The sequence below is a fragment of the Gobio gobio genome (assembly GCF_949357685.1).
Source record: "Gobio gobio genome assembly, chromosome: 17".
NCBI lineage: Eukaryota > Metazoa > Chordata > Actinopteri > Cypriniformes > Gobionidae > Gobio > Gobio gobio.
The window spans coordinates 28,731,342-28,875,520 of NC_137110.1; the positions used below are offsets into that span (position 1 = coordinate 28,731,342).

Genomic DNA, 144,179 nt, shown 5'->3' on the forward strand with positions numbered 1-144,179 from the left:
TCTCCGTTTTCTACAATCTCTTAACCAGTGGCCCATTTTTCCACAATAGTGACACTTCCCCGGCCTGCACCTGCCCCTTTCTCTCTGTACTGCCGTTGTCTGCATGAATGCAGGTTCAGTTTTAACTGTCACCCCGCTGCTATCTGAAAATCCTCCAGCAGCATCTAATTCTCTCACTCGTGCACAAAATTCTTCCACCGACAATTCAGTAATTTTTGAGGTTGTTACTCTTATCAGCTGGGCCTGTGTTGGATTCATGTTTTTCAAACGTGTTAATAAACAGTATTGTATGATCTTGTGTGGTTGGCAGTTTAGAATCGTCCTGCCACGCCTTTTTGAATCTATTTACGAAAGCTGCAGCTGATTCTTTCGGCTCCTGTTTAGTGTTCAAAGTCTCTTTTAGAAATGACCCGTTTTTCTAACATTTTTTGCAGCTCCTCATAAAAAGTCTCGAAATGCTCTTCCTCTTCCCAAAGCAGCTTATTAGGATTATCTGCGCGGTACCTTTACCTTCATTTTCTGTTCTCAGAGAAGGACACCCATCAATTATATCTGTCTCTGTCAGGTCCTCCCCCAGAGTTCTGAGTAAAATTACTTTAAAATCTGGACTGTGACATGGGGTAGTACTGCTGGCTGGTTTTTCTTATCCCAGTATTTTTTCATTTATTTCCATTTATTGAATGCCTCTTTCATCTACTTATAATTCCATTCTGGATTTCCCCATCCCCCATTAATCATCGAATCTGCACTATCCATATCCCCTGGCTTAAAAGAACCATCTTCAGGGAAATGATCCAATTGTATTTTTCCCTGAGTCCACCCTTTCAAATTTGATAAATACAGTTCGGTCCAATATCCACAACTATTTCTAAACATCCAATCTCGGGGTGTTTCCCCTTGTTCTGGTCTTGATATTTTTTGACCCATCCTTCACTTAATCAATTTTGATTTGATTATTTTGTTAGTTTACCGCACCACACCACATCACAGGGGTCTCTTTATCAATTTGTTAAATATTTATAAATTTTATTAATTGTCAAAATGGAATATTCCCATCAACACTCGGTTTGACCGTCAGAGCGGATCTACTCGGTCCTTCCTTCTACTGGAGGGCTATCTCAGAATGTTTTACCCATCAGAGCAGATCTAAACGGGTCTTCCTCGCACTGGGGGGAGTACTCAAAAAATATTTGTCAGGTAACTGTGCATTTAAACATTACCCTTACAGACAAATCTTCCTGGACAGGAACACCAGGGCTATCTCTACCTTCTATGGGATCAATCAATCCTATACCTCTCGATAAAAACGTTCTTACCATAACAGACATTCAGTCTCTATATCACTGTCATTATAATAAACCAGACTCCATACTAACGAGGCCAAAAGCTGGCAAACACATATGTATGTACATACATGTCTTTTATTTCATGTAATAAGTATTTCAGGGTCACTGGCAGCCCTGGAGTACATTGTGTAGGTGTTCTGCCAATGTGAGGTTGATCCTGTGGAGAGCACTGTGGTGCTGAGGGTACTCTTCAGCCAAATTCTGGATAATGGAGCTGACCTGAGATAAGAGTGCAGAAATTAATTAGCATCATTAGTCTTGTTTACTAGTTTTTTAAATCATACGTTTCTGCTTTTCTCCACTTTGCCTCACAGGTTTTACTCCAGCTACTAATAAAATCACAAAACTTTTGCCGTGAGCTTCTAATTTATTGTAAGTTACCTTTAACTGCAAATGAAATTTGGGTCTACAACTAGACAATTTGAATTTGCTATGCATGCTGCTACTGTTATCATTTGCTAACATTGCAATCTGAATGTCATGAATTCTGTGTCTGTATCCATGACTTTTATTTTGATATTATTTTGTCTTACTTTGCCTGTGTTCAGTTCCAGTGTGTTTAGTTCCTGGTTCCTAGTTATTGAGTGATTCATTGTTTAATTGATTAGAGTCTTCACACTATCACTGAAGCGAACCTTATTAACACAGAACGGCAGCTTTTAAAATGTTTACTGCTGAAATTATTCTTGTTGCGTCACTAATCATTATTAACCCATCATTCATGATTATACAACCACAAAGCCACTCCGTATTGTAGACTGCATTGTGCCAAGCACCATACAAACAAAGGCAATCCAACCTGAAAATGGTGAAGTGTGATTCTGACATTGGCGTCCATCTGAAATCAGCCCGCACGCACTCAAAAAACATTGCCCTTAGTAAATACTGAAAGTGTCATTGAAGCTTTGAAGCAAATGTTGGTCCCCGGTAGAAAGTGAATATGTGCAAGATTGCCTAATTTACTTTAACTGTTCCTAAATCTGTGATGCTTCGACACTGTATTTTCATCCAACTACAAAAGCCATTTGCTGCTGTTGTATAAACATGATATCGTAAACACTGCTGCTTATATACTTAGTAATTTACTCCTACCCTGAATGCAAGACAGTAAAAGACATGAGGATAGGTTTTAGAACTTGTATATGTTTGCTAGTTTAGTAATTAAAAGGCTGACAAACGCAATAATGCACCGAGATAAGGAGTAAAATAACATTTTCAGGAACTCTGAAAGCACGCTGCAAACTGCTAAAGCAAACACTAACCAGCTATTTAAATGTTCAGCAGCAAGCTCATTGGCTGCAGAAGCGACAAGAACCAATCAGCTTGTGCCATATAGTTAACCATAGCTATATAGTGCCATTTATATTTAAATGCCATCAGGTTGCATTAGGGACCCATCAGCCTTAGGCCCTGTCCACACAGACACGGGTATTTTCAAAATCGCAGGTTTTCTACGTGGTTTGGTTTTTCGTCAACATGCAAACGCAGTATCCGGTTACTGAAACCGGACTTTATTAAAAACTTCGGCCAGGGTGAAGATTTTTAGAAACTCCGTTTACAGCGTTGTCGTGTAAATGGTGAAACCGGAGATTTTGGCTTGTTAAGTCGAAGTGTGCGCCGTTCTCTCCTTTGTTTGAAGTCAGATTGTGGGCCGTTATCTCTTTTGTTTACATGAGTGGAGTCTATGCAATAGCTTTTAATAACTCTGCTAACAGCGCTTATCACATGTATACAGATATATGCACAGTTATCTCATTGTATTGCAGAACAGAGGTGCCAGAATACAATAATACAAAATAGTAAGGCAAGTGTGTGAAGCTATAGTCCACTTGGGCCCTGCCCCTGTGTATATACAGTTACCTGTCACTGAGTCCAAAGTAAAGGAACTTGTAGAAGGGTTTCACTGAGCCCATGGCATCCCTCAGTGCATAGGTGCCATGGATGGGACCCAAGTGGAAATCAGGCAGCCAATCATAGCGTGGTTTTGCATTTTCATGTGGACAGAGATTTTTTTTTAAACCGTGCTTGTGTGGACGCGATTGTTTTTTAAAACGGAGGAGGAAAAACTCTGGTTATAAAAATACCCGTGTACATGTGGACTAGGCCTTAGCCATCTAGAGTTTCAAGACAGAACCTGATATATATACTAGCTTTGCATGAGATATACAATATTTCTTTTTTTCTTGTGGTCTACTTAATTATCAGAGAATCTTCAGTGGATTTTTTCGCTGACCATTTTCAATCGCTCTTCATGTTTCTGTGTAGCCAGCTCCAATGCCATGCCTCCGCTTCCCACTTGAGTGTACCGTCCTTCTTTAACAGCCTGCAGGTGTTTCGCCCGACCCTGCAGCACAGGTAGACGAGACAAATTCTGCAGGAGAGAGAAGAAAACCGTTGGTGACATAAGTGGCATGCAAAACATAAATAGAACTTAAACGGGGGGTTCATGTCATACTTGTACCAGACCTACTTAAAGTAGTCAGACCCCTGTCTCATGGTTTGCAAGCAACCCCCCCATTCTGCCCCTGTCCACAAGTGTTGATGTATTGCGCAAATGTTTGCATTGTATAAACATTCAAGCGTTTGATACAATGTTTCCTGTGATTGTGATTCTTGTGTAAATATAAAGTCTATGTAAACACACTCGCTCTGATGCCACATATATGTGGAATAAAATTGCTCTACATAGGTTGATTTAACCATAATGTAACTGGCTCATAAAGCTGTGAGCCCCCAAAAGGCTGGGGCACCACAGGGTATCCAGTATGCAAGTGTGTGACGTATGCTGTTGGTGGATACACTGACTCTCTCTTTGGCTTCTTGCAGTGCGCTGAGGTCTTGGGTGAGAACCACTCTGGTATTCTGCAGGTAACTGAGATGCATTTGTTTGTCTCGGAGGCTGGAGGTCATAGAGCCCTGACTCTCCTCCATCTGAGCTATAACATCATCACACTCTTCTGCTTGCTGAACACACACACACACACACACACACACATACAGTAAACAACAGTGACAGATATTTTGTAAATAAAAACTAGAAGATAAAGGTCATATACATGGCTATTACTATTGGTAACTAAAATGAAATTGAACACTAAAAATTTACATTGAATTAAAACTAAATATATAAACCAAAGTATTATTTTTTTAAATTATGCATAAAGTAAAAACTAACAAATATTAAACTAAATTAATTAAATTATTCAAATAAAATAAAAGCTAAAAGATCTAAACTATAATATCCTTTATTCACACACACCTTCTTAGTTTGGAGAATCTTTCGGCGGAGGCTCTGGAGAGTGTTGTGGTAGTCGCTGTGTGTGGGCTGCTTATGGTCGGATCGTGCCTGAGCCTCACTCCGAATAGCTATAGTCTCACGTCTGGCCACCACTGACTCCATGTCTCTCAACAATTTCTCCTGCTGCTTCATCAATTGAGCATAACGAACCTAGACACATACATAAGATCCATTCAGACTGAAACCACACTTATAAGTATTACTGTATATTAATATACTTCTACACGTACAAACTTTCTAAGTTGTACACACACCTCCATACGGTGAATCTCTGCTTTCATGGTCCGTATGTCTCCCTGTCCGATGTCTGAATCTATGGCAGAGCGAGTCTCTCGTATCAGCTGGGTTCTCTTCTCCCACAGCATGATCTGATGCCTTCACACATACACAACACAGTAGAAACAGATATATAGCATGCATTAATACATTAGCTCTACACAATGTTGATTCTTTAGTGCGTGAATGTGCATTTGTGTGTGTGGCTGTATCTCAAACCTATTAAGCTGCCTACCAAAGACATGTTCAGAGTGAGCTGCTCATTTAGCTCCAATGATGCCCACAAATACAATAAGGCTTTACAATAAGATCAAATTAGTTAATGTTAGTTGATTACATACCTAACATTAACTAACAACAAAGCAATGCATTTGGTACAATATTGATTAATCTTCTTTAATGTTAGTTAATAAAATAAACAACTGTTCATGTTAGCTTAAGCCCATTAAATAATATTAACAGATAAAAGTTTTATTTTTAATAATGTACTGGCAAGTGTTGAAACTGACATTAACTAAGATTAATATATTCTTTAGAAGTATTGTCATTGTTAGTTCAGTGTTACCAGAATTTGAAACTCATTCAGGGTGGGCATGTTTTTGTGAAATATCAGGACACAAATGTGTATAATGACATGGGTATGACATAGGTATTACAAAAAGAGGGTGAAATATGAGGACGTTCCCCATGTCCTCACTTTTCAAAATGCTTATAAATCACACAGAACAAGTTTTTTTTCACAGAAAGTGAACTGCACAGTCTCCTGTGAGGGCTAGGTTTAGGGGCAGGGGCAGTGTAAGGGGATAGAAAATACGGTTTGTACGGTATAAAAACCATTACGCCTATGGAATGTCCTCACATTTCACAAAAACAAACATGTGTGTGTGTGTGTGTGTGTGTGTGTGTGTGTGTGTGTGTGTGTGTGTGTGTGTGTGTGTGTGTGTGTGTGTGTGTGTGTGTGTGTGTGTGTGTGTGTGTGTGTGTGTGTGTGTGTGTGTGTGTGTGTGTGTGTGTGTGTGTGTGTGTGTGTGTGTGTGTGTTCAGGTAAACCCTACATTATGAGGACAAAATGTCCCCACAAAGATAACAAAATCTAAAGTCCTTGTGGGGACATGTTTTGGTTATAAAACAGGGGTAGGTTTAGTGTAGGGGGATAGAATATACAGTTTGTACAGTATAAAAATCATTATGTTTATGAAAAAGTCCCCTTAAAACATGGAAACCCAACATGTTTTACATACTGTTAGTCCCAATGAAAACAAATGTGTGTGTGTCCGCGTGTGTGAAGATAGTTGGACTCACTCTGCCTCCACTAGGCTGTTGATAAGTCTCTCTTTCTCTTCGTTTAACCTCTCCAGCTTCAACTGAGTCTCAACTGAGTCCCTCTCAGCCTCCTACACATACAAGATACAAATAAACTGTTCGCAATGTCTTTTTAACAAAAAATCATGTGAGTGATAATTACATGTCTATTTACATCAGGGATTCTCAACTCTGACTTCTGAAGTCCACTGTGCTGCAGAATTTGAAATCTATTCAAACATAACTTGATCAATGTCTTCAGGATTACTTAAAATAAGGTGAGAACCAAATGTAACTGCAGTGTACATTGATGAAATGTCTGCTATAACAGAATGGGAAGCTAAATAATTTGTTTAACCATCAAAATTTTCATTGATAAAGTTTTATTTGTGTTATAGAATAGAACATGTAGTATTGTGTTTACATTACTAGTGATTTACATTACTGCTGATCTTTTGCATATTTATTATCTTGAATAAACTGCCCTTTATTGTTATACAGTAAATGATATTCCCAAAGGAATATCAGTTCTTTTTTACTGTAGGGTGTGCGCTTGGGAAAATTACATAGTAGTTTAAGGAAAAGGCCTGATTTTCCACATTAAGCTATACAGTGTACCTTGAGTCTCTGTCTGAACTCCGTTTCCATCAGACTGTTGCTCTGTTGCAGGGCTTGATTCAGATCACTGTTTTTACTGAGCAGAGAGTTCAGTTTCACCATGTCTGCCATGAGAGCTTTGATCTGTTTATCCAGATCTGCCTGCTCACGCTGTTCCTGCTCCATCTCACCTTATACACATAAACATAACACACACACATGCAGAGGATGATATCAATAATGTACATTTATTAGACTAATTGTATTACTTTGTTTTCTCTCTTTGTACAAATGGCAAAAAGATTTGTACTTAATATATTAATGGTGCCCTGTGACGCTTTGCACAAATTATGGGAGTAACTTCTGTTAAACTGTAAACAATCACTGAAAGGCTCGCTCTATGAACACAATAATACACCTATTTTTTTTTTTTTTTACTGGATACAATGAAGTTACATTATTTTACTCACCCTTCAACCATCAAACATTAAAAGGAAACTTAAAAGTGTTAATGCATTAACAGAGTACTTTCAACAGACCATGAATTCCCCCAAAAGCATTACTGCAAACAATGCTAACAGGGATTAGAAGTGACAAGGCCAGTAGCAGTATTAACAGTATTAACTGTATCACGCAAACTGCCCATTCTAGGAAACACACAGAAAAAAGTCAGTTTAAGTAAGTGGGACATTGGCCAGCACAAGATAAACCAAAACTTAAAAACAATTGAGGAAGATCCACGGGTGGTGTATTTGTTATTTGTTTGTGAGTTAGACGGTATCAAAAACAAAAGTCTGATATTGATCTAAATAAATACAGATATCATTTATATATAATTGAAATAATATAATATGTGGTTAGTGGTTCTCATCTATGTCTTAAATAATTAAAAAATGTATGTGTCCGTTACCTCCTTCAGTGAACGAGGGTTACCATACATAACCGAGACGTTCCCTTTCAGTCGGTCACGTTCGCCGTACATCGGATGTCACCAACGAATTGGGATCCCTTTGGAAAACGCCACAGTTACTACCACTTCCAGCGCCCAGCGAAGAGCCCCTCAGACCCCGTCTGTTCCAGGCGGGAAAACTCACGCAGGGAGAGTCACACTGCTGTTCCGCAAGACCCACTCAGTAGACTATTGGATAACACTGGGAAAGCGTGCCCGGGAGGGCCGCTGCGGAAGCTACATCATGCCCAGAGGGAGTTACCATGTGGAGAATACAGGTATGGACTGGCCTTGGGCAGTACAACATACGGGAGTCCCAGGGGGGGCCCCGGCCCTAATAGGCGGGGGAACAACACCGTACTGAGACGGCAGAGGAAGCTCTGCCGAGGGAAAGACACAGGCTCGCCGTAGGGATACACATATGGGACCGCCGTGGGGGTCACCACATTTTGAACCCAGCCTAACACAAGTTCCACCAATACATACGAGTGTTAGACCACGGGTTGCGGAGGACTCGACAGGGTTCGCCGTTCTGGGGAATTCGACTGGAGCAAATACATGGAGGTGACCGGCTCTACACGGAGGCAATAAAATATAGCGAACGTGTTAGTTGTCGCCCAGCCTGCAGCTCTACAAATATCTGTCAGCGAGGTGCCACGAGCCAACGCCCAGGAAGAAGCTACACCCCTAGTGGAGTGGGCTCTTAACCTGAGCGGGCAGGGCACGTCTTGGGTTTCATACGCCAAGACGATTGCATCCACTATCCAGTGGGCCATCCTGTGCTTGGAGACAGCCTTTCCCTTCTGCTGACCTCCGTAACAGACGAAGAGCTGCTCTGAGGTTCTGAAGCTTTGCGTTCTGTCCACGTATGTCCGCAGGGCGCCGACGGGGCAGAGAAAAGCTAGGGCTGGGTCTGCCTCCTCCGAAGGCAGCGCTTGCAGGCTCACCACCTGGTCCCGAAATAGAGTGGTGGGAACCTTGGGCACATATCCAGGCCGGGGTCTCAGGATTACATGAGAGTTACCAGGCCCGAACTCCAGGCACGATTCGTCGACCGAAAATGCCTGCAGGTCCCCTACCCTCTTGATAGAGGCCAATGCAGTCAGGAGTACTGTCTTCAGAGACATAATTTAAAAAAAAAAAAAGAGCGCGGCTGAAAGGGCGCTCTCTGTAGTGCAGTTAGCACCAGAGTTAAGTCCCAAGAGGGTATAGAGGGAGGGCGAGGCGGATTTAGTCTCCTCACCGCCCTCAGGAACCGTGCAGATCGTGCTTCCCTAAAGACTTACCATCTACCATGTCATGGTTTGTGGCGATCGCGGCAACATAAACTTTGAGGGTGGAGGAAGACAGCACAGAACCGATCGAACATCTCCGGGGGTCTTCTCGGTGAGAAGAACACCAATCGACGAACAGGTTCCACTTCAACGCATAGAGGCGCCTAGTAGAGGGAAGCAACCTCAGATGCTTCTGACTCCATAAGAGGAGACGGCGGGCGAGTTGTGACATGCGACGAGAGCGTAGACCACCTTGTTTGTTGATGTACACAACGGCCGCAGTGTTGTCCGTATGGACCAGAACGTGCTTGCCTAGTAGCAGCGGTTTGAAGTGGCTCAGCGCAAGACGACATGCTAACAACTCCAGGTTGTATTGCATGCCCGTTGTACGTGGCATCCCAGCCGGTGGATGAGGCATCCGTGGAGACAACAGCATGCCTGGACACTTGTTCTAGAGACACTCCTGCCCGTAGAAATGAAGGGTCCGACCACGGGCTGAAGGTTTGGCGGCACCAGAGTGGACATTGCCTGACCGAGGGAACGGGCGGTGACTTTCGTCGCCCGTAGGGAGGAGCTCTGGGTCAGGCCTACCCTTGTGCATGTCCATGAGTGCTTGGGCTTGGTGCACCTGAAGCAGTGACATGGCATGCAAGGCAGACGCGGCCTGTCCACAGGACCTGTAAGCCTTCGCGGTCAGACCGGAAGAGAACTTACAGGCCTTGGACGGGAGACGCGGGTCACCATGCCAGCTGGAAGTGGTCGCTGGACACAGCTGCATCACGACAGCGCGCTCAACTGGTGGAATTCCCACGTAACCCTTGGCCTGCCGGCTGTCGAGGGTAGTGAGGAGGGAGGAGCCACCAGGTCGGTTCCGAGTACTGAAAGGCGTCGACCACAACCTGGTAAGCTCTTCATGCACCTCCGGGAAAAAAGGCACCGGGCGGGATGCTGAAAACCAGCGCGACCCACCCCGAGAAACCAATCATCCAACCTAAAAGGTTCGGGACGTGGTGGAGGGTTCCACTCAAGCCCGACCTTTTCGGCGGCCAGGAAAGCATAGCCGTCAACTCCGGGTCCGAGTCGACCGTTGCCACTCTTCCAGAGGGAGGCAGTACAGCCGAACCTTCATCCCCAGAGGACTTGAACTCCCCCTCCAATGCAGCGATCGACATCTGGTCGTCCGCCAGAGCCCCGAAAGTCACCGCTGGACGCCCATGGGAGGTTTCCTCCGGAAGCTCTACCGGTTGCGGCGCTTGTGAGGGATCAGGGGCCCGCGGAGGCTGGCTTGGCGGGTTTGGCCTGAACGTAATCCTCAGATCAACCCGGCCATCCGTCGAAGTAGGTCAATTCTGCGGGGCAGGAATAGCACTAGATCGAGGTATGAGGAGGGGGACTCCGTAGGTGAGGTAGGTGGGTGAGTCTAGATCTAAGCGCAGAGATAGTCAAGTTCCCGCAGTGGGAACATGAACTATCCACAAACGCTGCCTCAGCTTCCAGGATGCCCAGACACGTGATGCAGCGATTGCGACCGTCAGCAGGCGACAGGGAACGACCGCATCCAGAAATGCACGGGTGGAATGACATCTTGAAAAAACTTGAGTTATCAAAACAACTGTGTATGTGTATTTAAAAATACATTGTAAAAAAATTATATAAAAAAGAAAATTATAACTCTGGGATGTTATATGCTTTGTTTGAAAGCAGATTATTATTAATTAAATGTTGTTCTGCCGCTAAGTGTATATGTTACACTATTTACATAATGCTCAAGCAAAAAGTGGCATGTGTCACTAGGTTGTTGGAGGTGCCACAACATACACTCACCTAAAGGATTATTAGGAACACCTGTTCAATTTCTCATTAATGCAATTATCTAATCAACCAATCACATGGCAGTTGCTTCAATGCATTTAGGGGTGTGGTCCTGGTCAAGACAATCTCCTGAACTCCAAACTGAATGTCAGAATGGGAAAGAAAGGTGATTTAAGCAATTTTGAGCGTGGCATGGTTGTTGGTGTCAACTGATTCAAGCTAATAGAAGAGCAACTTTGACTGAAATAACCACTCGTTACAGCCGAGGTATGCAGCAAAGCATTTGTGAAGCCACAACACGCACAACCTTGAGGCAGATGGGCTACAACAGCAGAGGACCCCACCGGATACCACTCATCTCCACTACAAATAGGAAAAAGATGCTACAATTTGCACAAGCTCACCAAAATTGGACAGTTAAAGACTGGAAAAATGTTGCCTGGTCTGATGAGTCTCAATTTCTGTTGAGACATTCAGATGGTAGAGTCAGAATTTGGCATAAACAGAATGAGAACATGGATCCATCATGCCTTGTTACCACTGTGCAGGCTGGTGGTGGTGGTGTAATGGTGTGGGGGATGTTTTCTTGGCACACTTTAGGCCCCTTAGTGCCAATTGGGCATCGTCCAACTCCTTAAATGCCACAGCCTACCTGAGCATTGTTTCTGACCATGTCCATCCCTTTATGACCACCATGTACCCATCCTCTGACGGCTACTTCCAGCAGGATAATGCACCATGTTACAAAGCTCGAATCATTTCAAATTGGTTTCTTGAACATGACAATGAGTTCACTGTACTACAATGGCATCCACAGTCACCAGATCTCAACCCAATAGAGCATCTTTGGGATGTGGTGGAACGGGAGCTTCGTGCCCTGGATTTGCATCCCACAAATCTCCATCAACTGCAAGATGCTATCCTATCAATATGGGCCAACATTTCTAAAGAATGCTTTCAGCACCTTGTTGAATCAATGCCACGTAGAATTAAGGCAGTTCTGAAGGCGAAAGGGGGTCAAACACAGTATTAGTATGGTGTTCCTAATAATCCTTTAGGTGAGTGTAAGTTGACACGCTCCACAACAATGTCATGTCAGTATGTAGAAATATAGTGACATACAGAATTTAACTGCAGTGTGTACATGGATGAAATGTCTGCTATAACAGAATGGGAAGCTAAAAAATGTCACAAGTTTTAGTGGCATATGCCACTATCCATTGGCACATGCCAATGACAACTGGATGTGCCACTAAGGACAGCGACATGTGACAATGTCTTCTGTGTGTAAGACACAATGCCACTTAATATTAATAATGCTTCTCAAAAAGAAGAGACAATTACACTTTAAAGCATCCGTGTGATAACAAACCTGGAAAGAGACGTGAGAATTTTCGGAGAAAAACAAGAGATTCTCAGTGCATTCCAGTCGATTATTCTAGAGATATATCGATTGAATCGGGAGAGGAGACCACAAGTGTGCTGTATATGTAGTCTTTTTTATATTGTTACAGTTGAATAGAAAGAAAAAAAGAAAAGAATCAGGAGGAAAAGAATGCAGTGACCTCTTGCCACAGGTATTCTTGTGACCATGTCACATTAAAATACCAAGCGTTACATTATTCTGCTGACAGTGGAGGGCATGAGGTCTCAGTGTTTTTTGTCCATACAATAAAAAGTCAGTGTTTTTTATATATATATTTAACTGTTTAACTGTATAGAAAAAAAACATTCTTTGAAATATATTATTTTATGTTATACAGAAGAAAGTAATAAAGGTTTGGAATATGAAGGCGAATCATTTATTTTTTGAACACCAACCCTTTTAATTATAATTAATTATGAAGGAGTTTTTTTTTAATACCACATAAAATGTATCTACTGTTCTGTAATGGGAACTTGTAATGTGATGCTACTGTAGTACGGGGTTATATGTGGGGACACATGTTATGATGTGAGTTCCGGAGTAAAGAGCAATGTGAAATGGTCTCGTGTTCCTGGCTCGTTATTATAGCTAACATAACATGGTGTCAGAAGAGAACTGAACTTAAATAGAACTCACAGAACGGTGCATGCCGGTGAAATAAGGGGAAGATGGAGAGAGAAGCGCCAGTCCCATCGATGTTAGCGTCACAGCTAACTCTGCCCGGCAAGTTTGATTTTACCAATACAAGTGAATGGCCAAGATGGATGAAGCGTTTCGAGCGCTACAGAATCGCATCTGGTTTGGATAGACAGCCAGAGGAATATCAGGTGAACACTTTCATGTATGCGGCGGGAGATGATGCCGAAGATATACTGTATGTGTTACCATTGACTGATGCTCAGAAAAAATCATACGCGGCCGTCACGGAGGCTTTTAACAAGCACTGTGTTAGCAAGAGGAATATTATCTTCGAACGAGCGCGATTCAACAAGCGGAACCAAGAGCCGGGAGAGAGCGTCGAGTCGTTTATTACAGCTGTTCATTCACTCGCCGAGCAATGTGATTTCGTAGGCTTAAAGGAAGATTTGATAAGGGACCGGATTGTAGTCGGCATTCGCGATGCCAAGTTGTCAGAAAGCTTGCAGTTGGACGCAGATCTGACGCTGGAGAAAGCGATAACGAGAGTGAGGCAAAGTGCAGCAGTGAAAAAACAACAGCCAATACTGCGCGGAGCAGAGCAGCCGACAGGACACGTTGAGGCTATACACAAAAAGGAAAGGAAAACACACAAGCCATTTAAGATTAAAACAGAGAACCAGTCAGTTGGATGTGGTAGATGTGGAAACATTAAAAATCACCCATGGAAAGACTGCCCAGCTAGAGATGCTGACTGCAGGAGATGCCATCGCAAGGGACATTTTGCAAAAAAATGTAAGTCAGCTAGAGGGGTCCATAACATAACAGAGGGGCATTCAGAGAGTTATGATGAGGGGGATTTTGCTTTTCTTGGAGAAGTGTATAAACAAGGAACTGATGGCTGGAATGAACTGATAGTGCTGAATGGGGAAAACACAATTTTCAAATTGGACACGGGCGCTGCGGTTACAGCAATTCCAAGCAGCAGTTTCTCCACTAAGAAATATGGGGTGTTGCAGCCGCCTGGGAAAGTGCTGTTCGGACCAGGAAATCAAAGGCTGGATGTGAAGGGACGATTTAAAGGGCGTCTAAGCATCAAAAATAAAGCTACAGAACAGGACATTTATGTAGTAGCGGGTCTGTCAAAGCCCTTATTAGGGCTCCCTGCTATTGAAGCCCTCACACTAATTCAGCGCCTCCACACGGTACAAGAACGACAGGAGGACATTATAGCTGAATACCCCTCAGTGTTCTCTGGCTTAGGCAAATTAAAGGAGCCATACAAAATTGAGCTGGAGCCAGCTGCTGTCCCATATGCTCTATCTTCTCCACGCCGTGTGCCCCTGCCAATGAGAGATAAGGTGCAAGCAGAGTTAAAACGCATGGAGGATATGGGAGTGATTTCTAAAGTGACTCAACCCACTCCATGGTGTGCGGGTATGGTGGTAGTGCCCAAGACCCAAGGAAAGATACGGCTGTGTGTGGATTTGACGCACCTAAATAAGTGGGTGCGGAGAGAACGTCACATCCTCCCTGCTGTAGAGCAGACACTCTCGATGCTTGCTGGTGCCAAAGTTTTCACAAAGCTGGACGCTACCTCCGGCTTCTGGCAAATTCTATTGTCCAAGGAAAGCGCACTTTTGACAACATTCATCACCCCATTTGGGAGATATGCCTTTAACCGTCTACCATTCGGGATCTCGTCAGCCCCAGAGCATTTTCAGCGTCGCATGTCGCAGATGCTGGAAGATTGTGAAGGAGTTGTGTGTCATGCAGATGACATATTAGTCTATGGCGAGAATATGCAGCAACACAACGAGAGACTGCATTGTGTCCTTAAGAGACTGAGAGATGAAGGCTTGACTTTAAACGAGAAGTGTGTGTTTGCAGCGGACGACATGATGTTTCTGGGGCACCGGATTGGGGCAGACGGTGTTGCACCAGATCCAGACAAAGTCAGGGCGATCTTGGAGATGCCTGAACCAACTGGGGTAGATGGAGTGAGGAGAGTGATGGGTATGGCTAATTATCTGGGTAAGTTTTTACCCCACCTTGCATCTTACACCCGTCCAATCAAAGACCTGCTCAGTGAGAAAAATGAATGGTGCTGGGAATCACCACAAAAAGAGGCTTTTCAGAAATTAAAATCAGAACTGAGTTCACAGCGGGTATTGGCACCATACTCACCAAAAGCAGAGACATGTGTTTCTGCTGACGCCTCTTCCTTTGGCTTGGGGGGCGTACTGAACCAAAAGCAGGCAGATGGAACATGGAAACCAGTTGTGTTCATCTCACGGGGTCTGTCGGATGCAGAAAGACATTATGCCCAAATCGAAAAGGAGGCCTTAGCCGCCACGTGGGCATGTGAACGGCTGTCATCTTACCTCCTGGGTCTAAAGTTTAGACTGGAGACGGATCACAAACCACTGCTATCGCTGCTTAGCACCAAAGCACTAGAAGAACTCCCTCCACGAATACTGCGGTTCCGTCTGAGGCTGATGAAGTTTACTTTCGACATAGTGCATGTGCCTGGTAAGCAAATGATAACCGCCGACACGTTGTCAAGAGCTCCAATGAAACACACATTCACAGAAGCGGAGAAGGAGAATGAGAGTGATGTTAAGGTGTTTGTGGATTCGGTAATTCAAGCCCTCCCAGCTACAGAAACAAGGTTGAATACAATAACCAAGAACCAGAAGGCTGATCCTATCTGCGCTAAACTCATCCTATACTGTAAAACGGAGTGGCCTGAAAAACATGTCCTTCCACCAGAACTGGGACCATACTGGCCGGAGAGAGAAAATCTTTCTGTGGTAGGAGAGCTGCTCCTAAGGGGCCAGAGAATTGTGATTCCCCACAGCATGAGGAAAGAAGTCCTCCACAGTATACATGAAGGTCACCAGGGTATAGTAAAGTGTCGTGCAAGGGCTCGTCAGGCCGTCTGGTGGCCAGGACTGTCAGTGCATATCAATCAGCTGGTGGAGAACTGCAGCACATGCTCACAACACAGGGCTGAACACAGAGAGCCGTTGTTAACCACTTCAGTGCCGGAGAGACCATGGCAGCGGGTGGGAACAGACTTATTTTTCTGGGAGAAAAATACATACCTTCTGGTTGTAGACTATTTTTCGCGGTACATCGAAGTAGCTTGCCTGAATGTAGCCACAGCCAATACTGTAATTTCGGCTTTAAAAGAGGTGTTTAGCCGCCATGGAATCCCAGAGACTATAATGTCCGACAATGGGCCACAGTATAGCTGTGCACTCTTTAAGAACTTTGCCAGGGAATATGGGTTTACACACATCACTAGCAGCCCAGGATACCCTCAAGCAAACGGGGAAGCAGAGCGCGCAGTGGCTACTGTGAAAGGACTCTGGAAAGGGGGGGGTGACAAATCAAAAGCTTTGATGACCTACCGGTCAACTCCTCTGGAGAATGGGTATTCTCCAGCACAGCTCTTGATGGGGAGACAACTGCGCTCTACCATTCCACAGCTCCCAACTTTTCTTACCCCTCGTTGGCCAAACATTAAGAGAGTCAGGGAATCGGACAACTGGGCAAAAGAGAGGCAGCAACGCAGGTACAACGTGCGTTACAAGACACGTCCCTTACCAATATTGCAGACTGGACAAAGAGTGTGGCTGGAGAGAGAAAAATCACAAGGGACTGTCATTAGTCAAGCAGAAACACCAAGGTCTTACTTCATACAGACTGATGGTGGTTTGATCAGGAGAAACCGCTTTCACATGCGAGCAGTTCAGGGGCCGTTACCTCAAAATTCCATGGAAACCACTGTCAAATCCCTTAGACAGAGTGATGCTGAGACTCATGTGCATGCTACTAAGGATGGAGACAGGTCCAGAGACATTGACTTGAGTAGAGCACCTTACGTGACCAGCTCTGGTCGAGTGTCACGGCCTCCTGAACGGTTGAATTTGTGAGAGAGAGAAAGAAAAAAAAAAAGGGAAAAAGTTCACTGTTTGTTTATGTGAATGTAATGAAAGTTAAGTGACCTGTAACTAAATTCAAGTTTGAAGGTTCAGCAAAGTTTTCAACATGTTACTATAAAAAGAGTCCTTACTTAAAAGGGGAAGGTGTTCTGTAATGGGAACTTGTAATGTGATGCTACTGTAGTACGGGGTTATATGTGGGGACACATGTTATGATGTGAGTTCCGGAGTAAAGAGCAATGTGAAATGGTCTCGTGTTCCTGGCTCGTTATTATAGCTAACATAACATCTACTACCTGTTAGGAAACGTATAGTCATTATTATTATTATTATTATTATTATTATTATTATTATTATTATTATCACTAGTGGTGCAGAAGAGCATACCTGTCAAGTATCCCGTTTTGGCCGGGAAAGTCCCGTATTTTACCCTTCTTTCCCGCCGTCCTCCCGTATTAGTATTTTAATGTAAATCTCCCGTATTTTAACCTGCGTTATTAAAAAACAATAATACCGGAGTAAAAAAACAAAAACATTTCCAATCTGAGCTCTGTAACTAGCCTCGCGATAACTGCCTTCTGCAGTAGCCTACAGTATAGGTGTCAGTTGTCGCAAGGTTTGTGTGAGGTCAGATGAGCGGCGCTCATTTGTTTTCTATTTTCTCCTCGTCAGTTCGTTTTATATTATCCACTACCGATCACCACTTACACTAACTGAATGCAGAATCATTATTGCACTTTGGTGATTCCCTAGTTATTTTTTGTTTTGACATTTTACTCAGGATACTTGTCCGTTGGGCAAGTAAAATTATTTTTCACTTGCCCCTTCAAAAAATCCACTACCCCTACCCTGACCCTTAAAACTATGTAAATATTTTAAATAAATAAATATTAAATATGGATGTAAAATGCTACCTATCAGATTGTGCTACCAGAATCATATTAATGTGATTTGCTTTATTAATATCCATACCTACCCCTATCCCTACCCTAAACCTACCCTTAAAATATAAATATAAAAAATAAAAATAAAAAATATTGATGTGGGCATGCGCAGTAAGCCTTGGTAGGACAATCTGATGGGTAGGATGAAATGTCAGGACACCGGACAAGCGGACAAGCGTTCATGTCGAGCCCTGCCCATAGCAATGCAAGTTCAGAAAGGGTATTTAGCATGGTACGAAAGATTGTTACAGAGAATAGGATGACATTAGACAACAGAACTGTTTGTGCTCTACTCTCATGTAAAATGAACCACTCTGGCCCAGCCCACAAATACACTCCTTCCAAAACAGTCTTAAAAAATGCAAAGTCTGCAACAAATTTGTACAATAACTCACTAAAAGAGTAAAGAAAAGTTATGTCAAATGAAAAGTAAAAAAACTGTAAAAGAAAAGCAATATGAAATGAAAAGAATGTGGAATGAAAATAAAATGTAACAAGCAATGTTAAATGAACAGAAAATATGCAAATAAGCCTTTAAATAAATGCTCATTATATATACCCTTTTGTGTTTTCATTTGGGATATAACACCTGTCTTAAAATGTAAGGGATACTGGAGCTTGGTTGGGGTGGTGGGACTGCTTGCGGTGGGCGCCGAAAAATTTCCCTTATTTTCAAATCCAAAACTTGACAGGTATGCAGAAGAGTCTTTGAGAACAGTCTGTATATATGTGTGAAAAGTGGTACCTACTCTCTTTCCTGGTCTTGCTCTGTTGCAGTATTGTAAGTTGTGTTAGTAGGATCTGTACAGAAGAGCCGTGGGCCTGTTTTTCCTGAGTGAATCTCACTAACTCCCCCTGCTGCCAAAGCCACAACTGCTGCTGCTCTTTAATCTCAGCACCAACTTCCTCCAGCTCCTTAGACAGGGTGGCTGCACGGATCTCCAGAGGACCTAGATCTTCATGCTACTCACACACACACATTTGACAGGTTAAATATGCAGTATCTACACAGTAAGTAGAATATGAAATGCAATAGTCTAGATGGAAGCCACGACTTATTGTCATCATCAGAGAAAAGGGAAGGAGTGAGGATCATGTCTTTTTCAAAACATCCATACATTAAAACATGAACAGAGTGTGAAATTTGAGCTCTAACCCCAGTACTGGACACAATATCCTTGATCTTCTTGTTGTAGATGCTGATCGTGGCCTGCTTTCGCTCAATATCTGTGACTTGTTTAGCAATCTCTGTCTCGCGAGAAGACAGCAGCAAGTGTCGCTGGCTCATTTCTTGCTCAAGTGCAGCTTGAAATGCAACCAGAGAATCCAGATGTGTCACCACTTCTTGCCCCTCCAGCGTTACTGTGTTGATGTCATTCTCCAATTTAGTTAACTGAGCCTCCTAAGAAATTACATACAATGCACAAGTTTGAATTTTAAGAAACCTGTCAAGAACACATTCAGGTCATATTACACCTCAAAATCACGGCCATTTATATCCCCTGTTTAGTTTAGTAAGTAATATTTTATTGTCAGTGTCAAGGTTGGTTTTCTTTTCTGAGGAGTATTTCATATTTTTTTCTTTTTTAATTTTGGTGTGAAATGTGACGTTTTGTAAGATTCAACTACAAAAATGTCACTTAAGTTTTATTTTCATTTCATGAAAGTTAACTTTTTTGCACTGTGAGGTTTGGTTATATGAGAGGCACATATATAAAATAGTTACATATGATTAAACATACAATTATGATAATAATTTAATAATTGGTGGGTATTTCTGGGTTAGCTAATAGCATCCTACCTTCTCTCTCTTGTGTGCTACAGTTTTATCAGTCAGTCGGCGTGAGTACTTTGCTGCATTATTGTGAGTAAGCTGCTCTTGCAGTTTGTTCATGATCTGGTCCTCCAGGTCCAAACGCACTGCAGAGTCTTTCTCCATCTGCTTCCTGAGAGCCTTGAGCTCGGACTGACGCACCTCATGGTCCTGAAAGAGAAAGACATAGGTCCCATATATAACCTTCAGACTGGTGCTCATTAACCTGAACACATCAAGCTGATGAAATATTTGTGCTGTAGGCTGATGTGGATGAAGTACCCCACGCAATGTGCTGAGGGTCTTCTCTGTCTCCTGCAGCATTCGAGTATATGTGGTGTACTGGGCCTGTAGGACTTCCTGGTGGTTCTGGGAGTATGTGATGAGTTTGCGTGAGGTGGTGCAGTCACTCTGGGCTCGGTTCAGACACAGCGTGAGACGCTCATTCTGCTCTTCTTCCTTTGTGATGGACCTTTTATAGCCCTCTATCTCTGTGTCCAGAGAGCGCACCTGATCATTGGCCTGACTAGAGGAAGGATGTCAATACACATCAATACTGTTGTCTGGGTCATACACACACAAAAATCATGAGCATTATGTTCACCTCAGTTCCTCGTGCATGGCAGTGTAAGCCTCATCCCTCCTCCTCATCATTAACAAGCTGCTGTTCCATTGCTGGAGTAACTGCCTACGCTCGACAGTCACTGAGTCAAGTTCCAGCTGTGCCTATAGCACACACACACACACACACACGGGTCCATTGGTGACATATGCAAATTAAATTTCTTTGTAATATGTGCCTGGCAGGGTTGTGCAATTCAGAACTGAATTGAGAAGGATATTAAAATTACAAATCAGTTCTTAAATATAAAAAACATTTGGAATAGAGATAACAAAAAGGATGCAGAATTTAATTTAATTTAATTTAAGGGAGTCAAATTAAAAGGAACTGAAACTGAAAGTGTAATTTATACACATAGATAATACACTAAAATTAGTTTTTGTCAAGACACATTTCAAACAATGATTTGAAAGATGAAAGTTGATGAAAGTTAAATGATGAAAGTGTCAAATTTTGAAGGTTTTATAGACCTTATAGACAGACAAACAGATATATTTATTTGAAATGGGACCTATAGAAAATTGTACACTACCAAAAGTTTAGATCAGTAAGATTTTTTTTTATTTTAAAGAAATGAAGGGCCAGATTTACTAACAGCTTGCGCCAGCTCAAACCCTACTTTCAGGATTTACTAAAGACACGCAGTGAGAAATTAGCACTGAAAAGGCATGGACAGATTTATTTTTGCATATGCATTTGTAGGAGTTTCCCTTTGAGATGCAAAATTTATGGAAGGAGAGTATTTAAATTAATCATGCAAGGTGATTTACTAAGATTTGCGCACGTCAATTTACTGGTGTTTGCACCATTACTGTAGTTACTGCCCCAAAAAAGGTATTTTGTGTCGTCAGTAGATCACACTCAGAACTTTCCACTCCTATCTGCGCTTTTTTGGAATTACGTTCTCATGCTAATTTGCCCTGTTTAGTAAATCTGGCCCTAATACTTTTAATAAGCATGTATTTATTAAACTGATTCAAATTGACAGTAAAGAAATATATAGTGATACAAAAGATTTCTATTTCAGATAAATGCCATTCGCTTTCGCACTGCGCCCTGAGACGTTATGGGGAACGCCTCAGTGTGACAGATGTCTGAAACGCGTTTAATCACGACAATCTAATTGGCCAGTGACAGCCTATGACGTCACTACTAGCGCAACCAGGAAGTACAGTCAAGCTAAAATGGTATGTAATGGATTACAATCAACCAATCAGCTGTTAAATTTAAGTACACAATTAGATAATACCAATTTAGGTCAACCAATTACCAAGCAATGCTTAATTTTGTTCAGTCTATGGTGTAAAAGGTAGCATTAGCAATTAAAGAAAAATCACGTAAGCAAAACACGATCAGGTCAAAGTGTCGCAAATTTATTCGTACAATATGTGTCACAATTTACTTTATTTTGCTATACTCACATAAATTAACTATAGTGCCCTGCACCCACTAGTAAAAAATTATATCTGGTGTCTGATTTTTTGTTTGACTGTATAAAAGGTGCGTCTAGAGAACATGTCATCCTCTTTTTCGTCTTCAGGGACTGTTTGTTTGAAGCACGATTGTTACTGTGCTCTGCTGGCGTCAAGCCAGTAAGAACAGGAGATGCCTGCAGAGGGTGAGGAAGATGAGTCATCTAAGCCCTCTAAGGCTCCCCGCTCCACGGGCCCTCTGTGAGGCTGCCTTGACAATCACCCTGTGGTGACTGATTTGGCCTCCCCTCATTTGAGAGTTGTTATGCTGAGGCAACCACTCTTATTAGCCAGGTAGGTAATGTCAAGTCAAGTCAAGTCAACTTTATTTATATAGAGCTTTTAACAATGTAGATTGTTTCAAAGCAGCTTTACAGTGTTAAACAGGAAAATAATGCAGCATAATTTTATTCAGCTGTATAGCCATTCTGGAAAAAACGCTGATGTCATCAGTTCATTTCAATTATCATACAGTGACAGTGTGGGCTTTAGATCAATAATTAGATCAGTAATTTAGTTTAAATGGTTAATTTAGTTTATTAATTAGATTTATTTTGATGTTTAGTTGAAAAATGTAATGTATTTGTGTGTTCAGCCCTCTTTGGGGTCGCCCCGATATCTGGCCTAGGCCTAGTAGTGTTAGGATTACATCATAGGACAGAGGTGGTTTTGCTGTAGCTTCCCACCTTCTAGCCCGCCAGTAGCTTAGAGTAGGCTGTTTCTAGAGTTTCTTAAGCTTATGTTTGGCTGCTAGTGATCCTTAGTACGTTGGCCTCCTCTCACTGTGAGAGCCGTCTGACTGAGGCCTGCCTTTGCATTAGGCTAACAATGCGAGTTGCAGGCCTCAACTTATTCCTAGGTTGAGTTCCTCTTGTTATTAGAGTCGTCATGCTGAGTTCTTGGTTCCCTGGAGGTGGTAAACACAGACAGACAGGCTTCCTCTCGCTATAGAGAGTCATTGTGCTGAAGCCTCCACTCTCCTGAGCTCTGGTTAGTAGAGTTATCTAGCTTTAGGCTTTAGGAACAGGTTCTATCTAAAAGGTCCTTGATTGTGCTATCAAGTCACAGGGTCGAGTGTTGTTAGGTCTCTTCTGTGGAGTGTATCCTGTTGAGTCCTCCACTCCCCCAGAGGCTAATGTACGCAGTCTGTCTCTAACGAGACCCCCTTCCTGCTCATCTCATCCTTGAGCATCGCTCGGTGTAGGACCAGGCTGAGATTACTCCCCTTATCAGGGTTGTCTAGGATATGTGCTTCACTCCAAGAGCTCTGAGTTTCAGGTGTCAGACACCAGGTATGCTCAGGTTCAGCTGATCATGTACCCAACCCCCCTGTTATGTTGAGTTCATGGCTTTTGGGGCTATGTGAGATTATTCCAACTTTAGTACCTTGCTCCCTATAGCTTTGCAGACATTTTCATGTTGTAGGCCCCTCAGGAGCCTCCTTGGGAACTAGCCTTTGAGCTTGGTTAATAACTCCTTTCAGTTGAGCCTAGTCAGTACTCCCCTCGTTTAGAGGGTCATTCTGTAGAGTACTTGCTCCTTGAGGATGGTCTAAAGGTCAAAGGCTTTCTGCAACCTCCCTGGTAGATCAGCTCTTTTGAATAGAGCTGGAGGTACTCCCCTCTCTAGGGTCTTATGCAGAGTACCAAGCCTCCACAGTGCTTTGGCACACTGTAGATCATGGGAAACCCCTTCGGGATGAACATTGTAACTCCACTCGGTTGCAAGGGTCGGTATGATGAATTGTGCTCCCCAGGATGCCTGTTTCCTTTTTTTGACACTCAGTTTAAAGAAACCGAAAGGTTGTTGGCTAGCTAGCCTCCCTGGTGGCTCTGGGGGTTGACGTATGTCCCCCAATAGTGACTGGCCAGGGCCTTTTTCCCATGGCCATATTCCCTTAAAGGAACCTCTTCCCAAGATTTTGGTTCCAAGCCTTGAGCATCCTTTGACCTTCTGTTTTCTCTGTGAAGGTAATTTTTCATTGAGCTTGTAGTTCGGGAAGTGCCATTACTGGTGCTTTGTCACATTTTTTGCAATGCACTCCCCTCAGCATGGCGGGTCTCAGGACACAGTGCAAGTTGACTTTCGAAAGGGAATGTCTCGGGTTACGACTGTAACCCTGGTTCCCTGAGAACAGGGAACAAGACACTGTGTCTCGTTGCCATGCTTTCGGGCTGCCTGCACAGTCCCTTCAGACGAAGAAGTGGATGACATGGTCACGCTAGTAGTGACGTCATAGGCTGTTGCCGGCCAATACGATTGTCGTGCTTAAACATGTGCTTCAGACATCAGTGTCTCGTTCCCTGTTCTCAGGGAACCAGGGGTACAGTCGTAACCCAAGATTTCTATTCTAAGAATCCTAAAATAAACATATCAAGGTTTCCACCAAAATATTAAGCAATTTTTAAAAACATTTTAAAATATGTTAAAATGGAAAACAATTATTTTAAATTGTAATAATATTTCACAATATTGCTGTTTTACTGTATTTTACTATATCAAATAAACACATATACCCCTTTTCCACCAGAATGAACCGTGTGCTAGTTCAGAGTTAGTGCTAGTCCCAGTTCATAGTTGGTTTTCGACTGAGGAGCTTTTCCACATGCTGAGAGCCACAACAGAGCCAAGTCATACGTTACTGTATACGTCTCATCTTTCTCAGCAACGCTAGCGAGGCAGCGGGAAACACAAACACACCAGGCTTGTTCGAGATGCATCGGCGCTGCGCAGACCGATCCACATATGATATTAAAAAAAACGCATGAGTGAATCAAAAACATAAGGAGTCGTATGCTCTCGCTGGACTCGTTGTCATACGGCAATCGGTCTGCACAGCACCGCTGCGAACAAGCCTTCCATCAACAATGCAAACGTTGCGTTACTATTGATTCACATGGCTTTACGATCCTACATCGGCATCAAAACACAACGAAAACACAGCGAATCCAATGCATTCATGCAGTTCACCGTAATTTGTATAGACGGAGATTACAAATGAGTAGCAGCTGTTAGCTCCATTAGCTGCTATTTAAAAAATGTGTTTGTCTTGTTGACCCCGCCCCCAGCGCCTGACGTAATTGGTTCTTACTTCTAGCCCAGCAATGTTTTGGTGCTACTTAAAGGTCTAATGGCATGGCATTTTTCTATTATTTTATAATGTTTCCTGAGGTGTATTTATATTGTTAGTATGATTTTTACATCATAAAATGTCGTAATTTAGAAATAAAAGGCTATACATCAGTTTTTTCTATACTGATGTTTGCCCTGTGGCTGAATGCCCTGTTTCAAGGGGCGTGTCTGCTGCGAGACTTCAGTAAAAACGTCCACTGTTGTGATTGGCTGACATCTTTGCATTTGAAATGAGTATCAGATCTTGTAGCGGAGGAACATATCTGTTCAGTGAACTGTTGTAGTTACTAGCATATACTTCAGGTTATTAGTTTATTTCTAGTTGGAGGGACTGTCACTCATGTCAGAAAGTTAGTAACTTTAGTAAATTATGGATCAGCGCTGACTTGAGACGCGAACCGTTTAGAACGATTCAATCCGATTTGGTGAACTGGTTCTACCGGTTCACTAAAAAGAACCAGTTCACTAAAAAGAACTGGTTCAAAAGAAAGATTTGTTCGCAAACCGGACATCACGGACCAGAGACGGAGCGATTGCTAACAAAGTTATTTATAGTAACTACTGAGTTATGAGAGCGCTGTCAGCTCAAGTTCATTTTGTTTGTATCTGAGAGTTCTGAATAAACACAGTCCCAGTCATGCTGAGTCCGTCTTTATCATTATTCTACCAACTTTGTAACACATATGTACCATTACAGCTGTCGAGATGAACGAGTTACGAGTAAGTGTTGTTTATAGCATTATTTTAGATATTTTCCTATCATATGAAAAGCATCAGCATTGAGTACACAGCGCAAACAAATACACAACAGCGCAGTAATCGAATGTAATCCAGTTTATTGTGGGTCTAGGCTGGCTAGCCTGGATACCTTCACGCTTACCCCCCTTCTGCTTAATCTTGTAACGTGTTAGGTGCCTCCACTGTGGGCCAGATGCAGTACTGGGGGTCGGTGATGTTGAAGGCTGACCAGTCAGTGCAGCCCGAGCTTCGGCGTGCGTGAGGTTTATCTCTAAAGATGTGACTCTGCCGATGTTGAGCAGAAACTCTCGACTGCATGCGCATTTTAGAACAGATAGACGCAACAAGGACCATGATCTCTCGAGGACAAATATAGCGCTTGCATGGGCGTGCCAAATTCTCTGGGCGGAGGAAAGGGAGGTAACCGTTCCTGTTATGAGGTCATAACAGGAAAATTCCAGATCAGCTCATCTGGGCTGTCATTTTCTCAAAGGCAGAGAAAGACAGCCAGAACTCGGTTTACACCGATCGAAATTTCTAGCCACTTGGGGACAATATTCAGGCTAGGGGAACTCATATTAATGTTGAAAAACCTCATAAAATGAAAATGTCATGCCATGGGACCTTTAAGAACCACTTTTCCTGGCTCGGAACTGGTACTTTGGGTGTGGAAACACAAAGAACCGATTTGAAACTAGGCTCTGGCTCCGAACTAGCACCAGCTAGGTAAGACTTGGTGGAAAAGGAGTAATAGAGACTTTATGAATGGTAAAGTATGCTTCTTTATTAAATTAAACTTATAAATTAAACTTAATATATGGACTAGGGTGGAGGAACACAATGTCATTACTGATGAATGTTATTACATCATTGATTAAATCTTATCAGACTCCCTTTAAAGGATTATGAATGAACCAGAATTAATGGTACTAGTGGAATAGTATGGAAATTTACTCAAAAAGTCAGTGTTAAGATGTAGTATGACCCACTAGCAGTTAGGCAAGTGGCATTTAGTCTTACTTTTCGTATCAAATTAGGCCAGTCTATGTTTTTATGTAACTGATTTAAAAAGTTATGAACAGTCATGAAAAAATTTATGTCTAACTTGTAAGACTAGTCTTAAAGGTTTATGCAACTGGCCCCTGTTGTTTCTAACCTCAGAAAGAGCTTCCTTTGCAGCCTTTGTCTGCTCAGTCTGAGTAACGATCTGAACCTCATACAGAGAGATCTGCTCTGAGAGCTTTTCCACATGCTTGATCAAACGCTCAACATAAAGATCCTGTAAGAGAGAAAGAGAGAGAGATGTATAAATACAAATTTGCTAGAGGTTCAATGAAATGGGGAGAATGCATTTTATCATTTGTTTTTACTTTTATAATATTAAAGCAGAAGAACTTTCATTTTCTGGTTCAATTAATTATATTAGGGATTCATAAGTGCTAAAATAGCACCCAAAAAAATTTGACCAAAATCATGTGTTCTAGAACTCCACCTGCTGGTATTTTTGCTCCTCTGCATGAGTTCTCTCTTTCTGGACTTTGTGTGAAGCATTTATTATTGCTTTGATGTCTGAATGCAGGTCACTATTGGCCTCCTGCATGTAGAGCAACTTCAGGGCCAGGTTGTCCACTTTAGACTGTAATTCCAAGGCTATAAAGAGACACATGATAAAGGCAAGACTTAGAGATTTTCTCATCACTTTCAGTCATGTTCATTATTTAAAGATGAAGTCACGAACTGTCTGTAATGAACAATAGGAGATTCAATAATCCAAACACACCATTGTTCAGTTTTATAAATAATTATCTTGAAATGTGTTGTTTTATTTAGAGGCAAATGTTCTCTACTGTAATTGCATTCTTGTTCATAGCAGGGTTATTATCATTAACTAAAACTGAAATTTTTGGATGAAAAACGTTTAAAACAAAATTAGAAATGTTGCCTCAGCAACTAACTGATATAAGTGTAAGTTTAAGCACTAAAATTACTAAATGGAAATAAAAACTATAACTTAAAAAATATATATAAATATTATATATATATAGGGCTCACACTTTTCACACCACGGTTATTGTGGCCAAAAAAATTCACAATATCCGATATATCGCGATATCTATAGAAACCTTGGGGGAGAAAGTTATCAAATAAATTGGTAACACTTTACAATAAGGTTGTATTAAATAACATTAGTTAATGCATTAGTTAACGAACTAACCATGAACAACAACTCTGTTCAGCATTAGTTAATCTTCTTTGTTAATGTTAGTTAATATAGAGCTGTTCATGGTTTGTTCATGTTAGTTCACAGTGCATTAACTAATGTTTTTAATAAGATTTTAATAATGCATTAGTAAATGTTGAAATTAACATTAACAAAGATTAATAAGTGCAGTTAATTATTAGTCCATGTTAACTAATGTAACTAATGTTAATTACGGAACCTTATTGTAAAGTGTTACCAATTAATTTTTACTTTGTTTATTTAGTTTTATTTTTTACCCAACAAACATAATTGGATAATGATAAACACAGGATAATACTCTGTTACTGATAAATTGTCAAAAGCTCCCTATGAAATAACAAGAGAGAAAATACTGTCAAGTTCAACAGTATGATGATGAATAAATATTAACATACATGTTATTGGCCATGACTAGATTGCAAATACAAATACAAGAATAGACATTATTCATTAATTAAAAGAAACTATGAGACAGCGACCGTCGACTGGCTCTGACTGGTGACTCTGACCGCTGCGTTCCTTCAGCCCAGCTGCAAGAGTTATGGCCTTTTTACACCTGCTCACTTCATTCGTTTTCTCTGATCATATATCTATCATTTTGTGAAGACTGAAGAGATCAGGAGTAAATGTCTTCCGAAATTCTTTCGAGGCGGATTTAAATCGATCACTCAGATCCACCGCTCCCACCACGCGTTGCGCGCAGGGCACCGAGTGCTGAGGGGGCACTACAAGAAGATGCAAGAAAAGCAAACGGCCGCCAGTGAAACTGAAAGTAGCCCAAGGCTCAGAATCAGATGCTCAAAAACACAATCATCTTCATTAAAACTAACGAGACTAAATGCTCTTACCAGTGCTTAGGTCGCTCGTTCTCCTATTACGGCCTTTGATCTTGAAATGAGCCGATAAATAAAATACAGCTCATATGCTTTCGTTGTCGTGAACTGAATTTGCATAGCCTATAGAGTGGAAACTGAAGATTGGATTTATATTAATTTTGCGGAGAGGTGTAAGGTAAGACAATCTGCATGTTTTTGTATTTATAGTTTAGATTGTGCAGCCCATTTCGTTTGCAGGCGCCGTTGCATGCGAGCCTGCCTCAGCTTGTCAAAAATGCGTTTTTACTGTGGTGGTGATAGTAAACATTTAAACTTATATTGTGATATGCTTGAAGTGTTTTATATATATGGATTTTATTATAGGCAAGACAAGTCAAGTGTTGATTTGGGAGGATAAATTGATCAAACATGCACCGCTGGCCACTTGGTCATTAGGAAAAAACTAAAACTTTAATAAAGCAAACAAAAATTGCCCCAAACATTTTTTTCTAAATTAACTTAATAAAGAAACGAAACGAAATATAACAAATTTGACATAACAAACAAAGCTGAACTATTTTTATGGCTGCAACAGTGTGTAATAGAGAGGGAGAAAAAAACACAGCTACAGTCGGACTCGGGACACCAGAGTATTTACACGTCATGTTATCATACCAGTCCTGTTCATTTTAAATATTGTGGTTATCGCCAATACCGGTATATTGCCACACCCTAAATTAACATGATGTCGATATTTCCTGCTTTGAATATCACAGTTATCGTCAATACCGGTATTGGGACACCCCTAATATTTATAATAAATAAATATATAAATAAATAATATATAAATAATCCTAAAATAACACAAGTTGATAGATCTTCTCACCTTGCATATGTTGCTTTTTGGCCCGACTGGCAATATCTTGGTACTGATTTTTTACCCCATCCAGCTGGTCTTGGGCCTGTCTACGTTGAGCAACAGCCTGGGCATTGGCCTCATGATTTGCATCCAGAGAGGCCTGGAGTCTGGCCAACATCTTGTGGACCTTGTATACTTCTTCAGCAAGTTCATGGCGCCTCTGAGCCTCTGCCTTCTCCACTACTATCTACAGCAGAGCAGTAATGATCAGTTTCCTTGGCCTCTGTTTGTATGCAAGTGTGTGCATTTCCCGAAGAACAGAATCAGTCATTTCTGCCCAGTGTGCATGTGTAGTTATACAAAGAAATACCCCTATCAATCACTTGTAGAAGAAACTACCAAGAAGAACGTACCTTCTCACGGACCTCAAGGTTCAGTCTCTCCACCTGATTACTGAGGTTTTTTTTCAATGCAGACTGAAATCTCTTCATTAGAGGCTAAAAGGGTACAAAATGTAAAAAAAAAAACAAAAAAAAAAACATGGGCCATCAGAAAATTGATTAAAAAAAATAATATGTTACTGCTTTGGGGAAAAAAATCAGGTTTACACACATGCTCAGGATCCAGCACCACAACTTCTTCCTCTTCCTCATCTTCCTCTTTGACTCTACTGTCTGACTCAATACCACTGATCTCCAGGTTGAGAGTGTGCTGTGGTATAACAGGTGTCCATCTGTTGTTTATATCTGCATATAAACAAAATAAAAACTAGAGTAACTCCTTTGATATAACGTTAGCAAGCAAGCACACAGATCTTGGCAGCCATTGATTACCATAGTGTGTGTGTGGGGGGGGGGGGGGGGGGCTACTATGGTAGTCAATGGCTGCCGAGATCTGCTTGGTTACAAACATTCTTCCAAATATATTCCTTTGTGTTCAGCAGAACAAAGAAATTCATACAGGTTTGGAACAACTTGAGGGTGAGTAAATGATGACAGAATTTTTATTTTTGGGTGAATAATCCCTTTAAAGTTGTCACATGAAACATACCAGAATTGTCCAACTGAACCGATCCACTGGTCCCAGCATGATCAATGTCTCTGTCATAATTGTTTGAAAGCTCCATCGATTCCCCCTGTAAATAAAATCATTAACAAACATCACTATACATTAAAAAGATAAAAAATAAATAAATAACGAGTTCACATTATTTGCCTTGATTGAAGGGAAAATTGGAAAAAAAAGTTATCAACTCTGATACCATCTGTATGATGAATGTCTTGACTTTATGTAGTGTTAAACTAATAAAAAAATGTAAGGTTCGTAAGACTTCAGATTGAGTTAACTTAGACCTCTTTAGGCTCAGTGAATTCACCCGGACCCTCTTCCTGCCTGTTCGTCTGATCCTCTGGGAGACCTTCATCACATCCACCGCTTTCCATGTCTTCATAGTCATAAATAAAGTAACACAACTCAGACATATAGACACACACATACACAAATATAAAATAAGTTAAATGATCAGGATATGACAGAGTAATTTCCTTTTAAATGGTAACCTGTTTCCGTTGTATCTTGTTCTTGGTAGCAGAGAGCTGTTATGAAGCAGTATTTCCCCCAATCCCCAATTCTTCAGCTGAAGTAATTAATCCTTTTATTATGGGTAATAAATTAGTTGTGAGCATTTAGCAGCGAGAGAAGTTTATGTTTCATCTCCGTTGCTAGGAGACGCCATGCCACACTTCCGGATTCGCTGCTCTTTTTCCAAGGAAGACAAATCGAGCTGTAAAAACCATGGTAAAAACATATGTATCTGTGTAAAAAAAAAACTCAAAAAAGATATAAAACTTAGTAGAGTTCTTAAAAGTATTTGTTTATTTTCATTATTATCTTGTTTGTTTCCTTTCTTTGAAGCTACAACAAGCTTTAAGGTTATATCTTCCACACAATAGGTGACGCTGTCGTGCTTTCAGCTGGCTTGAGTGGCTTCAGCCTCTCAGAGAGCGCGAAGAAAGCTGAGCTCAAGCTATGAGCTCCAGCTGCATTGCACTCATCAAAGGAGATGAGATGATATTGACGTGAAAACATCGACGTAGTGAGATTGGTCAATGTTTATACATTTGTAGGTCAGTATTATAAATAATCATTTTAATAATTTACTCTCTATCATGCACGGAAACGCAACGTTTAGATTCTATTACGTTCGTGTTATCAGGCTAGTGTTTTCACACATAGCTGAGCTGACATGGGTGGATGATGTCATTCAATTGTACTTTAACAAAAAGAAAAAAACACTTACAAATTACATAACAGTAACGTTTTAACCTAGTATTGTGATAATGAGAAGCATTTTCATTGTGGTATCCGTGATATCATTTTTGAACGATTTACCATGTAAATATATTGAGTACATGAACATGGTGAACCGTCATTCAGTATTCGTGAGTGCAATCTCCACAAAATGTTTTTACAAATAATTTTCCAGTACTACCAAAGGACTGGAAAAGTCGTGGAAAGTCATTGGTAAAAAGGTGTGGGAACCCTACATGCTTATATCAGTGTCATGTATTATATTACCATCTGATTCCATCATTGTACCATACTACTGCCACAGTGCCTTTTGTATGGGAGTGATTCTTGTTTTTGCAAAATTCCATGTTATTGTGAATTCCAGAAGTGATGAAGGTTAAAATAAAGCAGTGGAATGGTGTGGCGTCCTGGTTGTGGGTGGCCAACGATGAGAACTGCGGCATCTGTCGAGCGCCTTTCAACGGCTGTTGCCCAGATTGTGGGTAACCTGATTTCACTTAATCATGGACAAAGACTACACTGCCACCTGTGCCTTTGCAGTTCTCATGAAATCCTGTTTTAATCCTAATGAAATCCTACTGTTTTAGTTCCAACACGGACCTAATTGTACAACCTGTTTTGTGTTGTTGACCCATATATATTCAGTATAAGAAAATTAAATGTGCTCTCTGGTTTTATCAGGTAAGGTCCCAGGAGATGACTGCCCGCTGGTTTGGGGTCAGTGCTCTCACTGTTTCCACATGCACTGTATCCTGAAGTGGCTGAACTCTCAGCAAGTACAGCAGCAGTGCCCAATGTGCCGTCAGGAATGGAAGTTTAAAGAGTGAGCTCGCCTGTCAGGCAACAAACAGCACGACACTTGGATTTTCAGTGTGAACTTTGTATACATTGTTAAAAATTCTATCACAATAATGAATGTTCTTTTTTTTTTTATTTAGGGGAGACACTTCCTGAGGAGATTAAATAAGTGCACCACAGATTGTTTCTGATTGTTTGTTTATTATATGTTTTTTATGATTAAATATCCCACAAAATGACGGTATGGTTGATGATGGTATGGTTTTGTACAAAACAGTTGACTGATTGACAGTCCAAGGGACAGTCATTTTTGATTATGAACACAGTACAGAATGTCACAGGACACTGACAACTTAAATAACTGACATGAAACACCCACCATTTTAAATTGATACCATTCTCTTACCCTTGTTATTTTGAGAAAGTAAGAAGTTGTCACTCATTCTTAACTAACATATGTGTTTGTTACTTTTTCATAATGGGATTAACTTTAAAATGTAACACATTTATATCCAGATTTATTGAGATTTGAACTGCCTTGATTGTCTAAACCATATGACAATTCTTGATTATAATCATTCCTATAAAATAATTCATAACAGAGGCACCACTCTGAACCTCATTACTGAATGTGTACTAAAAAATGTTAAATAGTATATTCTTACATACCGCAGACTTATTCATAGGCTGCAACCAAATAATTGACTCTAACAACATAATATGCAAGCTGCCAGCCAACTACATACAACTTGTACAACTGAGACAAAGGTATTGAAATAAACTAATGCACCAATATTTAAGGATGCGAGGAACTGAAATAAGAAAGCATCTAAATAACATTAAGCCTGAGAAATATGGCTTTCAAAAGAGTGGCACTGACACATCCTTGCCCAGGGAGTAGGTTGAGCTTTCCTGGCTAATTTGAACAAGTTACTGCTTCCAAGTGAAAAACATTTAATTATACACACATAGTATACAAGCATTCTTCTATTCCAAATCGTTGTGCTGTATTCTTCTTACAGACATCTGTAAACCAAGAAGTTATTCAGAGTAACAAAGTCCAATAGAAGAGAGTGCATCCAAGGGAAAAGTGTGCAGTCAAGGTACTTTATGGTCTAGGGTTTGTAATAGTCCATCAAAGAAACCTTTAGGATGGCCATGGCACTCTATGAAATGAAAAAAACTTTATCAGATGGCTACATAAAAATAAATAAACTCAATGCGTTTCGGCCCATGCCTTCCTCAGGGAGAGCAACATAACAAAAAAAAAAAATAGTGAAATCCAAGTCCTCATTCAATCCTGAATATTTATTAGCCTTTAGTTTATAAATCCACCCTGTCATCATTTGATATTTTATGTGGTGGGGGTGGGGGGGTTGAGTATGGAAATAAAATGTAGGCTATTGGTGAATGTTTAATACTGAAAAGAGATGTGTAGCCATCTGATAATAAAGCCTTTTTTTATTTGAAAGAGTGCCATGGTCATCCTAAAGTTTTCTTTGAAGTTATTCAGAGTGTTGAAAATTTGCTGATATTAGTAAAGCTTACAGCAATCAAGCAAATGTGCGGCAAGTGAGTTTGAACACTTGTTGAATAAACCAAACAAATAATAAAAATGGAATTCAAATGGAGAGAAATGTCTATTTCAGTATGTTTTCAGAAACAATATACATTTCTTGGGAGAAAAAGTGCTACATGAAAATAATGTTTTATGCCAGATAATTAAAATAAGGTTGGAGGTAAATTGAGCCACTGACTCAAATTGCCCATCAACCACCATTTCTTAAAAAAATACTTTTGAGTAATTTAGGTCTTTCTGGCCTGATTTCACAGACAGATCTTAGATTAAGCCTGGATTAGTACTTGGTTCAATGAGGACATTTATGTAGCTTTTATAAATGTGTCATAGAAAGAAAGAAAGAAAAAACAATACTGGTGTGCATCTTGAGACAAAACAAGTTGCTTTAAGTTAAAACTGCTGAAACATGCATTTTAGTCAGGGACTAGGCTTAATTGTCTGTGAAACCAGGGGTCTATGTTTTCAAGTCACCAACCTGGCTCAAGCCTGGGTAAATTAAAACATTTTATAACATTATAAAATTCATTAAAATATAAAAGGGCACTTCCTGAATTTAGTGAAATTAAATAAATTGTGCAGTTCTTTAGAACAGTTCTTAGTTCTTTAGAACAGGTTCATTGGCTTACCTATGAGCAAAAGATCCAATCTTTTCTGTTTCATCTGAAGAAAAATAATGTGGCCGTGGAATAATAGTACATATATTTTTGGGGGAAAGTATAATGAATAATTTTGTTGGTTTGATGGGTGATCATCATAGATCAAAAATACATGCTTTTTGCCCTATGCTGGCTTACAGGAGTATAAATAGAGTGCTGCAGGGATAATTCTTTTTTTGTAGGCCAAAACCTGAAGCCAATGAGTTTTTTTGAATGTGTTTTTGGTGAAATGCCTGAAGGTAACACACGCTTAGGATATTTTCAAGTTTTATTTCACAACATAAAATACATAAGCTATACGCCTTTGTGTTTTTAAAAATCTAATACTTGTCTTAAAAAAAGGCAGTTGCCAACAAGTGGCTAAATGGGACTACAGAGGTTGTTGGGGCCATTAAACGTCATCAAAATGAACAGGTTAGCTCATCTACTCTATATCTTCCGCTTTTAAAGCCTTAATGGGTTTATAAATTGCACTCTTGAAAACTATTGTAACCAAACTTTCAGGGAAATAAATAAACAAAAAATAAGAGTGGTCAGAAACTTAATGGTGACAGTGAAGTAATAAGATTGTAGTGTAGTTTGTTTATAGCCTACATTTAGCTTTTTATTTAGGCTTCAAAATTCATAAATGTTGGGTTAGTTTGTGAAGATTATCACAATGAACAAAACGTAAGAATCATAACCTTTTTTTTTGTTGGTCACAGCTTATTTTCTGCAATAATCCAAAAGCCAAAGGAAAAATCCTAATGGGTTTTTGTCGAGGGTAGCAGAGAGATGCTAACTTCTGGTTTGGCCTACAAAAAGAAACATTCTTGGGAGAGAAAAAAAAAAGTGCTACATTAAAATAATATCTGCAGCACTATAAAAAACAATGGGAATTATAAAACATTTCAAGGATCATCATTTGCTCAAACATAGGATGAACAACACTTATCACTTGAATAAAAATATCAGGGATCAGCAGATAAATGGTCTGAAGTGAATAACATCAGTGCAGGCAAGAAGTTTATGCTGTATCAGTCTGTACGCTGGATAGATCTAATTTCATAAAGACTTCTTGGAGTCTTGTGTGTTTTTCCTTTTCACATCATTCAAGTCGACTGGTGTAAAAGCTGAAGAGTAGAAACAAACAGTTAGAGAGCATGCATGCATAATATTTTAGGTGAGTCTAGGAAAAATGCAGTTTTAAAAAACACAAATGCCAAATATTTCAAACAATATTTAATATATATCCCTCTAAAATGTTCCTTTATCAACATAATACAATCCCCAGGACAAAAATCACCCAGTTGAACATACAGCTCAGAGCAGGGTTTGGCATCCTCTCCACATACTTCTGAGGTCCCTGGTTATTGTTTTCACTTCCCTGGCAAGTCTGCATTTCTCTCATCACACGCTGCCAAGCTGTTGGAAGAAGTGTTGATGTTATATAAAACTCCCAAACAACATAAACATCTCTTACAAACATATTTTCGATGGGACACTGATTTTTTTTGTTTTTGTTTTTTATCTCTGCAATTTGAAAAGTTTTCCTAAATTCTTATGAAGCAACTTACTGTAATGAATGAATCGCACATTTTCCTCGTGTGCTGGTGTGAGTAGTTCCTCGGTGTTGGTTGGGGAACAGTCTCCCGACATCTGTTTGTAATTCTGAACCATGTTTGAGGATGGAGAGCTGCCCACAACACTGTCAAAATCCCCATGCAACAGTTTTTATTAAATCAAACGTATGACACTGAAGTGACAGACCCACTGTGAAAGGCGGCATTGTTAAATGGACAACACAGAGTTAATTAACTTACCTGATTATTTGTGTTTAACTGTTCTCCAGGAAGCAGGCAGATAAAACCTGAAAATGTAACAATAGCTTATAGAACTGTTGTCTGTTTTTTACGTGCTTTCATTTTGAGGTCAGTCTCACAAATAAACAATATTTTGCCGTTGCATGTAATTGAAATAGCAAATGTGTGTTGTTCCATAACAGGATGTAAGTTTATATTTTCGCAAATGTTATCCGGCTAGCTTAGCAGCTAACATCAATAACAGAACCCCCTCATAAAACCCACCACTGAACTAGATGTTTAAACCAGAGATCGATGTTACGTAACTAATACATTGCGATTAAAATGTATGAAAATCTGGAACTTACAAAGTGGCCTTTGAATCCTTTGTCACGACCAACCCGATACTTAACGTATGCGGCTGCGTTCGCAGGGAGTCCAGCACAACATCAGTGATGTCAGATTGGAGAACGAATCTATCTGTTGAACCGGACCTTTTCAGTGAATCACAGACATTGGTCTGAAGCATAGGTCTGAACATAAATTAGGTCTTACATAAATACTACTGTAAGTCACATTTAAATCAGGAACCGTCTCTTTCAACCAAAATTTTACCGATTGGTCGAAAAGTAGGCCTACTTAAAATGTAACTTTTAAATGTACTTAAAATGTAATTTTTATAAAAAATTAAAAACAATTGTTTTTATAAGCTGAAATATGGCTTCAAATAATTATTTCAATTATAATATTATATAATAATAATATATTATTATTAATAATAATACATACAAACAAAAAATGAAAACAACAAACAGAACATTTGTTTTATTGGAACGATTTAGCCTAGATCATGGTCTACCACGCTGGGATGCCTGGTTACAAGCGTCACCTCATGAACCATTGATCCGGTTCTCAAGAGTTTCAAAGAATCAGTTCGCGGAGATGACAGTACCGCACATTCGCGATTCGTTCAGCTAGCATATCCGCGTAGGGTACAGATGCAAATGGTGCTCACTGTAGCAAGTGTTCACGCTCCACCCATGCCTCTGCAGTGAATAGGCAGCAGGGTTGTGTGAGCCTTTTAGAATGCAAATGGGGTAATTTCCTAAACATTAGAAAATATTATTCAAGAACAGTGGCAAATGTCTGATATCACGATTGAACAGATAGAAATAAACAGTGCTAGTATTTTTGAAAAAAAAAAGAAAGAAAAGATTCTGCACAAGGAAAAAAATATTGTGTAATAAATTTGCCAGTATGAGCTTTATTAATTATTATTTTATTTATATTTTGTGAGTAGCTATGGACATTCCCTATTGTGATGTTTATCCGAGTGAAACAAGAAAACAAAAGTAGCCAAAGGCTGGACTTGATTTTGTCCATCAAGAATTTATAAGTGACAAGTTGTCCCGCCGTCATGCCAGTAAATACCCCATCAGAGAAGAGAAGATGCTAAAGTAAGTTCTTTTTATTAAAGATTACAAGGGCATATGAATTAAAAAAAATTATGTGCACAGATAAATCATTTATAATACCGTAACATTCTATAAAAAAAGTATGAATTGTCACATTTGATTTCATGGTGACTATATATATTTATTTATGTATAAAACTTTTAATCCAGGTATAAAATTAAGACTTTCTGTACAGTGTCAGGTTTTACATGTAAATTGATTTTTTTTTAAAAATCACAATCACAAGGTGCTATTTTTTAAACTCACAACACGCATTGCATTGATCTGCTACTTAATCATGTTTCACAATAGAAGGTATGAACTGTAACAAACTGACAGAAAAGCTGTTGTGATTCACATTAGCTTAGAGCAAGAACACACTGCATCGTCTCCACTGGAAGAGTTCCTATTTCGCATCCTAATCGCTGTCATTGGTCCAAATGCACAGGACCAGACAATTTTAACCAGGCACACTGTCACAGTATCTCAACTACCAGCTCCACTGTATACACAGTGGCTGTTCCACTCCTTTGCTGCCTTCATACTTTTAATGTGGCAAATGCCACAGAAGAGAAGGGCAATCAGAAGAACCAATCAGTTTCAGGTAGGGGGTTCAAGTTCAGTCACCACCGAACCCAAAGAGTTCAAGCAGCTCTTTGCACTCTGAGTCAATAAGATCAGCAGGCTTCTCCCCGCAGTCATTTTCAGCCTCAGTGTCTGCACCCAAGGAAAGCAAGTACCTGAAAACAAAAAAACTATTTATTTAAATCTTCAGCAAGTTTCACTTTCTTGTCTGATCTGGTTTCATTAATCAAATACATTGTAGAGTTAAAAAATATATAGCTGGTGAAATGTTCTGTTTGCCTTCTTTGCAGCCTTACAAGTTTTCTTTGATAGAGAACTAAAACAGTTCAAATATCTAATATGTTTCTATACACTATGAATAGTAATCATCATCTATTAAATGTCCAAGTCTAATTTGTTTACAGAAGTCCAAAAATACATTAAATTGAGCAGTTAGCAGTCACTTACTTAGCTATCTCTGGAAAGCTATCACTGCAGGCCATGTGGAGGGGAGTCCATCCGTCCTCGTCTCTCTGGGTGATGTCAGCCCCAAATTTGACCAGAAGCTTCACACACTCCAGGTTTCCAGAAAGGACTGCCTCATGAATGGCTGCCATGCCTGGACAATCAGCAAGAGGTTAATGTTAAAGGACAGGCTCAGACAGCTCAATCATCAGTGGATTAAAGCTTAACACGCTGACGATTATGTTATCAAACACTCTGAGCTGCCTAGACAAAAATGTCATTGGATAAGGAGTCTTTAATAGAGTTCAAGGAATGTTTTTGTAATCATAATTGCATTTTAATTACTTGCTTGCATAGTATCTAGTTGATTCTAAACAAAGATTTACTTTCCCTTGCAGACTCAACTCAGAATACAAGTAGTTGGTTTTCCTACCTGAATGGTAAATGGTGTCCAGACGCACTCTTCTGGTTCTGATGAAGTGTCCAATTCTCTCCAGCTCTCCTTGACGCACATAATCCTGGAAGACTATGTCATTGGGAAAGTGAACATTGCGAACCGGTTTGATGGAAGGTCGAGAACGAGAGCATGACACTGGGCCAGTGGCATTTGGATTGTAGCCTTCATAGTGGATGGTCTGGGTGACTGGACACTTGAAGTACTTCATTCTCTAATGTTCTTGTTTCCAAAATAGGATGAGAAATTCTGCACCAATTCTCAATGTGGCTTTAGAAGATTCTTCTTTAAAAGTTTTCCCAAAGTGCTGGTCTTGATGATTGCAGCTGGTCAGTATCTTAATGGGGTGTTCCTTCCTAGATAGTCGTTCAGAAGTTGGTCTGAAATCAGGGCTCTGTGTGTACCCTATATATACCCTGCTCTAAACTATATTAAGAGGCTGTCGTCTCATAGCTCAGATGACTGAATTGGAAGACGAGTGGGTGTGATCTGAAGTCACACCCCTATGATTCTCAGCAAACTTAGCAATGAGATCCATAGCCTCAGCTTGTTTTCATGCACCACATTTGAACCAAGTCTTTCCTCCTTCCCCTGCTTGTCACACAGCAGGGAAGCCTACAGTAATTTCTAGTACACATTGAATAGGGCATACAAGTGGTTTATAGGTACTGCCTGCCAAAGCTTGAAATCAGGGACATTTTGACGGCCACATTTAGGTTTTTAAAATAGCACGAATAAATAGCCAACGGAAACTATTTGCAGATGACTGTTTAATCACAATATGTTATGATTTCTGACAACAGGCCTGACAGTGGTTTCTACTTTAGGTTTGCTACATAACTTTTTTTTTTTAAGATGAGTTATTACTCAGCCTCTAAAAGTTCCAGAAGCTTTTGCATGAAATACAGAAAGCAATCTGAAATGATTAAAATCTGGATCTCTCACTTAAAAATGGACAACTCAATAATTTATCATTCCAACCCCATACTGATTTTTTTGTATATTGTTAATGCAGCCCCTTTCTGAATAAGGACAGTTTACAATGCCCATGGTTTTCAAGCTCTACAACAAAAAAAAACAAGTAGACAGACTTGAAGCCACAATAGCTTTTTGGGAGGACCAGGCAGTGATTTCAATTATTTTGTGAATTTATCTTTCCTTCTGCCAAAGCTCCAAAATCTGATTCTTAAAATTAATGAAACAATGTAAAGAGTAAAGTTGCAGCAAAGAGTAAAGTTGCAGCAAAAGGGAAGGAATTAAGTTGCCCAAAATCACGCAAACCAAAATTGTATATGGATGCATAACTTCAGTTGCTATTCTTTATTAAGCGCGACAGCCATGATCACTTTGAACCGTGTTGTACAGTACATGTGTGCTGTAATGTATAAAAAGAATATATGGATACTCTCCAAGAAAATTCTCATTTTCATGTTCCATGGAAGAAAAAGAAAAACCGTCATACAGGTTTGGAAAATGGTGAATAAATGTCCGTTATTTTCAGGTAATCTTACTCAAAAGGTGCAGAGCACAACATTTAGTCTCTATAGATCATGACGACTGACTCATTAAAATACTAGAAACAAAACACAACTAAACATGTTTATCACCATTTTGTTGTTTATTTGGCCACCAGTTTATTTTATCAGTCAATTTAAATGCAATGGAATGCTTGGTCTCAAAAGGGTTTCAAGACCCAAATTCCTCCCAATATAATTCCCAAACCCTCCCTTTCTTCAAATGTCACCCCTGAGATTCACCCCTCCTAGAAAAATACAGACAGACAACATGAGGGTTAAAAAAAAAAAAAAAAAAAAAAAAACCTCAACCTTGAACCCTGACATAAGAAGGGGAAGAGACTTAAGCTGGTTACAAGCACACTCTCCTCCCTGTCACACTGACCACTCAGACGTTGTCAACCGGCAATGATTGGAAGGAATCTTCCACTAAAGATGGAAAGCAGGAAGGGTATGGGAGAGGAGTTATTGTCCTTACAAGATGACAAATCTTTGCCATTTCAGTAACTGATATGGAATCTCTGATGGCACTCAATGAAGTGCAAAAGAAGGTTTCAAATCATCCTCCCAGATGACTAGAAAGCTGAGAGGGCCAACTCTGCCCCAGGTAAAAGTCAACAAAAGCACCGTTTCTGGGCCCTTCAGTATGCAAGATTATAAAATAAAAATTGAAATATAAAATTAAATAAAACAAGTTCTCCACCTTTACATTTTTTAAAATAATTTAGTAGCAGGTGTTAAAGATTTTGGAAAATGGAAAATAGAAAAAAAAAAAAAAACTGAAAATGTGGTTTGACTAAAGCAGGAACGGTACCTCAGTTTGGTCTTGGCTAAGCTCTGCATGCACTGTAATAGCAGCCCATTACTACAATTTTATTTCCACCCTATGAACAAACATACAGCCCCCTCCGCCCTTAAAATGTCCTTTCATTCATATCACAGAATCAAAGCAGAATAACATGGCCTTCCACCTCCTTCATGGGAAGAGCATTACCACTATTAAACAGAAAAATCTCAATCTTAGCCCCCGGATCATAAATGGAGGTAGTGGACAGGTACAGAGCAGTGAAACTGATTACCATTATAATTAAACCTAAAACAGATAGTTTAATGCCAAAAAGAACTGTAAAATAAAACTTCAAAAGACAAAGTTGTTGTGGGCAGAGAGGCACTTCTCTGGGCTGCAGATAGTTAGCTGGGGTGGTAATGACCGTACTGGCTGACAAAGGACCCTGTATCGCCCAGTGGCTGTACAATTAGTTAGGACAAGCTTTAGTGTTCACAGACAGGGAGGTTTAAAGTGGAGGTGGTTGTGGTGGAGGTGAAGGGTTGCGTCTCGCCTTTTCCTCCATCTTATAACTCATCGTGTCCCTCTTCCACATCTGAATCATCCTCCTCTGCATCATCAAGATCCAGATCCTGTGGAAAGCGCAAGATAGCCTTGTTTTTACATTGATTCTAAAAAGAATGTTTTAGGGCAATGGAAACAACTTGGATTTTTGCCAACCAAAAACATTTTTCACAGCCAATAAATGACCACCTATACCAGAAGGCAGTGTGTACTACAAGTGACTTCAATTGATCAAAACTAATCTGCCCTGCCACAAACATGCCAGTAATCCCTGCAGAAAAACAAGTGCATCTGACACAAGACGATCACAGGGGTTGAGAAATGTTGTCACCAGTGTTTGGTTGCAAAGCCCTTTCCTCATATCTGGAACGTGTGGCCTAGCCATCGTTGACAGACTTAGTCCTGTCAGTGGTGGTAATAAGTGGTAGGGAGGAGGATCATGGGGTGGAAGGTAAACAGCTATAACAGTTGTGTTGGGCATTAGTGGCAATGATAATGTTCTACAATTAGACTTCCCAGAAGAGGATGCAGGGAGTCTAGGATGGATTTCAATGGTTCTGATTGTGCCTAAACTCTAATAACAATTTGTCTCCAAGAGTTTAAGAATGAGAAAAACAAAAAGCCCAGTGATTGAAAAAATAGCAGTCCAATTGACATTTGGACATCAGTAAAGCCAACAAGAAAGGATAGGAGGTGGAACTAATAAAACTTCAACTGAAGACTTGTGTGAAAGACTTCTGTTTGCTTTTATTAATTGTTTCTTATAATATTTAAAGTCCCAACACAAATTGATGGACATTCTTCTTAATACCAGGTGTAACCAGGGCCTCAGACTCTTGACAACTGCCTGTCTGACAGATTTGCAGCAGGGTCTTTTACCCCCTGCAGAGGACCAGTGCCAGGAATGCCCATGAGACAGACAGCAAACAACTGCAGCTCCACAAGCAACTCTTCAAGTTTACAACCAATATTATGCCAACTATTGCTGAAGTATTGACTTTAGGTCATTGCATATGTATTAGGGGTGTAACGATATACCTGTATCACGATACAATTTATCGCGATATTTTAATCCAAAATAAGAGATTTTTAATTTACTTTATTTTTATTATTACTTATAATTGTTATTATATTATCAGGACACACAAATTCCCCCAATGCATTACTATACATTTACGTTTTATTCAACTATTTATGTATATAGTGTAGGGGTGCCCCGATTGATCGGCAACCGATCTCTATCGGCAGATAATCGCTTTGGGATGATTGATCGGCGGTCTCTAAAAATGCCGATCTCATGAATCGATCGCATGCTGACGACACAAAAACCCGTGCCTGCAGTGAGAGCTAGGGCATGACATGCAGCGACACGGTCTCATTCTCTTTCAGGCGCGGGTAAAATAATTATAATGCTGAAGGTGAGGTACAATTCATATTTCTATATTAAATAACTTGCGTCTCACGGAAAGTTTTCAAATGACTGCGTAAGTTCACAAACAGCGCGAGTGAATCACCGCGTGCGCACTTTTTCCCTCTCAAAATGCTCAAATGGCTTCACATCAGCGCATCGCATCTGCACTAAAATCGTGCGCCACAGGATTTGCCACTTGCACAATCGAGGCAGTGTCGCATCGTCAGTAAAGTTTATAATTTGCTTTTATTTTTAAGTCTTGCCAGTGTTCAAACCGATAAGCACTCGCACGCTCTCCAGACCGTGAGCGCGCGCACACACCGGCCATCTCAAAAAGCTTGCGAGTACAAATTGCGCTGAAATGGTCAGGTACACACAAATGTATGTACTAAATTACCGTCTTGACGAGTATGCACGTAAACCCCGTCGTGACTCGAGAGTGAACGTTTATGCAACTGCATGTAACCGTATCAGTCTTCGCTCTTAAAGTGACAGCTGTCGAATAAACTGCTGCTGTCTCCGAGTTCCTCTTTGTCTTGTTTGATGAACCTTTATGACACTCACTGCTCTTGAATGACTAACTTTTGCAACCTTAAGTGTAAGGATTAATCTAATTTAATTTATTCAGGGAAGACCAATATTAATTTACATTTGATTTATTAAATGTCTTTATTTCTTACCTCAATACTAATGTTAGATCTACCTGAAAATTTGTCTTTAAAAACAAAAATGCACTGCATGATCAAATATTTAGGTGAGAATTATATACATTTATATGACAAGAGTCACCCAAGGGGGGGGGGGGGGGGGGGATTCCCCCATTGTCAGAAATAAAATTCAGGCCCTGAATGAATGTCTGTAAAATTCCCTATAAATAATTCTACATGATATAAAGGCTTCATATAGATCGGTAATCGTATCTGCAGATGCTGCTTCCGGTGATCGATGATTGGCTCCAAAAATCCTGATCGGAGCACCCTTAATAACAAAAAAAAAAAAAAAAAAAAACTTGCCATAGTTATGTCCTTTGTGGCAGTAGCCAGTTTTGGTGTAACAAGTTTTATATATAGCTGCCAATTATTAAATGTAGTCAGTGTTTTAAGAGGCTACATCCCATTAAGCTGATCTGATGTGTGCCCAACCCCTCTTTGTTTGGAATAATTTTATGTTACTCTGCCTTATTTGGGAAAGATGGCCTACAGTAGCCTTAAGTTCTTATTTTCTAAAATAAACACTTGGTGGTTCTTCAAGATCTTGACTCAAGCCTATTTCTACAGTTTTTAGAGAAACTAGAGTTAGTTTCATTTCTACAAATGGTGCAAACTCTGCAAGATTATAGATAAAAGATTCCCATTCCCCTGGCATTCTGTGATCGGCAGATCATGATCTTGGTGATCGGTAATCGGCCCCAAAAATGCTGATCGGAGCATCTCTAATATAGTGTAGTAATGTCACTGAAACTCTGTGAACGGAAACTTAAATTTATCCTCATGCAGTACCTGCACCAAGCGCACACAGAGGGTGCTTCTCAATTCTTATTGGTGTCTCCTCGCTCCACCCCTTTAGGATGCAAGGAAAAGACGCGAGGAATTGAATGAAGGGAAATGATATATCCTCGCTCCCTTTAGCATCACTTCAAAGCGCCGTCAATTAATGAGGACTCTACACCGCTGATTTAGTTTGCACGTCGAGATTCTTGAACAGGAGATAACCATTTATATTGTAATAGTTTCAACCCCTACACAATACCACATTTGCCCATATTTTATACATTACCAGTTATTAATAACTACTAATTATTCCCAGTTATTAACTGCTTTTTATTTGTTGTATACCATTACAGTTTGTTTCTTTAATTTTCATGTGCTTTGATATAATTCTGCAACTATCAGTTATAATTTATATGGTGCATCACGTTTAGTCGATAAAACACTTCCGCAAAGGATACACCTGTGTATCCTCGCTCACGACACCTCAGGAAGCCTTCTCACGGTGCAATTAGAGAATTGAGATGTCCTACAAGATGGCGGAGCTCAGTCGGTTTCAGGGTCATAGGATGGAGCGAGGAAACGAGGAGGGATATTGAGAAGCACCCAGACTCTCCCGGTGCTTGCCATATTCCGCCTCTCCTGCTATTAATGCACTATACATATAAGAATAAACCATCAAAAAAAAAAAAGTTTAATAATCCTACTACTAAAATCACATGTGATATGATTTTAATGATGTTTGCGTTTTCACTTTGAGGAGTGCCGTAGACATTAATGGAGGGGCAGAAATCCTTCTCTGGTTTCTTCATTTGTGTTTTGAAGTAAGTGAAAACCTTATACATGTTTGAAACGACATGAGGGTGAGTACATAACAGAATTTACATTTGAGTGAATTAAACCTTATAAAGCTGAGCCATGTATAAAACGAACTACAAATCGCAAATCATCTCATTTACAGCGATAGATATGGTCGCATTTTTATAACGCGATATAAGAGATGTAATGTAATGCAGTAGGAAAACTTTCAATTGCAATCCAATTACGGTATGAAAGACCCCACATAAACTTTCACTAGTAATGGCAACTTCAGTAAATGAATAATTCAACAAGGTTAAACCACATTAGGGGTTGAGATCTTCCCAAAAATTCATACCACAATCTTATAACAAACAATCACGATCTGAATTGCAATATTTGCACAATTTAAAACACAGCATTGCATTACACAATCAGTTGTCAAAATAGTCATTAAACCGCAAGTTAAATTTTAAAACACTTCAGATTCTTCACTGTATGAATTAAATATACATGTGATTCTTACTAAAACTACAAAAGTTATTCAGTCAAGAGCTGAGTAATTTTGTCTGTTTTGTTTAAGATTAATGACACGAATGCATGGACATATGATCTAATATAAATGACACGGATCAGATTTCTTACCCAACCGTTTAATTAAGACTAACTGACTGTATGTAAATATCTGCCAAGACAGACACTGATATTTGTGTGTATATATATATATATATATATATATATGTATATATAGACAGTTTATGCACGCACCTGAAACCCCAAGTATACTTTGCTCGTCTGTGTTCCAGTGTAATAAAGCACCAAATTAAAGGAACAGCACAATGATCCTTTTATTATGATTATCACGTTTTCATAATCGTTGGAAGCCAAAATTTGATTGATCACAGCACTACTGCAGTTGAATTGTTTTTCAAATACATCACCACACATGCTAGACACTAGGGCTGTCACTTTTTATTCGATATTCGACTATGCATTCGAACATGACGTGAAATATCCGTAATCGAACTATAAATAAACTATCCGGTTTTTAAAGTGCCATGCAGAGTCCTGCACGGGTACCCGCGAATATTGCTGAAACGAGTGAAAAACATCCAAACTGTGTCGGATACGGGTGCGGGTCAGGTCGGACAAGGCAGAACACAGGTTTTAAACGGTCACGTGCAAACAAATATATATATATATATATATATATATATATATAAAAAAAAATATATGCATGTATAGATGATTTTGTACATCTACAATATACATGTCTTTACTGTATTTCAAGATGATAAAATTTCAAATCCATATTAGTTTATTTGTGCCTGCGCAGCGCAATCTGCCCGCACTCGTCGAGATGGATCCTGAGGAGTTGAAGAAAAGATAGCCGCAAATGTGGAAGTTCATCGCTGAGGAAACACGCAGATAACTGTGGTAACAAACCAAGCACATGCAGTTCTATTGAACAGTATTTTTGTCATGTTTCCTGAGTTTGGTCTCTTAACAGAGTCTTAGTACATTAAGCCACGTTAAGCGTTCTTATAGCCTAATGGTTTTCTATGGAAGAAAAACGCGTTGCGTTCATATTCTGGGCTCATCTGATTTTTTGTACATAAAATAAGTTATTAGTATTATGTCTACTGAGTTTGATCTCCTAACAGGGTCTTAGTACATTAAGCCACGCAAGCATTTTAGAATGTCCTGGCTGAAGTAGTCCTTGTGTTAATGGTCGTGTAATAACTTCTGTATGCTGGCAATAAACATTTTTGTAAGTGTGTCTAATGTGATATGCTAAACTGATTTTATTGCGGGTGCAGGTGTTGTTTTTTGTTTTTGTCGTGGGGGTTGGGGCGCTCGTAGATATTCGAATACATTGCTTGATATTTGATATCTGTTCGAAATTAGATTTCTCAAAAATGACAGCCCTACTAGACACTCGTGATATAATTTGGCCAGTCAGCACAACCATGTAGTAGGCAGTCATTGCTCTATTTTAACATTACGAGGACATAAGATCAAAATCTCTACGATTCGCTAGAAAAGATTATGGCCGTCTTCAAGATTGATCACAATATAAAATTGTCAGATCATCCACCCCTAAACCAAATGATTGAAAAACCAATTTAATTGCAGTAAAGTTATACATACATCTGATTCTTCATCCTCATCTCCTGCTGGTGCTCCACCTTCTTTTCCTCCACTCTCCAAAAACTTTGTGAATCCATCTAGTGTTCTCTCACCATTGTAGTCAATTACCTATAGAAAGAAACAAAATGTTTTAAAATAAAAATAAAAAAACATTCAATAACAATTAATAACAATTAATAATAATAATTATAATTATTATTATTATTATTATTATTATTATCCTATTATTTTGATCAGTATCATCACCCACCCACCCTTCAAAAGTAAAACAAAGGGGGGGGGACTCCCAAGTCAGGAAACAGTCCAAGACATCTCAGGAACTTGTTTATGGTGTTGTCATAGCTGGGTAACCTTGCAAAACTGGGCTCTAGCCAAGATTCATCTTACAAAACACTAATTTACCATAGTGGTCTTTGGTCTAGTGACATCTAGTGACAAACTGTGATGGAGTGTGAAAACTAAAATCTATCACCAATATAACAATTAAATACCAATAGTAAATATTGCCATTTATAAATAAAAATAAAAAAAGTTAATCTTCAGTATCAAAATCCAAAGACTCTCACATGGCCTTACCTTACGGTCATCACCAGCAGGGAAGAACTTTAGCGTGGGGAAGCTATGCACTTTGACATCTTCAATCTCATTGGCTGTGGAGTCCATCTTGGCCACAACAATGTTTGCATTGTCTTTGAATTTCTCACCCAATTGATCCCAGATGGGGGCTAGCTGCTTACAGTGACCACACCATGGGGCATCTGGAAAGAAAAAAAGCAAAGGGAATAAAGGCAAGGCAAGTTTATTTGTATAGCACATTTCATACACAATGGCAATTCAAAGTGCTTTACATGAATACCATGTGTAAGAATTAAAAATAAAAACAAGGATAATTTAAACAGTTTTAAAGAGAATTTAAAAAGATACAAATAAAATGGTGACAGATGCATACAAAATAAAAATATACAGTTGTAAAGAGAACTAAAAAGAATAAAAATGGACAGACATGGCTCGACTACACAAAACCCCACTGCAGCAGTTATAACTGCAAATAAAAGTACTTGATATTTGTGATAATGCTTTGACATCAAGAAATCAAGATGGATAAAGGCTAAAAATTGTTAACTTGCAAAGAGTACAGGGTAATGGTACAGAAACAGGGATGCACAGGACCTACAACAGTTTCCAGGGTGCAGAGGAATACAATGCAGACAAAGATGTGGAGAAAAGCAGTTGTGTCAGGCACTGGTTACGGACCGCTGGACACATGCTGAAAACCTACCCAATGTTTAAATATTGGGCATAGATGGAAATCCAAACTCTAGGTCACATGCCCAAAACTTAAATCGGCCCTCCTAATGCCCTCAAATGACAAAGACCACCACGTGCTAGAAAGTCCGTCATAGACTAGTAAAAACAGCAGGGAAGTAGGTTGCTTCAAATATCTCGAGCTAAAATTATCTCAGCATTTCCAATTATAGCATGTTTAAGAGTATATGCGAGTATCCTGCGAGAACCCATGCCAGAATTAGCAGTAAGCTTCTGGACAGGAATCTTGCATTTATGATGCCAGGCTTTGAGAGGGGCAATCAAGATATGCCGCCTTAAAATAAATCGGGCAATTTGCCATGAAAAGTGATCTCTCAAAACAACTGGTCAGACATGAAATGCAAGGACCAGCAACATTCAAGGCTATAAAACTTGCATCCAAGTAACTTATAATAAAGACAATACTTACAAAACTCTACAAAGACATTCTTAGCAGGGTTGAAGGCAACCTCTTCAAAGTTCTTTCCCACCAAGACCTTGACAGGGTTCTTATCCCAGTCTTCAGGAATGTCCTGACTCATTAGATGAGGCTAAAGACAAAAAGACATTAAAATCATTCCAGAGAGACTGAACACATTTTCATTAACATCAAGTCAAAATTAGTGCCAAAATTCCCATCCAATGATCAAAATCTGCAAGTTTGATATAAATTACATCAGTTCACAATATCACTATATTTCAAAATGTAACAAAAGCCCATTTAGTAGAAGTAACTATCTAGCAGCCACCCAAGGAATGTTCTCCACCACCTTTAGTTTCCCCTCTGTGAAGGCTGTGCAGAAGGTAATGATGTTCTCTGATGTGATTTCTGAGGTTTCTGGTCTGTATTTGGTCATCTCTTCCTCGAGGGTGATGAGGCGGATCGCAGGGCACTCTTCCTTCTTAAGACCAAAGAACTCCAGAATTCGTTGATTATCATCCACATCACTGTCAATAAAGATGAAGAGAATCTGTGGGAAAGCAAATTAGGTTAAATTCAAATGTGCAACAAAGAAAAACCTTGAAAATAATACATCTTAAAATAAAGGGGCACCCACCTTGCCTTTGAAGCCCTCTGCTGCCTTCTTAAATTGGTCCATCTTGTCCTGGAAGTCTTTGGCTGTTTTGGGTACAAACATTAGGATGTGGGATTTGATGTCACCTCCAAAGATTTTGGGAGCAGTCTGCAGAGGAAGAATAAGAATCTCAGACCCCCACAAACTCCAATCTTTAAAACGCATTCAATTTCTCATGTCAGTGAATATACGGCAACCTGGGGCCTGTATACAACAGTTCAAACTCTAAAATGTCAACATGGAGCAAAAGACAGAAGAAATGTGGATAATGTCAAAAGTGTACCTGCTCTGTGAACTCAATGACCAGGGGAAGCTGGTTGGCCTTGATGAAGAGCAGTAGATTTTCTTTGCTGATCTCCCCATCAAAAGTATTCTGACCCTCATCAAACTTAAGGAGGGGGGGGGGGGGGGGGAGAGACAGACAGTTACATCAAGTTTTATTTACTCTGCATTTCTGTGTACACAGCAACACAAACCTGGTGAGCAATATCCACTGTAACAGTGTTGAGTAGGGAACTATGCATCAATCAGCATAAAAACCATGACTAAAAGTTGTTGGTCGCAGGGCAGCGGATATTCCAGTTGACATGCAGTGGGCATTAATAGAACGCATAAAGAGAGCAGCTGCATTCTGGAATGCAGTATTTCAGAGTGTGTGTTTGGGCGCAAAGACACCAGAATCTCAAAGCCTCTTTGGGGACAGGGGTCAATGAGAAGTTTAGCCCATTCCTGATTATATATTAAGAGCCCATCCATCCATCCTACTGAGAATTACTGTAGGCTAGGTTCTGTAAAGTGATTTAGTCTTTATGCAAAGTTATTTAGATTCAGGATTCCAACACGTTTTAAACCAATTAATTTCCATGACCTTGAGATCCATGTCAATTGAGATTAGGGAATTTGAAGGATTTTAAAAATCCTTATATGGTAATGGCTCATTCAGGCTAATTTTTGGACTGCTTCAAACAATTAATTGAAAACTCAATTTGCTAACAACTAACAGATCATTAAGGCTTGCAAGCAAGTTCTACTCAGGAAAAATGTGACAATTGCTTAGAGCAGTGGTTCTCAAACCTGACGACAATTGGTCACCTATGCCATGAATTAAATGCAAAAGACAAACTACTGTAGTCTAACAATGGATGGACAAAAACAGAGTTAAGCTCTTTGACCCAAGCAGAAATAACAGGTGGCAAAATGGGCATATTTGTAAGTGAATTCACTCAGATGGTGCTCAACTGTTGTAAGCAATGGGCATATTTGTAAGTGAATTCACTCAGATGGTGCTCAACTGTTGTAAGCAATGGGCATATTTGTAAGTGAATTCACTCAGGTGGTGCTCAACTGTTGTAAGCAATGGGTGAAGAGTCTCAAAAAGCCTACATTTCTAACAAATCAGTTCTCTCTTCTTCTAGGAAGCTGCAAGATAAAATGTATTAACTGGCTGACATAATGACTCAATGACCCTGATAAATGAGAGCATCATCACAATGCATTTAAAGGTCAAGGGGGGCCCAAGTTGTAAGTCGCTTTGGATAAAAGCGTCTGCTAAAAGCATAAATGTAAATGTAAGGGGGAGATCTACGGGCAGCTTGAACCGGAAAACCAAATTTATTGCATGGCTGAGCGAAGACCAATAATGGCAATGGTAGCATTGCCAGATAAGACTAGATGCAGTAGGATCACCTTTACCGTAGCTTCTCCTAAGAGCTTGATATTTAGCTGAGATTATTATCACATGCTTTTTCAAACCTTTTCTTGCTGAATGGGCTCTCCCAAGCAGGTTATTGCTCTGATCCCTTGTGCGTTTAATACTACTATCCAGGTTCACAATTAACAGTTCTTGGGCCAGTTAAAGAATCTAAAAAAAAAATAATAATAATAATAATAATAATAATAAAAAAAGGCCCCTCTAGGGATGGGCGATATCTTATCGTTTGTGATATACCGGTAAAAATTCTCCCCGCGATAAGAATTTGTCTTCCCGCGATAATAACGATAAAGCCTAGTTGATGGCGCGACCCATCTGCACAGTGCCGCCGCTGGCCGTCTCTTGATGCCCTAAGCGTTATTACTTTATGATTGCCGCGGTGGCTGCGTTCGTCACTTTGTATAGCTGAACGGGGATTGGAGAGAGAATTTTCTTGTGGGGCCCCCCACAGCACTCGGTGGCCTACGCGCAGCGCGTGATGGGACGGCACTGAATCCGCATCTCACGTGCAGAGCGAAAACAACTATGGAAGCTGCGGAAGAGTTAATAGCTAAACGAGGGACTACCTTAGGGCAATCTGAACCATACAGATGGACTGAGCGCTTAAGAGATTCGCGCTGTCTCAATCGATCGGTAAAGCACACTATTTCAGTTCAACTCAATGAATACGCAGTGTATTTGACGCACAGTAAACACTAGTGTGAGGCGCGCGACAGAGCGCTCAGTGTTTCACACACTCAAAGAGAGAGCGAGAGAGTCTTATACCACACAGAATTGATGTACTACATGTAAACAATATCCTTTGTTGTATTTTCCTGTAAAATAATGGCGTTTATTTGGAATTATTTAGCCTTTCATGAACAGGAAGAAACGAATGCACAAACGGGAATCTCATTGGCTGGCGTGCACCTATTACTGTGTTTTGATTTCAACAAATCAGTTTGAATGAGCGCTGACAACATGATTAATATTCATGAACCCAGAAGCTCATTATTCCTTAGTCCAGTTTATTTTTATTAGTAGAAGAATTTGTGGTATTATTAACTCAAATTACTGAAGTTCTATCATTAAATCATTATTTTCAACTTTTTTGTAATCTGAATACATTTTTGGGATAATTACTTTAGCTGTTTCTGCTATTTTTACCACTGTTTGCACCATGAGTGTATACAGAATCGGTTTACATTTAAAACTTGTCATTGATTTTTAATTATTATTGTTTGTATTGTGATGTTTTTCAGCACAGTTGCACTATTTAAACATTACCTGCACTTTTACAGAAGACAATTATATCTGCAACTTTTCCATTTCTGAAAAGGCTGGTGTGGAATTTTACATTAAAAAAAATATATATGTATATATTATGTATTATGTATTATAGGAGCCTATTTGATGACAGGTACGTTTTACTAGATCATTGTTTGTTTTTCTGAGTCTCTCAAGAATGCATGCAGCTCTCACTTGTATCCAAAAACATGGGGAATGATACTACATTTATCGTCATTGATATCGTTATCGCAATAAATACTAGAAAATATCGGGATAATTTTTTTAGTCCATATCGCCCATCCCTAGGCCCCTCAGTAGAAAACATTGTCCGGGCCCCCTTTTGTGATCCAGGGCTAAAAGGTCCAGTTATTGGTGGCTCTGCTACTACCCATTTAGAGCAGTTAAGAACCAGCATTCAAATGGCGGACATCCAAGACAAGGCAAGACATAATTGTGCCATTTTACTGTTTCTACAGTTTAAAGGGAGCAGCGCGTCAAAACAGAGCAGGTCGCAACACGTGCTCAGGGTCATTTACGTTAATAATCTTTTGGTGCCCTATCCTCTAACATTTTTATCTAAAGCCAAATGCTCTTAATTCAATCCCTTTCCGTTCAGTGTGCGTTGCTTCTCTCGCTAAAGATGTAAAGCGCCACATTTAGAGCTGCAGAAGCATCCTGACATACCTTGGCTGTTTGGTCAGGTCAATACAAAGTAATATTTTTATTGTAGGTTAAATTCAAGCAATCTGGTTGCTCAGTATCGCTCAAAACGCTGAATGAATTCGTGTTTGGTGCAAGTTTACCAAGTGCACAAATACTCATAAAGCAGAGTCTCACTTTTCAAATTTAATCAGATTCATTGATTAAAACGGGAGTTCTCACACACACGTCACGGAGTAAGATTTAAGGACGTCATTAAACAAGTGGTCACCATACCTTGGCTTTTGCTGAATTGACGCAACGGTGCAGATGACGTGGTTCTTTTTACAAGAGTACTAGAAACACGAGCAACAAAATAGATACTTTTGCTAAAATGCTGCAAAAAACAATGCAGCAAATACAATTATTTTTATGGGCCATACAGATGAATCCGACTGATTAACTAAGCCAGGTTTGTGACATGTTAACATGCCGCCTTCAGACGATTTTTCCAGACGGTTTTCCATACATTTGGCAGTATACATTAATTATTTAGATATGGCAAGGGAAGACAAATAACTTTGAAATTACTAGTTAACTTTGTTTTGGCCTCATGAGGAGTTGTTTTTGTAGTTTATTACAAAATCTTAAAGTATGGAACTTTTATAGGTAAACCCTGCCCCCAAGTATGTTTTCTCAGTCCCAAGGCCTTCTATGCGCCAAACACGTAGGTGTCTAAATTAGGGCTGGTCAAATTAACGCGTTAACGCGGGCGATTAATTTTAGCTTAACGCATTCAAAATATTTAATGCAAATAACGCAGTGTCCGTTTTATATCCATTTCTGCCGAGTTACATGATCACGCTCCTATTCATGTAAATGCTTCCAAGCGCGACAACACAAGAGAACGCGCTGTATGTCAATGTCGTGTGTGTGTGTGTGTGTGTGTGTGTGTCAGTGTCCAGTCTGTGTGGCTGCGTCTCATGTCAGCTAATCGAGGGACTCTGACACACACTCGATGAGTGAGATGGATGCTCACATAGTTCTCTTTTGCTCTTGAACAACACAATAACAAAACAATAACAAAAACAAAGATAATTTTGAGTACTCATATTAGGAGTCTTAAATTAATTAAATAACGTCTTAAATGAACTTAAAGAGTTGTGAAGAAATGAGATGCACGGGACAGTGCGTGAGATCCGCGTCATGTTCGGCTATGGCTGTTCTTAAAGTGACAGGAGCACCGATGATGCCTGTCATTAATGTTCATCAAAGAACAACGGGAACAGAATTTTAGCTATAATGATGATTAATCTATATTTCATTTATTATTTATGCAGTTAAGAAAGGTGTTTGATAACTATTACATTTCTGTATATGTCTAACAGGGAAGGCCTCAGGTAAAAATAACATTTAGGCCTATTATAATGGGTTTATGTAAAGATTGATTTAAGTTCACTTAAATTAAAAGTAGTTTTTTTTAAAGCCTAATAAATGTTGAAATTGGGAGCTTTCAGTTATACTGTAATGTAACATCATTAATGTTTCATAGACACATTAGTATCAGTCATACTGGCCTTCATTCATAAAAAGATGCCATTACAACACATATTTAAAATATACTGTCTTTAAATTGTTTCTACATTAATTTGGAGAGTAACTGAACTTATTACAATATCAAAATATCAAACTAAAATTATTAAAAACTTGCGATTACAGAAAAAAAGTGATTAATTCGTTACTTTTTTAAGCGATTCCCAGCACTAGTCTAAATTTTTATATACAATTGTTTTGTTTTTGTTTTCCCCTCACACACACGCACTGTACTTTGGCTCTCAGGGCCCAAGATTCTCATCTTTAGCCGCGTTTCCACCGAAATTACCCAGGACAATTTGTACCAGGAACTTTTTTTACAGGAACTTCCCTCCCCCCCTTAGACCTGACCAGCTAGATTTAAAAAAGATAACGTATGTTATTATCAGCTATTACAGACATTGACCGTGCGATTGCTGAGACGAACGTGCACCATCAGACAGAAAGAGCAAGACAGATATTTACTGAACGCAGAACGAACCTCGCAAAAGACTTTTAAAAATGCCGGTTGAAATAAAATGCTGCGTGAGTTCAACCAATCGGCATGTTCAGCGCCCAAGTCCCACCCCCGAAAGTTCCCGAACTTTGAAAAAGTACTCTCGGGAGCAGGGCCGTTTGGAGGGGGAAATATTTACCCGGAACTTCATTTAGACCCTGGCTCCTGCAGTCGAAAAACACACCGAGTACCACCCCAAAGTTCCTAGTTCCTGGGGAAAGTTCCTGCAGTGGAAACGCGGCTTTTGATGACTTTTTTTGACCATTAGGATTTTCTCTTTTACAATGTACTACGGCTGCCCAGACGGAGTATTGTCTGGACAATACTCATTTCATTATTAGTGTTGAATCTTGGTTATAGTAAGGGGAGTGACACTTCTGGTTCACCAATCAAAACACACTGGTCTAATGGACCAATCACACTGCGATTTTCAGAAGGAGGGGCTTCATAGAGAAAAACTAAAGTGTTACTTACAAACTGGGAAGAGGCGCAACCAATATAAAATGTGCCAAATGTTTTTTTTTAACCTTGTAAAAGGGTATAATATGGTCTTATTAAAAAAAAAAAAAAAACAGCCAATAAGCAAATAAAGGAGTCCTCTGAAATTTAGTCAGAAGAGCATTACACAGTGGAGAATGAATACCTTCTTAAAAAGCACAATGCCATCCTTGGAAACTTCAAACTTTGAAAAGACTGCATCATCAGAGGTGATGCCAAAGGGTATGTCATCCACAGCCTCTGCGGTTTTAATAAAGGCCTTGGCATCTTCTGATTCAACATCCTGCAGAGAAAAACCAACAACAACAGATTAATAAACTTTAAAAAATAAATATATATATTTTTAAAAAATGCATAAATAAAACTCTAAATTAGCTTAAGAAAAAAAAAATTTACCTTAAAGAACCCAATTACTGCAACCTCATTATCAGCAATAAGAGACTCTGCTTGTGTCACATCACTTAAAGTAGTGGCTGCAGGGCCAGTTCGCTTTTTCAGCCAATTGACAAAGTCATCAGCCTGTCGACCAGCTGCAGACAGAGCATGTCAGAGTGAGACAAAGGAAACTGGTGGCACCAAGCAAACACTTATAAATAAAGCAGAAATATACATTCATAGTGAGATGCCCTTGCGCATTGCCGTAGCCAGCTATGAGGTCTAGACCTTTATTTTTGAGGTGAGGCATATAATAAAAGTTGTGAAATAATTGCCTAATATAGTATTAGCTCTACTTTAGAGCTGCAAGGATATTGCACAGCACCAAGATCTTCTCCTCTGAGCTGCCTCAGCAGTCTGTCACCCCACGTCAATGTCAGAATATTTAAGATGACCAATCATATCAAATTAAACGGGAATGCTTTGTGTTTACAGAAGCTGCTGAGCACAAATTCCAGTGAGACACTTCAGTTAACTGTATGGATGCACCAAAATAAATTCTGGGACGAAATCCAAAATTCTGGATGCTCTTAGCCGAAATCTTTATAAAAGTACAATATCTAGCTCCTGCCAAACCACCTTCCATATACAACTTACAAAGAAACACCTCTCGCTGTTCAAAATGGTTACATCCTACATTGCGTCAGTCACGTTTTTCGTAAGCTGGTCCATATGAATCAGACCAACAACGATCCATTTAACTCCTAGCATAGAGTGGAGCATCACACCGCACACGGATAACGGCTAAAACAAGAGGGAAATCTGAACACAGATCGGTGGGGCGGCATATTTTTAGCGTTTTTTCTGTTAAACAATACTCAATAATAAATAATAATCAGGCAAACTAATAAACTTGTCTAATTTCACCATTTTGAAATGAAAAGAGACCTATAATTTACATGATTCATGTAGTGTAATAATTAGTAACCGTCAATGTGAGGTGACAAAACATTAAAGCAGTTATCATATTAGGCATAAGATTACTAATTAATGTATACATATTGTGAACTAGCTATCAGTCAAAGCACACCTTTAGGAGGGGAAGAGACAGGGCAAGATTGAGAGAGAAAAAGAAAGTGATGGAGATGAGAGAGCAGGTATTGACAAATCTACTGCCCACTTACATGTTTTAAAGCTATTGTTATCCATTTTTTTATTAAAGCTACACTATGTAACTTTTCCGTCCACTAGAGGTCGCCTGTTCAAAACAAAGGCGTAGTTTGATGACGGCACGTTTGAGCGCAGAATCTCGGGACATGTGGTCTTCACCTCACAGCCGGTGGAAAACAGTCAGGATAGGACTCGGGCAGAAATCATGTTCATGGATGCGATTATTAACATTACTGTAGTCTGAAGCAGAGCAGGAGCGAGTGTTGTGGAGCTGAGCAAGGCCGCAGGAGCGATTGAAGAGCGGGACTGTTATAATGGCATAGTCGCTGGTGGGACTTTTATTATGACACGGTTGCCGGCGCTACTTCCTCTTTTCCAGTCATGAGTCTGAGGTAACGCAACTGTTTATCGTATTAGATATATCTGAGTGTGTTGAAAAGGAAGTTATGACGTTCGCTCGGCGGCTGCTATGACACTTGTTCACAATGCAGTGAGAGTAAAGTGTTTCACTGAATAAAACCGGAGACCGAGGGTGACGCAGATATGACGCAATCGACAGGCGACTCCCTCAAACGCATAGCTCACACGTCCCGGTTCCTTGGTTAAAATAGCAATTTTCTCACGATTTACAAATAGTTTAAAACATTTGGGATATTCTAAGTACCCAACTGAACAAAATATATAACACTGGCCTAGTGGTTTCTGGATATTTTACTGCAAAAATCCTACATAGTTCACCTTTAATGCACATGTAGATCAGAGAAATCTGCCCCCGAACCCCAATTGTAAACCTTTCCTGCTTGCCAATTATAAAACCCTGCCGAGTTCAGCTCCAATCCCAATTTAACACACCTGAACCAGCTAATCTAGGCATTTCTAGGAATCATAGAAACTTCCAGACAGGTATGTTGAGGCAAGTTGGAGCTAAACTCAGCAGGACAGTGGCCCTCCAGGACCGAGTTTGGACACCCCTGATGCAAGACATACATTCGATCAGTTCCTGCATTGCAACGAAGATTAAAACTCAAGTCCTCCTTCCACGTATCCTCAACCATTTATGATCATTTATGACCATAGGGCAGGACTGACATGTCAATCCAAATGACGTCACAGTTTCAAAGGTAGTCTTAATCATGCTCTTGGTAAACCAGTAATGAGTGAGTGCCAGAGGTTACAGCAGGAACGACTGAGATAACACTAAGATCTTATGAGATCATGCGTTACAGAGTCCTTCCATCAAGGCTCCATCAGGATATAAAGTGCCAGACTAAACTTCAGAAACTATTTTCTTCCAGACAGTGAACAAATTCTGCAATCCCATTAGCTAGGATTTCCCAAACTGAGTTTGTGAACCCCTGAACTGAGTTTGTGAACTGAAGGGGACTTCTGAGTTGATGAAAAGCTAATAATTAACCAAGTCAAACATAACACTAAAATAAATTTGAGTGAACAAGTATTCAACATAAAGCTAAAACAGTGGTATATTTTGAATTGTGACTATCACAACCTGCTATTTATAGTATATAGTCTGTTAAGCTGCTTGTTTGACATAGTTGGAAATTTTGAATGTTTGAAAAAATTAAGACTATAAAATTCAAGACTATATCTAAGACTATAAAAAAGAATTTTACAACAACTTCTAAAGAAAACAAATTACAGTTTAAAATATATTTTACGCATTTACATGCATATCATGTGACCGTTAACCAAGATAATAGAACGGTGATCATGCAATTGCTTCATTAAACTGATTTATTAACTTAATCTCAGGGTATAATTGAAGTAAATATTTTACATCTAAGGGGTTCAGGCTCAGCTCACACACAAAAAAAAGAAAAAAAAAAAGTTTAGGGACCCCTGCCATAAGCAATCTGATAAGTATGCAAACTTTTTTTTTAGACTTTGACAATTAAAAGAACTAGAACTTTTTCTGAGGCTAGTCTTGTCTGCAGGAGTAAAGGCCAATTTATACTTCTGCATCAAGTGCACGCAGAAGGTACGGCATACCATGTAATAAACAGACCTGGAGAGCTGCCCACAGCAACAAGACCACAGGCAACGTGAGGAACTGCACGTTGAAGGAAAGGGGGAGGGGCATTATACAAAGACTGGAACACAGGTCTTCCACGTACAGAATGACATGCACATCTTCAGCAGTTAGCACTCACATTCATGGTAAACAGGCATCTGACCTGTCTAAGTTGACTTATGGTTTACGGTCTTAGATTGCATGTAGATCATTTGCACTTCTAACCAAAACAAAGACCGGTTCATAGACTCACTGTCATAACTATCTGGTTTTAAAGAAATCTTGTTATTGATTTTGATTCAGATATGAAATCCAAATAAAAGTAGAGTGATTTAACAAAAGTTTAAAAAAAAAAAGAGAGGGGGGGGGGGGGGGGGCAAAAGCTGAAGGCATTCTGGTAAGTCATACACAAAGGAACAGATATTATGCAAGAAATGTGTGGCTCATAACACCAACCAGAATACTCCTTGGGGTTCTCCTTCTCTCCTCCCTTAAAGAACTTGATGGTGGGATATCCACGAACACCAAACTCTTGAGCGAGCTCAGATTCCTCCGTGGCATCAACCTTAGCTAGTCTGATGACAGAGCCTTCAGCTTTCAGCATAGCAGCTGCTTTGGCATATTCGGGTGCCAGGGCCTTGCAGTGCCCACACCATGGTGCATCTGCAATAAGCAAAAAGTGGTTAATTCAATACATTTTACATGTACTTTCACTGAATGCAAGTGATTTTACTTTGTCCATTAATTTACTCAAATATATTACCAGTAATTTGTCTGAATAAACAGGTTAGTAAGGGTACATGATTAAACAGCATGTAGTTTCATTTGGGTGTCCAAATGCAGTGAAATTAGATTAACTGAATAAATCTAATTCTATTCTAACTTCAACAGGTCATGGCTTTAACATTCCATGTAGAAAGACAAGAACAAATTTCATGATGCTTGTGATGAGTGCAAATACTACTACACAATCTTTTGATAAATTACTAAAACAAGACAACACCTGTTTACACTTTCCATTGTTCACAAGATAATTGTATTGTACATTTCTCAGATTTATTGAGCAACAAAAGTTATTTTCTAATGTACACGTCAACCTAGCGCTGAGCCCCTGGGAAGTCCCGCCCAAATTACACGCTACCACGCCTCTCATTATGACGAAACCCTCGTGGACACCAGTGATTGGGTAAATTTAGGGTCTATCACGACTACGCATCAGGATATACTTTTGAGAGCGGCCAATGAATTTAGCCCATTAAAGAAACCTATAAACTAACCCAAGAGCCCGGTTACACACAAGTTTGAGAAGCGTTTTCTGATTAGAAACTCATTGATGCTTGCCCATAACATGTCAAACCTCGGCTCATTTGCATGAAGTGGTGGAACAGAAAAAAGCACCAGGAAATCGAAAGTCAAAAAACAAGTGAAAGTGCAAATCAATGTGTATCCATTTTCAACAAAAACGAAATGCAGAGCTTCCGTTCCAAGGCTGTCATCACCCTGAATATTCAATTCTGTTGAATGAATAATTTGTAAATAATTTCACTGCACTTAATTTGTCAAACGGTTTTGGAGTGAGTGGCAATGACGTTTTAAAATAACTAACGTTACACTACGTCCGCTTTTATGAAAGTTTTCAACATTGCACTCTTAAATGTACGTAACACGTCTATATTACTACAAAGATTTAAACTGACAAGTATTGTAGTTGAAAATTAAAACTAAGAATAAAATAGTTTACTGATAGCTGGTTTCGTTTAGCATTTTCTTCATGCACAAACTATCGTCGTAAGACATACATACAAATCCACGACAAGTCAAACAAAGCTGGGTACTACTTACAAAACTCAACAAGGACATTTGGGTAAGTTTTGAGCGCCTCCTCGAAGTTACTTTTCTTCAGTACAAGCACGTCCTCCTCCTCGGGGATATCAGCCGCTATCACAGCGGCCAGTGCACACACAACCAACAACTTCAGCATCTCGGATCACCTCCAAACGAGCCAACTATTAATGAAACCGTTATGGAAACCGGAGAGACTGTTAGCGCGGCGAGTGTTCTTTAACCTTTAACAGTCTGAAGTGTCGCTTGAATTTTGTGCCTGCCGCTAATAACGTGGCAATGTGCGCAGGAAACAGAGAGGAAGGCGCTGATGCGCATGCGCATTTATGAGGCCGAACGCTGTTCGTGTTGAATTGTGAGTGGACCGCGCGTCTCCTAGCACCTGGAAGTGAATCCATCTGCCCGTCTTGATTACGAATTTACAAATCCTACTACGGCGAATGATTAGCACATGAATATTATTTACGCAACATGATCGCTTATATATTTGGTGAAAAGTGGCGTGATGACCAGTCAACTGGCGAATTAACTCGAATCACGAATATTAATTTGACTGTGTGACTTATGCTGCCTTCACGTGCTATCGGAAATTTGATGATTCCGACTTCTGAAGTCGTGATTACGAGCGCATTGCATTCAAGATTCAAAATGTGAGGGCGTTCATGTGCAACGTTTACCTAGGAAACTCGTATTTACGATAATTCCGAGAGCACGTGAAGGCAGCATTAAAGCTTTAAGAAGGAACGCAAGCATAATTAATATATTCATTAGTCAAGCCTTATCATTTCTATGCATGTTTTCTTTGCATGTTTGTGGTTGTATTACAGAAACATCCTAACTCAAAATCATATCTTATCTGTTTAGTAACCACTGCCATTTCATTTTTCAAATCTTAAAATAAATACGATGTTTTTGTAATACAGTCCCTGCTTAGTACATTTTCGGTGCGTGAGCGCATTTTAGGACACAATAGTCAAAATAAGTCAATGCACCGCAACCCCCCTTTAGAGATTTTTTTTTATAGTATGTAGAAAAGGATAAGAAGATATAAGATATAGGCTATACAGTCAACAGATTGCGTGCAGCGGACTGCCAGACAGGATAAAACAATGAACAGATACAGGAAGTGGTGAACTATCACTTTCACTACAGCCTTTCTGTGGTTAGGCCTATACACTATCATTTGTCAGCAATATTTTCAGGATGTTCAGTTGGTTTACAACATAAAATATGTGTCCCCTCAACTGGTAAAAAGTATTAGCCTAATAAAAGTCCAGATGCATTTACCCGTATTATGTTATCACTTCTGTCAGGATCAATATCGTCAAAGTGATAGACAATTAGCATATAGTTTAGATTGGCGGTATGGTTCTGTTCTGTTCTAGGCAAGAACTCCCTGCGCATCCATGCAGCCTAGCATGGATAAGAGCAGGGAGATCAATGATAAACCCCCCTAGGGTAAACAGAACAGAAGCAACAATGTATTGCAGATATCATTAATGTCAATATTAAAATGTACAACCTAATTCAGGAATTTAGTCTGATTTTCAGGGGGAATCAGAATGCCAAATCCTGACTGACGAGAGGAGGAGCTGGGGATGGAGAAGGGTAATTAGCTCCGGAGAAATGTGATAGCAGCTGATAATACTGAAGGAGCTTATATATGCATGCTGTGATAGGCATCGTATTTCTATCGGTAGATGTGATCAGCTGACAGCAGAGGTGTGGACTCAAGTCATATGACTTGGACTCGAGTCATGAATTTGATGACTTCAGACTCGACTCGACAAAATGTACAAAGACTTGCAACTCGACTTGGACTTTAACATCAATGACTCGTGACTTCTCGAGAAGACTTGCTACTTCCCATGAAAACCTGGGGGGAAAAAATGTTCACACGGCCGCGCCGCTCTCAGTGTATCTGCATCTGTGAAAAAATGTGCACCACCTGTATGCATGCAGAGAGAGAGCACACGCGCTGCCTGCACGACATCCAATCACTGTAGTCCCACGCAGTGTTGGGTAGTAGTTAACTAACATTACAAGTAGCTAAGCTACTAACTTAACTACATGACGCGTCACGCGTCTTTCAAAGTATACTACACCACGGAGCCGCGCGGATGATCGCGTTCGACACATGCGCAGTAAAAAAATGTCTATGCTCTACCAGACATCGGAGGGCAGCACTGAGTCCTGTCATCAACGGGACATTCGCTGGGCATGATCGGAGAATAACGGTAGTGCATCCACCATTGCAACATAGTTTGGAAGAAACACTGAAGAATCAAAAATTCTCTCTTTTTTTTCAAGCGTGTTGTTTTTAAACCGGTCTTTGCACACTCTTCTTCGACGGCTGAACACTGTGCTCAATACTGTGCGTATTGCCACCTAGTGGACTCTTCTGTACTGCTGGCGCATGCGCTGTTGCACGCGGACCGTCCGCGCGGTCTCGAAATTTGGGCTGCGCGCGGACGGGGTGTGCCGAAGTATACCCGGGCCTTAAGTCCACGAGACCGCAGGGTGTCCCATTTGTCATTTTAGGTCTCAGAAGGGTGCTCGCGAGCGCCCCCTTTGAGGTCGATATGCGCCTTCGATGCGCACTTCTGCCGAGCCTGCACTGGTGCGGGTTACACAGCGGACTTCTTCCCGGCGGTCAAAGCGGCATTACGTCGTGAAAGTGCGGACTCAGAGGAAGACCGTGAGGGTTTAGGGTGCCATTATATAGTTTAGTGCACTTATCCCACGGCAAAGGCTCTGATCAAATTAAATAGGTCGCGCAGGTTTCAGAATGACGTGCACAATGTTCACGCAAGCAGCGCATGATTCACGTCTCACAGCGGCTCTGATCACACACTGTCATCATCACTGCACGTGCTGTCTCTCTCTCTCTCTCTCTCTCTCTCTCTCTCTCTCTCTCTCTCTCTCTCTCTCTCTCTCTCTCTCTCTCTCTCTCATATTATCACGTTGGTCCAGTTTTTCAGAAGCGATAATTTTGAGGAGTGAGGATTTTATTGATGGCATGTTTAAGTTAGCCCTAAGTTTAGGCTAAAAGGACCCATGTCTATTTGAAAGTTAAACTGTTTTGCAATATGAGGTCAATACAATACAGAACTGAAGCTGCTGTGCATTATTTTAAAATTTTAATTTTCTGTTTTTTTACTGTATTTGATTAATGACATTGTATAAAAAGAGGTTTAAATAAATACAAATCTTACAGACATACATGATTTGTATAAATTTTATTTCTAGAGGACTTGAAATGACTCGAAACTAAAATGGTAGGACTTTGGACTCGACTTGAGACTTGTTGGCTTTGACTTTTGACTCGACTTGAGACTTGCCTCATCTTTGACTCGACTTGACTCGGGACTCGAGGGCAAAAACTTGAGACTTACTTGTGACTTGCATAACAAGGATTTTGTCCCACCTCTGGCTGACAGTCAGCTGATGCAAGCTTGACTAACGTGACCTGCCAGAACTAACGCTATACGCTTGATATCTTGATGTTAATGCACATGGTTTGTTAATGAATATAATATCAGCATATAGGCCTAATCTTTCCCACAGTCCAATTTGAGATAAAGCATACGGAATATAGCCTATACACTTGGCAAATTTAGCTGTCTATGGAAGGCCGTTTCAGCACAAAAACGTTCCAGCGTTACTCGTCGTAATTATATTTTTACTAGTAACAATTAAATTAAAGAGCTCTACAATTCAATTCTTACTAGTAACAATTACAATTAGAGAGCTTTATAATTCAATTATTACTAGTAACAATTATGATTAGAGAGCTCTCTAATTCAGTTCTTACGAGTAACAATTCCAATACAGAGCTCTCTAATTCAATTCTTACTAGTAACTATTCATTTTTAATTAGAGAGCTCTACAATTGAATTGTTACTAGTAAGAATTCTATGGAAGGCTGTTTCAGCATAAAAACGTTCCAGCGTTACTCGTCGTAATTATATTTTTACTAGTAACAATTAAATTAAAGAGCTCTACAATTAAATTCTTACTAGTAACAATTACAATTAGAGAGAATTGTAGAGCTCTATAACTGGAATTCTTACTAGTAAGAATTGAATTAGAGAGCTCTCTAATTCAGTTATTACTAGTAAGAATTGCATTAAAGAGCTCTCTAATTGTAATTTGTACTAGTAAGAACTGATTTAGAGAGCTCTCTAATTCAATTGCAGAGCTCTGTAATTGAATTCGAGAGCTCTGCAATTGATTGCAATTGATAATTACGACGAGTAACGCTGGAACGTTTTTATGCTGAAACGGCCTTCCATAAATGGCAAGCCGTTTTAACTTTTAATCAATCGCAGGATATGTATTTGTGAAATCAACAAAGTTAATTCTTGATATCAGAAATTAGATTTCGACTAGTAACAATGGCAATTTTTGATATCAGGAATTACATTTTCACTAGTAAAAATGTTAATTATTGATATCAACAATGACATCATCACTCGCAGAAATCGAATTGTTGATATCAAGAATTAAATTTCAACTAGTAAAAAATATTATTCTTGATATCAACAATTTATACTCAGGGAATGGCAATAGGCAAGCCGTTTTAACTTTTAATCAATCGCAGGATATGTATTTGTGATATCAACAATTCAATTTTCACTAGTTAAAAAGTTAATTCTTGATCTCAGGAGTTAGATTTCCACTAGTAACAATGACAATTTTTGATATCAGAAATGACATTTCCACTAGTAACAATATTAATTCTTGATATCAACAAATACATTTTCACTAGTTAAATGCTAATTTTTGATATCAAGAATTTAATTTCCACTAGTAAAAATTCTAATTGTTGATATCAAGAATTGATTTCTCACTAGTAGAAATTACATTTTCAGATATCAGAAATACAAATCTTACTAGTAAAAATGCACATTTCTGATATCAATAATTACATTCTTACTAGTACAAATATCTATTCTTGATATCAACAATTGAATTGCTACTAGTAACAATGTTCATTTTTGATATCAATAATTCGATTGTCACTAGTAACAATGTTAATTTCAGATATCATGAATGTGATTGTTACTAGTAAGAAAGCCATTTTAGATATCTGAAATTATATTGATATCACAAATACATTTTCAGATATCAAAAATGAAAATTTTTACTAGTAACAATTCAATTGTTGATATCAAGAATAGACATTTCAACTAGTGACAATTGAATTCTTGATATCAGAAATCCGCATTTTTACTAGTAACAATGTAATTATTGATATCAACAAAGGGCAGTTGATATCTGACATTGCCCTTGCAACTAGTGGAAATAGAATTACTGATATCTTAAATAATATTTTTACTAGTAAAAATACTATTACAGATATCTAGAAATGCCATTTTTACATGTAAGAATGGCTATGATAATGAGTTCATGAATATTAATGAGATCTGGTTTTCCCATAATCCTCTTTAGGCCAAAGATGGAGGAAGAACATCCACGCAGAGAAACGGCTCCTTCTTTCTTTATTTGTTTAGTTAACGAAACATAAAACATATATTATGGCTTAATTTTTCCTTTTCTGTTAATTCTTTAAAAAAGTAGTTTAATCCTGTTTATTTTAATCGGCCACTGGGTCCTTCGGAGAATTAATGGAAAAAATGAACAAGACATTAATTTATGATTAATTTTACCACTGTCCTGAACATAACCTCATGTCGTTTTTTAAATAAAAATACAACCAAAACGAAAGATAATGTGTAATGAGTCAAACAAAATTGTAACCTTTTGCTGGACTTTTATATAGTTCCATGACATTTAGATATGGATATAATACAGAATGAGTCGTCATCGTGCATGCACAAATTCTACGGGTGCGAATTATTATTATTATTATTTTTACTGTAAATTTATATATTATGTACACCGAAACTTTCTCTTATGGGATAGCCTATGATGAGCCAAACTATTTACACTCTCTACCCAGTTCGGCAGTGAATTGACTGCTGTGGTCTCACAATTGTGCATGTGAAGTGCATTCAATTAAAGTGCGGAATATAATTAATAACGGACTTGACACTTGATGAGACCAGTGAGTAACGCCCGTTTCACACATAGGCCTACACCGTTTGCGGTTCGTATTTTTTCCCGTACCCATATCAACCGATTAAAGCTTTCACACTGCGCGCGGATGCGGTCCGGCAGTCGTTCCAGAAGCGGCGTATAGAGCAGTGCGGCTTTCTTTTCCGCACCGAGTCTATTTTTTGCTGCGCTGGACGCGCTGAATTAAAGTGACAGCATATTGTTCGCATTAAAATAAACATGCATTTACATGAAAATATGCATGCATATAAAGTCTACTCTGTTTCAAAGTCAACACATGGCTTTTTTCCTCAGGTAAAGCAAGGAACACCTTTAAGGTAGGCTAAACAAGGATATAATGGAGAGCACTTTAAATGTGCGTTAAACGTGACATCAATGAAAGAGTAGGCTACACAAAGATAATTACAATGCTGACAAGCTATGTTCAGTAACAACTGTTGGATTTTAAATAAAAATAATTTTAAATGAATAAATATTGTGTTTTTGGTATAAAATGCGGATCAATTGCGCACTGCAAACAGCATATGTGAAAGCACAACAGCGCCTGCGTCACATACGCACCGCAACACGCACTGCAAACGGAGTGTGTGGGAAACAGGCATCAGGCCGCTATGTGATGATTAGCCACATCACAATTACATCTTTTTCTTGGCTTTTTGTTTTTACTATAGCAAACATGTCTTATAAACACATCGCAGCAGCCAAAATAACTAAATAAAAGGTCAGTAGCCCAACTAAAGCAAATACTGATCCCTATAATGGTAACCAGACATTTTCAATAAAACACCAACATCTAAATGTCTGTGATTTCTCACTAAGAGCTTCTAAGGTTTATGAAAGAAAAAGTCAAACTGGGGGTGTGTCTCCAGGAGCCAACTGGGTGCAAGTTCTGTCATTAATGGAATTCAATGACTTGCAACCATATTTGCTAATGATGCTTTTGGGAAAGGCACCCCTGGTTAGAAATAAGTGAAGCTGGGAATGCTGTTTGTGGACTGGAGTAGTTTAATCCTCTGCTGAAATGTGTTTGAACAGTAATAAACTGTAAATTAAGGTTACAGTAAGAAAGCAATACTTTGTAAGTGAAGCTGCTGCAAGTAGTTTACTATAAAATTACTGTAAAAATGTATGGTAACTCAAGGACTAATCCACACACACACACAAACACACACTCCAGAATAAGCAGAGAAACACTGATATGCTTCATGTTGCTTTATCTAAAAGCAGTAACTGTGTTGCTGATGCAGTGATTAGTTCATTAAAAAGTAAAAAAAAAACAAGCGAAATTGAAATGAATTGAAACTAAATAAGTTCACAGTTTTATTATGCTCACATTATTAGCACACTATGCTATATTAGTTTATTAACTTAAATAGCAATTGACCATTTTATGGCAGTCAGTTTCTGAAAATTAAATTAATTAAATTGAGTTTTAATATAGTGCAACTGTGCTGCCAGCATTTTACAGATACATTTGGACAATTTTCCATCCATCCATCCATCTTCTTCCGCTTATCCGGGGCCGGGTCGCGGGGGCAGCAGTCTAAGCAGAGATGCCCAGACTTCCCTCTCCCTAGACACTTCCTCTAGCTCTTCCGGGGGGACACAGAGGCGTTCCAAGGCCAGCCGGGAGACATAGTCCCTCCAGCGTGTCCTTGGTCCTCCCAGGGGCCTCCTCCCGGTTGGACATGCCCGAAACACCTTCCCGGGAAGGCGTTCAGGAGGCATCCGGAACAGATGCCCGAGCCACCTCAACTGTCCCCTCTCGATGTGGAGGAGCAGCGGCTCTACTCTGAGTTCCTCCCGAGTGACTGAGCTTCTCACCCTATCTCTAAGGGAGCGCCCAGCCACCCTGCGGAGAAAGCTCATTTCGGCCGCCTGTATCCGGGATCTTGTCCTTTCGGTCATGACCCAAAGCTCATGACCATAGGTGAGAGTAGGAACGTAGATTGACCGGTAAATCGAGAGCTTCGCCTTACGGCTTAGCTCTTTCTTCACCACAACAGACCGGTACATCGACCGCATTACTGCAGAAGCTGCACCGATCCGTCTGTCAATCTCCCGTTCCATCCTCCCCTCACTCGTGAACAAGACCCCTAGATACTTGAACTCCTCCACTTGGGGCAGGAACTCTCCACCAACCTGAAGTGGGCAAGCCACCCTTTTCCGACTGAGGACCATGGCCTCGGATTTGGAGGTGCTGATCCCCATCCCAGCCGCTTCACACTCGGCTGCAAACCGTCCCAGTGCATGCTGAAGGTCCTGGTTACAAGGGGCCAACACGACAACATCATCCGCAAACAGCAGAGACGAAACCGTGTGGTCCCCAAACTTGACACCCTCCGGCCCTTGGCTGCGCCTAGAAATTCTGTCCATAAAAATTATGAACAGAACCGGCGACAAAGGGCAGCCCTGCCGGAGTCCAACATGCACCGGGAACAAGTCTGACTTACTGCCGGCAATGCGGACCAAACTCCTGCTTCGGTCATACAGGGACCGGACAGCCCTCAGCAAAGGACCCCGGACCCCATATTCCCCCAGCACCCTCCACAGGACACTGCGAGGGACACAGTCGAATGCCTTCTCCAAATCCACAAAACAAATGTGGACTGGTTGGGCAAACTCCCATGAACCCTCCAGCACCCTGTAGAGGGTATAGAGCTGGTCCAGTGTTCCACGACCAGGACGAAAACCACACTGTTCCTCCTGAATCCGAGGTTCCACTATCGGCCGAATTCTCCTCTCCAGTACCCTGGCATAGACTTTCCCGGGGAGGGATACAGCCAAGGGCCGGAGGGTGTCAAGTTTGGGGACCTCACGGTTTCGTCTCTGCTCTTTGCGGATGATGTTGTCGTGTTGGCCCCTTGTAACCAGGACCTTCAGCATGCACTGGGACGGTTTGCAGCCGAGTGTGAAGCGGCTGGGATGGGGATCAGCACCTCCAAATCCGAGGCCATGGTCCTCAGGTTCACATTGTCACTGGCACAAAGGAGGTGCTGATTCCTGTGTGGGTAATTGTTGTCATTAGCACCACAACTTTTACTTTTAAGTATTATCAAAGAAAATTATTACAAACCTGGTGTAGTTCTGCTAATGGCAGAATGTACAGCCTACTCCGGCCAAGAGCTTGCTTTAATTCTTTGACAGATGTAACCTGAATCTTCTTTAAGTTCTTTCCTCTGTCAGCCTTGGCTAACTCATATCCAAGCAGTCTGATGTAAGATGGAGGAAGAAGCAGCTTCAACGGAGCAGGTAACGCTAGATGCGGCAGTTTCTGCCTTTGACCGAATTTTTAATGCCGCAAATAGAGCAAGAATTGAACTTATGCAGAGTTCGTCAATCGAGAACTTGCTTACTGCAACAAGGAGGCTGTTTCGACGGTCTCGAAATCGACATTCAGGTAAGTTAGGCCTATCGTTAGCGAATGTGTCGAAAAGCTTTTTTTTTTCAGTAAATACCATCATACTTATTAGGATGCATACATTTTGCTTTTCTCTTTTCAATCTCATTAAAATGTGATGTTGTTTTTTATGTTGCTGTTGAAATTTTAACATTAAAGGGATAGTTCATCCCAATAAAAGAAATTAAAATTCTGTCATCATTTACTCACCCTCAAGTTGTTCCAACCCTGTATGAGTTTCTTTGTTCTGTTAAACACAAAAGAAGATATTTAGAAAAATGTTTGTAACCAAGCAGATAGAGCAACCATTGGAACAACTTGAGGGTGATTAAATGATGACAGAATTTTCTTTTTTGGGTGATCTATCCTTTTAAGTCGTAATATTAAATGTATTATGGCAATAATTTGGTAATTGGTGTTAAAAAAAAAAAACAAAGTCCCTAAATTGCCACAAAATAATTTTGAAGAATCGGCATGTTGTGAATTTCTGATTTGGTTTTGGCCATGGTTGCATTTGCTAAGCATCCGCATTCTCGCAAGTTGTACAGGAAACACCCTGCAGTCCCCATGCAAAAAGATGTGCCCTGTCACCATTTCGAAGGCTGTTGCTAGGACGCAACCTCTGCTGGCTACAGTAAAAGTAAACACATAGTGCCCTGAATCTGATGAGTCTTCATTAGTGAAGAGGGCTTGAAACACTCTTAAGCTTCGAAAGCTTTACGAATAATTTGTTTCAAACCAGTGATTCAGAGCGTGCATATGCCAGTCCTTCCAGAAAAATGCGGCTTTTTTTTGTGATTGTTGCGGGCAAAAATCCTTGATTATGCGGCACATTTTCTTAAAAAATGCTATGGAAAATGCGGGATATTTATGCAATTTTAATGCGATAAAACTTTTTGATGTTTTGATGCGGTTTGATGAAAAACAGAAAAAAAACAAATATTTTTAATTGAATATTTAAGTTCTCATCTTGTTTTATTGAAGACCTTAATAAACACATGGCTCAATTTGGACCGATTTCAAAACAATGCATCATGAAGCTTCGAAGCGTTATGAATCAGTGAGTCGACTCATGATTCGGATCGCATGTCAAACTGCTGAAATACGTGACTTTGGCGATCTGAACCGCTGAATCGACTCACTGATTCATAACGCTCTGAACCGCTGAATCAACTCACTGATTCATAACGCTTCGAAGCTTCATGATGCTGTTTTTTTAAATCGGTCAACACACTGGGAAACTGCTTTGCGCGGTCTTTTGTTGTTATTTTTGTTGGCAAATGGGAATTTGCGTGCTTCATCATGGTTTCACCGATATCTATGGTTTGCCAAGGGGTTTGCAGCTTTTCGATGACGTTCACGTCCGGTAATTACGTTAATTACGGGTAATTACAGCTTTCCTGTAGCTCAAACAGTAGAGCATGGCGCTAGCAACGCCAAGATCATGAGTTCGATTCCCAGGGAAAGCAAGAACTGACAAAAATGTAAAATGTGTACCTTGAATGAAATGTAAGTCGCTTTGGATAAAAGCGTCTGCCAAATGCATAAATGTAAATGTACTTCAAAACGTTCCCATGGCAACAGGGGGAAATGGCGGCTCTTGTGTGAAGTAAACATTTTTCAACTTTCTGCTAATATGTATGACTTTGTTACAACGAAAATGCAGGGATTATTAAATCATGCTAGCCCCGCATATTTTGCACGCGGAAATAGGCAATTTACACGGCGTATTTGAAAAAAATGCGGTCCCCCGCATAAATATGCGGACTTAAGCTGATTATGCATTAAATCATGCGATCGCATAATCGCGTTTTTCTGGAGGGACTGATATGCCAAACCACAAACCAGTCTATTCTAAATATTTTTTTTTATACCTGAACTCAGATTATACATTTGTAGACATTTAATGACACGTTTGTATAATATAACGGAAGAGTTGTACGTCTTATTGTCTAGCTCGTCAAAACAAAAGCTCTACAAAATATCATAAATACACTTCATGTAATGGTATTGGATGATTTGTTAATTGCATTGCACATTCAAAAAAAAAACATTTACAATTTGTAAATGTAATTGTACATGATTTGGCTGAGCTTTAGCGGCATTTTCGCTGTTCTGACCATTAGGGGGTCACCAGCACGTGATGTGTCCAGTTCTTGAACCGTGAGTCGAATTTTGTCCAACAACCCTCTTTGTTGCTTTTTTGCTAGTTTGACTTGCTGCACAGACTGATAGGTGTATGACATCACAGAGCCATTCAAAAGCATATAGATCTGTGTCAGGGAAATAGGCAGGATTCAGATGCGGGTGCAAAACAGAAGGTTTAATGAACAGAAAATAACTTAGGCGACAGAAAACAGTTCGTGGAACAGAAAAAGCCGCGACCGCGGCAAACGACACAACCAGGAAAGGCTGCTCTCTAATCCAGGCAGCCGCCACCAAATGTGAATGGTGTTAGAGTCCACAGTGAGCGCAGTAGAATGATGAGAGAACTTGCAGCCACGAGCACTGGAGCCTGAACGAGACGGGAAGAGACAAGACAAGACAAGCGTACTTGATACGGACATAGGCAGTCAGAATAGTGGAATAAACCATAACAGTCTGACAAAGGACAGAGACACACGAGGGGTTATAAAGGGAAAATAATAATGAGGAGAACAAGAACCAGGTGTGAGATGAGCTAACGAGCAGGAACAGGTAGGGGCGGAGACACAAGCACATGGCGAGCTGTCAAAACAAAGCCACGCACCAAAACACAAAACAAACACAAAGAGAGGTGATCAGACCCGAGACCCGACAGTACCCCCCCTCCCAGGAGAGCCACCAGGCGCCCCAGGAGGAGGCTCACCTTGTCCCCGACGGAAGTCCTCGATCAATGAGCGGTCCAAAATGTCCCGGGAAGGCACCCAGCACCTCTCCTCTGGACCATAGCCCTCCCAGTCCACGAGATACTGAAACCCTCTACCACGGCGCCGCTCGTCGAGTATCCTCCTAACCGTATAGGTAGGAGAGCCATCCACAAGACGAGGGGGTGGGGGAATAGGACGATCGCCAGCAGGATTGATGGGAGAGGAAAACACAGGTTTAACCCTGGAAACATGAAACACAGGGTGAACCCGACCAAGAGTAGGGGGAAGCTTGAGCCTGACCGCCACTGGATTAACCACCTTGGTGACACGGTATGGACCAATGAATCTGGGTGCCAGCTTACGAGAGGGCGCCCGGAGAGGCAGATCCCTGGTAGAGAGCCATACTCTTTGACCACACACATAGGTAGGAGGAGAGGACCGGTGGCGATCGGCTGCTGCCTTGGTTCGTCTAGAGGTCTGGGCCAAAACCCCCCTAACCTTTCTCCAGGTGCGACGACAACGCTGGACAAAAGCCAGGGCAGACGGGACCGCAGCATCGGGTTCCTGTGATGGAAACAGAGGAGGCTTATAACCCACAGAACACTCAAAGGGGGACATACCTGAAGCCGCCATCGGAAGGGAATTACGGGCGTACTCGATCCAAGAGAGCTGTTGGCACCAGGAACTCGGGTTATTGGATGTCAGACAGCGGAGCATTCTTTCCAGATCCTGGTTGGCCCGCTCACATTGCCCATTGGTCTGAGGGTGAAAACCAGAAGACAGACTCGCAGAGGCCCCGATCTGTCTACAAAACTCCTTCCAAAACCGGGAGGCAAACTGAGGACCCCTATCAGAAACCACATCAACCGGCAAACCATGGAGACGGAAGACGTGATCCACCATCAGCTGAGCGGTCTCCCGAGCGGAGGGCAATTTAGGGAGGGGAATGAAATGGGCTGCTTTGGAGAAACGATCCACCACCGTGAGAATGACCGTGTTCCCCTTAGAGGGAGGAAGCCCAGAAACAAAGTCAAGGGCGATGTGTGACCAAGGACGGGAGGGTATGGGAAGGGGGCGGAGCAGACCATCAGGAGGCCGGTTAATCGGCTTACATTGAGCACAAGTGGGGCAGGCCAACACGAACTGTCTGACATCTGTGGCCAGAGAGGGCCACCAGAAACGCTGACGGATGGCAGACAACGTTCCCCGAATCCCTGGATGGCAGACCAACCTGGACGAATGACCCCACTGAAGGACCTCAGAGCGCAGCGCAGCCGACACAAACAACCTACCCGCAGGACACTCCCCGGGCACTTGCACCCCTCGGCCAGCCTCCTCCACTCGCCGTTCAATACCCCAGGAGAGCGCACCGACCACCACCCCTTCAGGGAGAATGGCAGCGGCCGCAAGCTCTCCCTCCGGAGCATCGAACAGACGCGAGAGAGCATCGGGCTTAACATTCTTGGACCCTGGCCGGTACGAGAGGGTGAAGTTAAACCGGCCAAAGAAGAGTGCCCAACGGGCTTGCCGCGAGTTAAGCCTCTTGGCCGAACGGATATATTCTAAATTCTTGTGATCCGTCCAGACCAAGAAGGGCTGCGCTGACCCCTCCAACCAGTGACGCCACTCACCCAGAGCCAATCTCACTGCCAACAGCTCTCTGTTGCCAATGTCGTAGTTACGTTCTGCAGGGCTGAGGCGACGAGAGAAGAAAGCACAAGGATGCACCTTCCCATCACGAAGGGAACGCTGAGATAGAACTGCGCCAACCCCGACATCAGATGCATCGACCTCAACAATGAACTGGGACTCGGGATCTGGAACCAACAGAACAGGTGCAGAGATAAATCGGGACTTAAGGTTATCAAAGGCTACCTGAGCATCCTGGTTCCAGCTGAAGGCCACCTTGGTGGAGGTTAATGCAGTGAGGGGTGCAGCGATCTGACCAAAATTCCTGATGTAACGGCGGTAAAAGTTGGCAAAACCCAGGAAGCGCTGCAGAGCCTTACGAGAGTCGGGGACTGGCCACTTAGCGACAGCTTCTATCTTGGCGGGATCAGGCTTGATCCCCCTGGATGAAATAATGTGGCCAAGGAACGTAACAGACTCGGCGTGGAATTCGCACTTCTCCGCCTTGACAAACAATTGGTTCTCTAACAGACGCTGGAGGACCCGTCTAACATGTTGGGTGTGTGCTTGGAGAGAGGGAGAAAAGATAAGAATATCATCCAAATACACAAAGACAAATTGATTAATCATGTCTCCCAAAACGCTATTGACGAGACCTTGGAAGACGGCTGGAGCATTGGTAAGACCAAAAGGAAGAACCAGATACTCATAGTGCCCCGATGGAGTGTTGAATGCCGTCTTCCACTCATCCCCCTCCCGAATACGCACTAGATGGTAGGCGTTGCGGAGGTCTAATTTGGTGAAGACCCGAGCTCCCTGTAATAATTCAAAAGCAGAAGACATTAAAGGTAGGGGATACCTGTTCTTAACAGTAATGTCATTCAAACCTCTGTAATCAATACAAGGACGTAGGGAGCCGTCTTTCTTCTGCACGAAGAAGAACCCTGCACCAGCAGGAGAGGAGGAATGGCGGATGAGCCCAGACTGAAGTGATTCACGAATATACTTGTCCATAGCCTCTCTTTCAGGACCAGAAAGGGAATAAAGACGACCCTTAGGCGGAGAAGTGCCCGGGAGGAGCTCAATGGCACAGTCGTAAGGACGATGCGGAGGAAGTGAGGTGGCCCGAGACCTACTGAAAACCGCTCGAAGATCAAAGTACTCCGCAGGAACACCGGTAAGGTCAGGAGGATCCACCTGCGAAACACAAGACACAGAGACAGGGGAAAACGCAGCACCTAAACAAGACACATGACAAGACTGACTCCAGGCTAAAATGGAATTATTGACCCAGTCAACCTGCGGGTTGTGTTTTAGCAACCATGGGTGTCCTAATATTAGCACAGCATTAGGAGAGTCCAGAATAAACAGTTCAATCTCCTCACAATGGTTACCAGAAAGTGAAAGGCTTACACGGGGTGTGACGTGTGTGATGGTAGTAAGGGGACTTCCTGCCAGTGACCATGCTACAATGGGTTCAGCCAAGAGGATGGTGGGAATATTCCATTCGAGAGCAGAGGCGGAATCCAGGAAATTTCCTTCAGCGCCTGAGTCTATAAGCGCTTGACCCGAGTGGACGTCTCCCCGGAAGGCGAGATGAAAAGGCATCTGAGTGCGTGTGGCTGGAGAGTTAGAACAGGAAAAGGCGCCCACCAGGACTCCCCGATTCACTGGTGGGCTTTGGCTTTTAACGGACACTGAAGAACAAAATGGCCCGGCTTGCCACAATACAAGCATAATCCTTGGGTTAAACGCTCCTGTTTCTGTTGTGGTGTTAATCGAAGCCGACCCAGCTGCATCGGCTCAGTTTCAGCTGACAGTGAACTTGTGGCATCATGCGAAGAGGACTCCAGGTGGCGCCACGGAGCAGTAGACAGACGGCGCTGACGGCGACGATTGAGACGCCCCTCAACACGGAGTGCAAGATTAATTATGTCATCCAATCCCCGAGGGAGATCCAGAGCAGCCAGCTCGTCGGCAATGGCATGATCCAGTCCATCAAGAAAGCGAGCACGTAACGCACCCTCATTCCAAGCACAAGCAGCCGCCAAAGTTTGGAACTGAATTGCATAATCAGTCACTGAACCCCTCTTCTGAGTCAGACTAGACAACTGAGCAGCCGCCTCATCGCCCTGTGCTGAACGGTCGAATAACTTCGTCATCTCTTCACGAAAATCCTCAAAAGAAGCACAGCAGAGAGCACGAGAATTCCACACGGCCACTCCCCACTCGCGGGCGATACCGGAGAGAAGGGTGATGACATACGCCACTTTTGCCTCTTCTGTGACGTATCGTCGAGGTTGTAACGCGAACACCAGAGCGCACTGAGAGAGAAAGGCTTGACAAGACCTCGGATCGCCGTCATAGATCGGTGGATTATTGGCGTGTGGTTCGGGTTCAGGAAGAATAACTGCGCGAGGAGCGGACGCCCGGTTAGCCGCCTCTTGCTGAAGCTCATCGACCCGTGAAAGGAGTTCCGCGACTCGGGCATTCAGTGCGTCCACTTCCTGAGCAGTAGTGTTGATCTGGCTGGAGTGCTGGCCCAGCAAAACCCCTTGCTGAACGAGAGCAGAACGGAGTGGGTCGGATCCCGCTGAATCCATCGTTTGGTCAGACTGTTCTGTCAGGGAAATAGGCAGGATTCAGATGCGGGTGCAAAACAGAAGGTTTAATGAACAGAAAATAACTTAGGCGACAGAAAACAGTTCGTGGAACAGAAAAAGCCGCGACCGCGGCAAACGACACAACCAGGAAAGGCTGCTCTCTAATCCAGGCAGCCGCCACCAAATGTGAATGGTGTTAGAGTCCACAGTGAGCGCAGTAGAATGATGAGAGAACTTGCAGCCACGAGCACTGGAGCCTGAACGAGACGGGAAGAGACAAGACAAGACAAGCGTACTTGATACGGACATAGGCAGTCAGAATAGTGGAATAAACCATAACAGTCTGACAAAGGACAGAGACACACGAGGGGTTATAAAGGGAAAATAATAATGAGGAGAACAAGAACCAGGTGTGAGATGAGCTAACGAGCAGGAACAGGTAGGGGCGGAGACACAAGCACATGGCGAGCTGTCAAAACAAAGCCACGCACCAAAACACAAAACAAACACAAAGAGAGGTGATCAGACCCGAGACCCGACAGATCTGTCTTTAGATAAAAGCGTCTGCCAAATGCCTAAATATAATGTAAAGTAAATAAAAGCAAACCATTTTCAATTTCTCAAGGAAATGTTTACATTTTACCAGTTTAATATTCTTTATGAAAAGTAATAACTTTTCATAAAGAATATTAAACTGGTAAAATGTAAACATTGATCAGAGTTCTGATTTTTTTCTTATTCAGTCTTTTAATGTTCTTGTTTCAAAGGTACAGCCGGAAGACGAGGAAACCTTTGTTGGAATGTTGGCCTTTTTTTGCTTCCTGGCCCAACCTTTACAAAGCTACCTACACTGGCAGAACGAAGACAAATGACACAAACTGGATTTGGTAATTGCACTGTAAATCATGAGATCACCTTGAATAACAACATCAAATTAGCCAAGCTGTTGTTTAATAATAATAGTAATAATACATTAATTAGGGCCCAAGCCCTGAAAGGGCGCAGAGCCCTATTGTTCTTCCTCTGTTTCTTATTATTAGGGCTCAAGCCTGAAAGGGCGCAGAGCCCTATTGTTTTCCTTAGGATTATTAGGGCTCAAGCCTGAAAGGGCGCAGAGCCCTATTGTTTTCCTTAGGATTATTATTATTATTAGGGCTCAAGCCTGAAAGGGCGCAGAGCCCTATTGTTTTCCTTAAGATTATTAGGGCTCAAGCCTGAAAGGGCGCAGAGCCCTATTGTTAGGGCCCAAGCCCTGAAAGGGCGCAGAGCCCTATTGTTCTTCCTCTGTTTCTTATTATTAGGGCCCGGGCGCAGAGCCCTATTGTTCTTCCTCAGATTATTAGGGCCCAAGCCCTGAAAGGGCGCAGAGCCCTATTGTTCTTCCTCAGATTATTAGGGCCCAAGCCCTGAAAGGGCGCAGAGCCCTATTGTTCTTCCTCTGTTTCTTATTAGGGCCCAAGCCCAAAGGGCGCAGAGCCCTATTGTTCTTCCTCAGATTATTCTTTGTTTTTAGGGCCCAAGCCCTGAAAGGGCGCAGAGCCCTATTGTTCTTCCTCAGATTATTAGGGCCCAAGCCCAAAGGGCGCAGAGCCCTATTGTTCTTCCTCAGATTATTTAGGGCTCAAGCCTGAAAGGGCGCAGAGCCCTATTGTTTTCCTTAGGATTATTATTATTAGGGCCCAAGCCCTGAAAGGGCGCAGAGCCCTATTGTTCTTCCTCTGTTTCTTATTATTATTATTAGGGCCCAAGCCCTGAAAGGGCGCAGAGCCCTATTGTTCTTCCTCTGTTTCTTATTAGGGCCCAAGCCCTGAAAGGGCGCAGAGCCCTATTGTTCTTCCTCTGTTTCTTATTAGGGCCCAAGCCCTGAAAGGGCGCAGAGCCCTATTGTTCTTCCTCAGATTATTCTTTGTTTTTTTAGGGCCCAAGCCCAAAGGGCGCAGAGCCCTATTGTTCTTCCTCTGTTTCTTCTTATTATTAGGGCCCAAGCCCTGAAAGGGCGCAGAGCCCTATTGTTCTTCCTCTGTTTCTTATTATTATTATTAGGGCCCAAGCCCTGAAAGGGCGCAGAGCCCTATTGTTCTTCCTCAGATTATTCTTTGTTTTTTTTTTTTTTTTTTTTTTTTTTTTTTTTTTCGACTTCTCGGGTACTTTTGGGGCACTTAACATGCTCGAAAACTCTTGAAACTTCGCACAGGCATCGGAATGCGCGGCCATCAGAGCCGGGCTGAAGCTGGTACCCGGGCGTGGCAGGGGGGCTCGACAGCGCCCCCTTAAGTGGGGTCTGAAAACTTGGTCCATATATCAAACACACTTGCACGTACATGTATGAAACTCGGTACACATATAGACCTCATCGGGCCAAACAACTTTCGTGCTCATAGTTATGCGTCAGCCCAACAGGAAGTGAGCTATAATCGGTTGTTCGGAAAACCCATGCTCTGGAATTTAATATACTCCTCCGAGGCCATTGTTTCGATCATCGCCAAACTCGGTCAGCATGAGGAGAACATATCCAGGATGCTAAATTGCGAGCGGATTTTTGATATCTCAAACGGTTTGGCCGTGGCGAAGCAACGAATTTATGGCGAGAAAAGGGAAACAGGAAGTGTGTAATAACTTGTGCAAACATTGACTGATTTGGATGAAACTTCAGCTGTGTGTTCGTTGTAAGAGGCCGATCACATGGATATGACTTTTGTGAGTCAAAGTTATAGCGCCACCAACTGGCAGCAGGAAGTGTGTCACTTTCAAAAATGCTTTGAATCACCATCTTATTTTCACACGATTGACTTCAAACTTCATCAGTATAATGTGAAAACATGACAGATAGAGACATATGAATGAATTCCTGATATTTCAAATAATGCTGCCATGGCAACATGTCAAAGTTTAATAATGTTTTTGACTGTTTGTGTGCCCTCCCCTCTATCACCAAAAGGGGGCAGTGTTGTATTATTTTTGAAACTCCCTTTCTCTCTCTCTCTCTCTCTCTCTGTGCTTGCTTATGTGATTTATGAGGACACAAATGTGTATGATGACATGGCTATTGGTATTACAACGTAGTGGTTAATGTGGACATGAACTATGACACTATATCACTACAGAACTCATTTTCTAAATCACATTTGAGTTACAATTCTTATCATCTGACAGCCGTGATTTCATGTACTCATTCAGACAGAACTCTTTTTTTAAAACAGAGGAGTGTGAGTGTGTTTTCTATACATGTGCTTTACAGAAGGTCATGTGCTGTGTTTGCAAAGATCACTTTTGACACATTTGTCTTTAAATTCATTATTTACTGACATAGTTCAAATTTATTTTTTAAAAAAATTCACATTATTTTCTACAAGTGTCTGTTTATAAGTGTCTTTTTTTCACAGAAAGTTTTTGTTTGAACGTGAATATTTGTATAATTCAGGGTCTGAGTTTTTACGTTCTCCTCGTAGGTGATTTATTCAATCTCCACCAAACTCGGTCAACGTGAAACGGAAGCTTAACGCATTAAAAATATTTAACGCAAATAACACAGCGTCCGTTTTTATATCCATTTTTGCTTAGCGTTACATGATCACGCTCCTATTCATGTACATGCTTCCAAGCGCGACAAGACACAAGAGAGCGCGCTGTATGCCAGTGTCCTGTCTGTGTGTGTGTTAGTGTCCTGTCTGTGTGTGTGTGTGTGTGTGTGTCCTGTCTGTGTGTGTGTGTATGTGTATGTGTATGTGTATGTGTGTGTGTCAGTGTCCTATCTGTGTGGATGCGTCTCATGTCAGCTATTCAAGGGACACTGACACACACACACACACACACACACACACACACTCGATGCATAGATAGACTCGCGTCAGTTTCCTGCTCACATCGAGTTCTCTTTTGCCTAGGGTTGCCAACTCTCACGCATTTGGCGTGACACTCACGCTTTCAGGCTCTGTCTCACGCTCTCACGCTGCCCAACTTAATCTCACGCCAAATTGCCAAACCTGCTTTTGATATTAAACAATGTCTAAGCTTTTACATTTTTTAAAGTTTTAATGCGAAATTCAAACAATAAATAGCGTTTTGGCGCTAATATGGCATAACAGTTAAAGCCAGAGTGTTGAAAAACCATACGGAGTTGCGACATGCTCTATCATCTCCCGGCGGCGCGCGCAGTCGTGCTTCACAGAAATCTCAATACTTCTAGCGCTGTGTCAATACATTTGAATGGCTTGATACACAACAGCTCCACTTTACAGGGGTTTGCAGCAAGTTTTGGTAAACAGTACAGCATAGTGTGCATTGATTATTACATCAACCATACAGGATCGTTTTATAATGGAGAGTAATGCAACAATGTTAACATTAATGTTAATGTTTTTTATTGTACTTAGCCTTCAGGTATTCCATACTAATTGGTCATACTCATACTAATTGATGGTCAAATGTGACCATACACCTTAACTATTTTTCAATTAAATAAATGTTCTATATTTTAGTTCAATAATATTTATTGAATATTTTGAGGAGATCTTTTGGTACTAAATACTAGTTGTGCAATATTTATTGTCAATAATGACCACTTAAAATATTTTTCTTCTAATATTTGTATTATTTATATTACAATTAGTATAGTAATAAGGTTAAATTAGAGAATTATTTTTCAAAGAGGCAAATTAGAGTCATCTTGTGGAGTCAGCCTGTCATTAATGTTCATCAAAGAACAACGGGAACAGAGAAAATTGTAGCTTTAATGATGATTCATCTATATTTCATTTATTATTTATACAGTTAAGGAAGGTTTGATAACTATTACATTTCTGTATAACAGGGAAGGCCATGGGTAAATATAACATTTATTATTTTCATTTATTATTTATTTATTCCATTTATTATCATTTATTATTACTATACTCTCCTTGAAGTTTACTTCCCGCTACTTTTTCCCTCTTCCTCCCAACCGCGCGGCTGCAACTGTCTTCTTCTTCTTCGATAGTAGCCTAAGCCAGTGTTTCCCAACCTTTTTTCAGTCATTTTATCATACGTTACGCTAGGGGTGTAACGGTACAGATTGCTCACGGTTCGGTTTGTATCACGGTTTAAGGTTCCCCGTTTCGGTACGGTTCAGTATTTGCTATGTTCAGGGAAAAAAGGACTACTGTCAAATAAAACAAAAGAAAATAATAAGAACAAATCATTTAAATACAAGCAGCAGCACAAATAAATACTATTGAGCAAAGATACTAATAAAATAAACTATGCTTTTCAGGTTTTTCAGGTACGTCTAACATTAGTTTTCAGGTACAGAAATTGATCAAATGTAAAATAACATTGCATATATGACTGTATAAATTAAAGATTAATCCTATTAAACTTACAAAAGTTATTCAATCAAGAGCAGTGAGTGATGCCCTTGTCTTTTGTTTGACATTAAACAGACAGCAGTAAAGGCTACTGCCCCTTTAAGACCTCGGATATGCGTCGTCTTTTCTGGACTGTATAAAGCTTACTTAAGCCATATACAGACTATGTCTGCTAGAATACTCATCAATATGTTGACATACTTTTTGCGTGAGTTTGTCCATTCAAGAGCAAGACTTGAAAGAGAACTCAATATTTGCGCGCTGAGAGACGTGTGCGCGCTCTCGGATGAGTGCACGGAAAATTTTCTCACAGTGCGCGCGACTTCTCATTCGCGTCTTCTGGCACTAAACCAGATAGTTGCGTGTTCTGAGTTAACACAATCAGAACGTAAAAATACGGGATATTTTACGGGAAAATACTAAAACGGGAAGACAGCGGGAAAAGAGCTAAAATACGTGAGAAACCCGGAAAAAACGGGAGGGTTGACAGCTATGGTGTGTGTGTGTGTGTGTGTGTGTGTGCGATATGTAGGCTTAGGGGTAGTGTAGGGGGATAGAATGTACAGTTTGTACAGTATACAAACCATTAAGTCTATGGAATGCCATCTGCCTGTCTTTCCCCTTCCCCCTCTCTATCTGTGTGTGTGTGTGGGGAGGGGGGGGGTCTCTCTCTCACCCTGTGAGTTTGTGTGTGTGCCTTTCTCTCAGTCCTTCCCCTCCCCCTCACTCTCACTCTATCATTGTGTGTGTGTGTGTGTGTGTGAGACTTTCTCTCTTGATCATAATTTAACCCTTTCATATAGGCTATCACAAATAACTATCACTTGAAATAAAAACGTCATGTGATGTGTTTGCCAAGATCACGTATGATGCACATGTCTTTAAATTAATTATTTACTGATATAATATAAATGTATTAAAACATAAATTTCACATGATTTTATAAAAGTGGCTATTTATAATAAACTTCCATAAAATGTAGACACGCATCTTACTCTTACCTGACACTGATATTAAAATCATCTTTGCAGTTTCTGTGATTTGGCTCCATTTATACATTTTTTATTAAAAAATTTTTATTGGACCACCCATATTGAAATTAAAGCATGTTTTATGGTGCATAAGATTGGTGCACAAATGGTAGCTAAGGTAGCTCAAAAACACATGAAGAGAAGTGTTAGAATAAAACAACATCAGCATTCGAATGGTATTCTGAACTCATTCCAATTTGACCTTTGACATAATCTGACATGAAATTCATATAAATTTAATTGATCTCATAGATGTGGCTGTTGTGGTTTGTGGTCATAGCAGCACCAACTGCTGCAGTTAATGTGGTGAATTCAGATGACTTTGACATAGTCCTTTTATGTTTTCCCATTTTAAATGCCTATTGCCTGCCGTGCACAGTTAAACTGATGCCACCGGGGTGGCGGTGCCACCGGCTTGGGCCCGTCATCGCTGCTCGCAGCTTTAATTAGGGCCCAAGCCCTGAAAGGGCGCAGAGCCCTATTGTTCTTCCTCTGTTTCTTATTATTATTATTAGGGCTCAAGCCTGAAAGGGCGCAGAGCCCTATTGTTCTTCCTCAGATTATTAGGGCCCAAGCCCTGAAAGGGCGCAGAGCCCTATTGTTCTTCCTCTGTTTCTTATTATTATTATTTTATCGACTTCTCGGGCACTTTTGGGGCCCTTACCATGCTCAAAAACTCTTGAAACTTTGCACACACATCGGAATGCGCGGCCATCAGAGCCGGGCTGAAGCTGGTACCCGGGCGTGGCAGGGGGGCTCGACAGCGCCCCCTAAAGTGGTGTCTGAAAACTTGGTCTATATATCAAACACACTTGCACGTACATGTATGAAACTCGGTACACATATAGACCTCATCGGGCCGAACAACTTTCGTGCTCTAAGTTACGTGTCAGCCCAACAGGAAGTGAGCTAATATGGGTTGTTCTGAAAACACATGCTCTGGAATTTAATATACTCCTCCGAGGCCATTGTTTCAATCAGTGCCAAACTCGGTCAGCATGAAGTCAAGACACAGAGGATGCTAAATTGCGAACGGATTTTTGATATCTTAAACGGTTTGGCCGTGGCGAAGCAACGAATTTATGGCGAGAAAAGGTAAACAGGAAGTGTGTAATAACTTGTGCAAACATTGACTGATTTGGATGAAACTTCAGCTGTGTGTTCGTTGTAAGAGGCCGATCACATGGATATGACTTTTGTGAGTCAAAGTTATAGCGCCACCAACTGGCAGCAGGAAGTGTGTCACTTTCAAAAATGCTTTGAATCACCATCTTATTTTCACCAGATTGACTTCAAACTTCATCAGTATAATGTGAAAACATGACAGATAGAGACATATGAACGAATTCCTGATATTTCAAATAATGCTGCCATGGCAACATGTCAAAGTTTAATAATGTTTTTGACTGTTTGTGTGCCCTCCCCTCTATCACCAAAAGGGGGCAGTGTTGTATTATTTTTGAAACTCCCTTTCTCTCTCTCTCTCTCTCTCTCTGTGCTTGCTTATGTGATTTATGAGGACACAAATGTGTATGATGACATGGCTATTGGTATTACAACGTAGTGGTTAATGTGGACATGAACTATGACACTATATCACTACAGAACTCATTTTCTAAATCACATTTGAGTTACAATTCTTATCATCTGACAGCCGTGATTTCATGTACTCATTCAGACAGAACTCTTTTTTTAAAACAGAGGAGTGTGAGTGTGTTTTCTATACATGTGCTTTACAGAAGGTCATGTGCTGTGTTTGCAAAGATCACTTTTGACACATTTGTCTTTAAATTCATTATTTACTGACATAGTTCAAATTTATTTTTAAAAAAAATTCACATTATTTTCTACAAGTGTCTGTTTATAAGTGTCTTTTTTTCACAGAAAGTTTTTGTTTGAACGTGAATATTTGTATAATTCAGGGTCTGAGTTTTTACGTTCTCCTCGTAGGTGATTTATTCAATCTCCACCAAACTCGGTCAACGTGAAACGGAAGCTTAACGCATTAAAAATATTTAACGCAAATAACACAGCGTCCGTTTTTATATCCATTTTTGCTTAGCGTTACATGATCACGCTCCTATTCATGTACATGCTTCCAAGCGCGACAAGACACAAGAGAGCGCGCTGTATGCCAGTGTCCTGTCTGTGTGTGTGTTAGTGTCCTGTCTGTGTCTGTGTGTGTGTGTGTGTGTGTGTCCTGTCTGTGTGTGTGTGTATGTGTATGTGTGTGTGTCAGTGTCCTGTCTGTGTGGATGCGTCTCATGTCAGCTATTCAAGGGACACTGACACACACACACACACACACACACACACACACACACACACACTCGATGCATAGATAGACTCGCGTCAGTTTCCTGCTCACATCGAGTTCTCTTTTGCCTAGGGTTGCCAACTCTCACGCATTTGGCGTGACACTCACGCTTTCAGGCTCTGTCTCACGCTCTCACGCTGCCCAACTTAATCTCACGCCAAATTGCCAAACCTGCTTTTGATATTAAACAATGTCTAAGCTTTTACATTTTTTTTTACAAGTTTTAATGCGAAATTCAAACAATAAATAGCGTTTTGGCGCTAATATGGCATAACAGTTAAAGCCAGAGTGTTGAAAAACCATTCGGAGTTGCGACATGCTCTATCATCTCCCGGCGGCGCGCGCAGTCGTGCTTCACAGAAATCTCAATACTTCTAGCGCTGTGTCAATACATTTGAATGGCTTGATACACAACAGCTCCACTTTACAGGGGTTTGCAGCAAGTTTTGGTAAACAGTACAGCATAGTGTGCATTGATTATTACATCAACCATTCAGGATCGTTTTATAATGGAGAGTAATGCAACAATGTTAACATTAATGTTAATGTTTTTTATTGTACTTAGCCTTCAGGTATTCCATACTAATTGGTCATACTCATACTAATTGATGGTCAAATGTGACCATACACCTTAACTATTTTTCAATTAAATAAATGTTCTATATTTTAGTTCAATAATATTTATTGAATATTTTGAGGAGATCTTTTGGTACTAAATACTAGTTGTGCAATATTTATTGTCAATAATGACCACTTAAAATATTTTTCTTCTAATATTTGTATTATTTATATTACAATTAGTATAGTAATAAGGTTAAATTAGAGAATTATTTTTCAAAGAGGCAAATTAGAGTCATTTTGTGGAGTCAGCCTGTCATTAATGTTCATCAAAGAACAACGGGAACAGAGAAAATTGTAGCTTTAATGATGATTCATCTATATTTCATTTATTATTTATACAGTTAAGGAAGGTTTGATAACTATTACATTTCTGTATAACAGGGAAGGCCATGGGTAAATATAACATTTATTATTTTCATTTATTATTTATTTATTCCATTTATTATCATTTATTATTACTATACTCTCCTTGAAGTTTACTTCCCGCTACTTTTTCCCTCTTCCTCCCAACCGCGCGGCTGCAACTGTCTTCTTCTTCTTCGATAGTAGCCTAAGCCAGTGTTTCCCAACCTTTTTTCAGTCATTTTATCATACGTTACGCTAGGGGTGTAACGGTACAGATTGCTCACGGTTCGGTTTGTATCACGGTTTAAGGTTCACCGTTTCGGTACGGTTCAGTATTTGCTATGTTCAGGGAAAAAAGGACTACTGTCAAATAAAACAAAAGAAAATAATAAGAACAAATCATTTAAATACAAGCAGCAGCACAAATAAATACTATTGAGCAAAGATACTAATAAAATAAACTATGCTTTTCAGGTTTTTCAGGTACGTCTAACATTAGTTTTCAGGTAGGCCTACAGAAATTGATCAAATGTAAAATAACATTGCATATATGACTGTATAAATTAAAGATTAATCCTATTAAACTTACAAAAGTTATTCAATCAAGAGCAGTGAGTGATGCCCTTGTCTTTTGTTTGACATTAAACAGACAGCAGTAAAGGCTACTGCCCCTTTAAGACCTCGGATATGCGTTGTCTTTTCTGGACTGTATAAAGCTTACTTAAGCCATATACAGACTATGTCTGCTAGAATACTCATCAATATGTTGACATACTTTTTGCGTGAGTTTGTCCATTCAAGAGCAAGACTTGAAAGAGAACTCAATATTTGCGCGCTGAGAGACGTGTGCGCGCTCTCGGATGAGTGCACGGAAAATTTTCTCACAGTGCGCGCGACTTCTCATTCGCGTCTTCTGGCACTAAACCAGATAGTTGCGTGTTCTGAGTTAACACAATCAGAACGTAAAAATACGGGATATTTTACGGGAAAATACTAAAACGGGAAGACAGCGGGAAAAGAGCTAAAATACGTGAGAAACCCGGAAAAAACGGGAGGGTTGACAGCTATGGTGTGTGTGTGTGTGTGTGTGCGATATGTAGGCTTAGGGGTAGTGTAGGGGGATAGAATGTACAGTTTGTACAGTATACAAACCATTAAGTCTATGGAATGCCATCTGCCTGTCTTTCCCCTTCCCCCTCTCTATCTGTGTGTGTGTGTGGGGAGGGGGGGGGGGGTCTCTCTCTCACCCTGTGAGTTTGTGTGTGTGCCTTTCTCTCAGTCCTTCCCCTCCCCCTCACTCTCACTCTATCATTGTGTGTGTGTGTGTGTGTGTGTGTGTGTGTGTGTGTGTGTGTGTGTGTGTGTGTGTGTGTGTGTGTGTGTGTGTGTGTGTGTGTGTGTGTGTGTGTGTGTGTGTGTGTGTGTGTGTGTGTGTGTGTGTGTGTGTGTGTGTGTGTGACTTTCTCTCTTGATCATAATTTAACCCTTTCATATAGGCTATCACAAATAACTATCACTTGAAATAAAAACGTCATGTGATGTGTTTGCCAAGATCACGTATGATGCACATGTCTTTAAATTAATTATTTACTGATATAATATAAATGTATTAAAACATAAATTTCACATGATTTTATAAAAGTGGCTATTTATAATAAACTTCCATAAAATGTAGACACGCATCTTACTCTTACCTGACACTGATATTAAAATAATCTTTGCAGTTTCTGTGATTTGGCTCCATTTATACATTTTTTATTAAAAAAATGTTATTGGACCACCCATATTGAAATTAAAGCATGTTTTATGGTGCATAAGATTGGTGCACAAACGGTAGCTAAGGTAGCTCAAAAACACATGAAGAGAAGTGTTAGAATAAAACAACATCAGCATTCGAATGGTATTCTGAACTCATTCCAATTTGACCTTTGACATAATCTGACAAGAAATTCATATAAATTTAATTGATCTCATAGATGTGGCTGTTGTGGTTTGTGGTCATAGCAGCACCAACTGCTGCAGTTAATGTGGTGAATTCAGATGACTTTGACATAGTCCTTTTATGTTTTCCCATTTTAAATGCCTATTGCCTGCCGTGCACAGTTAAACTGATGCCACCGGGGTGGCGGTGCCACCGGCTTGGGCCCGTCATCGCTGCTCGCAGCTTTAATTATTATTATTATTATTATTTTATCGACTTCTCGGGCACTTTTGGGGCCCTTACCATGCTCAAAAACTCTTGAAACTTTGCACACACATCGGAATGCGCGGCCATCAGAGCCGGGCTGAAGCTGGTACCCGGGCGTGGCAGGGGGGCTCGACAGCGCCCCCTAAAGTGGGGTCTGAAAACTTGGTCTATATATCAAACACACTTGCACGTACATGTATGAAACTCGGTACACATATAGACCTCATCGGGCCAAACAACTTTCGTGCTCTAAGTTACGTGTCAGCCCAACAGGAAGTGAGCTAATATGGGTTGTTCTGAAAACACATGCTCTGGAATTTAATATACTCCTCCGAGGCCATTGTTTCAATCAGTGCCAAACTCGGTCAGCATGAAGTCAAGACACAGAGGATGCTAAATTGCGAACGGATTTTTGATATCTTAAACGGTTTGGCCGTGGCGAAGCAACGAATTTATGGCGAGAAAAGGTAAACAGGAAGTGTGTAATAACTTGTGCAAACATTGACTGATTTGGATGAAACTTCAGCTGTGTGTTCGTTGTAAGAGGCCGATCACATGGATATGACTTTTGTGAGTCAAAGTTATAGCGCCACCAACTGGCAGCAGGAAGTGTGTCACTTTCAAAAATGCTTTGAATCACCATCTTATTTTCACACGATTGACTTCAAACTTCATCAGTATAATGTGAAAACATGACAGATAGAGACATATGAATGAATTCCTGATATTTCAAATAATGCTGCCATGGCAACATGTCAAAGTTTAATAATGTTTTTGACTGTTTGTGTGCCCTCCCCTCTATCACCAAAAGGGGGCAGTGTTGTATTATTTTTGAAACTCCCTTTCTCTCTCTCTCTCTCTCTCTCTCTGTGCTTGCTTATGTGATTTATGAGGACACAAATGTGTATGATGACATGGCTATTGGTATTACAACGTAGTGGTTAATGTGGACATGAACTATGACACTATATCAGTACAGGACTCATTTTCTAAATGACATTTGAGTTACAATTCTTTTCACCTGACAGCCGTGATTTCATGTACTCATTCAGACAGAACTCTTTTTTTAAAACAGGAGTGTGAGTGTGTTTTCTATACATGTGCTTTACAGAAGGTCATGTGCTGTGTTTGCAAAGATCACTTTTGACACATTTGTCTTTAAATTCATACTGACATAGTTCAAATTTATTTAAAAAAAAAATTCACATTATTTTCTACAAGTGTCTGTTTATAAGTGTCTTTTTTCACAGAAAGTTTTTGTTTAAACGTGAATATTTGTATAATTCAGGGTCTAAGTTTTTACGTTCTCCTCGTAGGTGATTTATTCAATCTCCACCAAACTCGGTCAACGTGAAACGGAAGCTTAACGCATTAAAAATATTTAACGCAAATAACACAGCGTCCGTTTTTATATCCATTTTTGCTTAGCGTTACATGATCACGCTCCTATTCATGTAAATGCTTCCAAGCGCGACAAGACACAAGAGCGCGCGCTGTATGCCAGTGTCCTGTCTGTGTGTGTGTGTGTGTGTGTGTGTGTCAGTGTCCTGTCTGTGTGTGTGTGTGTGTGTGTGTGTGTCCTGTCTGTGTGTGTGTGTGTGTGTGTGTCAGTGTCCTGTCTGTGTGGATGCGTCTCATGTCAGCTAATCAAGGGACACTGACACACACACACACACACACACACAAACACACACACACTCGACGCATAGATAGACTCGCGTCAGTTTCCTGCTCACATCGAGTTCTCTTTTGCTGTTGAACAAACAATAACACAGAGGATTTTGAGTATTCTCATACTGTCTTAAATTAGTTAAATAACGTCTTAAATGAACTTTAAAGAGTTGTGAGGAAATGAGATGCGCGGGACCGCGCGTGAGATCCGCGGTTGTTCTTAAAGTGACAGGAGCACTGATGATGCCTGTCATTAATGTTCATCAAAGAACAACGGGAACAGAGAAAATTGTAGCTTTAATGATGATTCATCTATATTTCATTTATTATTTATGCAGTTAAGGAAGGTTTGATAACTATTACATTTCTGTATAACAGGGAAGGCCATGGGTAAATATAACATTTATTATTTTGGGTTTATGTAAAGATTTTTTTAAGTTCACTTAAATTAAAAGTTGTTTTTTAAAGACTAATAAATGTTGAAATTGGGAGCTTTCAGTTATACTGTAATGTAACGTCATTAATGTTTCATAGAGAATTTAGTATCAGTGATACTGGTCTTCATTCATAAAAAATGACAATACAACACATATTTACAATATGCTGTCTTTAAATTGTTTCTAAATTAATTTGGAGAGTAACTGAAATTATTACAATATCAAAATATTACAAACTTAAAATATTAAAAACTTGCGATTAATCGTGATTAATTACAGAAAAAAATGTGATTAATTAGTTAATTTTTTACTTTACAGTCATTAGCTCTGACCAACAGGAAGTCAGATATTTTGGTTTGAACGTGAATATTTGTATAATTTCTCTTAGCATGCTTGAAATTGCTTGAAACTCAACACACACATCAGAGATGTCAGTCAGTGGAAATGGGCAAAGCCTCAGAAATGCGTGTGTTGGAGGGGTGTTTATTACAACATAATCATGGTTTATGAAGACATTTCATGTGTCCCCGTAAATAAAAATAGCTTTAACAGCATACTAAACAATTTTTTAATAAAAATGTAAAAATGCAGAATGTTTTCTGTGATGGTAGGTTTAGGGGTAGTGTGTGTGTGTGTGTGTGTGTGTGTGTGTGTGTGTGTGTGATATGTAGGCTTAGGGGTAGTGTAGGGGGATAGAATGTACAGTTTTTACAGTATACAAACCATTAAGTCTATGGAATGCCATCTGCCTGTCTTTCCCCTTCCCCCTCTCTATCTGTGTGTGTGTGTGTGGGGGGGGTCTCTCTCTCACCCTGTGAGTTTGTGTGTGTGCCTTTCTCTCAGTCCTTCCCCTCCCCCTCACTCTCACTCTATCATTGTGTGTGTGTGTGTGTGTGTGCCTTTCTCTTTTGATCATAATTTAACCCTTTCATATAGGCTATCACAAATAACTATCACTTAAAATAAAAACGTCATGTGATGTGTTTGCCAAGATCACGTATGATGCACATGTCTTTAAATTAATTATTTACTGATATAATATAAATGTATTAAAACATAAATTTCACATGATTTTATAAAAGTGGCTATTTATAATAAACTTCCATAAAATGTAGACACGCATCTTACTCTTACCTGACACTGATATTAAAATCATCTTTGCAGTTTCTGTGATTTGGCTCCATTTATACATTTTTTATTAAAAAGAATTTATTGGACCACCCATATTGAAATGAAAGCATGTTTTATGGTGCATAAGATTGGTGCACAAACGGTAGCTAAGGTAGCTCAAAAACACATGAAGAGAAGTGTTAGAATAAAACAACATCAGCATTCGAATGGTATTCTGAACTCATTCCAATTTGACCTTTGACATAATCTGACATGAAATTCATATAAATTTAATTGATCTCATAGATGTGGCTGTTGTGGTCATAGCAGCACCAACTGCTGCAGTTAATGTGGTGAATTCAGATGACTTTGACATAGTCCTTTTATGTTTTCCCATTTTAAATGCCTATTGCCTGCCGTGCACAGTTAAGCTGATGCCACCGGCGTGGCGGTGCCACCGGCTTGGGCCCGTCATCGCTGCTCGCAGCTTTAATTCTTTGTTTTTTTTTTTTTTGTTTTTTTTTTCGACTTCTTGGGTACTTTTGGGGCACTTAACATGCTCGAAAACTCTTGAAACTTCGCACGGGCGTCGGAATGCGCGGCCATCAGAGCCGGGCTGAAGCTGGTACCCGGGCGTGGCAGGGGGGCTCGACAGCGCCCCCTAAAGTGGGGTCTGAAAACTTGGTCCATATATCAAACACACTTGCACGTACATGTATGAAACTCGGTACACATATAGACCTCATCGGGCCAAACAACTTTCGTGCTCATAGTTATGCGTCAGCCCAACAGGAAGTGAGCTATAATCGGTTGTTCGGAAAACCCATGCTCTGGAATTTAATATACTCCTCCGAGGCCATTGTTTCGATCATTGCTAAACTCGGTCAGCATTAAGTGAACATATCCAGGATGCTAAATTGCGAGCGGATTTTTGATATCTCAAATGGTTTGGCCGTGGCGAAGCAACGAATTTATGGCGAGAAAAGGGAAACAGGAAGTGTGTTATAACGTCAGCAAACATTGACTGATTTGGATGAAACTTCAGCTGTGTGTTTGTTGTAAGAGGCCGATCACATGGATATGACTTTTGTGAGTCAAAGTTATAGCGCCACCAACTGGCAGCAGGAAGTGTGTCACTTTCAAAAATGCTTTGAATCACCATCTTATTTTGACCCGATTTACTTCAAACTTCATCAGTATAATGTGAAAACATGACAGATAGAGATGTATGAAATGGATTCCTGAAATTTCAAATACTGTTGCCATGGCAACGTGTCAAAGTTTAATAATCTTTTGGCTGTTTTGAGGCTCTTAGCATGCTTGAAATGGCTTGAAACTGCTTGAAACTCAACACACACATCAGAGATGTCAGTCAGTACACATTGGCAAAGCATCAGAAATGGGCGGGGATGAGGGCCTCTCTAGCGCCACCTTTTGACAAAAGTGGGGGGGTTAGTTTTATCTTCAGTCACCAAACTCGGTACATATATTGTTCTCTTCGAGCCGGACAACTTTCTAATTTACAGTCATTAGCTCCGACCAACAGGAAGTCAGATATTTTGGTTTTAAGGTGAATATTTATGTAATTCAGGGTCTGAGTTTTTACGTTCTCCTCGTAGGCGATTTATTCAATCTCCACCAAACTCGGTCAACATGAAACAAAGATACGGAAGATGCTAAAATGCGAACGAATATTGGATATCTCGAACGGTGTTGCCATGGCGAGGGATTAAATAAGGACAAAAAAGGGGAACAGAAATTGTCTAATATCTTGTAAAATCATATTTTGATTTCAATTAAATTAAGATTGTATTTTTGGTAATTGAATTTAGATTAATTTAAAATTACTATAATATTTTTCAGAAGAATATATATATTTTTTATAAATATTTATTTGAATAGTCTAATGTGCCTGCATGTGTGTGCTGCCCTTCCCTCAATGAACACAAGATGGCAGCATTGTATTAGTTTTGAAGCAGGATAAAAAAACCTTGTTTCTCTCTCTCTCTCTCTCTCTCTCTCTCTCTCTCTCTCTCTCTCTCTCTCTCTCTCTCTCTCTCTCTCTCTCTCTCTCTCTCTCTCTCTCTCTCTCTCTCTGTCTGTCTGTCTGTCTATCTCTCTCTCTCTCTGTGTGTGTGTGTGTGTGTGTGTGTGTGTGTGTGTGTGTGTGTGTGTGTGTGTGTGTGTGTGTGTGTGTGTGTGTGTGTGTGTGTGTGTGTGTGTGTGTGTGTTTCTGAGGACATACATTTGTAGACATTTCATGTGTCCCCATACATATATTGTTCTCTTCGAGCCGGACAACTTTCTAATTTACAGTCATTAGCTCCGACCAACAGGAAGTCAGATATTTTGGTTTGAAGGTGAATTTTTGTGTAATTCAGGGTCTGAGTTTTTACGTTCTCCTCGTAGGCGATTTATTCAATCTCCACCAAACTCGGTCAACATGAAACAAAGATACGGAAGATGCTAAAATGTGAACGTGTGTGTGTGTGTGTGTGTGTGTGTGTGTGTGTGTGTGTGTGTGTGTGTGTGTGTGTGTGTGTGTGTGTGTGTGTGTGTGTGTGTGTGTGTGTGTGTGTGTGTGTGTGTGTGTGTGTGGTACTGCGCCCCTCATGAATATTCGCTCCCGTTTATCGTAATGTCAGATTTTGTCAGACCACTGTGTACAAGTGCGTTTATTCAGGATAGAAACAGCACCTGAGAAAACATCTGTGATTTGGACCTGTTTGCAGCAACTATTAAAAGAAAGGTAAGTTAATCTGCAGTTTAATCGCTTGTGGCTAAGTTTGGCTTGTTTGTGCGTGTTTTATAAGCTCTTTTCTGCTCGTTTTGCAGTCAGAAAGCAGCTAGCGCCTGATGCTAACGGCGCTAGCATAGTCATTCTGATCCCAGACTGTCAGGAGAGAATCAGAGATGCTTGTAAGATTTAATTTGTTTTAGATTCCAATATAATTGTAAATAACTTATTTTGAGCACATAAATCAGTCTAGCCATCGTAACAATGCATTGTCATGACTACAGTCTGTGAAGGGGATACAGTATCCTGACATGCTACTGTTAAATATTACTGCAGTTTAACGTTAGCTTGGTTTAAAGTTATTATTATTATTATTATTATTATTATTATATTATTATTAAGAAACAAAGCGATCAAGATATGCTTTTATTCCTCCTGAATGTAATAAAATATACTCTGTACCAATAGAACTGTAAGTATTAATGTTTATTATGAAAACAATCTTGCTGAAGAATGTCAAATTAAATGCAATGCTCATAATTATTGGTGTTTTTCTCTATGACAGCAGACACATCAGATAATGGCTGAAATGAGAAAGCTCAAGCCGCTGGAGGAGGCCGTAAAGTTTTCACTTCAGAGGAAAGAATGGTCTGATAGAGCTAAGTTTAAGTGAAAGAGCTACGGCTAACTTATCTTAAAATTTTCCATCCTGTTGATTCCGCCCTGTTAGATCTATAAACCTAACAGGGTGGACATTCTAATAGAATAAATCGTATTTAGTGTATATTGCAAATTCTATAAACACATATATGCATATATAAATATTATAAAACCATGTTATAGGTGCAGTGCCACACATTACTGATGGCAAATCATGCAGGACAGTGAGGGAAAACTCCTCCACTGTTATGGTCTTCCACCCTGTTAGGGGAGTCATTTTTAAATAATAATTTGACTGCAACGTTAAATGTTTTGCATACTTATGTTTTATTTTGGGAGGTGAGGATCATTAACAGCATATACAATATATGTTTTTGAACACATTTTTTTATTATTTACCATCCTGTTGGCAAAAATGGGAACAAAAAGTACCTGTTCTTAATAATCAAGACATTCTATTCATCAATAATAGTTTTGTTATTGTTTCAAGAATTTAAAAAAATACCATGATGGCATAAGTGACATATACTATCCAAGAAAAACTTGTTATTGTTTAACATTAACATTTTGTGATAACTATGTATATGTCCCTAAAAGGGTGGAACATCTTCACGGCCCGTGTCTGAACAATGAATCTACCCATAATTATTATTTTTTTAGTCCCTGAGCTTGACTAATATGTATTCCGACTAGTTAAACATGTCACCATTTTGGTAGAATGCTAAAAACATGAAAATCATGTACTTTTTTTTCAAACATTTATGAAGCCAAAATGTTACCGCATACCAGGAATGACCCAGCTATAGTTTCTAACTGTGTTGCTATTTGATTAGAAAAAAGAAAGACAAAAGTGAACATTGTCCTGCATGGTAGCCTAATGAGGTGCCGTCAATGGTCTTCCTTTGTAAATAAACCCTTATTGTAACAAATTATATAGTTAAACAATTACAAGAACTATATGTTAGTTCTAAGGCTGAGAACAAGTTAGAAAGAGCTTTAAAATACGGACCTTCTTGAATTATTGAATAAACAATCCCCCCATAACCACGCCCCCAACAAAGCCCCGCCCCCTCTGGTGAGTACCGGCACTTTATTTTTTCCACTTCAAGCACTGGCGTTGGTAATGGTACTCCTGGTTTACTGGGATGGGGTTGAATTCCCTACTGTGTCCTTGTTATTTTGTACCAACTACATAGAATGTAATAGTTTAATTACATTTAAACTAACTACAAATTATATATACAAGTGTTCCCACAAATAAAGTATAAATCATGTAAAATACTACATGTAATGTATGGTATTCTGAACTCATTATGATTTGACCTTTGACATCATCTGACATGAAATTAATTTAAATGTAATTGATCTCATAGATGTGGTCCTATATGTGATCCTATGACATTACAATTCATCTATATTTAAATTACATCATGGGTGTGGCTTATGGTCATAATGGCACCAGCTGCTGCAGTAAATGTGGCATATTCGAGTGATTTTTAAAATATTCTCCTGTTTAAATGCATATTGCCTGCCATGCACAGTTAAGCTGATGCCACCGGCGTGGCGGTGCCACCGGCTTGAGCCCGTCATCGCTGCTCGCAGCTTTAATTATTATTATTATTATTATTTTATCGACTTCTCGGGCACTTTTGGGGCCCTTACCATGCTCAAAAACTCTTGAAACTTTGCACACACATCGGAATGCGCGGCCATCAGAGCCGGGCTGAAGCTGGTACCCGGGCGTGGCAGGGGGGCTCGACAGCGCCCCCTAAAGTGGGGTCTGAAAACTTGGTCTATATATCAAACACACTTGCACGTACATGTATGAAACTCGGTACACATATAGACCTCATCGGGCCAAACAACTTTCGTGCTCTAAGTTACGTGTCAGCCCAACAGGAAGTGAGCTAATATGGGTTGTTCTGAAAACACATGCTCTGGAATTTAATATACTCCTCCGAGGCCATTGTTTCAATCAGTGCCAAACTCGGTCAGCATGAAGTCAAGACACAGAGGATGCTAAATTGCGAACGGATTTTTGATATCTTAAACGGTTTGGCCGTGGCGAAGCAACAAATTTATGGCGAGAAAAGGTAAACAGGAAGTGTGTAATAACTTGTGCAAACATTGACTGGTTTGGATGAAACTTCAGCTGTGTGTTCGTTGTAAGAGGCCGATCACATGGATATGACTTTTGTGAGTCAAAGTTATAGCGCCACCAACTGGCAGCAGGAAGTGTGTCACTTTCAAAAATGCTTTGAATCACCATCTTATTTTCACACGATTGACTTCAAACTTCATCAGTATAATGTGAAAACATGACAGATAGAGACATATGAATGAATTCCTGATATTTCAAATAATGTTGCCGTGGCCACATGTCAAAGTTTAATAATGTTTTTGGCTGTTTGTGTGCCCTCCCCTCTATCACCAAAAGGGGGCAGTGTTGTATTATTTTTGAAACTCCCTTTCTCTCTCTCTCTCTCTCTGTGCTTGCTTATGTGATTTATGAGGACACAAATGTGTATGATGACATGGGTATTGGTATTACAACGTAGTGGTTAATGTGGACATGAACTATGACACTATATCACTACAGGACTCATTTTCTAAATCACATTTGAGTTACAATTCTTATCATCTGACAGCCGTGATTTCATGTACTCATTCAGACAGAACTCTTTTTTTAAAACAGAGGAGTGTGAGTGTGTTTTCTATACATGTGCTTTACAGAAGGTCATGTGCTGTGTTTGCAAAGATCACTTTTGACACATTTGTCTTTAAATTCATTATTTACTGACATAGTTCAAATTTATTTTTAAAAAAAATTCACATTATTTTCTACAAGTGTCTGTTTATAAGTGTCTTTTTTTCACAGAAAGTTTTTGTTTGAACGTGAATATTTGTATAATTCAGGGTCTGAGTTTTTACGTTCTCCTCGTAGGTGATTTATTCAATCTCCACCAAACTCGGTCAACGTGAAACGGAAGCTTAACGCATTAAAAATATTTAACGCAAATAACACAGCGTCCGTTTTTATATCCATTTTTGCTTAGCGTTACATGATCACGCTCCTATTCATGTACATGCTTCCAAGCGCGACAAGACACAAGAGAGCGCGCTGTATGCCAGTGTCCTGTCTGTGTGTGTGTTAGTGTCCTGTCTGTGTGTGTGTGTGTGTGTGTGTGTGTGTGTCCTGTCTGTGTGTGTGTGTATGTGTATGTGTGTGTGTCAGTGTCCTGTCTGTGTGGATGCGTCTCATGTCAGCTATTCAAGGGACACTGACACACACACACACACACACACACACACACACACACACACACACACACACACACACACACACACACACACACACTCGATGCATAGATAGACTCGCGTCAGTTTCATGCTCACATCGAGTTCTCTTTTGCCTAGGGTTGCCAACTCTCACGCATTTGGCGTGACACTCACGCTTTCAGGCTCTGTCTCACGCTCTCACGCTGCCCAACTTAATCTCACGCCAAATTGCCAAACCTGCTTTTGATATTAAACAATGTCTAAGCTTTTACATTTTTTAAAGTTTTAATGCGAAATTCAAACAATAAATAGCGTTTTGGCGCTAATATGGCATAACAGTTAAAGCCAGAGTGTTGAAAAACCATTCGGAGTTGCGACATGCTCTATCATCTCCCGGCGGCGCGCGCAGTCGTGCTTCACAGAAATCTCAATACTTCTAGCGCTGTGTCAATACATTTGAATGGCTTGATACACAACAGCTCCACTTTACAGGGGTTTGCAGCAAGTTTTGGTAAACAGTACAGCATAGTGTGCATTGATTATTACATCAACCATACAGGATCGTTTTATAATGGAGAGTAATGCAACAATGTTAACATTAATGTTAATGTTTTTTATTGTACTTAGCCTTCAGGTATTCCATACTAATTGGTCATACTCATACTAATTGATGGTCAAATGTGACCATACACCTTAACTATTTTTCAATTAAATAAATGTTCTATATTTTAGTTCAATAATATTTATTGAATATTTTGAGGAGATCTTTTGGTACTAAATACTAGTTGTGCAATATTTATTGTCAATAATGACCACTTAAAATATTTTTCTTCTAATATTTGTATTATTTATATTACAATTAGTATAGTAATAAGGTTAAATTAGAGAATTATTTTTCAAAGAGGCAAATTAGAGTCATTTTGTGGAGTCAGCCTGTCATTAATGTTCATCAAAGAACAACGGGAACAGAGAAAATTGTAGCTTTAATGATGATTCATCTATATTTCATTTATTATTTATACAGTTAAGGAAGGTTTGATAACTATTACATTTCTGTATAACAGGGAAGGCCATGGGTAAATATAACATTTATTATTTTCATTTATTATTTATTTATTCCATTTATTATCATTTATTATTACTATACTCTCCTTGAAGTTTACTTCCCGCTACTTTTTCCCTCTTCCTCCCAACCGCGCGGCTGCAACTGTCTTCTTCTTCTTCGATAGTAGCCTAAGCCAGTGTTTCCCAACCTTTTTTCAGTCATTTTATCATACGTTACGCTAGGGGTGTAACGGTACAGATTGCTCACGGTTCGGTTTGTATCACGGTTTAAGGTTCACCGTTTCGGTACGGTTCAGTATTTGCTATGTTCAGGGAAAAAAGGACTACTGTCAAATAAAACAAAAGAAAATAATAAGAACAAATCATTTAAATACAAGCAGCAGCACAAATAAATACTATTGAGCAAAGATACTAATAAAATAAACTATGCTTTTCAGGTTTTTCAGGTACGTCTAACATTAGTTTTCAGGTAGGCCTACAGAAATTGATCAAATGTAAAATAACATTGCATATATGACTGTATAAATTAAAGATTAATCCTATTAAACTTACAAAAGTTATTCAATCAAGAGCAGTGAGTGATGCCCTTGTCTTTTGTTTGACATTAAACAGACAGCAGTAAAGGCTACTGCCCCTTTAAGACCTCGGATATGCGTTGTCTTTTCTGGACTGTATAAAGCTTACTTAAGCCATATACAGACTATGTCTGCTAGAATACTCATCAATATGTTGACATACTTTTTGCGTGAGTTTGTCCATTCAAGAGCAAGACTTGAAAGAGAACTCAATATTTGCGCGCTGAGAGACGTGTGCGCGCTCTCGGATGAGTGCACGGAAAATTTTCTCACAGTGCGCGCGACTTCTCATTCGCGTCTTCTGGCACTAAACCAGATAGTTGCGTGTTCTGAGTTAACACAATCAGAACGTAAAAATACGGGATATTTTACGGGAAAATACTAAAACGGGAAGACAGCGGGAAAAGAGCTAAAATACGTGAGAAACCCGGAAAAAACGGGAGGGTTGACAGCTATGGTGTGTGTGTGTGTGTGTGTGTGTGCGATATGTAGGCTTAGGGGTAGTGTAGGGGGATAGAATGTACAGTTTGTACAGTATACAAACCATTAAGTCTATGGAATGCCATCTGCCTGTCTTTCCCCTTCCCCCTCTCTATCTGTGTGTGTGTGTGTGGGGGGGGGGGTCTCTCTCTCACCCTGTGAGTTTGTGTGTGTGCCTTTCTCTCAGTCCTTCCCCTCCCCCTCACTCTCACTCTATCATTGTGTGTGTGTGTGTGTGTGTGTGTGTGTGTGTGTATGTGTGTGTGTGTGTGTGTGTGTGACTTTCTCTCTTGATCATAATTTAACCCTTTCATATAGGCTATCACAAATAACTATCACTTGAAATAAAAACGTCATGTGATGTGTTTGCCAAGATCACGTATGATGATGCACATGTCTTTAAATTAATTATTTACTGATATAATATAAATGTATTAAAACATAAATTTCACATGATTTTATAAAAGTGGCTATTTATAATAAACTTCCATAAAATGTAGACACGCATCTTACTCTTACCTGACACTGATATTAAAATCATCTTTGCAGTTTCTGTGATTTGGCTCCATTTATACATTTTTTATTAAAAAAATTTTATTGGACCACCCATATTGAAATTAAAGCATGTTTTATGGTGCATAAGATTGGTGCACAAATGGTAGCTAAGGTAGCTCAAAAACACATGAAGAGAAGTGTTAGAATAAAACAACATCAGCATTCGAATGGTATTCTGAACTCATTCCAATTTGACCTTTGACATAATCTGACATGAAATTCATATAAATTTAATTGATCTCATAGATGTGGCTGTTGTGGTTTGTGGTCATAGCAGCACCAACAGCTGCAGTTAATGTGGTGAATTCAGATGACTTTGACATAGTCCTTTTATGTTTTCCCATTTTAAATGCCTATTGCCTGCCGTGCACAGTTAAACTGATGCCACCGGGGTGGCGGTGCCACCGGCTTGGGCCCGTCATCGCTGCTCGCAGCTTTAATTAGGGCCCAAGCCCAAAGGGCGCAGAGCCCTATTGTTCCCCTAAGGATTATTCTTTGTTTTTTTTTTTATTTTTTTTTTCGACTTCTCGGGTACTTTTGGGGCACTTAACATGCTCGAAAACTCTTGAAACTTCGCACGGGCGTCGGAATGCGCGGCCATCAGAGCCGGGCTGAAGCTGGTACCCGGGCGTGGCAGGGGGGCTCGACAGCGCCCCCTAAAGTGGGGTCTGAAAACTTGGTCCATATATCAAACACACTTGCACGTACATGTATGAAACTCGGTACACATATAGACCTCATCGGGCCAAACAACTTTCGTGCTCTAAGTTATGCGTCAGCCCTACAGGAAGTGAGCTATTATGGCTTGTTCGGAAAACGCATGCTCTGGAATTTAATATACTCCTCCGAGGCCATTGTTTCGATCATTGCCAAACTCGGTCAGCATCAAGTGAACATATCCAGGAGGCTAAATTGCGAGCGGATTTTTGATATCTCAAATGGTTTGGCCGTGGCGAAGCAACGAATTTATGGCGAGAAAAGGGAAACAGGAAGTGTATTTTAACTTTTGCAAACATGGACTGATTTGGATGAAACTTCAGCTGTGTGTTCGTTGTAAGAGGCCGATCACATGGATATGACTTTTGTGAGTCAAAGTTATAGCGCCACCAACTGGCAGCAGGAAGTGTGTCACTTTCAAAAATGCTTTGAATCACCATTTTATTTTGACCCGATTTATTTCAAACTTCATCAGTATAATGTGAAAACATGACAGATAGAGACGTATGAAATGGATTCCTGAAATTTCAAATACTGTTGCCATGGCAACGTGTCAAAGTTGAATAATCTTTTGGCTGTTTTGAGGCTCTTAGCATGCTTGAAATTGCTTGAAACTGCTTGAAACTCAACACACACATCAGAGATGTCAGTCAGTACACATGGGCAAAGCATCAGAAATGGGCGGGGATGAGGGCCTCTCTAGCGCCACCTTTTGACAAAAGTGGGGGGGTTAGTTTTATCTTCAGTCACCAAACTCGGTACATATATTGTTCTCTTCGAGCCGGACAACTTTCTAATTTACAGTCATTAGCTCCGACCAACAGGAAGTCAGATATTTTGGTTTTAAGGTGAATTTTTGGTTAAATCGGGGTCTGAGTTTTTACGTTCTCCTCGTAGGCGATTTATTCAATCTCCACCAAACTCGGTCAACATGAAACAAAGATACGGAAGATGCTAAAATGTGAACGGATTTTGGATATCTCAAACGGTGTTGCCATGGCGAGGGATTAAATAAGGACAAAAAAGGGGAACAGAAATTCTCTCATATCTTGTAAAATCATATTTTGATTTCAATTAAATTAAGATTGTATGTTTGGCAATTGAACTTAGATTAATTTTAAATGACTATACTATTTTTCAGATGAATATATATATATATTTTATAAATATTTATTTGTATAATGTATTGTGCCTGTGTGTGCCCTCCCCTCAATGAACACAAGATGGCAGCATTGTGTTAGTTTTGAAACAGGATAAAAAAAAAATATTCCATCTCTTCAAGGATTTGTCTGTGTGTGTGTGTGTGTGTGTGTGTGTGTGTGTGTGTGTGTGTGTGTGTGTGTGTGTGTGTGTGTGTGTGTGTGTGTGTGTGTGTGTGTGTGTGTGTGTGTGTGTGTGTGTGTGTGTGTGTGTGTGTGTGTGTGTGTGTGTGTGTGTGTGTGTGTGTGTGTGTGTGTGTGTGTGTGTGTGTGTGTGTGTGTGGGGGGACTGGTAATCCCTGATGTTGGGTGCTGCCCCTTTAAGGACGTTGTTCCGGTGAGCGCAAGTGATGTGATCGTGCAGGAAGAAGTGCAGGGAAAAACAAACTGAACTTAGAGAACTGAGTGAGAAAGCCATGTTGATCTCAAATGAAGATTTGAACATTTAATAATTCCAGCTAAAACTATTATCTTACATTATATTCCCAGCGTGGTGAGTAGTGTTATGTTGTTTAAGTGTTGTGATGGTTTGTGTATCACTATGAAGATCGCTATTTGCGATTAGCGCCTAAACGCCTATATGTTATTTGTTTTGTTTTAGACATTTACAGTTTGTATTGCCTGTAAAATATGTTGCATTTAGTTAAACAAAGTTTAATGCTTAGTACACAAAGCTGATGTTACAATGTTTTAGAAACGTATTTGGTGATGTGAACATTACTAGATAATAATTGTGAATTGTTTTGTGTTTGCAGTTTGACCACACACGCACACACATAAATGTGCACAAATACTCAACTAAAGTACCACCAAACTCGGTCAACATGAAACGGAATGACTATACTATACTTTTTTAAGACCTTCTCAAAATATTTAAAGACCTCATCGGCGATGAGAACTACTGTTGAGCAATAAAATAAAAATATATAATCATAAGCTATAACAAAAATATATATTAAATTAGGTGAGTGGATAGTTAAAAAAATTTGCAATTACAAAAAGTAATTCTTGAAAAAACATCTCTGGACTAATTTTATAAAATCTAAAAATGTTAATGAAAAGGTACAAATTACTTTGTGTTCTTATTAAATACATTTATAAAAAAAAACAATTTATATTTAATTTATATATGAATGTAAATAATTATATGGGCCTACACAAATAATATAACATTTCAAGATTTATAGTTTATTGTAAACGTAATGTGCAGCTCTGTAAAGGGGCAACAAATATATGATAGATACGTGAGAACAAGATTTTTTTTAATCATCTTTAAGTGCACAAAACTATGAAAATATATGAAAGCGTGGCACAATGCGCTTATGCGCATCCCGGGTGCAGAATGATGCGCTTAAAGCAACATGGAGTCAGAGGGCGCAGTGCACCGCGAGTGCACATTAAAAAGTTCACGGCATAAAGAAACGATGAGCGTTGAGCGCACAAATCCTAGTCTACTATGTATATCGGTCGGTTTCTTCACAGTTTTAAATTCCGGTTATTGTGCGTGTGATGCCTTGTGTTGTCACCCGGGTAGGGAGCACAACATCGTTCAGAAACCGCTAGATAAACTCCAGGAAGATAAATTATTTTATCTGCATATCAAGTATTATAACGGGAATATATCATCTTGGAGTGAGCTTTACCGAGCAGCTGACTGACTGTAACCAAACACGACGCGCAGTTTGAATGCTGAACGGAGAATGATGGACAGCTACAGCGGAGGAAAGACATTCAGCTATGGAATGGCTTTAGATGACTTTGTACTAGCAAATCATAAAATACTAATAAAGATTGCTGAAAGATCATGTGACAATATATATTTCTGATGATTATTTAATTACCACGACATGCCTAATCTGAGCAAGTGACTGCCTGTCTTGAGTTTTGTCGACAGACGGAGGTGGCACGAAATGTGACGGATGCGGCCGCTATGCAGGAAAAACCATAGAAAAACCCTGCGGCCATTGTTTAAACTCATCCTACTCCAACCAGGAGTCCGCAAATTTACATTTCCCCATTTCGGAGTCTGTTTCGCAACGTGTGGAGGGCGACACATCACCTAACCGCGCATTTCGCAAAATACGTGACATCACCCATAGACGGTGTGCACGCCCGAGCTGATCTCACTGACATATCACTATTCAGACAGGACTAGTTTTCTAAATTATATTTGAGTTACAATTCTCATCACCCAACATCTGTGATTTCAAATATATTCAAAATAATGTTTTCAGAGATTGAAGTAAAAAAAACTTTCTCCCACCATTTAGATTTTAGATTTTATTTCTTTTTGTTGTTAAAATCTTGTGAATCTTGTTCAATGTGCAGATTGCCTCTCTCTCAGTCCTTCCCCTCCCCCCTCACTCTCAGGCTCACCCTGGGTGTGTGTCAGTGATGCGCGGGTCAATGTATAAACAACCCGCACCCGACCGACGTTTTCAACTAACCCGCCCGCAACTCGGACCGCAAAAAAAAAGAAGAAAATATTGTACCCGACCCGCTTCCTGACCCGCATTTTTTAAAAGTAGTAAATGCTCATCGTAGCTCATTGGGCCATTGAGAAAATGTTTCAGGCCCTGGCGTGGTGCGCTCAGAGGTGCAGCAGCGAGAGCAGGAAGTTCTTGAGGCGGCCCATCATTTTCCATTTCAGCTCCAGATGCATATTATTGATGAACGCGATGTTTATGTTTCGACCCGGCTTGAAGAATTCATCAGCCCACATTTGGAAAACATTTGGAAAAGTGTGAAAGCCCTTAGGAGCGCAAACTGTTATTTTTCTGAATGCTGTATGATATAGCCTAGTGTTAGGCTTGATTTATTCATTTATTTCGTTTAATTTTCTTAACAATTAAGATGCTGCATGTGTTTATCCAGTCTAATCGAAGTGTGCGTCTCTCCCCCGACTTTCCCAACAAAAATCCCGCCCCCTCTCAGAAAATACATAAAACTGACTTTAAATGCGTTTAAAAGTAGCCTATTAAAATGGTACAATGGCATTGCTCAGTTCAACGTTTTGGGAAATCGGGCATTTTGTCCCGCGTCAGCATTTATTCAAAAGTTAATAACGCTCAACATTCAAAAGGTAAATAAGGATTTATTGACGATCCGACCGACCGTGACCCGAATATCATTAAAAATATTTTTGGATGACTCGTAACCGCGGGTAACCGCGGGTGGCCGCGGGCACCCGCTCATTTTGGATCAACCCGCGCATCACTGGTGTGTGTGTGTGGGGTCTCTCTCTCACCCTGTGAGTTTGTGTGTGTGCCTTTCTCTCTTGATGATGATAATTTACCCCTTTCATATCATAGACTATCACAAATAACTATCACTTGTGAATAAGTAAAAAAAGAACTATACAAATACCTTGAATTAAATACTGGCCTTCTGGACTTATAACATTTTGAGCAGGAAAAGATAACTTTTCACATATTTGAAAGAGATCTATTTCATCCCATGACATTAAAAATCATCTACATTTAAATGACATCATGGGTGTGGCTTGTGGTGATAGTGGCACCAGCTGCTGCGGTAAATGTGACATATTCGAGCGATTTAAAAAAATTATCCTGTTTAAATGCATATTGCCTGCCGTGCACAGTTATGCTGATGCCACCGGCGTGGCGGTGCCACCGGCTTGGGCCCGTCATCGCTGCTCGCAGCTTTAATTAGGGCTCAAGCCTGAAAGGGCGCAGAGCCCTATTGTTTTCCTTAGGATTATTATTATTATTATTTTTCTTATCGACTATTCGGGCACTTTTGGGGCCCTTACCATGCTCGAAAACTCTTGAAACTTTGCAGATACATCGGAATCTGTGGCCATCAGAGCCGGGCTGAAGCTGGTACCCGGGCGTGGTAGGGGAGCTCAACAGCGCCCCCTACAAAAAAATTGGTCCATATATCAAACACACTTGCACGTACATGTATGAAACTCGGTACACATATAGATCTCATCAGGCTGAACAACTTTCGTGCTCTAAGTTATGCGTCAGCCCAACAGGAAGTGAGCTATTATGGGTTGTTCGGAAAACGCATGCTCTGGAATTTAATATACTCCTCCGAGGCCATTGTTTCGATCGGCACCAAACTCGGTCAGCATTAAGACAAGATATTCAGGATGCTAAATTGCGAGCGGATTTTTGATATCTCAATCGGTTTGGCCGTGGCGAAGCAACGAATTTATGGCGAGAAAAGGGAAACAGGAAGTGTGTTATAACTTGTGCAAACATTGACTGGTTTGGATGAAACTTCAGCTGTGTGTTTGTTGTAGGAAGCCGATCGCAAGGATATGACGTTTGTGAGTCAAAGTTATAGCGCCACCAACTGGCAGCAGGAAGTGTGTCACTTTTTAAAAAAAATGCTTTAAATCACTGTCTTATTTTGACTCGATTGACTTCAAACTTCATCAGTATAATGTGAAAACATGGCAGATATAGACATATGAATGGATTTCTGAAATTTCCAATACTGTTGCAATGGCAACGTGTCAAAGTTTAATAATGTTTTTGGCTGTTTGTGTGCCCTCCCCTCTATAACCAAAAGGTGGCAGTGTTGTATTATTTTTGAAACTCCCTTTCTCTCTCTCTCTGTGCTTGTTTTTTTATTTATGAGGACACAAATGTGTATGATGACATACACTGGTATTACAACGTAGTGGTTAATATGGACATGAACTATGACACTATATCACTACTAATACAGGACTAATTTTCTAAATGACATTTGAGTTCCAATTCTTATCATCTGACAGCCGTGATTTCATGTACTCATTCAGACAGAACTCTTTTTTAAAACAGAGGAGTGTGAGTGTGTTTTCTATACATGTGCTTTACAGAAGGTCATGTGCTGTGTTTGCAAAGATCACTTTTGACACATTTGTCTTTAAATTCATTATTTACTGACATAGTTCAAATTTATTTTAAAACAAAATTCACATTATTTTCTACAAGTGTCTGTTTATAAGTGTCTTTTTTTCACAGAAAGTTTTTGTTTGAACGTGAATATTTGTATAATTCAGGGTCTGAGTTTTTACGTTCTCCTCGTAGGCGATTTATTCAATCTCCACCAAACTCGGTCAACGTGAAACGGAAGCTTAACGCATTAAAAATATTTAACGCAAATAACACAGCGTCCGTTTTTATATCCATTTTTGCTTAGCGTTACATGATCACGCTCCTATTCATGTAAATGCTTCCAAGCGCGACAAGACACAAGAGAGCGCGCTGTATGCCAGTATCCTGTCTGTGTGTGTGTGTGTGTGTGTGTGCAGGCCCGTCGCGACAAGGCAGGCAAACCAAGCAATTGCTTGGGGCCTCGAGCTGGCCTGGGGCCCCAAGACAGCGACAGGTTAAGAATAAAATGAAACGACAAACTGTGTGAGCGCCCCATTGATAGTCAATGCAGTAAAGTGCAATGACACTGTTATCGGGATCCCCCTTAAGGGGCCCCTCTCAGAAGTCGCTGACAGCAGCCAGCCAACCACACGATCTCTGCTGTCGGCAAAATACAAAACAACCTCGGATTTGAAGCGGAATTTTATGCTTCAGGAAGCCAGAAAAGAAAAAAGAGAAAGGAAGAGGAGGATAAGAAAAAACAAGATAGTGGTATGTGATAAATTACACTGGATAAAATAGCTCTACTTGTCTTGTACAAAAATGGTGTAAGTTTGCAGCAGGTAGGCTAGCAAAAATATGTTTATGTTAGCTATCGTTACCTGCCTGACGGCAAATGCTGCTTGTAACGAACAGTTAGTGCAACTTTTTTTTTTCTCGAACAGACGAAATTACATGAGATTGCTATAGCTTTGTAATATGTTTTTATGAAAGTGGCATAGCATGCTATACTAACTAGTATTTATGCTATGCATAAATAACCTGGAATAGTTAATATAGCATGCTATATTAACAATTATTATAAACATTATTTAACCAGAAAGAGGCAGAGGAACATTATTTTTTTTCATAGCTTATCTTAGTGTGCTAGTGTCGGGATATATACGGTAGTGACAGTTTGCAAATATGACATTATTTTTATAAGTTACCAATGGATCTTGAACAATTACTTTATTCTGTGGCAATTTTTACACTGTTACATTTTGAAGTACAGTATCAGGACAACCCACATGTTTTACTGGTACTGTTTATTAACTATTTATCAAGGTATTATAGTCATCTGTTGCAACTTTATAATAACCATCTAGATAATGTTTATAGACAGTTTACAAACCAACTAGTAACCCTTAAGTATTCCCAAAGTGTTAGGAATATCTGGTCTGTCTATCTATGTAATGTTTATAGATGTTTTAAAAATGGTTAAAGGTTTACAAATTTTTTTTTAATGATACAGTGGTGTTTTTTGCAAATGTTTTCAAATTTTATGGACAGTATATGCAACAACAGTATTTGCACTGTCTCTATGTCCATTTTGCTTGGGGCCCCCAAATTTCTTCAAACGGCCCTGTGTGTGTGTGTGTGTGTGTGTGTGTGTGTGTGATATGTAGGTTTAGGGGTAGTGTAGGGGGATAGAATGTACAGTTTGTACAGTATAAAAACTAGGGGTGTAACGATTCATCTACTACATCGATGTATCGATTTATTTTCCTATGATCTAACTACATCGATCTGTGCTCGGCAAGTTGGCCTTCCGGACGACATATATCGATCTAACATCGTTTTAAAAGGTAATCAATCGATTGTATCGATCATAGGAAATAACGCATTGGATTTAAGCACGTCAGACTTTATATGGATGTTTTTTCTTAGCACTTTTAATGATAAAGGCGTTAAACGTTACTCGATTCAGTCTGCCTATCTGTGACATCATCGCAACGCACCAGCAGCAGCGCTCATTGAAATGAATGGGATTGTGTCGCTTTGTCGCTGCGTGTCGCTGGCGGTGTGAACGGGGCTTGAGAAAACAAAACATAGCATGGCGCATGGCAGAGGAGAAGCCAACGAGCGAGAAATTATCAAGCCACCAGGAGAAAGCGCTACCTGTACTTTCAACCCTTGCTTGTTACCTGTGCATTCCTGACACCAGTGTGCCAGCAGAGCGAGTTTTTAATACTGCTGGCGACATAGTGAACGCACAGAGAAGTGTTCTGAGGTCAGATCATGGTGATATTTTTGAAAAAGAAATCTGTAGAGTCATTGAAGAGTAGTTGGTTACATTTTATCTTTTGTTAAATATTGTTTGTTTATTAAACTGAGAGTAGTAGCAGGTTCAGCCAGTTTATTCAACCTGAAGAAATGTTGGTTGCACTTTATTTTTGATATTAATATTGTATTTGTATTATTTTAATGTTGAAAAACAACAGCAAAAGTAGCAGGTAAACTTACTATTAATTAAACCTGAAGAGAAGTTAGTTGCACTTTATTTTTTATATTAATATTGTAATATTTTTATGTTGGAAAACAAAAGCAGAAGTAGCAGGTTAACCTACTGTTGAAATGTTGGTTGCACTTACTGTGCTTTTATTGAATATGTATTGAATATTGAAAATGAGAGCAGAAAAGGTTAACTTCCTGTTAATTCATCCTAAACTGTTGGTTGCACTTTATTCAAATAAAATTTTAATGCATTTGCCATTAATTGTTGTTTACTTGTTTGTTTATATCCATAATTAATTGATATACCGGATTCCCTTACAAGAAACAACAGGAATCTTGGAAACTTCACCTGCACTGACCAGTATCCAGATATTTATTTCAGTCACACAATTTTTGGCTAAAAAGTTACTGAATCGATTTCAAGTCACTGAATCGTTTCGGATCGTATCGTTCTAAATTAACCAATATCGTCCTTGAATCGTATCGACAACCTCAAATCGTGATACGAATCGTATCGTTGTTAAAACGAATCGTTACCCCCCTAATAAAAACCATTAAGTCTATGGAATGCCCTCTGCCTGTCTTTCCCCTTCCCCCTCACTCTCACCCTGTGAGTTTGTGTGTGTGCCTTTCTCTCAGTCCTTCCCCTCCCCCTCTCCCTCACTCTCACTCTATCACTGTGTGTGTGTGTGTGTGTGTGTGTGTGTGTGTGTGTGTGTGTGTGTGTGTGTGTGTGTGTGTGTGTGTGTGTGTGTGTGTGTGTGTGTGTGTGTGTGTGTGTGTGTGTGTGTGTGTGTGACTTTCTCTCTTGATGATGATAATTTAACCCTTTTTATATAGGCTATCACAAATAACTTTCACTTGAAATAAAAACGTCATGTGATGTGTTTGCCAAGATCACGGATGATGCATATGTCTTTAAATTAATTATTTACTGATATAATATAAATGTATTAAAACATAAATTTCACATGATTTTATAAAAGTGGCTATTTATAATAAACTTCCATAAAATGTAGACACGCATCTTACTCTTACCTAACACTGATATTAAAATCATCTTTGCTGTTTCTGTGATTTGGTTCCATTTATTAATTTTGTCATTTATTTTTTATATTGGACCACACATATTGATTTCAAATATATCCAAAATAATTTTTTCAGAGAGTGAAATAAAAAAAACTTTCTCCCACCATTTAGATTTTATTTCTTTTTGTTGTTAAAATCTTGTGAATCTTGTTCAATGTGCAGATTGCCTCTCTCTCAGTCCTTCCCCTCCCCCCTCACTCTCAGGCTCACCCTGTGTATGTGTTTGAGTGTGTGTGCGCGCACGTGTGTGTGTGTGGGGGGGGGGGGGGTGTCTCTCTCACCCTGTGAGTTTGTGTGTGAGCCTTTCTCTCTGGGAATGATAATTTAACCCTTTCGTATCATAGACTATCACAAAAAACTATCACTTTAGTGTGAATTAGTAAAAAAGAACTACAAACACCTTGAATTAAATACTGGCCTTCTGGACTTACAAAATTTTGAGCAGGAAAAGATAACTTTTATCTATTTTATCCTATGACATTAAAATTAATCTAGATTTAAATTACATCATGGGTGTGGCTTGTGGTGATAGTGGCACCAGTTGCTGCGGTAAATGTGGCATATTCGAGCGATTCTAAAATATTCTCCTGTTTAAATGCATATTGCCTGCCGTGCACAGTTAAGCTGATGCCACCGGCGTGGCGGTGCCACCGGCTTGGGCCCGTCATCGCTGCTCGCAGCTTTAATTATTATTATTATTTTATCGACTTCTCGGGCACTTTTGGGGCCCTTACCATGCTCAAAAACTCTTGAAACTTAGCACACACATCGGAATGCGCGGCCATCAGAGCCGGGCTGAAGCTGGTACCCGGGCGTGGCAGGGGGGCTCGACAGCGCCCCCTAAAGTGGTGTCTGAAAACTTGGTCTATTTATCAAACACACTTGCACGTACATGTATGAAACTCGGTACACATGTAGACCTCATCGGGCCAAACAACTTTCGTGCTCTAAGTTACGTGTCAGCCCAACAGGAAGTGAGCTAATATGGGTTGTTCTGAAAACACATGCTCTGGAATTTAATATACTCCTCCGAGGCCATTGTTTCAATCAGTGCCAAACTCGGTCAGCATGAAGTCAAGACACAGAGGATGCTAAATTGCGAACGGATTTTTGATATCTTAAACGGTTTGGCCGTGGCGAAGCAACGAATTTATGGCGAGAAAAGGTAAACAGGAAGTGTGTAATAACTTGTGCAAACATTGACTGATTTGGATGAAACTTCAGCTGTGTGTTCGTTGTAAGAGGCCGATCACATGGATATGACTTTTGTGAGTCAAAGTTATAGCGCCACCAACTGGCAGCAGGAAGTGTGTCACTTTCAAAAATGCTTTGAATCACCATCTTATTTTCACACGATTGACTTCAAACTTCATCAGTATAATGTGAAAACATGACAGATAGAGACATATGAATGAATTCCTGATATTTCAAATAATGCTGCCATGGCAACATGTCAAAGTTTAATAATGTTTTTGGCTGTTTGTGTGCCCTCCCCTCTATCACCAAAAGGGGGCAGTGTTGTATTATTTTTGAAACTCCCTTTCTCTCTCTCTCTCTCTCTCTCTCTCTCTCTCTCTCTCTCTCTCTCTCTGTGCTTGCTTATGTGATTTATGAGGACATGGGTATTGGTATTACAACGTAGTGGTTAATGTGGACATGAACTATGACACTATATCACTACAGGACTCATTTTCTAAATCACATTTGAGTTACAATTCTTATCATCTGACAGCCGTGATTTCATGTACTCATTCAGACAGAACTCTTTTTTTAAAACAGAGGAGTGTGAGTGTGTTTACTATACATGTGCTTTACAGAAGGTCATGTGCTGTGTTTGCAAAGATCACTTTTGACACATTTGTCTTTAAATTCATTATTTACTGACATAGTTCAAATTTATTTTTAAAAAAAATTCACATTATTTTCTACAAGTGTCTGTTTATAAGTGTCTTTTTTTCACAGAAAGTTTTTGTTTGAACGTGAATATTTGTATAATTCAGGGTCTGAGTTTTTACGTTCTCCTCGTAGGTGATTTATTCAATCTCCACCAAACTCGGTCAACGTGAAACGGAAGCTTAACGCATTAAAAATATTTAACGCAAATAACACAGCGTCCGTTTTTATATCCATTTTTGCTTAGCGTTACATGATCACGCTCCTATTCATGTAAATGCTTCCAAGCGCGACAAGACACAAGAGAGCGCGCTGTATGCCAGTGTCCTGTCTGTGTGTGTGTTAGTGTCCTGTCTGTGTGTGTGTGTGTGTGTGTGTGTGTGTGTGTGTGTGTGTCCTGTCTGTGTGTGTGTATGTGTATGTGTGTGTGTCAGTGTCCTGTCTGTGTGGATGCGTCTCATGTCAGCTATTCAAGGGACACTGACACACACACACACACACACACACACACACACACACACACACACACACACACACACACACACACACACACACACACTCGATGCATAGATAGACTCGCGTCAGTTTCCTGCTCATATCGAGTTCTCTTTTGCCTAGGGTTGCCAACTCTCACGCATTTGGCGTGACACTCACGCTTTCAGGCTCTGTCTCACGCTCTCACGCTGCCCAACTTAATCTCACGCCAAATTGCCAAACCTGCTTTTGATATTAAACAATGTCTAAGCTTTTACATTTTTTAAAGTTTTAATGCGAAATTCAAACAATAAATAGCGTTTTGGCGCTAATATGGCATAACAGTTAAAGCCAGAGTGTTGAAAAACCATACGGAGTTGCGACATGCTCTATCATCTCCCGGCGGCGCGCGCAGTCGTGCTTCACAGAAATCTCAATACTTCTAGCGCTGTGTCAATACATTTGAATGGCTTGATACACAACAGCTCCACTTTACAGGGGTTTGCAGCAAGTTTTGGTAAACAGTACAGCATAGTGTGCATTGATTATTACATCAACCATACAGGATCGTTTTATAATGGAGAGTAATGCAACAATGTTAACATTAATGTTAATGTTTTTTATTGTACTTAGCCTTCAGGTATTCCATACTAATTGGTCATACTCATACTAATTGATGGTCAAATGTGACCATACACCTTAACTATTTTTCAATTAAATAAATGTTCTATATTTTAGTTCAATAATATTTATTGAATATTTTGAGGAGATCTTTTGGTACTAAATACTAGTTGTGCAATATTTATTGTCAATAATGACCACTTAAAATATTTTTCTTCTAATATTTGTATTATTTATATTACAATTAGTATAGTAATAAGGTTAAATTAGAGAATTATTTTTCAAAGAGGCAAATTAGAGTCATTTTGTGGAGTCAGCCTGTCATTAATGTTCATCAAAGAACAACGGGAACAGAGAAAATTGTAGCTTTAATGATGATTCATCTGTATTTCATTTATTATTTATACAGTTAAGGAAGGTTTGATAACTATTACATTTCTGTATAACAGGGAAGGCCATGGGTAAATATAACATTTATTATTTTCATTTATTATTTATTTATTCCATTTATTATCATTTATTATTACTATACTCTCCTTGAAGTTTACTTCCCGCTACTTTTTCCCTCTTCCTCCCAACCGCGCGGCTGCAACTGTCTTCTTCTTCTTCGATAGTAGCCTAAGCCAGTGTTTCCCAACCTTTTTTCAGTCATTTTATCATACGTTACGCTAGGGGTGTAACGGTACAGATTGCTCACGGTTCGGTTTGTATCACGGTTTAAGGTTCCCCGTTTCGGTACGGTTCAGTATTTGCTATGTTCAGGGAAAAAAGGACTACTGTCAAATAAAACAAAAGAAAATAATAAGAACAAATCATTTAAATACAAGCAGCAGCACAAATAAATACTATTGAGCAAAGATACTAATAAAATAAACTATGCTTTTCAGGTTTTTCAGGTAAGTCTAACATTAGTTTTCAGGTACAGAAATTGATCAAATGTAAAATAACATTGCATATATGACTGTATAAATTAAAGATTAATCCTATTAAACTTACAAAAGTTATTCAATCAAGAGCAGTGAGTGATGCCCTTGTCTTTTGTTTGACATTAAACAGACAGCAGTAAAGGCTACTGCCCCTTTAAGACCTCGGATATGCGTCGTCTTTTCTGGACTGTATAAAGCTTACTTAAGCCATATACAGACTATGTCTGCTAGAATACTCATCAATATGTTGACATACTTTTTGCGTGAGTTTGTCCATTCAAGAGCAAGACTTGAAAGAGAACTCAATATTTGCGCGCTGAGAGACGTGTGCGCGCTCTCGGATGAGTGCACGGAAAATTTTCTCACAGTGCGCGCGACTTCTCATTCGCGTCTTCTGGCACTAAACCAGATAGTTGCGTGTTCTGAGTTAACACAATCAGAACGTAAAAATACGGGATATTTTACGGGAAAATACTAAAACGGGAAGACAGCGGGAAAAGAGCTAAAATACGTGAGAAACCCGGAAAAAACGGGAGGGTTGACAGCTATGGTGTGTGTGTGTGTGTGTGTGTGTGTGCGATATGTAGGCTTAGGGGTAGTGTAGGGGGATAGAATGTACAGTTTGTACAGTATACAAACCATTAAGTCTATGGAATGCCATCTGCCTGTCTTTCCCCTTCCCCCTCTCTATCTGTGTGTGTGTGTGGGGAGGGGGGGGGGGGTCTCTCTCTCACCCTGTGAGTTTGTGTGTGTGCCTTTCTCTCAGTCCTTCCCCTCCCCCTCACTCTCACTCTATCATTGTGTGTGTGTGTGTGTGTGTGTGACTTTCTCTCTTGATCATAATTTAACCCTTTCATATAGGCTATCACAAATAACTATCACTTGAAATAAAAACGTCATGTGATGTGTTTGCCAAGATCACGTATGATGCACATGTCTTTAAATTAATTATTTACTGATATAATATAAATGTATTAAAACATAAATTTCACATGATTTTATAAAAGTGGCTATTTATAATAAACTTCCATAAAATGTAGACACGCATCTTACTCTTACCTGACACTGATATTAAAATCATCTTTGCAGTTTCTGTGATTTGGCTCCATTTATAAATTTTTTATTAAAAAAATTTTATTGGACCACCCATATTGAAATTAAAGCATGTTTTATGGTGCATAAGATTGGTGCACAAATGGTAGCTAAGGTAGCTCAAAAACACATTAAGAGAAATGTTAGAATAAAACAACATCAGCATTCGAATGGTATTCTGAACTCATTCCAATTTGACCTTTGACATAATCTGACATGAAATTCATATAAATTTAATTGATCTCATAGATGTGGCTGTTGTGGTTTGTGGTCATAGCAGCACCAACTGCTGCAGTTAATGTGGTGAATTCAGATGACTTTGACATAGTCCTTTTATGTTTTCCCATTTTAAATGCCTATTGCCTGCCGTGCACAGTTAAACTGATGCCACCGGGGTGGCGGTGCCACCGGCTTGGGCCCGTCATCGCTGCTCGCAGCTTTAATTATTATTATTATTTTATCGACTTCTCGGGCACTTTTGGGGCTCTTACCATGCTCAAAAACTCTTGAAACTTAGCACACACATCGGAATGCGCGGCCATCAGAGCCGGGCTGAAGCTGGTACCCGGGCGTGGCAGGGGGACTCGACAGCGCCCCCTAAAGTGGTGTCTGAAAACTTGGTCTATATATCAAACACACTTGCACGTACATGTATGAAACTCGGTACACATATAGACCTCATCGGGCCAAACAACTTTCGTGCTCTAAGTTACGTGTCAGCCCAACAGGAAGTGAGCTAATATGGGTTGTTCTGAAAACACATGCTCTGGAATTTAATATACTCCTCCGAGGCCATTGTTTCAATCAGTGCCAAACTCGGTCAGCATGAAGTCAAGACACAGAGGATGCTAAATTGCGAGCGGATTTTTGATAACTCAAACGGTTTGGCCGTGGCGAAGCAACGAATTTATGGCGAGAAAAGGTAAACAGGAAGTGTGTAATAACTTGTGCAAACATTGAATGATTTGGATGAAACTTCAGCTGTGTGTTCGTTGTAAGAGGCCGATCACATGGATATGACTTTTGTGAGTCAAAGTTAAAGCGCCACCAACTGGCAGCAGGAAGTGTGTCACTTTCAAAAATGCTTTGAATCCCCATCTTATTTTCACCTGATTGACTTCAAACTTCATCAGTATAATGTGAAAACATGACAGATAGAGACATATGAATGGATTCCTAATATTTCAAAAAATGTTGCCATGGCAACATGTCAAAGTTTAATAATGTTTTTGGCTGTTTGTGTGCCCTCCCCTCTATCACCACAAGGTGGCAGTGTTGTATTATTTTTGAAACTCCCTTTCTCTGTATGTGTGCTTGTTAATGTGATTCATGAGGACACAAATGTGTATGATGACATGGGTATTACACTGATATTACAACGTAGTGGTTAATGTGGACATGAACTATGACACTATATCACTACAGGACTAATTTTCTAAATGACATTTGAGTTACAATTCTTTTCACCTGACAGCCGTGATTTCATGTACTCATTCAGACAGAACTCTTTTTTTAAAACAGAGGAGTGTGAGTGTGTTTTCTATACATGTGCTTTACAGAAGGTCATGTGCTGTGTTTGCAAAGATCACTTTTGACACATTTGTCTTTAAATTCATTATTTACTGACATAGTTCAAATTTATATATAAAAAAAAAATTCACATTATTTTCTACAAGTGTCTGTTTATAAGTGTCTTTTTTCACAGAAAGTTTGTTTGAACGTGAATATTTGTATAATTCAGTTTCTGAGTTTTTACGTTCTCCTCGTAGGCGATTTATTCAATCTCCACCAAACTCGGTCAACGTGAAACGGAAGCTTAACGCATTAAAAATATTTAACGCAAATAACGCAGCGTCCGTCTTTATATCCATTTTTGCTTAGCGTTACATGATCACGCTCCTATTCATGTAAATGCTTCCAAGCGCGACAAGACACAAGAGAGCGCGCTGTATGCCAGTGTCCTGTCTGTGTGTGTGTGTGTGTGTGTGTGTCAGTGTCCTGTCTGTGTGTGTGTGTGTGTGTGTGTGTGTGTGTGTGTGTGTGTGTGTGTGTGTGTGTGTGTGTGTGTGTGTGTGTGTGTGTGTGTGTGTGTGTGTGTGTGTGTGTGTGTGTGTGTGTGTGTGTGTGTGTGTGTGTGCAGGCCCGTCGCGACAAGGCAGGCAAACCAAGCAATTGCTTGGGGCCTCGAGCTGGCCTGGGGCACCAAGACAGCGACAGGTTAAGAATAAAATGAAACGACAAACTGTGTGAGCGCCCCATTGATAGTCAATGCAGTCAAGTGCAATGACACTGTTATCGGGATCCCCCTTAAGGGGCCCCTCTCAGAAGTCGCTGACAGCAGCCAGCCAACAACGCGATCTCTGCTGCGGCAAAATACAAAATCTTCGGATTTGAAGCGGAATTTTATGCTTCAGGAAGCCAGAAAAGAAAAAAGAGAAAGGAAGAGGAGGATAAGAAAAAACAAGATAGTGGTATGTGATAAATTACACTGGATAAAATAGCTCTTCTTGTCTTGTACAAAAAAAGTGTAAGTTTGCAGCAGGTAGGCTAGCAAAAATATGTTTATGTTAGCTATCGTTACCTGCCTGACGGCAAATGCTGCTTGTAACGAACAGTTAGTGCAACTTTTTTTTCGAACAGACGGAATGACATGAGATTGCTATAGCTTTGTAATATGTTTTGATGAAAGTGGCATAGCATGCTATACTAACTATTATTTATGCTATGCATAAATAACCTGGAATAGTTAATATAGCATGCTATATTAACAATTATTATAAACATTATTTAACCAGAAAGAGGCAGAGGAACATGATTTTTTTCATAGCTTATCTTAACGTGCTAGTGTCGGGATATATACGGTAGTGACAGTTTATGCAAATATGACATTATTTTTATGAGTTACCAATAGATCTTGAACAATTACTTTATTCTGTGGCAATTTTTACACTATTACATTTTGAAGTACAGTATCAGGACAACCCACATGTTTGACTGGTACTGTTTACATGTTTTACTGGTACTGCCCACGTTTTACTGGTACTGTTTATTAAACTATTTAACAAGGTATTATAGTCATCGGTTGCAACTTTACAATAACCATCCAGATAATGTTTATAGACAGTTTACAAAACAACTAGTAACCCTAAAGTATTCCCAAAGTGTTAGGAATATCTGGTCCGTCTATCTATGTAAATGTAATGTTTATAGATGTTTAAAAAATGGTTACTTAAAGGTTTAAAAAAAAATGTAATGATACAGTGGTGTTTTTTGCAAATGTTTTCAAATTTTATGCACAGTATTTGCAACAACAGTATTTGCACTGTAAACCTTTTTATTAATATATAGTGTGGGTGAACTTAAACTGTATGGCTATGCTGCGGTGTGTGTGTGTGTGTGTGTGTGTGTGTGTGTGTGTGTGTGTGTGTGTGTGTGTGTGTGTGTGTGTGTGTGTGTGTCTGTCAGTGTCCTATCTGTGTGGATGCGTCTCATGTCAGCTAATCAAGGGACACTGACACACACACACACACACACACACACACACACACACTCGACGCATAGATAGACTCGCATCAGTTTCCTGCTCACATCGAGTTCTCTTTTGCTCTTGAACAAACAATAACACAGAGGATTTTGAGTATTCTCATATTAGAGTCTTAAATTAGTCAAATAACGTCTTAAATGAACTTTAAAGAGTTGTGAGGAAATGAGATGCGCGGGACCGCGCGTGAGATCCGCGGTTGTTCTTAAAGTGACAGGAGCACTGATGATGCCTGTCATTAATGTTCATCAAAGAACAACGGGAATAGAGAAAATTGTAGCTTTAATGATGATTCATCTATATTTCATTTATTATTTATGCAGTTAAGGAAGGTTTGATAACTATTACATTTCTGTATAACAGGGAAGGCCATGGGTAAATATAACATTTATTATTTTGGGATATAATCATGGTATATATAACATAATATATATATAACATATATAGGTGGAGGGGTGTTTATTACAACATAATCATGGTTTATGAAGACATTTCATGTGTCCCCGTAAATCAAAATAGCTTTAACAGCATATTAAACAATTTTTTAATAAAAATGTAAAAATGCAGAATGTTTTCTGTGATGGTAGGTTTAGGGGTAGTGTGTGTGTGTGTGTGTGTGTGTGTATGTGTGTGTGTGTGTGCGATATGTAGGCTTAGGGGTAGTGTAGGGGGATAGAATGTACAGTTTGTACAGTATACAAACCATTAAGTCTATGGAATGCCATCTGCCTGTCTTTCCCCTTCCCCCTCTCTATCTGTGTGTGTGTGTGTGTGTGGGGGGGGGTCTCTCTCACCCTGTGAGTTTGTGTGTGTGCCTTTCTCTCAGTCCTTACCCTCCCCCTCACTCTCACTCTATCATTGTGTTTGTGTGTGTGTGTGTGTGTGTGTGTGTGTGTGTGTGTGTGTGTGTGTGTGTGTGTGTGTGTGTGTGACTTTCTCTCTTGATCATAATTTAACCCTTTCATATAGGCTATCACAAATAACTATCACTTGAAATAAAAACGTCATGTGATGTGTTTGCCAAGATCACGTATGATGCACATGTCTTTAAATTAATTATTTACTGATATAATATAAATGTATTAAAACATAAATTTCACATGATTTTATAAAAGTGGCTATTTATAATAAACTTCCATAAAATGTAGACACGCATCTTACTCTTACCTGACACTGATATTAAAATCATCTTTGCAGTTTCTGTGATTTGGCTCCATTTATACATTTTTTATTAAAAAAAATTTATTGGACCACCCATATTGAAATGAAAGCATGTTTTATGGTGCATAAGATTGGTGCACAAACGGTAGCTAAGGTAGCTCAAAAACACATGAAGAGAAGTGTTAGAATAAAACAACATCAGCATTCGAATGGTATTCTGAACTCATTCCAATTTGACCTTTGACATAATCTGACATGAAATTTATATAAATTTAATTGATCTCATAGATGTGGCTGTTGTGGTTTGTGGTCATAGCAGCACCAACAGCTGCAGTTAATGTGGTGAATTCAGATGACTTTGACATAGTCCTTTTATGTTTTCCCATTTTAAATGCCTATTGCCTGCCGTGCACAGTTAAGCTGATGCCACCGGGGTGGCGGTGCCACCGGCTTGGGCCCGTCATCGCTGCTCGCAGCTTTAATTAGGGCCCAAGCCCTGAAAGGGCGCAGAGCCCTATTGTTCTTCCTCAGATTATTCTTTGTTTTTTTTTTTTTCGACTTCTCGGGTACTTTTGGGGCACTTAACATGCTCGAAAACTCTTGAAACTTCGCACAGGCGTCGGAATGCGCGGCCATCAGAGCCGGGCTGAAGCTGGTACCCGGGCGTGGCAGGGGGGCTCGACAGCGCCCCCTAAAGTGGGGTCTGAAAACTTGGTCCATATATCAAACACACTTGCACGTACATGTATGAAACTTGGTACACATATAGACCTCATCGGGCCAAACAACTTTCGTGCTCATAGTTATGTGTCAGGCCAACAGGAAGTGAGCTATTATGGGTTGTTCGGAAAACGCATGCTCTGGAATTTAATATACTCCTCCGAGGCCATTGTTTCGATCATTGCCAAACTCGGTCAGCATTAAGTGAACATATCCAGGATGCTAAATTGCGAGCGGATTTTTGATATCTCGAAAAGTCTGGCCGTGGCGATGCAACGAATTTATGGCGAGAAAAGGGAAACAGGAAGTGTGTTTTAACTTGTGCAAACATTGACTGGTTTGGATGAAACTTCAGCTGTGTGTTCGTTGTAAGAGGCCGATCACATGGATATGACTTTTGTGAGTCAAAGTTATAGCGCCACCAACTGGCAGCAGGAAGTGTGTCACTTTCAAAAATGCTTTGAATCACCATATTTTTTTCACCCGATTTATTTCAAACTTCATCAGTATAATGTGAAAAAATGACAGATAGAGACGTATGAAATGGATTCCTGAAATTTCAAATACTGTTGCCATGGCAACGTGTCAAAGTTTAATAATCTTTTGGCTGTTCTGAGGCTCTTAGCATGCTTGAAATTGCTTGAAACTGCTTGAAACTCAACACACACATCAGAGATGTCAGTCAGTACACATGGGCAAAGCCTCAGAAACGGGTGGGGATGAGGGGCTCTCTAGCGCCACCTTTTGACAAAAGTGAAGGGCTTCGTTTCATCTACAATCACCAAACTCAGTATATATATTGACCTCATCGAGCCGGACAACTTTCTAATTTACAGTCATTAGCTCCGACCAACAGGAAGTCAGATATTTTGGTTTGAAGGTGAATGTTTGGTTAAATCGGGGTCTGAGTTTTTACGTTCTCCTCGTAGGCGATTTATTCAATCTCCACCAAACTCGGTCAACATGAAACAAAGATACTGAAGATGCTAAAATGTGAACGGATATTGGATATCTCAAACGGTGTTTCCATGGCAAGGGATTAAATAAGGACAAAAAAGGGGAACAGAAATTCTCTGTGTCTGCTGCTCTCCCCTCAATGAACACAAGATGGCAGCATTGTATTAGTTTTGAAGCAGGATAAAAAAAAACTTGTTTCTCTCTCTCTCTCTCTCTCTCTCTCTCTTGTTTGTGATTTTTGAGGACACAAATTTGTATAATGACATGGGTATTACACTGGTATTACAACGTGTATGTGTGTGTGTTTAAAAACATACTAAAACAATGTTTTATTCAAATGTAACCAAATAGCTTTAAAATAATCATACTATTTTTCAGATCAATATATTTATTTTATTTAATATATTTCTTCTGAATATTTATTCTCTGTCTGCCCTCCCCTCACTAAAAGGTAGCAGTGTTGTTATTTTTGAAACTCTCTCTCTCCGTGTGTGTGTGTGTGTGTGTGTGTGTGTGTGTGTGTGTGTGTGTGTGTGTGTGTGTGTGTGTGTGTGTGTGTGTGTGTGTGTGTGGGTGTGTGTATGTGTGTGTGTGTGTGTGTGTGTGTGTGTGTGTGTGTGCTTGTTTATGTGATTTATTAGGGACACAAATTTGTATAATGACATGGGTATTACACTGTTATTACAACGTAGTGGTTAATGAGGACATTTCATGTGTCCACATAATAAAAATATCTTTAAAAACATACTAAATAATGTATTATTAAAATGTAACCAAGTAGCTTTAAAAATATACTACAAATTACAATGAAAACATGGTTTATGAGAATATTTCCTGTGTCCCATAAATGAAATAGCTTTAAGGGGTTTGTGTGTGTGTGTGTCTGTGTGTGTGTGTGTGTGTGTGTGTGTGTGTGTGTGTGTGTGTGTGTGTGTGTGTGTGTGTGTGTGTGTGTGTGTGTGTGTGTGTGTGTGTGTGGGCATGTTTTTGTGAAATATCAGGACACAAATGTGTATAATGACATGGGTATGACATAGGTGTTACAAAAAGAGGGTGAAATATGAGGACGTTCCCCATGTCCTCACTTTTCAAAATGCTTATAAATCATACAGAACAAGTTTTTTTTTTCACAGAAAGTGAACTGCACAGTCTCCTGTGATGGGCTAGGTTTAGGGGCAGGGGCAGTGTGTGTGTGTGTGTGTGTGTGTGTGTGTGTGTGATGGGTAGGTTTAGGGGCAGTGTAAGGGGATAGAAAATACGGTTTGTACGGTATAAAAACCATTACGCCTATGGAATGTCCTCACATTTCACAAAAACAAACGTGTGTGTGTGTGTGTGTGTGTGTTTGTGTGTCCACCAACTGGCAGCAGGAAGTGTGTCACTTTCAAAAATGCTAAATAACTGTCTTGTTTTCAACCGATTTACTTCAAACTTCATCAGTATAATGACAAAACATGGCAGATGTAGACATACGAATGGATTCCTGATATTTTACATACTGTTGCCATGGCAGTGTGTCAAAGTTTAATCATCTTTTGGCTGTTTTTGAGGCTCTTAGCATGCTTGAAATTGCTTGAAACTCAACACACACATCAGAGATGTCAGTCAGTGGAAATGGGCAAAGCCTCAGAAATGGGTGTGTTGGAGGGGTGTTTATTACAACATAATCATGGTTTATGAAGACATTTCATGTGTCCACGTAAATCAAAATAGCTTTAAAAGCATACTAAACAATGTTTTAATAAAAATGTAAAAATGCAGAATGTTTTCTGTGATGGTAGGTTTAGGGGTAGTGTGTGTGTGTGTGTGTGTGTGTGTGTGTGTGTGTGTGTGTGTGTGTGTGTGTGTGTGTGTGTGTGTGTGTGTGTGTGTGTGTGTGTGTGTGTGTGTGTGTGTGTGTGTGTGTGTGTGTGTGTGTGTGTGTGATATGTAGGCTTAGGGGTAGTGTAGGGGGATAGAATTTACAGTTTGTACAGTATAAAAACCATTAAGTCTATGGAATGCCCTCTGCCTGTCTTTCCCCTTCCCCCTCTCTATCACTCTGTGTGTGTGTGTGTGTGTGTGTGTGTGTGTGTGGAGGGGGGGGGGGGGTCTCTCTCTCACCCTGTGAGTGTGTGTGTGTGTGTGTGTGTGTGTGTGTGCGTGTGTGTGTGCGTGTGTGTGTGTGTGTGTGTGACTTTCTCTATTTATTTTTTATATTGGACCACACATATTGATTTCAAATATATTCAACATATTTTTTTCAGAGAGTGAAATAAAAAAAACTTTCTCCCACCATTTAGATTTTATTTCTTTTTGTTGTTAAAATCTTGTGAACCTTGTTCAATGTGCAGATTGCCTCTCTCTCAGTCCTTCCCCTCCCCCCTCACTCTCAGGCTCACCCTGGGTGTGTGTGTGTTTGAGTGTGTGCGCGCACGTGTGTGTGGTGTGTGTGTGTGTGTGGGGGGGGGGGGGTGTCTCTCTCACCCTGTGAGTTTGTGTGTGTGCCTTTCTCTCTGGGAATGATAATTTACCCCTTTCGTATCATAGACTATCACAAAAAACTATCACTTTAGTGTGAATAAGTAAAAAAGAACTACAAACACCTTGAATTAAATACTGGCCTTCTGGACTTACAAAATTTTGAGCAGGAAAATATAACTTTTATTTATTTTATCCTATGACATTAAAATTAATCTAGATTTAAATTACATCATGGGTGTGGCTTGTGGTGATAGTGGCACCAGTTGCTGCGGTAAATGTGGCATATTCGAGCGATTCTAAAATATTCTCCTGTTTAAATGCATATTGCCTGCCGTGCACAGTTAAGCTGATGCCACCGGCGTGGTGGTGCCACCGGCTTGGGCCCGTCATCGCTGCTCGCAGCTTTAATTTTTTTTTTTTTCGACTTCTCGGGTACTTTTGGGGCACTTAACATGCTCGAAAACTCTTGAAACTTCGCACAGGCATCGGAATGCGCGGCCATCAGAGCCGGGCTGAAGCTGGTACCCGGGCGTGGCAGGGGGGCTCGACAGCGCCCCCTTAAGTGGGGTCTGAAAACTTGGTCCATATATCAAACACACTTGCACGTACATGTATGAAACTCGGTACACATATAGACCTCATCGGGCCAAACAACTTTCGTGCTCATAGTTATGCGTCAGCCCAACAGGAAGTGAGCTATAATCGGTTGTTCGGAAAACCCATGCTCTGGAATTTAATATACTCCTCCGAGGCCATTGTTTCGATCATCGCCAAACTCGGTCAGCATGAGGAGAACATATCCAGGATGCTAAATTGCGAGCGGATTTTTGATATCTTAAACGGTTTGGCCGTGGCGAAGCAACGAATTTATGGCGAGAAAAGGTAAACAGGAAGTGTGTAATAACTTGTGCAAACATTGACTGATTTGGATGAAACTTCAGCTGTGTGTTCGTTGTAAGAGGCCGATCACATGGATATGACTTTTGTGAGTCAAAGTTATAGCGCCACCAACTGGCAGCAGGAAGTGTGTCACTTTCAAAAATGCTTTGAATCACCATCTTATTTTCACACGATTGACTTCAAACTTCATCAGTATAATGTGAAAACATGACAGATAGAGACATATGAATGAATTCCTGATATTTCAAATAATGCTGCCATGGCAACATGTCAAAGTTTAATAATGTTTTTGACTGTTTGTGTGCCCTCCCCTCTATCACCAAAAGGGGGCAGTGTTGTATTATTTTTGAAACTCCCTTTCTCTCTCTCTCTCTCTCTCTCTCTCTCTCTCTGTGCTTGCTTATGTGATTTATGAGGACACAAATGTGTATGATGACATGGGTATTGTATTACAACGTAGTGGTTAATGTGGACATGAACTATGACACTATATCAGTACAGGACTCATTTTCTAAATGACATTTGAGTTACAATTCTTTTCACCTGACAGCCGTGATTTCATGTACTCATTCAGACAGAACTCTTTTTTTAAAACAGGAGTGTGAGTGTGTTTTCTATACATGTGCTTTACAGAAGGTCATGTGCTGTGTTTGCAAAGATCACTTTTGACACATTTGTCTTTAAATTCATACTGACATAGTTCAAATTTATTTAAAAAAAAAATTCACATTATTTTCTACAAGTGTCTGTTTATAAGTGTCTTTTTTCACAGAAAGTTTTTGTTTAAACGTGAATATTTGTATAATTCAGGGTCTAAGTTTTTACGTTCTCCTCGTAGGTGATTTATTCAATCTCCACCAAACTCGGTCAACGTGAAACGGAAGCTTAACGCATTAAAAATATTTAACGCAAATAACACAGCGTCCGTTTTTATATCCATTTTTGCTTAGCGTTACATGATCACGCTCCTATTCATGTAAATGCTTCCAAGCGCGACAAGACACAAGAGCGCGCGCTGTATGCCAGTGTCCTGTCTGTGTGTGTGTGTGTGTGTGTGTGTGTGTGTGTGTGTGTGTGTGTGTGTGTGTGTGTGTGTGTGTGTGTGTGTCAGTGTCCTGTCTGTGTGTGTGTGTGTGTGTGTGTGTGTCCTGTCTGTGTGTGTGTGTGTGTGTGTGTGTGTGTGTCAGTGTCCTGTCTGTGTGGATGCGTCTCATGTCAGCTAATCAAGGGACACTGACACACACACACACACAAACACACACACACTCGACGCATAGATAGACTCGCGTCAGTTTCCTGCTCACATCGAGTTCTCTTTTGCTGTTGAACAAACAATAACACAGAGGATTTTGAGTATTCTCATACTAGAGTCTTAAATTAGTTAAATAACGTCTTAAATGAACTTTAAAGAGTTGTGAGGAAATGAGATGCGCGGGACCGCGCGTGAGATCCGCGGTTGTTCTTAAAGTGACAGGAGCACTGATGATGCCTGTCATTAATGTTCATCAAAGAACAACGGGAACAGAGAAAATTGTAGCTTTAATGATGATTCATCTATATTTCATTTATTATTTATGCAGTTAAGGAAGGTTTGATAACTATTACATTTCTGTATAACAGGGAAGGCCATGGGTAAATATAACATTTATTATTTTGGGTTTATGTAAAGATTTTTTTAAGTTCACTTAAATTAAAAGTTGTTTTTTAAAGACTAATAAATGTTGAAATTGGGAGCTTTCAGTTATACTGTAATGTAACGTCATTAATGTTTCATAGAGAATTTAGTATCAGTGATACTGGTCTTCATTCATAAAAAATGACAATACAACACATATTTACAATATGCTGTCTTTAAATTGTTTCTAAATTAATTTGGAGAGTAACTGAAATTATTACAATATCAAAATATTACAAACTTAAAATATTAAAAACTTGCGATTAATCGTGATTAATTACAGAAAAAAATGTGATTAATTAGTTAAATTTTTACTTTACAGTCATTAGCTCTGACCAACAGGAAGTCAGATATTTTGGTTTGAACGTGAATATTTGTATAATTTCTCTTAGCATGCTTGAAATTGCTTGAAACTCAACACACACATCAGAGATGTCAGTCAGTGGAAATGGGCAAAGCCTCAGAAATGCGTGTGTTGGAGGGGTGTTTATTACAACATAATCATGGTTTATGAAGACATTTCATGTGTCCCCGTAAATAAAAATAGCTTTAACAGCATACTAAACAATTTTTTAATAAAAATGTAAAAATGCAGAATGTTTTCTGTGATGGTAGGTTTAGGGGTAGTGTGTGTGTGTGTGTGTGTGTGTGTGTGTGTGTGTGTGTGTGTGTGTGTGTGTGTGTGTGTGTGTGTGTGTGTGTGTGTGTGTGTGTGTGTGATATGTAGGCTTAGGGGTAGTGTAGGGGGATAGAATGTACAGTTTTTACAGTATACAAACCATTAAGTCTATGGAATGCCATCTGCCTGTCTTTCCCCTTCCCCCTCTCTATCTGTGTGTGTGTGTGTGTGGGGGGTCTCTCTCTCACCCTGTGAGTTTGTGTGTGTGCCTTTCTCTCAGTCCTTCCCCTCCCCCTCACTCTCACTCTATCATTGTGTGTGTGTGTGTGTGTGTGTGTGCCTTTCTCTTTTGATCATAATTTAACCCTTTCATATAGGCTATCACAAATAACTATCACTTAAAATAAAAACGTCATGTGATGTGTTTGCCAAGATCACGTATGATGCACATGTCTTTAAATTAATTATTTACTGATATAATATAAATGTATTAAAACATAAATTTCACATGATTTTATAAAAGTGGCTATTTATAATAAACTTCCATAAAATGTAGACACGCATCTTACTCTTACCTGACACTGATATTAAAATCATCTTTGCAGTTTCTGTGATTTGGCTCCATTTATACATTTTTTATTAAAAAGAATTTATTGGACCACCCATATTGAAATGAAAGCATGTTTTATGGTGCATAAGATTGGTGCACAAACGGTAGCTAAGGTAGCTCAAAAACACATGAAGAGAAGTGTTAGAATAAAACAACATCAGCATTCGAATGGTATTCTGAACTCATTCCAATTTGACCTTTGACATAATCTGACATGAAATTCATATAAATTTAATTGATCTCATAGATGTGGCTGTTGTGGTTTGTGGTCATAGCAGCACCAACTGCTGCAGTTAATGTGGTGAATTCAGATGACTTTGACATAGTCCTTTTATGTTTTCCCATTTTAAATGCCTATTGCCTGCCGTGCACAGTTAAGCTGATGCCACCGGCGTGGCGGTGCCACCGGCTTGGGCCCGTCATCGCTGCTCGCAGCTTTAATTATTATTAGGGCTCAAGCCTGAAAGGGCGCAGAGCCCTATTGTTCTTCCTCAGATTATTAGGGCCCAAGCCCTGAAAGGGCGCAGAGCCCTATTGTTTTTCCTCAGATTATTAGGGCCCAAGCCCTGAAAGGGCGCAGAGCCCTATTGTTCTTCCTCAGATTATTCTTTGGTTTTTTTTTTGTTTTTTTTATTTTTTTTTTCGACTTCTCGGGTACTTTTGGGGCACTTAACATGCTCGAAAACTCTTGAAACTTCGCACGGGCGTCGGAATGCGCGGCCATCAGAGCCGGGCTGAAGCTGGTACCCGGGCGTGGCAGGGGGGCTCGACAGCGCCCCCTAAAGTGGGGTCTGAAAACTTGGTCCATATATCAAACACACTTGCACGTACATGTATGAAACTCGGTACACATATAGATCTCATCAGGCCGAACAACTTTCGTGCTCTAAGTTATGCGTCAGCCCTACAGGAAGTGAGCTATTATGGGTTGTTCGGAAAACGCATGCTCTGGAATTTAATATACTCCTCCGAGGCCATTGTTTCGATCATTGCCAAACTCGGTCAGCATGAAGAGAACATATCCAGGATGCTAAATTGCGAGCGGATTTTTGATATCTCAAATGGTTTGGCCGTGGCGAAGCAACGAATTTATGGCGAGAAAAAGGAAACAGGAAGTGTGTTATAACTTGTGCAAACATTGACTGGTTTGGATGAAACTTCAGCTGTGTGTTTGTTGTAAGAAGCCGATCACATGGATATGACTTTTGTGAGTCAAAGTTATAGCGCCACCAACTGGCAGCAGGAAGTGTGTCACTTTCAAAAATGCTTTGAATCACCATCTTATTTTGACCCGATTTATTTCAAACTTCATCAGTATAATGTGAAAACATGACAGATAGAGACGTATGAAATGGATTCCTGAAATTTCAAATACTGTTGCCATGGCAACGTGTCAAAGTTTAATAATCTTTTGGCTGTTCTGAGGCTCTTAGCATGCTTGAAATTGCTTGAAACTGCTTGAAACTCAACACACACATCAGAGATGTCAGTCAGTACACATGGACAAAACCTCAGAAACGGGCGGGGATGAGGGGCTCTCTAGCGCCACCTTTTGACAAAAGTGGGGGGGTTAGTTTTATCTTCAGTCACCAAACTCGGTACATATATTGTTCTCTTCGAGCCGGACAACTTTCTAATTTACAGTCATTAGCTCCGACCAACAGGAAGTCAGATATTTTGGTTTGAAGGTGAATATTTATGTAATTCAGGGTCTGAGTTTTTACGTTCTCCTCGTAGGCGATTTATTCAATCTCCACCAAACTCGGTCAACATGAAACAAAAATACGGAAGATGCTAAAATGCGAACGAATATTGGATATCTCAAACGGTGTTGCCATGGCGAGGGATTAAATAAGGACAAAAAAAGGGGAACAGAAATTGTCTCATATCTTGTAAAATAATATTTTGATTTAAATTAAATTAAGATTGTATGTTTGGTAATTGAACTTAGATTAATTTAAAATGACTGTACTATTTTTCAGATGAATATATATATATATTTTATAAATATTTCTTTGTATAATGTATTGTGCCCGTGTGTGCTGCCCTTCCCTCAATGAACACAAGATGGCAGCATTGTGTTAGTTTTGAAGCAGGATAAAACAAAAACTTGTTTCTCTCTCTCTCTCTCTGTGTGTGTGTGTGTGTGTGTGTGTGTGTGTGTGTGTGTGTGTGTGTGTGTGTGTGTGTGTGTGTGTGTGTGTGTGTGTGTGTGTGTGTGTGTGTGTGTGTGTGTGTGTGTGTGTGTGTGTGTGTGTGTGTGTGTGTGTGCTTCTGTGATTTCTGAGGACATACATTTGTAGACATTTCATGTGTCCCCGTACATATATTGTTCTCTTCGAGCCGGACAACTTTCTAATTTAACTAATCTAATTTAACTAATTTAAAACTTTCTAATTTTAAATAAAAACGTCATGTGCTGTGTTTGCCAAGATCACGTATGATGCATATGCAGGGTATATGCAGGAATCCTGAAGTAAATTTTAATACCTTTTTAAGACTTTTTTAAGACCTTCTCAAAATATTTAAAGACCTCATCGGCGATGAGAACTACTGTTGAGCAATAAAATAAAAATATATAATCATAAGCTATAACAAAAATATATATTAAATTAGGTGAGTGGATAGTTAAAAAAAATTGCAATTACAAAAAGTAATTCTTGAAAAAACATCTCTGGACTAATTATCTTATCACCTGACAGCCGTGATTCCATGTACTCATTCAGACAGAACTCTTTTTTAAAACAGAGGAGTGTGAGTGTGTTTTCTATACATGTGCTTTAAGGTCATGTGCTGTGTTTGCAAAGATCACTTTTGACACATTTGTCTTTAAATTCATTATTTACTGGCATAGTTCAAATTTATTTTAAAACAAAATTCACATTGTTTTCTACAAGTGTCTGTTTATAAGTGTCTTTTTTCACAGAAAGTTTTTGTTTGAACGTGAATATTTGTATAATTCAGGGTCTGAGTTTTTACGTTCTCCTCGTAGGCGATTTATTCAATCTCCACCAAACTCGGTCAACGTGAAACGGAAGCTTAACGCATTAAAAATATTTAACGCAAATAACGCAGCGTCCGTTTTTATACACATGTAACAGCCCAATACCTACAAAAAAGTCTCTACGTGCAAAATTTGAAAACCAACAGGAAGTCAGATAATTTAAATTTTTTGATGCAAAATGTGCCATTTCCAGACGTTGTACTTTAACAAACTCCTCCTAGAGATTTAATCAGATCAACATCATATTTGGTCAGTCTAATCTAAAGGCCTTTGCGACGTTAAATTGCGAAGATCTTGAGTTTTCCCTGAAGGGTGTGTCCGTGGCGGCCTTGCAAAATCTGATGTTTCGCCATGAAACAGGAAGTTGTTGTAACTCGGACATACAATGTCTGATCTGCCCCAAACTTCACATGTTTTATTAGAGTCCTTGCCTGAAGACATCAAAATGCCAATATTCAGTGACAGTCATAGCGCCACCTGTGGGCAACAGGAAATTACATGTTTTACGCTGTGATGAACTCCTCCTTGAGATGTAACCAGATCAACATCATATTTGGTTAGTCTAATATAAAGGCCTTGGTAATGTTATATTGTGAAGATCTTGAGTTTTCCCTGAAGGGCGTGACCGTGGCGGCCTGACAAAGTCTGATGTTTCGCCATGACACAGGAAGCTGTTGTAAGTCAGGCATACAATGTCCAACCTGCCACAAACTTCATATGTTTGATAAGAGTCCTGGCCTGAAGACATCTACATATGAGTTTCAGAATTAAGCATGGCAAAATGGCTCCATAGCGCCACCTACAACATTTCAACTAAGTGCCCCTCCCGCTACGTTTCACGTACAGGTATGAAAGTCAGTAGACATATGTAACAGCCCAATACCTACAAAAAAGTCTCCTGGTACAAAATCTGAAAACCAACAGGAAGTGAGATATTTTGATTTTTCTTTACTAAATTGTTGCAAATTTTCCCATTTCCAGATGTTGTACTTTAATCAACTCCGCATAGAGATTTATTCAGATCAACATCATATTTGGTCAGTCTAATCTAAAGGCCTTTGCAACGTTAAATTGCGAAGATCTTGAGTTTTCCCTGAAGGGCGTGTCCGTGACGGCCTCACAAAATCTGATGTTTTGCCATGAAACAGGAAGTTGTTGTAAGTCAGGCATACAATGTCCAACCTTCCACAAACTTCACATGTTTGATAATAGTCCTGGCCTGAAGACATCTACATATAAGTTTCAGAATTAGGCGTGGCAAAATGGCTCCATAGCGCCACCTACAACATTTCAACTAAGTGCCCCTCCCGCTACGTTTCACGTACATGTATGAAAGTCGGTAGACATATGTAACAGCCCAATACCTACAAAAAAGTTCCCTGGTACGAAATCTGAAAAACCAACAGGAAGTGAGATATTTTGATTTTTCTTTACTAAATTGTTGCAAATTTTCCCATTTCCAGATGTTGTACTTTAATCAACTCCGCATAGAGATTTAATCAGATCAACATCATATTTGGTCAGTCTAATCTAAAGGCCTTTGCAACGTCAAATTGCGAAGATCTTGAGTTTTCACTGAAGGGCGTGTCCGTGGCGGCCTCGCAAAATCTGATGTTTTGCCATGAAACAGGAAGTTGTTTTAACTGGGACATACAAATGTCCGATCTGCCCCAAACTTCACATGTTTTATAAGAGTCCTTGCCTAAAGACATCAACATGCCAATATTCAGTGACAGTCATAGCGCCACCTGTGGGCAACAGGAAATTACATGTTTAACACTGTGATGAACTTCTCATTGAGATGTAACCAAAACAACATCCTATTTGGTCAGTCTAATCTAAAGGCCTTGGTGATGTTATATTGTGAAGATCTTGAGTTTTCCCTGAAGGGCGTGTCCGTGGCGGCCTGACAAAGTCTGATGTTTCGCCATGACACAGGAAGCTGTAGTAAGTCAGGCATACAATGTCCAACCTGCCCCAAACTTCACATGTTTGATAAGAGTCCTGACCTAAACCCATCTACATGCAAATATTCAGTAAGTCATAGCGCCACCTGCTGGCAACAGGAAAGGGCATGCTTTATACTATAATTCACTCCCAGAAACACTTTTAAATATGCCATGAAATCCCAAACATGCTAGAAACACAATAAATCTTGCAACACGTGGATACGTGCTACTGTATGTGATTTACGGTATTAAACAGGAAGTTGTTGTAACTCAGGTATACAATGTCCGATCTGCCTCAAACTTCACATGTTTGATAATAGTCCTGACCTGAAGACTACATGGCAATATTAAGTTATATTCAAAGTGCCACCTGCTGGCAGAAGGAAGTGTGGCACATTGAAGTGAGTTTGCCATATTTCTCCTATATTGACCCGCTTAAATGCATGTCGCCCACTATTCACTGTTTTCCTGAGGCCACCGGGTGGCGGTGCATGTGCGAGGGCCCTTTCATCGCTGCTAGCAGCTTTAATTATTATTATAGCTTAATGTATACTGTTTAATTTATGTTTTAGTGTATATTGTTTAAAGTATATGTATATTGTAAGTATGTGTATATTGGTTAAAGCTGTGAGAACTACACTCACACTGTGTAAATTATTTATTGTAGAGTTTACTGTGCTGTGAGTAATTGTGGGCGCATCAGATGTGTAATCTGATGCTGCTTTAAATGTTGTACATGTCATGTCGTGACTACTATGTTGCTCGGAACTGCACCAAGAATTTCACCTGCTGTTGCACTTGTGATTTGATTTGATTTGATTGAAGAAGAAGGATGAGTACAACCCCAAGAACACCATCCCAACCGTGAAGCATGGAGGTGGAAACATCATTCTTTGGGAATGCATTTCTGCCAAGGGGACAGGACGACTGCACCGTATTGAGGGGAGGATGGATGGGGCCATGTATCGCAAGATCTTGGCCAACAACCTCCTTTCCTCAGTAAGAGCATTGAAGATGGGTCGTGGCTGGGTCTTCCAGCATAACAATGACCCGAAACACACAGCCAGGGCAACTAAGGAGTGTTTCTGTAAGAAGCATCTCAAGGTCCTGGAGTGGCCTAGCCAGTCTCCAGATCTGAACCCAATAGAAAATCTTTGGAGGCAGCTGAAAGTCCGTATTGCCCAGAGACAGCCCCGAAACCTGAAGGATCTGGAGATGGTCTATATGGATGAGTGGACCAACATCCCTCCTGCAGTGTGTGCAAACCTGGTCAAGAACTACAGGAAACGTATGATCTCTGTAATTGCAAACAAAGGTTTCTGTACCAAATATTAAGTTCTGCTTTTCTGATCAAATACTTGTGTCACGCAATAAAATGCAAATTAATTACTTAAAAATCATACAATGTGATTTTCTGGATTTTTGTTTTAGATTCCGTCTCTCACAGTTGAAGAGTACCTTTGATAAAAAATTATAGCCTTCTACATGCTTTGTAAGTGGGCAAACCTGCAAAATCGGCAGTGAGGTAAATACTTGTTCATGATGGAGATGACATATGCAGAGCGACGGAGAAACATCTGAGACTCTGGCCGTTTCTCTGCGTTCTTTTCTGTACTTGTGTTCTCAAATAGGAAATGTCCTCGGTTTCCATTTCAGAAATCTGGTCACCTTACCTAGACCACATATTAATGTTTATTATATTATTTTTAAAATGTTAACAAAAAGAGGCAGGGTGTTTTATACTTTGTTTTATTATAAATATATAAGATAATCAATGTAGGCCAACCAGAGAGGCAGCGTCGTCAACCAGAGAGCCGGCAGCGTTAAATAGAGAGGCAGGGTCACCCTGAGTGACAGCTTCAACCAGAGAGTGGCCAGCTTCAGCCAGAGAGGTGGCGTTGTCAACCAGAGAGGTGGCGTCAACCTGAGAGGCAGCGTCTTCAACCTGAGAGGCAACTTCAACCAGAGAGGCAGCGTCGTCAACCTGAGAGGCAGCGTCGTCAACCTGAGAGGCAGCGTGAACCAGAGAGCCGACAGCATGAACCAGAGAGCCGGCAGCGTGAACCAGAGAGCCGCGAGCGTCAACCAGAGAGCCGGCAGCGTCAACCAGCGAGCCAGTAGCGTTAAATAGAGAGGCATCATCACCCTGAGCGGCAGCTTCAACCAGAGAGTGGGCAGCTTCAACCAGAGACGCAGCAGCTTCAGCCAGAGAGTGGGCAGTGTTAAATAGAGAGATAGCGTCACCCTGAGCGGCAGCTTCAACCAGAGAGTGGGCAGCTTCAGCCAGAGAGGCAGCAGCTTCAGCCAGAGAGGTGGAGTTGTCAACCAGAGAGGCGGCGTCAACCTGAGAGGCAGCTTCAGCCAGAGAGGCAGCAGCTTCAGCCAGAGAGGTGGCTTTGTCAACCGGAGAGGTGGCATCAACCTGAGAGGCAGTGTCGGTAACCAGAGAGGCAGCGTCGTCAACCAGAGAGGCAGCGTCGGTAACCAGAGAGGCAGCGTCCTCAACCAGAGAGGCAGCTTCAATCTGAGAGGCAGCGTCGTCAACCAGAGAGGCAGCGTCGTCAACCTGAGAGGCAGCGTCGTCAACCTGAGAGGCAGCAGCTTCATCCTGAGAGGCAGCATCAATCTCGGAGGCAGTGTCGTCAACCTGAGGGCCAGCGTCAATCCGAAAGTCAGGCTCAGAATCTGTAGCAAAAGAAGAAAGCAGAAACTATTATACTTTTAAATTTACTTAATTTTTTATCAGTATAATGGTTACTGTGATGTAGCCTGGGAAAACCCAGACAACTTCCGGCAAATTTAGATTTGCTCTGCAAGTAGTCTGGCAAAGAGCCCATTCAAACCCATTTCTAAGCCCCAGAAATCGAGGCACCAATCAGAAACGTTGAGGCGGGCTTTACACGATGACTACAGCGCAGCGACAGTGAAGCAGATTCTGTACACTGACTACAAAGATGGATGCAGCAGTGGAACATCACTATCAGCTATCGCGGCTGTTTTAAGCGATTTAAACTTTTCCATTCCGTTAAAACCAGAGCAAAGAACAACACAAGAAGCCTTCATATCTAAAAAAGATGTTATCGCTGTCTTACCGACTGGATTCGGCAAAAGTCTGATATACCAGCTTGCTTGTCTTAGCGAGAGCCCTGGTAGTGTTAATGCTTCACAAAGTATAGTTTTAAGTCCTTTCAGGCGAGAATGTAGTTGTTTTTAAAGCCAAAATCTGTGGTTTATTTATGAAGAGAGCGCCTTTTTGAAAATTTGTCCAGCGGTGCTCAATTGCTCAACCCCACCGAGAGGCGCCTTTCCTCGGCCAGTCCTTCTGCCGTCTGCCGCTGGCTCTGATGTGAAGATATGATTCGTCTTGTGTAGATCTAACGGCTGATCTTTGCTCTCATTATTCTATAATTTGTTCCCTGACAGATCGTTTTGTCTGAGGGTAAAGTGAAGTTTCATAACTTTATATTTGTAAGCTATTAAACTTTACTGTTGTAGTCTCCTAGCGCTGACTTTCTTTGACTGAATTGCTTTATGTATTGTATAGCTTCTTATACCTTTTACTTATACTTTTAAAATGGATATTGATCACGCATTAAACTAACATTTAACAAAAAGAGACTGGGTTTTGTTTTATATCATATCTCATTGTATTACAGTGATAATCATAGGCTATATTATGAACACATGATATTACATGTTTTTATTTTTTAATGTAAACGAAAAGAGGCCGGGTTTTTTAAATATTTCGTTTTGTTATATACATGCATTGAAGATAATATGCATTGCCTTCACTACATTTGTGTGGCTATAATATGTTTAAAATAATAACTATTACCATCATCGGGAGTTCATTCTCCGGAGTCAAACTTGGTAAGTCACGGACGCAAGTTAGAAGTTTGCGTACAAAATATGTCATAAAACACCACTGCCTCATTTCATTAAAAAAAAAAACTTAAACATATTAGCCACACACATGTGGTTCAGGCAACGCGTAGTTAGGCCTACATTCATTATCTTATATATTTATAATAAAACAAAGTATAAAACACCCTGCCTCTTTTCGTTTACATTTTAAAAATAATTAAACATTAATATGTGGTTTAGGTAAGGTGACCAAATTTCTGAAATGGAAACTGGTGACATTTCCTATTTGAGAACACAAGCACAGACCATAGACAGTGGTACAGACAAGAACACATATTGAGAAACGGCCAGAGTCTCAGATGTTTCTCCGTCGCTCTGCATACGTCATCTCCCTCATCGCTCTGATTGGTTTTAGGTCTATCCAATTGCGCCGAGAGGCATTTGAGCGACGCCCGTTGGTGACGCCCCTTTGGAAATGATTTGTCTATGAAGCTTTGCCAGACCATAACTCAGTTACTACTGAGAATGGTCTGGTTTTAACCAGGCTAACTGTGATGATTAAAGATGTTCATATTTTTTTATTGCACTGTTGGGAAAAGTAATTCAGCTATCTTTAAATCCTCTTTGTAAATTTGCTGTAAAGGCTGTAACTCCAGTCCAGCAGGTGGTGCTGATACCAGCGCAACAGTCATTGACCGCAAGATGAGTGTGGAGGAAAAAAATGATAAAAAGATTTTGCTAAAAACATCTGTCGCTGCGTCCCAATTCGCATATTATCCATACTAAATAGTATTCGAAAAAAGAATTAGTATGTCCCAAATCGTAGTATGTTGAAAAGAGTATTCCAAAGATTCCCGGATGGTCTACTATTTCCGGTCAGAGTCCGAAGTGCAGATCGATGCGCACTCTAACGGCTTATATTGCCCACAACCCATTGCAAGATGGACGAGGATTCGATTAGAACTAAAAACGCGGATAAAAAGTGTTACAAACATGACGGTTACGCGAGTCTGACGGTTAAGTAGAGAGGATAAGATAAAGGGGTTTGAGTGAGCAATTATCAGTATTTAACCTGACAAAAAGATATTTATTCAATGTTAGCAACATTATATTTCACCTGCAGCAGCATTGTGAACTTTTGTAATGATACATTTGGCCATTAACTTTGCAAACACATGATGAAAGTCTCTGCATTAAAGTATGTCCCAAAGCTTGCATACTCTTCTGCTACACACTCAAAAGTATGTACTTCTTCTTCACAAAAAGAGTACATACTTTTAGGACGTAGTATAAGTAGGCGAATTGGGACGCAACACCAGATTCTTATATGTTTCAACAGAAAATTGTAAGGATCATATATGCTGCAAAAAAACATATACAAATTGTTCAATATTAACATATTTTCAATCATATATGTCCTACACTGTGGGAAAAAAATGTTTTATGCTGGGTTGTGTTAAATACAACCCCTGCAAATCAGTAAGATTTTGCTTTAGTATATTAAAGGTCCCGTTCTTCGTGTTTTTTTGAAGCTTTGATTGTGTTTACAGTGTGCAATATAACATGTGTTCATGTTTCGCGTGTAAAAAAAACCTGTATTTTTAACACAATTTACTTATCTGTACACCGCTGTTTTCACTGTCCTACAAACGACTGAAGACTTCCTTTATTCTATGAAGTCCCTCCTTCAGAAACACGTAACGAGTTCTGATTGTGTCAGCGGTTCCCGTGTTGCGATTTGACAGCAGCTTAGCGAACGTAGCACGGTCCTGTGTTGTGATTCGACAGCAGCTTAGCGCACGTGGAAAGGTCACGTCTCTTAACGGGAGATATATACGCGCTTAATAATCTCTACAGCGTCCCTGGGAAAGCCAAACAAAGGTGATTTGACTCCGGGATGAAAATAACAGCGTCTCGACGACATGGCGACAAACACACTGAAACGCAGCACTTCCTTTTCTCCACGCGACGTCCTCTTCTTCTCCACGTGGGACAGCAACAAGACCACGCCCCCTTTTTTCGCGTTTTCTTGTGGGCGGAGGTTAATCTGTTCTACTGCTCTACTGACGTAATTAAAGCAGGAAATACCAGGATGTAGTCCTAACCAGCCGTTCGCTGTAGGCTTTGAAAGGGAACTTCTGTTAAATAAAATATCTCGCTTGGCATTGAACTTTGAGCTTTATCATTTTACAGGTATTATTTATGCTCTAGCAGCAACATTACACACTAACTAAAGTTTGAACAATGGGATCACGAAGAACAGGACCTTTAATTAGCAAGTAAAATAAATAAAAATGGGTACACCCTCACGCACCCTTATAAGAAAATATATTTCCTTATATATATATATATATATATATATATATATATATATATATATTAGTTACACAACCCATATATATATATATATATATATATATATATATATATATATATATGAATGATAAATATATAAAATTATTTAACAGTAAGTTATATTGAAAATATACAGGATAAATATATTAAAATATTTAATAATACATGAGGAATTACTGCTTTTCATATATTGAAAAATATGTGACAATATATTTACTAATATATCAATGTATGTAATTTTATATTCAGTAATTCACTTCATAAATACTTCATAGATGTGCATGTAATAAGACACTGCAAAATATATTGAACATATATTTACTCATGCAGTATATACACATACATATAGAAATATATAATTCAGATGTAACCCCCTTTTGTAACCATTAACATTTTCACAAGTAACTGTAATTTAATGACACATTTTTTTCTTTGTAACTGTAACAGTTTACAGTTGTTTATTTTGTAATTCAATTACATAACGCTGTTATGTTTAGCTAGTTACACACCCAAACACTGTATGTGTGTTTATATACACACTGTACTCACATGGACTGATTTAAATTGCGATTAATTGATTCATGTTGCGATTAATTGCTGAAGCTTTTATCACTGTATACGGTATTATCACGATATTGAAATAAGTTGCAAAAAAAGTGTTGTCTTACTATAACAGGTTTAATAACTTTCTTATAACAAAAAGAACCAAACATTTAAATACAATAAAGCAATGCACAAAAATGTATAAAGTAAACAAATATTTAAAACAGAAGTGCAAAAGTATTATAAAGAACAATAGGTAACACTTTACAATAATGTCTCACCAGTTAATGCATTAAACATTAACAAAGAATGAATAGCTACATTTTTACAGAAGTTATTCTTCTTTGATAAACGCTGCAGAGGTAGAACTACCAAAATCATCAGAGACATAAATCACCCTGCAAACTCTCACTTCACCCTGCTCTATCTGGTAAGCGCTTCCGTAGCCTGATGGCAAAGACTGAAAGACTCAGGAGGAGTTTCTTCCCCCAGGCCATCAGACTCCTGAACTCAGTCACGTGACTTCACTTCACCCCGCACACGCATAAACATACAGTTTTTTAACATTAACATCCACATACTGCCATTGCACTGCACTTTACTTTCCTATTGTTACTGCGTAACAACCTGTAATTAACCTTGCACATTATACTTCTTTATATATACATATATATATATTTTATGTTAACCACTTATTTTTAAGTCTACAGTTTATCTCACTTATCATATCCACTTATTTTTTATATATATTTTTTTTTATATATATTTTTTTATATTTTTATATTTTTATTTTTATATTTTTATTTTTATCTTATTTCCTATTTTTATATTTTACTTGATTTATTTATAATTCTACTTATGTTAATACTTTTTATTCTAATTTTATTCTATTTCTATTTTAATTTCTTGTAACTGTTATTTGCACTGTCCATGGAGCGGACCTGTTTACATTTCACTGCCAGTTGTATATTGTGTATATAACTGTGTATGTGACAAATAAAACTCTTGAATCTTGAATCTTGATAATGTTAGTTTAAAAAAGCAACTGTTAGTTAGTGTTAGCTCAGGTCCATTAAATAATACAGTTACAACTTTTGATTTTAATAACGCGTTGTTAAATGCTGAAATGTACATTTAACTAAGATTAATACATGCTTTAGAAGTATTTCTCATTGTCAGTTTGTTAATGAATGAACTAATGTTAAATAATGGAGCCTTATTGTAA

The 144,179-nt window shown here is 39.9% G+C and overlaps 5 protein-coding genes across 6 annotated transcripts; 1 reads left to right on the forward strand and 4 right to left on the reverse strand.

Annotated features, from left to right (window-relative positions):
* Positions 1-678: 678 nt before the first annotated feature.
* Positions 679-30,941, reverse strand: ccdc40 (coiled-coil domain 40 molecular ruler complex subunit). The gene is made up of 19 exons (XM_079841901.1): positions 30,856-30,941; positions 30,554-30,638; positions 30,116-30,249; positions 29,917-30,000; positions 29,531-29,750; positions 27,080-27,237; positions 26,744-26,866; positions 20,228-20,349; positions 19,906-20,149; positions 19,612-19,794; positions 18,967-19,212; positions 18,560-18,773; positions 6,841-7,010; positions 6,223-6,314; positions 4,899-5,019; positions 4,606-4,794; positions 4,152-4,310; positions 3,580-3,717; positions 679-1,565 (listed from the first exon to the last, which is right to left on the reverse strand). Exons 2-19 carry the CDS (start codon positions 30,627-30,629, stop codon positions 1,449-1,451), a joined length of 2,790 nt encoding a protein of 929 aa, XP_079698027.1. The 5' UTR covers positions 30,630-30,638; positions 30,856-30,941; the 3' UTR covers positions 679-1,448.
* A 537-nt stretch (positions 30,942-31,478) lies between these two features.
* On the forward strand, positions 31,479-32,860 carry anapc11 (APC11 anaphase promoting complex subunit 11 homolog (yeast); the record flags this gene model as incomplete). 2 transcript variants are annotated; one of them, XM_079840606.1, is made up of 4 exons in its annotated part: positions 31,479-31,629; positions 32,178-32,291; positions 32,495-32,636; positions 32,752-32,860. In XM_079840606.1, exons 2-4 carry the CDS (start codon positions 32,183-32,185, stop codon positions 32,765-32,767), a joined length of 267 nt encoding a protein of 88 aa, XP_079696732.1. In that variant the 5' UTR covers positions 31,479-31,629; positions 32,178-32,182. The 2 variants fall into 2 exon arrangements, with proteins under 2 accessions (XP_079696732.1, XP_079696733.1); XM_079840607.1 differs by lacking the exon at positions 32,752-32,860 and having other exon boundaries at positions 32,495-32,640.
* A 2,957-nt stretch (positions 32,861-35,817) lies between these two features.
* LOC307140837 (mapk-regulated corepressor-interacting protein 1-like) lies at positions 35,818-37,127 on the reverse strand. The gene is made up of 5 exons (XM_079840608.1): positions 36,996-37,127; positions 36,649-36,695; positions 36,403-36,533; positions 36,146-36,250; positions 35,818-35,958 (listed from the first exon to the last, which is right to left on the reverse strand). The coding sequence occupies exons 3-5, from the start codon at positions 36,503-36,505 to the stop codon at positions 35,891-35,893; spliced, it is 276 nt and encodes a 91-aa protein (XP_079696734.1). The 5' UTR covers positions 36,506-36,533; positions 36,649-36,695; positions 36,996-37,127; the 3' UTR covers positions 35,818-35,890.
* Positions 37,128-37,861: 734 nt separating this feature from the next.
* ppp1r27b (protein phosphatase 1, regulatory subunit 27b) lies at positions 37,862-40,384 on the reverse strand. The gene is made up of 3 exons (XM_079841386.1): positions 39,544-40,384; positions 39,114-39,264; positions 37,862-38,821 (listed from the first exon to the last, which is right to left on the reverse strand). Exons 1-3 carry the CDS (start codon positions 39,773-39,775, stop codon positions 38,701-38,703), a joined length of 504 nt encoding a protein of 167 aa, XP_079697512.1. The 5' UTR covers positions 39,776-40,384; the 3' UTR covers positions 37,862-38,700.
* Positions 40,385-40,857: 473 nt separating this feature from the next.
* p4hb (prolyl 4-hydroxylase, beta polypeptide) lies at positions 40,858-62,607 on the reverse strand. The gene is made up of 11 exons (XM_079841385.1): positions 62,280-62,607; positions 60,894-61,100; positions 57,260-57,393; positions 57,009-57,146; positions 50,941-51,045; positions 50,640-50,765; positions 50,352-50,552; positions 50,012-50,132; positions 48,853-49,034; positions 48,277-48,384; positions 40,858-42,497 (listed from the first exon to the last, which is right to left on the reverse strand). Exons 1-11 carry the CDS (start codon positions 62,416-62,418, stop codon positions 42,432-42,434), a joined length of 1,527 nt encoding a protein of 508 aa, XP_079697511.1. The 5' UTR covers positions 62,419-62,607; the 3' UTR covers positions 40,858-42,431.
* Between the last annotated feature and the right edge of the window lie 81,572 nt (positions 62,608-144,179).

Bases quoted from the DNA above. Each gene is read 5' to 3' on its own strand.
- ccdc40 (XM_079841901.1), bottom strand. From the start codon at position 30,629: ATGGAGCTTTCAAACAATTATGACAGAGACATTGATCATGCTGGGACC. The intron at 19,795-19,905 runs GTACTTCATCCA...TTTCTCTTTCAG, and splicing joins CCCTCAGCACATTGCGTGGG to GACCATGAGGTGCGTCAGTC. The intron at 5,020-6,222 runs GTGAGTCCAACT...GTATGTGTGAAG, and splicing joins AACAGCCTAGTGGAGGCAGA to GCATCAGATCATGCTGTGGG.
- LOC307140837 (XM_079840608.1), bottom strand. From the start codon at position 36,505: ATGGTTCAGAATTACAAACAGATGTCGGGAGACTGTTCCCCAACCAAC. The intron at 36,251-36,402 runs GTAAGTTGCTTC...TTCTTCCAACAG, and splicing joins TGTGCGATTCATTCATTACA to CTTGGCAGCGTGTGATGAGA. The intron at 35,959-36,145 runs GTATGTTCAACT...TCTACTCTTCAG, and splicing joins GCCAAACCCTGCTCTGAGCT to CTTTTACACCAGTCGACTTG.
- ppp1r27b (XM_079841386.1), bottom strand. From the start codon at position 39,775: ATGAAGTACTTCAAGTGTCCAGTCACCCAGACCATCCACTATGAAGGC. The intron at 39,265-39,543 runs GTAGGAAAACCA...CTGATTGTCCAG, and splicing joins GGACACCATTTACCATTCAG to GCATGGCAGCCATTCATGAG. The intron at 38,822-39,113 runs GTAAGTGACTGC...TTTTGTTTTCAG, and splicing joins AGCTTTCCAGAGATAGCTAA to GTACTTGCTTTCCTTGGGTG.
- p4hb (XM_079841385.1), bottom strand. From the start codon at position 62,418: ATGCTGAAGTTGTTGGTTGTGTGTGCACTGGCCGCTGTGATAGCGGCT. The intron at 48,385-48,852 runs GTAAGGCCATGT...TTCTTTCTATAG, and splicing joins CTGCTGGTGATGACCGTAAG to GTAATTGACTACAATGGTGA. The intron at 42,498-48,276 runs GTATGTATAACT...CGCTTTCCACAG, and splicing joins ATGAGGATGAAGAATCAGAT to GATCTGGATCTTGATGATGC.